The sequence below is a fragment of the Parasteatoda tepidariorum genome, chromosome 8 (assembly GCF_982258835.1).
Source record: "Parasteatoda tepidariorum strain Cologne lab strain chromosome 8, Ptep-v5.0, whole genome shotgun sequence".
NCBI lineage: Eukaryota > Metazoa > Arthropoda > Arachnida > Araneae > Theridiidae > Parasteatoda > Parasteatoda tepidariorum.
This window is the reverse complement of record NC_141762.1, coordinates 7,522,791-7,634,121: the sequence shown is the minus strand read 5'-3', so window position 1 is coordinate 7,634,121 and position 111,331 is coordinate 7,522,791. Positions and strand designations below refer to the sequence as shown.

Here is a 111,331-nt window from a genome sequence, read left to right as displayed (position 1 = left end):
GAGAGAACGATTCTCAGATTTTCATTTTTCTAACTTACATTTACCTGAATTTTTAGTTTGATGAAAAAGTTACAGTAAAAATACTGCATAATATTTTCCATTTAAAAAAAAAGTTTGTTATTAAAACATGTTATAGATACTCTAAATTATTTGTTAATATAAAAATAGTGTAAAGAGGAATTATTACGATCACTGCTTTTCAGACGAATTAAACTCTTTTTTAACTTTTTACGAACGGCAACAGTTTAGATAAATCGTAACGCATTCTATAGGCTCTGTGCAACAGGACTTGCGCAATAAAGTTAAAAGATTTTGTATAAGATTGAGTCATCTGCAAAAGGCAGAAAAGCTGTATTTGTTTTGTAAACTGCGGATCATTTTGAACGCAGTGTTGCATAAAAACTAAACATATTCAAAGCGTATTTATTTATATATATTTCTTTATTTATGCTTCTTTAAAAAAGATAGTGAAAAAAAAGTGCTAAGTATTTTTCAATATAATTCTACTACTATAATAATTCTACTACTACTAGAAACATTGTTATTACTAACAATGATTTTATAAAATAAATCTAATGTATAAAACAAACATTTCCTGAGGTTCTATGTTGAAAGACAAGACCATTTTTGACTGAAACATTCTAAAGTGTTTATTGTTTTCAAAGATTCAAAATATTTGATTGTTATCGAGTTTTTAGAAATAGTGATTTAAAGTTATCAACTATTTTTTTTCGTCCAGGATCACGTTTTTTTTAAAATTATTTATTTTAAATGAAGCTAAAAATGTTTCCCTGTCATTAATCATTTCCTACTTCTTTTAGTTCGTTTGTCACATTTATTCTGCACATCCTACATATAGTTTGCAAAGATATAATGTAATAGATGAGATGGTATTCAAAATAATAAATATTGGAAAATATTATCTATCAATGGCCTACCTAGACTTTTAGATAGTGTGCTATTTATGACTATACAAAGTTTGATATTAACTATAATTAGCAGTCTCGGTTTCCTTTTTGAATAACTGCCATTTAACTTTCTCGGAAACAATCCATTTTAAATGCCTTTGACCAGGAAAATCGCCACCATTTTACTTGTGGCTGCCGTTTTTCTGCATTATTCCCCAATGGGCCGACTACGATTATAGAATCTTAAATATAGAATAAGATGTGATGATTAAGGCACTGAACAGTCTTTGTGAAGGACCGAAGTTGAAACCTTGGAGGCGACTTGATGCCTACCCAACTTTAGATCTATGAATACCAATCAGTTTTAAACGTAAAGACGACAGTCCTTAATGCTAACCACATTGCTGCCATCATAGCGTTGGTCGCGAAATTGTGGAGCCTTAACGATTATGATTCCCTTGGCCGACAACTAGCTGTTGTACTTTATTTATTTTTTTATGGATAAACAACAGTTATTATAGTACTAACAGCATCGTTTATTACCACATATGACCATAAAATCTACTTGCCTTGCTTGCATTTTTTACCAAGTGAAAGCCGTTTTAGAACAAATTTAGTTAACTTTTCTTAGTTCATTCATTCTTTGGAAAGTTCTTTCATTAATTATATTCTTATGTAGGGTAAGTCTAAATTGTTTCAGAGATGATGGTGTCCATCTCGACGAGTAATATTTAATGTAGAATATAGGATCGCAACCCACCTAGAGTGGCGGAAAGTCACGTGGTAGGGCCTACTCGCTCTTTTACGAACAGCTTTTTTTCATCAGGGAGTACATGAAGTCATAGCAGTATAAGACGCCGGTGGACTTTGTTGTAAATCTTGATGAGCGAAAACAAAACTAACACAACACTAGGTATCTTCGAAAAAGTGTGCCTCTTCTTTCTTTGCTGAAGGGCCATTCGACTACATGCAAACCTGATTGGTTAAATATATTCTCTCGCAAGAAACTTCCCATTCTCGTTCTCCTTTTTACCTGACGACGACAAAACATGCAATGAGAACAGTCACTGAAATGTGTGGCAGCATTATGGCCAAAATTTGAAGAGCTTGCTGTGATTTTTTAGCAATAAATCAGATCGTGCAACTTTCGATATCATTCATTGCTTTTCCTACACTGTTGTAAGTTCAAATTAAAATTCTTATTCTTCTCTTCACTGCCTTACAGACATGGAACACCACCTTTTGTTCCAGGGTCATTATTACTCGTCTAGATGTGTACTATCCCCCCTTCTATTTCGTAAAAAAACAATTTAGACTCACTCTGTATATGAATTAGAACTTGACTAATATGGTAAACAATAGGTATAATTTCGTTATTTGCTGTTAAGTTCGTGGTATCGAATTGAAATAATTTTTTCTCGAGAACACGTGTGATGGTATCGGATCATGTCACAGAAAGTTCTAATCTTTTCATGCCTCTTCTCTTAGACGTGCATATCGACATATGAAAAGAAATTCATTCCAATTTGAGCGAGGAGAATATTATCAGTCCCTCCTCGTGTGTGTGTGGCTGTGAGCATAAATTACAAACGAACTAAAGAAAGCCTTTTGTTTTTAAACTGATGGCGCCAGTCTTGATTCTTCACAGATCGACATAATTGATTGGGTGACAAATATGTGGATAAACACTAATTGTAAATAAATAAGAACACACATCTGTTAACAGTTCAAGAAGAAGCTTTTTCTCTAGATTTTTTTAGAGGGGAGCTTTTTGATTCCGTAGAGATAGAATAGACATTTAGGAAAATAATGTCTGACAGTTCATCTTGTAGATTTTTTCAAAGACGTTTTAAGCTGTGTAAAGATGAGCTACGTACTCTCTCTCACTAAATCAGAGGAAGAATTCAAAAAGAATGTGTACATTTGAGAATTTTATTTAAATAAATACATAAAGAGAAAAGAATTTGTTAAAAGTTCGTAAAAAAGTTACCGAAGTTGGTAAAAAAGTAAAAACAGCGGAAATAGTAATTCTATAAGTTATTGTTTCCAACAAATCTAAAAAAATGAATCCATCATTCATTTTTTTGAGTGATTCAAAAATTAGTTGTAGTGAGTGCTCGACGAATTGAAGCGTTTATTGAAAAACAAGTTCTTTCATTTATTTTTCGAAATTTTTTTAAAACAATTTTGGGACAAAATTTCCTTGTTTGAAATCAATACCGGTGTAAAATAATCATGGTAGAAAACTTTTACGAGTTAGGTTTGATATTTTCTTCATACAACAAAACAAAGTAGAAAAAAAAATTGTATTAAACGAGGAAATATTCAATACTTTAATCGCACATCATTCCCCACTTTTTTTATTTATTTATTTATTTTTATTATTATTTATATTAGCATACTATTATTTCCCTTTAAGGTCTTCAATTAATGTTGAAATCCTTTGATCTGTTCATGGAATCGCCTAAAACTGAGGATCGTTCGTAAGAGAAATTCATCGAAAACATCTGTTAATTATTCAATTTATTTTTTATTGCATTTATAAAATGAGGAATCTCATTTCATGGAAGTAAAGAGAATACAAAATATATTGAAACTTCTCATTTAACGTTTCCTTAAAAATTCAAGATGCCATTATAATTTTTAGTGGGGTATAATTTTGCGAGAGAAATATTTTCATACAAAAATCTTTTTATAATCATTTTTCATTCAGTTTCAAAATCCAAACAAAATTTTCAAATTTAACTAAAACTACCATACAAAAAACCTCTGTACATCGCGTGATATACGATACTACAGAAAAGAATGTTTTAAATTTCACTTGTCTGCAAATGAAACTTGAATCAGAATTTTCAAACTGTGCCAGTTGTAAGATTCACCCTTCTGTTAAATAAAATCTTTCAACAAACAACTGGGGGAAGTAAAAAAAAAAAAAGAATTCATTTTTAAAATCACCACTTGTTTTTTTCGAAAGATGATGAATAATACCAGCAGGATCAACAATTTTTAGCTGAAATTTCTGCTGAAGGTTTTCTTCTTCAAGAGACGCTGTTTTTAATACCCCTTCCGCTGTATCCACTGATCTCTATTACGTATCAGAATTGCTCATACGTAACTGATGCTGATGCGCATCTGAATTGCTGATGCGTGACTGCTTCAAATTTGTAGCCGGTGTTGGCAAGAAATAAGAGCGAGATGGTTACCCGAAACTCTAAGCACTTCCGAACAATTGTTCGCCCATGATTCTAACGAAGTCGAAAATATATTTCTTATATTAAAATAATGTATACCATAATTTTGAATTGTGCAAAGATACTTACTATACCATTTTATTTTATTTTATAACCGTCGTTGAACAGCCGACCCAACTTCATGGGTTTACGACTACTAACGTTCAACTCCGTAGCCTTGTAATTTTGAACTAATCCAGAAGACAAGGAAACTCCTGGATCAATACCCCCAGAGGTATTGATTTGTTGTGGAAACATGCAGGACTTTGTGACTCGACAGATTTAACGTGCATCAGTCACCATTTACTACACGGGGAGTCTTCGGCCGGCGAGGATCGAACCCACGACCTTTTGGACTTGATCCCAGCGCCCTACCGACCAGGCTATCCCGGCCTCCCTTACTATACCATTTTATTTTATTTTATAACCGTCGTTGAACAGCCGACCCAATTTCATGGGTTTACGACTACTTACGTTCAACTCCGTAGCCTTGTAATTTTGAACCAATCCAGAAGACAAGGAAACTCCTGGATCAGTACCCCCAGAGGTATTGATTTGTTGTGGGAACATGGAGGACTTTGAGACTCGACAGATTTAACGTGCATCAGTCACCATTTACTACACGGGGAGTCTTCGGTCGGCGAGGATCGAACCCACGACCTCTTGGATATGGGCCCAGCGCCCTACCGACCAGGCTATCCCGGCCCTTCTTACTATACCATTGTAAAAATTATCACAACATTGTCTGTAAATTGTAAAATAATTAAGAACGATTTGCTAGTTTTGAAATAAGTCAGAATGCAATCACTCCCGTTAACTTTAAAGATGTTTTTTAGTTTGAAATAATGATATTAAGCGAAACACACGTTCTTTTTGTCAGTTTTGTGAGTTTGTGATAGTTATTCATGGCTGTTAGATTTAAGTTCTGTCCATCTCTAATCTAACGCCTTCTATACTCACAATAAAAAATGGCGCAACATGTGAATAAAGAAGAAGAGCCAAAGTTCTGTGAAAATGAAGAACGCTCAATTGTGATTTAATGTTTTTTATTCCTGAAAAGTTATTCCAACCCTGCATTGTTTGAACTCATCAAAATTTGAAAGAGAAAAAAGTGAGAATTCCTCGACTATTTGGCTCTGATGTCACATAAAATAACTTTTATTTATTTAAGCGAATTTTCATAATTGCTATTTATGAGCTTTAGTCACTCCCTCTATGCTCATTCCGAAAACGGCGCAAACTGGCAATAGGAAGAAAAGCCACAGTTTTGTATACATCAAAAGCGTTTTATGAAATAATTTTTAAATATTTAAAAAGCTACTCCAACGCTACTTTATCTAGGCTCATAAAAATTTGCTAACATTGGGAACTATTCATTTATTTCGATAATTTTTATCTAAACTCTGATGCAAGTTAAGAAAAAACCATTATCCCTATGTAGAGAGCCTGTTTGCATCAAGCTGCATGCTAAATGGATGCCAAACTCTAAGAGCGAATGAATATCAACATCGCCAACTCTTGAAACGACGTAACACGACCTTCTTTTTGCTTATAAAAAATACACGAATAAAATTTCTATCCGACGAATTTAACTTTTAAAAACTTTTATATTTTGAAAGCATAATATTTTGAAAGCATCTGATAGCTAAATAAAATGGAATCATATGCAATTGCGGATAACTACTTAAATCCTATACAGCAATGGCCTTTTCTTAACTTGCAACGGAGTATAGGTGGTTAAGTGTAGCTGGATTGGCGATTTTTGAAAAAATTAATAACTTTTAGAATATTTGAGTTATTTGCCCGTTCGTAAATCCGGAAAATTCTTTACTGCAAGATGGTACACATAGTTTAAAATTATAGCTTTGCCTCAAATGTATGGAACATGAAATGTGGTTTTTTTATTTATTTTCCTAAGCGGAAAAGCTTCGAAAAGCACCTTTAAAAGTACTGCCTATATTAATGGATGTGCATTGGTCAGTTACACTGTTGCTTTTAAAAGGAATTGTAATAAGGAGATGTTTGGTGGCCTTGACTTTTAGCATAAGTTGTTGGAAGAAAAAATAGAGATTTGTCTGGAGGAAAACATTAAAAAGATTTAGAAAAAAAAAATTTTTTTTGAGGAAAATTTTAAAAATAATTCAGATTTCTCGTTACAAATACTTGTACTTTTCCCCAAAAAAGTAAGGACAAAAATTTAAAAAAATTAAATTTAAAAAGTAACGAATTACAAGCAAAAGTACGTACTTTTTACTTTTACTTTCGATACAAGAAACGGAAGTAAAAGTATTGCCTTGTAGGGTGAGAAAACCAGTTACCATCAGCACTCTATAGAGATCAGTGGCTTACAAGGACCGAGAAAAGGCGATGAGCTTATCTTTGCAGGCAAAGACAAGTCAAATTTGTAAAGCAATAATTTCATTTCTGTTGGAACGTTGACTGCAGTGAGAATCTCAAGCAGATATTATACATGCATATATACATATATATATTGTATTTTCATCACCTTTATATAACTATACGGAAAAACACACACACTTTAATCACCAAGTAGAGACACACATACTGAAAGGGGTTTTTCTTCTCTTACTTTTATTAAATTTATAATTCAACGTGCGCAGAATGTTTTCCCACCTTCAGTTTTCGCAGTGATTGCAAAATTCAAAGCATCAATCAATGGACGACCCATTATATAAGAAAAGTTTCTTTTTATTTTTTCATTTGGACGACGAAGCTCAAGTATTCGATAAAATCATACCATATCCTGTCTAATTTAAACTATGCTACCTCAATAGTGCTGTTTTTGGAGAGGATGTCCTCTAATAGGCATTTCTTATGCTTGTAAAATTAACTTTTATCAGGACTCTTATGGCCTCCCACAACCACCAGTATATTCCTATTGACTCATGCCCGTTCATGTTATATCCTATAAAAAAATATCGTAGCATAATGCTCCTTGCAAAAATTAATCAAATTTTTATTCCCCCGTCCTTGCAACCTCAGAACGGTCATCAACTCCTATCTTTTAACACGCTGCATAGGGAATAAAGGTAGGGAGTTTGCAATTGACAACAGTACAGATTTCGTACTTAAAAACTGCAGCGAATCATATTTTACTGATACAGGAAAAAACTTGCTTGCGGGAGGCCTCAGGAAGATATCATTTGGAGACTATTTCTACTATAATAAAATAAAACACGGACAATTTCGAAGAAGAAGATTAATTTCTGAATTCCATAATAGTAATTATCCAGAATTATGGAGCTATTTTAATTGTTTATTTTTTAGCCGTTTTAAACAAGATTTTTATCAGTTTATCTGAAATAAACTACAGAACTCATTATTGTTGTACTTTTTGTAATGTGTATCAGTTAAAGGTTTGAACTTTTTATTTCTGTCCATAATTAATAAGTCAAATGAATTGTTTGTGCCCTCCTCTGATTCTATGCAAATGTGGACCACAACAAAAGTATCGAAGTGGCGTCGTCCAAATGAACTGACTCCCTTAACGACACACTGAGTCAAAAAAATAATTGTAGTCGACAGGAGCTATTCAAAGATCTGTAAATAACTCCCCCTTCCCATCCCTGTGCTGCGTGAAGACATGTATATTTTGGTGTGCCGAATACCCATGTTTCTATATGGATGTATACATTGTTATGTTTGGAAGTGTTTATTGTTCTTTAGTTTGACGCCCATTCTTTGTTGGTGACACCTATATAAAGTTTGTGTTGAAGAAAAAAAAAAGAAAAACGAACGAAACATGAATTTATCTTTAATGCATATTTTCCCTGAGAAAATTAATGGCTGAAAACTGAATTTCTTAAATTAAAATGTCCGTCATAAAGAACAGCAAACATGAAACTTAAATCATTTTTGTAAAAGCGAATATTTCAGTGTCTACATGTTACTGTAGAGGCAAAGTGGGATGCCATCATTGTATGCAGTGACAAAAACTCCTTAGGCATTTGTTGAGAATCACGGAAAAATAATTGACACATTTTATTTATTATTATTATATATTTGCTTTTTTTTCCCTTTAAAAAATTGAGTCGATAAACAAAAAAAAATAATTTTTTTTTAAAATTTCGCTCATCTATATTTTACGAACCTCAAATTTTACTTGAAATGGTTTATTTAGTTTCCTTTTATGAAATACAATTACATATATATATATATATATATATATATGGCTCCAAGAATTTCTATAAATTAATACTAATAAATCTTAATCATACTAATCAATAGAATGAAATAATCACAGTTTATAATTTGAAGTTTTTGTCATTGTATACAATGCCTAAGTATTTTCAGAAATGTTTAATCGTTTCTTACTTTACCGTTCGATATTTCTGCATTGTACATTAAATACCAGATTTCTTATTTTGCCTGCAATATATATACATGATTATATCTTTATTTTGTAATAATAACCTATTGCATTAAAAACTGAAAAGAAATTATATTAAGTCATTCATCTATCAGTGTACAATTTACAATGATCTTCATTACTTATTATTATATTATTATTATTATGCATCCTAATCAGAATCTATGTAAACAAACGTACTTAGAATTTTAAATAATTACTGCAGAACTATTATTGTCACAATTCTACAACTAGCAGTGCTTTGGCAGCATTAAGTTATTTTATATTTTTATGCTCTTAAATTTATTTGAATAATATTTTATTTACTACATAATTTGTTTGTACACCCTTTCGCTATAATCAATTTTAATCCTTAATTCATAAACGTTCGTTCCCCTGATTACGCAAAATATGTAAATTGTGTTCATTTTCATTTCAGAAAACTAATGATTGAATCATCAATTTTTGTTTGTCTGAGAATTGTGACTGTCCGACTATTACGAGAACTCCTTCCAGAGACTTGAGCAATGGTGGTTTCTGTTTGAGTCACTTCGAGTAGAGGCGTGATGTTACCCGTTTCACTCTGATTTAGGTCGGGAGAGTTATGTCATAAGAGCCATTACTCTTGTTTCCATAGCAGCAGTGAGCCTCTGACTTCAGTTGTGAGGAGTTCTCCTGATAGTTAGATAGTATCTAATCATGATAGTGCTTGATTCATAAACATGATAGTGCATGTTTATGAATCTAGTGTTAATAACTTCGAAATAAAAAAGCAGCCTTGGAGTACAATATTTTGTCGTGATTCATATTGAATTCTTTGATTCAGTTAAGTTACAACTCATTTTAGTTATTCCTTTTCTCAGGGCATTGGATGTTTTGATGAACGCAGAGATAGCTTATTGAAAATTATTTGCACTCTTGAAGTTTCATTTTAGTGAAAAATGCAAAATGGTAATTTTGGTGCTATAATATATTGCATATTATTATAGGTTTAGATTGCATTGAATTAAAATTTTGACTTTCTTAATTTCTCTCTGACTACACAAATATTGTAAATGATCATTGAGTAGCAATAGTGACTAGAAGAAAAAAAACTCTAGTTGTGCTTATTAGGGATTGTATTTCATTTTAATGTAGAGTTCATTTTTTTGCAAGAAATGTATATTTTGTAGTAGAAAAGTATTCAGTTGTTCCTGGAAAAGGGGGAGGGGGGAGAAGAAGAAGGAATCAAGTGTATCATATATATTTTATTGATAATGTGTGTTTCACAGAAATGAAAGATTGGAAAATTATTTTAACAGAAAAAAGTTGATTCTTTAATGTTAATAAAAAAATTCTGTTAGATGATGTTTCAAGTGTTAGAGTTTATTTCTTTAATGTCCAAAATGTTCATTACTGTTGCTAGAAATAAATTTACTGTTTTTATATGTCTGTGTTCATTCTCTTTACTTTTTACATCACATTTCCGTACATCACATAGACATACATCAGCGAGGAAAAATGTAACTTAAATGCAGTGGTCAGAAGTGGCGTACAACAAGTAGTGAAACTACTGTAGTCGCTATTTTTTCGTAGTTTCTAGCGTAGTGTGCTACTTTAAAAAAAAAGTAGTGTAGTAAGTAGTGCGACACAAAAAAAAAGCAGTCGTTTGTAGTGATTCCTGACAACTACTTTTGACATTAGTGCAGTAAAATATAGCTTTTCCGACCACTGCTTAAATGCTTAAGAAAGCAATTAACTATTTTTAAATTACAGAGAAAGTTGACCACATGCAATGTTTTGTTTTTGTGCTCAATTAAGGTAAATTGTTAACCTATAGCGGTAAATAAGTTATTGTTTTTACATATTTCCAATATGTTATTAATCAAAATACAGAAAAATGTAATTAAATAAGTTTTCAGACTTTAAAATTTTATTTTGCAAAAATCACATGGATGGTTGACTGAATGTAAACAATAACAAGCTTTCTAAAACCGGGGGAAAATTTAGAAAACTTCCGGTGTATCCCTCCGCTTATATTACGCTTACAGGCTTAAAATTTTAGGTAGTTTTATTATTGTAATTTGTGATTAAAGTTTCGCGTTATTTTACCATTCATAAGAGTTTCCTGTAATTTACAAATTCTAACTGGTTGTGAACCTAGAAACAGATGTAAGACAATAATTATTAAAATATAAATAAAGTGTAAGGTTTGCCATATGTTTTGAGTGCTATCCCTTATTTAGTTATATTGGTGTAAAATATTTTTTTGGGGGTGGCATCATGCTTGCGAAGCCTTCCGAATTCATTTACTGCTTGTTTCATGGAAATTTAAATTTAAATAATGCGTTATATTGTAAACAATATTAGTATAATAATATTGAATGGCACGCTTTTTCAAGTTAAGGCGCAAAAATCAATCGGAAGTAGTAACTTGGAAGTTTTACAACGAATTTTAACACCTAGCGCCTCATGTGCTTAGCTTTACACGGCCAACCATCCATTAAACTGAAGAAGAAAAAAAATATATGTAATAACAGGGAAACATCTCTGTTATCATTGGTGTATTCATACTAATAAATGCAGTCAAAACCGTAATAAGTTATCAAAAGGTTTATTAAAAGATATGCTGGTGGTTATAACAGTTCACATCCGCCCTCGCCAAGGGAGGGGGTGTGGACGTAACTCCGGATGGTTCCTACAAATATTTTGTGGAACACGTTATTCAGCAAGAGACATGCGAAAACAATCGCTCTCACATTAAATACTACAGATATTGGTGTACTTAGGTCCCAGTCGCACATGCCTTTGTAACTCTACGCACTATGGAAAATCATTTAATGCTTCCTAATATGGAAGTGAAAGAGAAACAAGATTCTAAAAATAACTCCTCCTTTCAAATATAAATCTAATTATTATTCAATGGTATGTTTTCAGCCTTGAATTCCTAAAATAGAATAGCTCTACTCTTACTCTTTAAAAAAGACATTTTATGAAACCGAAAGAGTTTTAATTCTTTTATTAATACAAAAGTATTTATTATTTTTGTATTACTTCCCCCCCCCCAAAAAAAATTAATTGGTAAGCCAAAAAAATATTTAGAAAACTTTAAATTTTTAAACTTTAGGTTGGTACGACTGTTCCTTTTCCTTACTACAAATAGCATCTTTTCAATTATGAGAAGAAAAAATATTATTTACAATAACAAAAATATGAAAACATGATTATGCAATTTATCTGTTTAGTCAATTAAACAGAAAGAAAAATGAAGCATATTTATATAACTAATCTACTAAAATTTTCACAAATTTTTCACACAAAAATATACAAAATTTTTATGCAAATGAACTGGACAACAAGTGTCATTTAATCAGAATTTAAGATTCTGTGTGGTTAAATGGTTATTTACTTGATGAAATACAACTATTCTACTATAATTTTCAAAACTTTTTCACACAAAAATATACAAAACTTTTATGCAAATTAACTGGACACTATTCATGATTTAATTTCAACATTTGTGGGTTGTGATACTTCCTGAGCTTTGATACATGTACTTTTTCAAAATTTTGCTTACTTAAATTTCTTTTTATTTATTTTGTAATCAGTTTCTTGGTCATTCGTTCTTTTTCCTATTTTTCCTTTTATTTTTTGTTTTTGTTACCCTTTACATATTTTTTCGACGATATTAACCTGATAATGAACGCATACATTACCTAGATCTATCTTCGAATCATTTGAACTTTTTGGACATCCTTTCTTTCTATTCTTTCGATGTTTACTTTTACTGAAACATCCTTCAAATTCATTTTTTCGATGCTTATTTTTTTTGAAACAGCATTAACTTTTCTTTTTTCGATGTTTACTTTTTTTGAAACATCTTTTTCATCATTTTTAACCTTAACATATTGAGAATTCTGCTGTCTAATGTGCAAAGATAAGTTGTCACTTTTAGAATTAGCAGAGATGATCAGTCTTTTACCAAATAGAGTAACAACTGGCCCGACACAATCAATAAACAAACAAAAATCCCTGCAAGTCTACAACCCTACTAAAGCATATGGTAAATCAGTATCAAGTATAAAAACTTTGCTGAGTTAAAAATTTCGCCTATCGTAATAAGGGAGACTCACAAATTTTGTTAAGCGTTAACTGTCCGTTTGTTTGGGTAACATATAAGTTTTCACATTTTTTAAATAGGAATCTTTAGTTTTGACCAAGTCCGAAAAATTAAAAGTATTACAAATTTCTTTAAGTTTGTTTGAAGATTCTTCATCGTTAGATTCAAAAGAAAGTTCTGAAAAATTTAGAATTTTGCGTGGTTAAATCTAGAAAAATCATTAGGAAACAAAAGTTTAAAAATGATTTAATTTTGTTTGCCGTCACTAGTTTAATTGACGTTTGAACCACATTTTTTTCCTTTCTTCAAAAATTTTTTTAAATGCACTATAAAAACAATATTATATCATAATTTTTTTAAAAAAAACAAACAATATAAGCACTAGAAATGCAATCTAATCATTAATAATATACTATTGAATTATTCATAGTAAAAAGTTTAGAGCAAGGCTCAAATCTAACTTCAATAAAATATGAACAGCCTACTCTCCAACGTCGACCTTCATCAATTTCATTGAAGAGAAAAAAATTTTTAATGGCATTTTTATCTTCACCCTAAACACTATAGTAAAACAAGAATATAATTTCTACTAATCAAAAGATCATTGAAACTGTAACACATAAAACAATAAATTTGAAAATAATTTCTCGAAACATTTCTTATGACAATCAATTCACTGAAAATAAAAATTTCAAGAAAAAAAACTTCAGTAAATACGATTAATGCATAAAAAATAATTGTTTCAATTGAAACATCAAGTATGAGAAAAAATATATTTAAAGTCATTATCTATGATTTTTGCTATTTACACGAGCACTTTTTTATTTTTTGCTAATCAATAAAAATTATAGAAATTGTTTTATGAGAACTGTAAAAAAATTAAAATAAAAGATACGAGAAAAAGTTCGAACCAGTCCAAGAAGACATTCCGAAAACCGCAACATCAGCTGAAAGTTGATAGGTAAAAAAACTTTGTTTCGTCGATTCCAAAACACATTTTGAAAATCACAACATCAACTGGTTACAGGAGACGAGCTCGATCCATTTCAACATTCCAACTAGCTATGAGGTACAGGTACTTGAAAAGACAACTTCATCCTTCTTTTCCTTCGACGTTTTTTTCACTGCAGTAATTTTTCTCCCCCGGTGGTGATGGAATGGGGTTTTTCCGAAGTCACAGGCGGTCTCCGCTAAGCTTAATTTCTGAGATCGAAATGGGTAAGTTTCCTCCGCTAAGGAATTATCCTGGCGTCTCGTAATAATCCTTTCGGCTTGTAATAACAGGGCTACATCTCTGTTATCATTGGTGTATTCATACTAATAAATGCAGTCAAAACCATAATAAGTTATCAAAAGGTTTATTAAAAGATATGCTGGTGGTTATAACAGTTCACATCCGCCCTCCCCAAGGGAGGGGGAGTGGACGTAACTCCGGATGGTTCCGACAGATGTTTTGTGGAACGCGTTATTCAGCAAGAGACATGCGAAAACAATCGCTCTCACATTAAATACTACAGATATTGGTGTACTTAGGTCCCAGTCGCACATGCCTTTGTAACTCTACGCACTATGGAAAATCATTTAATGCTTCCTAATATGGAAGTGAAAGAGGGACAAGATTCTAAAAATAACTCCTCCTTTCAAATATAAATCTAATTATTATTCAATGGTATGTTTTCAGTCTTGAATTCCCAAAATAGAGTAGCTCTACTCCTACTCTTTAACAAAGACATTTTATGAAACCGAAAGAGTTTTAATTCTTTTATTAATACAAAAGTATTTATTATTTTTGTATTACATATATGTACTTATTTTATTTTTTGGGATAGTGAAAAAGTCAAATAAATAGTTTCCTCATATGATCAACTCAAAAATAATAATAATTTTGGAATTCAATGGAATTCTTTTAAAGACTTAACCCAATAATTTAAGCATGGCTGTCACAAGAAATAAATCAACATACCTGCATGGGCAAAGGCTGAAACTGGATTTTATTATAGATATTTTAGTATAGATAAGAGGTTATATTCAGGACAACACTGCTGCCATCTATGTCAGCATTTGTAATGCCATCTATGTACAACAATATAAACTAACTCGTTCAACATCTTTTATGCACAATTATAGCGTAGATAACTTCCTGATGGAAAAAGTTTGTTTCGTAAACTTATGAAAGGTTTAGAAAGAGCATTTAATGCAACTCGACAAAGTCATTCAGTGATCAGGTTACAAAGGTTGTATTCTCTTTTATTAAACAGTGAAACCTCCAGGAAAGGCCACCTCTATTTACGACCACTTTTGGGAGGCACGGAATTTTTACCATATACTTAGTGCTGAAGAAAACCTTTAGGAGAAACCATTAAAACTTCTCCTAGCGACCGGACAAACATCTGAACCGAATACCGAAAAGGTTAAATGAGGAAACACAAAAAGATATCAAAACAAAAAATTTAGAAAAACAAGCAAGTAGATTAAAATGTATTCAAAATATTTGTGGGAGGCTCTTACTTGGAGAACTTTTTTTTGAAGAAACAACCTCATGTTGCAGTCAGAGTGCACTAAAGACTATGCTGTCAATGATTTATTTTTATAATTGAAAGTTGAGCCGTGGTGGCTCAGGGGATAGAGCGTTTGCCTTGCCTTTCAGTGAGATGAACCGGGTTCGAATACCAACAATGGCTGGTCGATGCGAATTCCGCACCCAGCTCACACCGGCGACAGTGCTGATGTAAAATATTCAGTGGTAGACAGATCATGGATTAGAGTCAGGCTAACCATGGGATGTTTTCCTCGCCATGTAAAGCAAATGCGGGTTAGTTCATTAAAGAGTCCTTCGCGAAAACAAATTTTTCCCAATACTTGATCCAGAAGTTGAACATTAGTAATCTAAACCCAAAAATTGGGTTGGCTGTTCAATAACGGTTATAAAATCAAATATAGTTCAAAGTTGAATTAATTATTTTTATTTATTATTTTGAAAAAAAATTATTTTTGATAAAACAAGTATCTCAAACGAACCTTTTCTCGTGTTTTAAAGCTGACTAATTTTTATGATATGAAATTAAATGCAAGCTTAAACGAAATAAATAATTGTTTATTTAGTTAAAATAACTTTATCATTCATAATTGGTAAATTTGCTTTTACACACAATTATATTATCAAGGATCATTTTTATAGACACTAAATTTTATTCATCAATCCGTCTTTTCATGATGCCAACAGAGGTGGCATTTCCGCACCAAAAAAAAATGGCACTGACTAAAAATAAATAAAATCGTTTGCGAAACATCATGTACTTTCAATAACAATTTTGAAGTCAATGGAGATAACCTCTAAGTATGACCCACCTCCATTAACGACCTTTTTACTGTGGAACTGTTGATAATTTTGCTATCAAGATTTATAACACCAGATGGCGCTGAGCGCAAACAATTTATTATTATTTTTTCTGCACCTCTTCATTTTCAGTTTACTTTCACCACTGAACCACAATGAAATAAAATTATCTTAATCATTACAATTGTGTAATTATTATTTAATTTGAGTTATGGTGCATCGGTCGGAAAACGAACCCGGGCCGCCCGCGTGGCAGGCGAGCATTCTACCACTGAACCACCGATGCATAACTCAAATTAAATAATAATTACAAAATTGTAATGATTAAGATGATTTTATTCCATTGTGGTTCAGTGGTAGAATGCTCGCCTGCCACGCGGGCGGCCCGGGTTCGTTTCCCGGCCGATGCACCATAACTCAAATTAAATAATAATTACACAATTGTAATTATTATTTAATTTGTATTAGGAACGAAGAGTGGTCGCTCCCGAGAGGTTTTACCCGTGCCGGATTACCCTTTAGGCCAGGGCCCCCAATGATTAGGGGCCCCCTTAAAATGGATTTCTTGAAAATAAATTTAAAAAAATTAAGAAAAGCAATGATTTAAAAAAAAAATCGATTTCATATATGTTATGATTATAAAATGTTATGTTTATTTTTTAGTTCTAATTTAACAAAATAAAGTAAAATTTAATTTATTATTTATTTTAAATATGCTTTCTTAAATGAAAAGATATATAAATACTTTTATATTTGAATAAATAAAAAATATACGAGAAAAATAAATTTAATCTAAGGGCCCCAAAAATTTGAATGGCCTAGGGCCCCGCGTAAGGTTAATCCAGCCCACTGTATATAGAATAAACTTTGAGATTGATAATGGAAGTCATCTTGGTCAGGTGGTCAACTTCACAGGTTTTACATAATATACCATGAAAAATGTGCGACTCATATTCAGGACTAAGACGATAAATGTATATTTTTTGTTTTTTTCCTTTATGAGGGACTATCTGTTATACCCGTTCTTCTAAATGTGTGAAGAATCAATATATTAGTACTGAACTGAAAGGCATACAATTAATAAAGCTATTTCAGTTTTTACTTATTATTATTTGTCGCCCTTCCCCTTTACGTTATTAAATTAAGCATGACATAATTTTTTTTTTTGTAGTTCATCCCATTAGAATAGAGAACTGCACTCAGCATCACTTTGCATAATATTGCTCGCGGCCAACTCATGGTAGTCAAAATTTACGACTATCAATCATTTTCGGTACATATCCCTTTCGAGAGGCTGGCTATAAGACCTTTATTTCCACATTATCTGTATTAAAACTGCTCAGTATTGGCGAAGTTTTAATAATTACCAAGTATATTAATATAAGCCTTTATACTATATTAGTATATTTGGTACCTATTACTTGAGTTTGTGCGAAATCCATTTATTAGTGGAATTTAAAAAAATAGAATTCTTAAAATACCTTCACAAGAGCTTTAAAGTATGACAATTTCTCTATCTCACTTTTAATGTACTGTTTAAAATATTTATAAGTAGAGGTGCAAAAAAGCTCTTTTAATTCTAATTCATCACTATCTTTGCTACGACTTCAAAATTTTTTCTTTCTTCTGAAACTAAGGGAAATCCATCGTAAATTCTAATTAAAACTGCACCAATTACCATACCAGTAGAACATATTACCAAAGTTAATAAAGCGTCATCTACATATGGCGATATTCAACAGTTCCCCTAAATAATAAAATACCTTTTCTTCATTAATTTTGATTTTTAATTGTAATTAATACATATTACCAATCTTAATTAAACATTGATGTCAATCATAATATAGTTATTTTGTACTGTAACCCAAAACGAGTAAGTATCTTTGCTCCATTAACTTTACCTTTCAGTTGTAGGTTATTTTTTTATTTCAATTAATACACATTAAGCAGCATTGGCATCAATAATAGTATGGAAATTTTTAATGGTTCCTCTAAACAAATAAGTACCTTTATTCCATTAATTTTGCTTTTTAGAACATAGCTTATTTATTTTATTTCATTACGCATCTATTACCTAAATTCATTAATAATCAATAACAGTATGGCGATTTTCTCTTAAATGCCTGATTTCCATTAATTTTGGGAATGTGGAAATACATAACTTAACTTGGAATGCATAACTAATTTTGTCGTTTCAATTACTGTTGATTTGAAATTACTTACTTTTAGAGAAACACGTTTTAAAAGAATTACTATAAACAAAAGAAACACATGGTTTCAGTTAGTAATACTAATTTCGTGATTTGGTCCTCGCGTGTTACCACGTTACCGTTGTTCATTGAGTTTATCTGAACATAGCAAATAAAAGTTAATTAAATATTAAAGTTTATGCAATATACTCTTCTTTTGATTAAATAGCGCTATGAGCCAGCAAATCATTGAAAATATTGAAAAAGTTTAGTACATAAAAGTTTAGTCTAAAGTTTAATTTAAAACAAAGGCTAACACTTAAGCAATTAGAAAATTCCATCTCAAGTTTCACTCAACTCACTTGAACTTTCATAGTAGAACGTTCTAACGTCGACCTCATATGTATAGATTTCATATGTATAGAATATTTTTTCAAGTCAATGGGCCATCGGACATTAATTGTTATATTAAAAAAAGATTAATTTCAAAGTTTCAAGCATTTATGCAGCTGTTACCATGGTAAACAATAGTTTTGAAAATATGTTGAATACAGTAGTCATGAAATTAAGAAAAATTGGTTGAATGTTTCGATTAAACTTCATTTTAATACTAAAAAAATATTTTTTTCTATACATACAGCATTAAAGTATGTAGTCTTAAGTTTAATTTGCACAAAGAAAGAAGTCTATATGTGAAAAATGGTTCGAGTAATTACAAATTTACAAAAAAATTGGATGTCGGGTATCACCGCCCAATTTTATTTCGTCGATAAATGTACGGTTGCAAAGATTATTATTTTATTGCTTCAAATTTGAATGTTATATGCATTTTTAACAACAAACATTGTTGTTATTAAATGATTGTTATTAATTATAGAATTCACTAAAAGTATATAAATATGTAATAAATAAAATAATTTTGTGATAAAAATGATAAACGAGGTTTACTTATTGTCAATACATTGGTCATTTTCATTTACATCTGAAAAAACAGTCAAAAAACATAATTTTTGTAACTGGGCGGGGCAACCCGACACATTTTGAAAAGAATTGAAAAACATGTTTTTTAGAATCTCTATTTTTTTAAGTTAAACTATTCTTCTTTTGGTTTAGTCTTTTTGCATTATTTAATTAGATGATAAAACAATCGAAACATACAAAAATATTGATTATTACTCAATATTATACAGAAATATAAGCAAAACTCCTTAAGTGAGCGGGGCTACCCGACTCTCCCTTATATATAGAAGATTATACAAGTTTCTTTTTCTTGGCCATTTTCGTTTAATTTTATTTAATTATTTTTTTTAGCTTATTAAATCATTTTTTATGAATTTTGAAAAAAATCTTTCCTTTTAGTTATAATATAATCCTCTAAACATTGCCATTTAATGAAATATTATAATAAAAATATTTTGGATAATATTTTTTCTTTCCAAAATGCAAGTTTGCATTGAATCTTGTTATTTTGATTATCATCAAATAATGAGCATTGATATCTTTAAAAGAAGTTACTTTTGAAACAAAGGCTTTTGAAAAAAATTTGAAAATACAATGCAATTATGTTCTTTCCTGAAGTATGTAACTAAATATCAATAAATTCCCATTTAACTTTATCAAGAGCTCATTTACATTTTAATTTTCTGACACATTACATATTTATTTTAATTAAATATTTGCATGTTACGTCATCGTTGGTGTATCCTGGCATTAGTCAATTCAGAAGCCAATCACATTTGTAAAGCACAAATCATGTTTCTAACAGGAATCCAATTAAATCTGATTTAAATCACACGGTTAAGTATAATCACTTCATTTCTTCTCGAGTTGCAAGTACCCATTTATTAACTTGTATTTTATTAAAAAAACAACATGTTTTTCATAAATTCTAAGGAAATTTTTTTTCATTCTAAGATCATTTTTTGATGCTTTTTGAGAAATTTTTTTTAAAATTTTCATGGACATGTTTTAAGTATTTTTAAGTCTAAAATTTCTTAGCCCGCTAATAATTTTACATTCATAAAATCACTAACGGTCAGAATTACACAAAATCGACTTTTGAATTTCATAAAATTTTTCATTGGTTAATTAATCATTCATTCGTCATTTGCAAAATACGTCTTCTGAGAAGAAACATAGTTGTGTTAGATGCAGCAAGTATAAAACATCAAACTATCATGCTTTTTTTAAATTTTTTTAAGAAACTTAATAGTTTTGTTATTTATTCTTTTTGTGGTTTCAATTGTAAAAATTCAAAAAAATATGAGCACGTATAATCTGAGGTATTTCTAAAATAAAAGAAAAATTAAAATCGAATTTGCAGAAAAAAATTACCATATTAAAAACAAATCAATCATTGCTATTATGATTTGTTTGTAGTTATACAATATGTAGATTTACTTACAGCAGTGTTTCCCAAAGTGTGGTACGCGTATCCCTAGGGGTACGGGAACAGTGTAGAGGGGGTAAGCGTTCTTATGCGAAATAACTTGCAACAAACGAAAATTTCAAAACCTTTTATTTAAAAACAAAGCTAGCCACGAAAATTTACGATTACGTATTTTTCTATTGGTTATTTTCTGCAGAGTTAACAGTTAATAATTAGTGGTGTCAACAGCCAGTTGTGATTTTTAACTTCTGCGCAATTTTTTTTATGGTAAAGGTTTGTAATAAATTCCACTCATTTTGATTACTTTTATAAAATATAATTTTTATCCTGCTATCACAGCAAAAACAATATCATCCTTCTCACTCATGCAAAATAAACTTATTAAAACATTTTTGTACCAAGAAAGAAAAATAAACATAGTTTAAAAAAATAAATTCATTTTTTTATTAGTGGTACACAGCGTTACGAAAAGTTTAGAAAGGGTACACAAAAGTCATAAGTTTGGGAAACACTGATTTACAGCATAAAGCAAAAGTATCAAACCTGCTTTTTGAAATTTATATTTTAATATGCACAAAAATCTCAGGGAAGGTTTTTATTAACATTTATATATAATTTGCTTTTCTTAGTTTATTTTGACAAAAAAAGGGTATTTTTAAGAGCAATTTTATTTTGAATCTATTACAGGATTCCACACTCAATTTCATAAAAAAATTGACTTTTACCAGGAATATTAAGTAAATTTCAATTGAATGGAAACATGTCAGTTTCACAAATATATGAAATTGTTGTAATAAATAATTGTAATCGATGTTAGAATTCGACAATTTTAAGGCTGGTTATTTTCCAGGTATGACAAAGGAATTTTTCAGACTTTTGTAAAAAATTGCAAGTTTTACTGTCTACTTTCTGTTTAGTAGTTAAAATAAAATTCTCCGACAATATCAGGTTTTCCCTGACCTATGGGATATTATACCTTTGGTATACCATGGGATATTTGATCATGGGGTATTATACCTTTATAACATCTTGATTAATAAAGATAAGTTAAAAATTTATTAAATATACATATGAATGACAACTTCCACTTACACAACAGTTGAACAAAAAATAGAAATCTTTCTCTCCACATTGTTAATTTTATGAAGAAAAAAAATCTGCAAAATACATCACAGGGTGACTTTAGATTGCTTTTTTTAATCGTAAATCCATAATGACTCCCTAACTACATATATTTTTGTAAAATTTTGTGTAGCATCATGCTGTATATTGCACTGTGTTATTTGCAAAAACTGATAATTAATGATTTTTTTTGTAATAACAGAGATTGAATTCAAACAAATTCAATGGCTTTTTTTTTATTTATTGGAATACAAAATTTTCATAAAACATTTAAGAAGCATTTGGATGAAAAAAATCATAAAACGTTATCACACATTTCTTTGATCATGTTTATGAAAGTGAATACTGCCTCTCTTTCTACTTTGTTCCTTTTAATATGGCACAACAACAACCTTTGTTATCCTTTCAGTGATGATTCATAGTTCTAGGGATGGGATTCCTTAAAATCAAGGTACTCTCAGCCGATATAATTGGCAAACCATTATCACAGTGAAAACTTACCAAATGAGTCACACTCTCAAAAGTTCTGTCTTTTGTTCGAACCTGAAAAAAAATTATTTTAAAAATACATAATTAAAAAAAGAACAAGCATAAATTAACTATTTATTATAAAAAAAGCAGTTTTAGAAAAGCACTGGTATTTTTTAGTTTATATTTAAGTTCATAATCCATTTATGACACAATAATAGTAATTGTAATTAAATCATAAGAATAAATATCCAATGACATTTAAATTAAATACACAACGACATTAAGAATAAATAGCCAACGCCTTTTTTAACATTTAATTTATGGTTAAACAAATATAATTTCTAAAAAATCTAACGAATATAATTTCATGACTATGAGTACAATTATTTCAGATTTATTTTGCAACATAATGAATTTTATTCTTATTAATAAAAATAAATTTAAGTTGCATTATTCATACAAAAACTCAAATTCTAAATTTTAATAGTGGAAAACATTATAGATATTACTTAAAAAAATACAGCCAAAAAGACTATACAGCGCCAAGCACTTGATCAATATAAAATTATCATTTAAATAAAGGTTAAATATCCAGTGTCTTTAAGAAAGTCAATAAGATATGTGTGTGGAATTGCACCAAGTAGGGTAGGCAAACTAAGGAAATTGCAATCAAAATAAAGACGTCTTTTAATTTTTAAATTCAAAGTGGATCAAGATGTGTTTCATTGTTAATGATTCTCTACAATTGGAGCAAAATAGTAGCTGGATCGTTTAGTAAGAGGTGTCTATACACTCATCTTGTATAGCCAATACGTAACCTGTTTATTAATAGTCTGCACTTTTTCTGGAATATTAAAGGTTTTAAATGGAGTAATTAACCGTTTGACTTCATTCAATTTATTATCAATTTCTGTATTCCATCGAGTCTGAATACGTACTAACTAAACGAACTAAAATGCGTAATGTTTCATGCTAAATTGTTTAAAATTATTTTGCAATTATTTTCAAACTAATCACTCAATAAAAGAAAATCTAAGTAATTTTATTCAATCTCATTATCCTCATGAATTTGTATGCACAACGACCCGGTTTTCAATTAGATTTCTAATGAAAAATAAATTATATCAGGGGAAATAAAAATAAGAAATTAATCCATTATTTCATACATTACTCTTGGCACAACACGTCTTTCTTCATTATTCAGGTATACAAATTACATATTTAGTAAGCTTTCAGAATACTTTATTTAATTTCAATGAACATAAAATTAAATGAACATGATTAAAATATTATAGTAAATAAATTGTTTTACATACAAGTAATGGAATGTTATATTTTAAAGTTTCTTCCAAATTTAGTCTCTTTTTGTTGTTGTTATTTATTAGTCTACTGTAAACATCAAATAATAATAATTCAGACATTATTTTTCGAGTTAAAACTTTCAATATCAATAAAATCAGCCTTTAAAAATTGTTTTTGATTAAAATAAAAGATTTTTTTTTAAAAATCAAGCGATTTAAATTTTGACTGAAATTATGCAAACCCTGCTGTACAGTGCGGGGGGGAGAAGGAAAAAAAAACAGACTACCCCGAAAGTTTTTTGATCTAATGATCAGATCTTCACGATCTAGACCTCAATCTTAATGGCATATGCTAAACAATAAATGCAGACGATTTGTTAAGTTACTAACTCACACAAAAATCGTACTTTGTTTGAATAAACATACCTTTTTTTTCGATGAGGGATTACGTTTTGAATAAAATTATTTAGGGTTAAACAAATTTAATAATTGTGTGCAAAAAGTTTTCAATTTGCTCAAGTTCTCAAGATACAGCGAAATACGCAAAAAGTAAAATTAACATTAAGAGGTCAAAACTTTGGAGCAATCTCCCGACCAAACGGTTGGGACCCTATATCTTAGATTGCAACTACACCCCCTATATTTTAAGGGTCAGAAATCTAAATCCATCAAGAAAAAGGTATGTTTATACAGAGAAAGTACGTTTTTTCATCTGATTTCATATCTTAAAGTATTGTCTGCACTTTACAATTAGCATATACAGGTAAGTTACCTCTTCGAGCCCTTGAGATTGAGTGCTAGAATGAGAAGAAGGGATTCATCAGATCAAAAGTTATTTAGGGTGGTCCATGTTTTATTTTGAGCACTGTACATATCTATATAATAGCATTAGTCTTACCACTCCTTCTGGATCCACCAAGAGTAAATGCTTTCGAATTCCATTCTGCATCCCTGTCAATACATACTGTCCTGGGGAACCTTGGGACTCTCGTACCAAGAAATCCCCATCCCTTACCACTAAGGACTCACTCTCCTTTCTGCTGATGGGTCCATGAAACCACTCTTCTTGAAGGAGTACCACTCTGTGATTGGCCAATCCAGCTGGCCATTTCTGAACAAAGGATGATGTTGTCCTGTGCTTAGGGGGTGGAGGAGCCTCCTGCAATGCTGTCTCAATAGGTTCTGCAATTGAAGAAAAAATGTTTCTCAACTTTTAACACTAAGAATAGAACTTTTGGAACAACAAAAATTTAATTAACCAGAAAATGTTACTTTTCTAAATCATGATATGAAGTCTAGGATACAAAAAAAAGTTGCTCTGTTTGAAAAAATGCAATTTTTGGAAAATAAATTAACAACAAATTTATTTGACCATCAAAATGTGAAGGAATTAGCTAACATCCAAAAAAATGTGCATACATTATCAGATTATATTTGCATAAATTATGCAACAAATTTTTTCCATATCATTATATCTGTGGAAGAATCAGGTTAAAGATTCATTAATGATTTAAAAAAATTTATAAATGGCACTAAATTAAATGATTAGGAAAATGTTTTTTGCAATAAATAAATAACCCCAAGAAACTGAAGTAGAAAGATTACTTGATTAAAAACTTCATTCGCTTCCAAAAATATACAAACTGGAAACAGCAATCAATATGTTTCAAGTGCTTAAAAATAGGTGCCCATTTTCGAGATATGCCAGATGTGAATGTAAGAAACTAAAGTGATTTGAAATACAAAACGTTATGTTGCCAATGAAAAATGGAAAAATAAACTTTTGTTTCTTTTTATTAACATCTGGTAAGTCTTGAAAATGGGTGCCTGTCTGTGGTACTTAAAACATGTTTACTGTTATTTTCAATTTCTATATTTCAGAAACAAATGAAGTTTTATATCTAGTAATAGAATAAACTATTTTGAGTTTTATTTAAGCGCATTGAAGCTTTAAGCATAACAGTGGTTATGAATAATGCAGCATTAAATAAAATAATTTACATTGATAATCTTTTAAATTAATTTAATATATTAATTGAATTAGGCTCTTTTATATAAGCACTGTATTTTGAAAATTATGGAATCAATAATAAAAACATACAATACATACAATAAAAAATTTATTTAAAAAATAAATGAAAAAATTCTAAAAAAAAAAACTGAAAAATAAAACGTAAAAGTCTGAAAAGCACCCCTCCTTACTTAGTTTTAACACATTACATTAATTTATCACATTAATTTATTTTATAAATACATTATTATTACATATATTATTATAATGCATTATAATATATTATAAAAACCAAGGGGGAGAAAAAGATGAAAGACAGAACAAGAAAAACCACAGTGACCGAGAAGGGCAAATCAGCATAAAATGCATTTCCATGCATTATGGAAAAGTAAATATTTCATAACAGATACAAGAAATGAAATTATTCAAGTAAATAGCTTAAACATGAAGCTACTCACGTAAATTAAATGATGTCTGTTCAGAAGCAGCAACTATGCTATTCACATATTCTGAAAGAAATAAACACAATTTTTATTTAAATTGATCTTAACAATTAAGCTACGATTTTATGTAAAAGAACTAATCTTTTTCAAAAATAAGAACTAATCTTTGGAGAGAATTACATATATATTTTAATTTAAATCAGATTTTTCTAAATTTCTTAACATTTACCAATCTCGGTTCTGATAAAACATATTAATAATACTTAATATTATTCAAAATTAATATTATAGCTAAAATATTTCCAATTTTCAACGAAAATCGTCAACATTATAATTTAATGACTACAAATTAATCACTGAATAAAAAAAAATAATAATAATTGCAAGCTCTCGAGATTTGTTCTGAAAATTTAATTATTTATGCATACTAAGCTGCCTTGTTTTCTAACTTTTTTTTTCAAAGCAAAATCTAATAACTGACAAAATTGGTCAATCCACAAGGATATTACAGATATAAATTTTATTTTTAAAATCAATATCTTCTGGGAGAAGTATTGCCCTGAAATTTTGAGTAAAAATTGCCACTAATTTCAGTTAGGTTGAAATGGTTTTATTTTTGTGTTAGGAAATACCATTTGCTTATAAACTGATTTTTAATCCTCAAAATGCAATTTAAATACCTTCAAAAGAATAGCGATGCTTCTCCAGGAAGTTAAAATAAAAAACAAATTTGATGCAACTGCAAATCTTAATTCATTTGGCCAGCAATGCTAACTAAGTGATGTAGAGCACATCACGTTCACATAGGGTTCTTTAACTATCCCTACCAAACAAATTAACTGCATCCAGGACCAGCTTATCTAATATAAGTAGCAGTTTGCAAATTGGAATTTAAATTGCAAATTTGGTAGAGCTTGCTGAGAAAGTCAAGTTGTTATCAGGATATCATATATACACACACAGCCACATGGTCGAAGGTTGCTTCTACAACAACTTCATTTAACATAATTGTTTTAAAAATATTCATGCTGATGAGAAAAAGCAGAAGTTTTTAGCTTTTTCAAAAAGTAGTAAATAGGACTGAAGCTTTTTCCTACTTACAGATGTTCAATTATGGTTTTCACAATATTGTCGGTAGATTTAATTTATGAGTTCGTCGTTTAATTCGATTCTTATATATGGTCTTTAGAACTGATGGTACTGTCACAGACATCGGATTGCTTTCCAATAGAATCACATAAGTATAATTCTTTTCTTCAAAAGTCAATTGTGGAAAGACACAAATTCTCGGACACGTCTCATCGAGCACTAACAATCTCATTGAGTGCATCTTGGCAAACAGCATGTCGCAAATCATTCATCCCGACTTGCGTGAGTGCAAAATACAGCCTATCGAACTGAATGAATAAATGAATGAATTAGGCCTGCTAATCCTTTGGTAAATATTTTGACTTATAAATGATCTCAAAAGTCTTACAGAACCAATAGATACCATTCCAGATTGGGACTATCCACTATATTGTGAGGGTAAGAAATTACTATAATTTTCCTTTTAAATACTATAATTATGATGTTTTAATTCAAAATATTTTAAAAACGTTAAAATAGTTTGGCCGATATTGATGCACGCATAAATAGGCCTATGCGGTGAAATGTAGGATTTATTTACCAAAGAAGATAGCAGCACTTTTTTAAAAAAATTTTGCAAATTGAAAAATTTTTGCAAAATCTTTTTGTTTCATTTTTTAAGATTTTCAAAAAGGGGTCAGCACTTGATTTATTTATAATATTTTCTTACTGATTTGGCAATTTATATTTCATTTTGATTTGATTATTCCAACAGTAACTATTTTTATCTATAAGTGGGAATATCATTTTTAAGTCTTACTATGTGTACTTTTAAGTAGTGTTTGCTGTTTCATTATTTTTCAGAGCTTTTCAATTCTTATAATGATTTTCTCTTATTTGTCTTTCCATTATGGGGCCTCGGCGCGCTGTCAGTTTTGGTTTTTCCACTGACAACAAAAGGCTCCTGTGTATTGGCTGGCAGTGTGTCCCCTGATGAAGTTCTGTCTTGCCAACACACATATCTTTTATTTTTATTGCTTTTTCCTGCTTTAATTGTTTTTCTGAATATCTTATATATATATATATATATGTATACATACACTTCTCTCCTTCACTATTTCTCTAGATAAAACCTTCATTAACAATGATATCAGACTTAAACATAAAATTAAAAAATCACAATCTTATAATATACTCATAAGTTATATTGCATAAAAAATATTTTCACCTTACATTAATGCTTTAAAAAATCATTTGATTTAAATAAAGTGAAAGCAAAATAAGCTGAAAACATATTCCAATTAGAAATGTACGATTTATATCTTTGAGAATCTACAGTATCAGAAACAAAGATCAAAATTTTAGTGTCATTGAAATAAGTTTTGAAAGTGTTGACATCAGCACTCTTAAATCATTTTTGAAAAAAAAAAAGGTTTATTTTTCCAAGTCCCTTAACGTTTTGGAGTTCTATAGAAAGAAAACAGGCTAAAATAGTGAATAAGAAATAATTAGATAAAATTTTATTGAAATGCTACAAGTAATATTTATACAGTTCATTACATAGTTTATTCTTCATGTTGAAAAATATATATTAAAATTTCTTTACTCAAAAATGGTAAAACAGTTGACTAGCAAAGTTAGCTTCTCTCTCTATTTTTAAAAAAAAAAAATTATTTTTAGAAAAGTGCATTGAAACTAATAACATTTAAAAAAAAAACACTAAAAAAAAAAAAAAGCATGAATTTGGAACCAAATTTTTACTTAGTGGATATAAATTATCAAACAAGCTGCACAAATTGGAAAAATATATTTGCTAGAAAAAACCTTAAAATCTTAAACAAAGCAAATAGATTATCATTTCGAAAATAATTTTGTCATTGATGTTTTCTTTTTGCAGCAAAATATTTTGTCCTGCATGTTTCTTTTTTTTTTTTTTAAGTAAATTAAGCAGAGATTTTTTTATCTTCTTTCTAAATTATAGAGAGATATTACATCTGAAACAATACTCAGGGTGATTAAATATTTAAAGTCCAATTTTCAAAAATCTTTAAAAAAAAGCCATTTTAATGTCAAAATTATCTAAAATTTACTAGAGTATTCACACAAAAAAAAAGGAAAGGATATGCATAAGAAAATTATAGTCCAAAATTTTTGAAATAGAGGGTGCTTTACTAGTCATAACCTAAATGGCTTAGGCCAGAAGTGACATTTAGATCATAACAGAATAAATTGAAAAGCAGAAATGAAATCTATATTTCCATTGCAATGATGTTGAAAACAAACAAAGAAAATCAACGATGAATTCGTTTTTAACAATCTTTAAAAATTAAAGGAAAAAAAAAAACAGATTATTCACATTCAATAAATACTTCTGAAACTTAAATAAATTACCTGGTTCTGTATTTTCATTTGTTGACAATGGTTCAGCATTGCAAGTATCCATGGAAGAAGGTTGCTATGAAATATTATGAACAAACATTTCACTTATGTAGAATAATAAACTGAATTTCAAAAATTTAATCATTCAGAAACACACATTTAAGATTACTTAAAAACCAAATAAAAAATAAAACTGTATGCATTCTCGCTCTACCATGCGTTTATGAACATTATAGTCTTGTTTTTTATTGCTCCTTAAAAATTTAGAAAAAAGTAAACAAAGTAATATTTCTCAAAAGCATTAAGAATAGTATAATCAGAATTGATCCTATAATACAAATAATTTCATGCACGCGATTAATAATCATGTATCAAAAAATATTAAAACAGGATGTGTAGTAAGCTATAAATAATATCTCTCATAATAAATTATCTAGATACATGTACACTTATTTGTTTAAAATGCATAAATCCGAATGAAATAAATATAATAGAAGTTACATAGATTTCAAAATTCTACACAAAACTAAAATAAATAATAAGAAAATAGTTTCTTTTAAAAAAGCAAAAGTAAAAACTTTTAATGTTCTTGCATTATATTAAATTTAGAGACATCAAAATTCGCTAGAATTGGTCGTTTACAGTTTTTTTCATTTTGGCTAGTTTCTTCTAGTTTTTTAAGGTTTCTACTTGTATTCTGGAATAATTATTTTTGGGAAGAGATCTCAACACTCATTAAGAGAATGTAGGAGGAAAAAAAATTGATTCTACCTCTACTCCATTTTGATGGTAGTCCGGGAGAGGAGGTAAAGGTGCTGGCAGATCATTGTAATATTCAGAATCTTCACCCCAAGCATCTCCATTAAAGACAGGATTATCTAACCTATTGGAAACAAAGTTTATTAACAGGGAAACTCACTCATTTGGGGTCGTTCAAATATTACATAATGTAATGATTTTGGACTACTCCACTTCTCTATACTCCTCTTGAAGTAAAGAAAAGGTAAGATTCTTTGCAAGTTAAAAAAAACCACTATCCCCAAGGAGAGAGTCTCTTTGCATCAAAGGGCATGCTAAATGGATGCCAAGCTCCCAGCCCAAACGCATATCAACATCGCCAACTCTTGAAAGAAAGTTGCACAGTCTTCTTTTTGCTGGCTTTCTTATTAACAACAATAGTCAATTAACAAATAATAAGAATTAATACAAATGATGTTTCAAAATCGTAAAAAATTAACGTCTTTCTGTTTGCATTTAAAGAAACTGAAGAGAGAAAAAAAAATATTGTTCTCACAGACATTTTTTACCAATCAGCAAGTTTTTCCTGCAACCTGAAACAGCTTTCAGTGTATTATTCATACACTAAATGAAACATATTACACTTTTTAAGTTTGTTCACATATTTATCGATATTAAATCATCATTTTTACTTTGAATATCAATTAGCATGGGTCCTACACTTAAAAAATTAGTAAGACTGAACTTTTTTTGGGCATTTAACACAATGTAGTGTTCTTTTTTAAAATTTTGCTTCATAATTTTTTTTAGAAAAAATACTATAGAATATTACCCTAATTCAGCAAATCTCCCTTTTTTAAATCAATCATTACTAACTACAGTTGAAATACGTTTGGACATTTAATACATTTAAATAAAAAATAATTATTATTTATAAATATACGCGAAACAAAAACATTTATAACGTTTTTAATATTCACTTTTAGTTCATTTTCTAAAAGAGGATGCAATGTTAAATTGTTTTATTCGATAACGCCTGAGAAGCTTTATCAGAGCCATCAATAGACTTTATGGTCGATATTCTCTTTCTATATAATCAGTCATATATGTGGACAAATAATTAAATAGCTTTTCCTTATAAATGAATAAAAAAGCAATAACTATTTTGATCAATCAACTTGATTACAAATTCAAAAATTTATTGTGAATTCTTAAAATGAAACGTGTTGAAAGTCTTTGCTAAAGCTACATCAACTATTAATGGTAAAGGAGCAAAAATAGATCTTAAAAGAAAAATGTCAATCATGAATCTAATTTATCTAAAAAAATATATTATAAACTGTGATTTATAATCATCCATTTTTTGCTAATTGGTAATTTTTTTATATAATAGGCAAACAGTTACATATTATTTGAAGCTAAATCAGAAAAAAAGAAAAATTTATATTCTCAAATATAGACATGAAATTTGATTGTAATTTTCTAGTGCAGAAGATATTTCACCTTATAAATAGGGGTATATATATCTAGAACAGATCAATATTAATGCTTTGAAATAAACTTTTAATAAAAATACTTAAAACCCAAAAATATGCACATAAGTATTTATCATTTATAGAAAATTTTTTAAGTTGTCAAGAGCATTAGAAATGCTATCCATCAAATTTATAAATTTTCGTTTGCTCTGGAGACATTGAAGTTAAAGTGGTTAATTGTTGTTTATAGACTTGAGTTACACGTACCTCGAATTGTACTGAAGATGTAAATAAGGATTGCATACTTTAAAGTGTCCTTATTAAAAACAAATTATTCTAGAGTTAAAAGCAAAGTGGAAAAAATTAAATAAGTATTGGATACGGCTTGATAGAATTATGATAGCTATAACTGGAGAATGAAAACGGTTGCATTTTTGATTATTCTTAAAAACATTTGAGTAGAGAGCCTGCTAGACTTTGGAAATTATGGGTCCTCAGAGCCCAGGGATTGCATATTTCTGGGTCCATTTTGACTAAAAGTGGGTGACTATTTAAAATATAATTTCCCAATCTCTTCATTCATTTATTAATGTTCACACTCATAGCATTATTTTATCTATTGATATAAAAAACAAAGTGTTTTAAATTAAGAAAAGCTATAGTCGAGCTATCAAAGCGTTTAAATAGGACTGATTAAGCACCTGAATCAAAGCAACAACATAGAGACTCCAAATTATACAATTTTTGCCTTCAAGTATTAGTAACAAAGGAAAAGAAATTTTTAAGTACATTTTAATTACATTCTGCTTATCTGTTGGTCTGTTATTTTTTCAGCTCTTGAGAAATACATGCCCCAGGAAACTTGTCATAACTTATTTTTTGTGTCCTCTCACCGACATTGTTTGAGTCTAAACTAGTGAATACTAAAAATATTTTTACTCAAAAATCGACAGATTAAAGTTACAGCCCCATTTTTTTCCTCCTTTCACTACATTACGACAATAAAAGTTCAGTAAATGAAAAAAAATATTATATTCTGTTATAAACTAAGGTAATGTGACAATCTTTACGTAAGATTTCTAAGTGAATGTTTTAAATTTTAGACACGGGTTGCTTAGGGGTTCCTTAAACAATCCGTATCTAAAATTTAAAACATTCACATTGTACCTGAGGGAGCACATTATTTGTTAGCTTATTTATTTGTTAGTACAGAGCACATTCAACAAGCAGAAGGGATAGGATGATGATGATAAATGCACTTTTTTTTTGCATTTTTGTTTGTTTCTTCTAATGAAAGGCATTATTCATGTTTTTATTTATTTTTGGTCATTTTCTCCCCCATTTCACAATGTTTTATTATGAGTTGTGAATTATATATTTTTTTATTTTAATGCCATTTTACTTCAGAATGAATTTTTTCCCTTTATAAATTGGTGTAAATTTTGCACTGAATTTTGTTATCTTATCATGATCCTCCAATAAAAAGTGTTGATGTTAGTATCCATATAAATCCTCCAATAAAAGTGAGGAACAGAAAGAAAATTTGTTTTCAGACAAGAAGAATTCTTTCAATTTTAAGGCATTATTTTAATTTTTAAATAATTCATTCAATAATAAAAAATAAAAACATTTGATAATACAATATAATTCTGTTGTCTTTCAAGACTGTCACAAAAACTTAATTTTTATTTATTTTTCATCCAGTATTCTTTTTACATTTTATTTTATTTATAAATTACGTATCTATTTTAATCATAACCATATTTTTTATTAAAATCATAAATACAAGCTATTTATATTTATAAATTTTTTCAAAAAGTCAATGTAAAACCTTCTCCAAAAGTTTTAAGTGTGGTTTTTCAAATTTTTAGGTAATTTTTTTTTAATGGTTTTAAGAGGCCTCCTATGCATTTTTTTACAATTGTTAGGTTACCACCTTCTAGCCCAGTTCATCAGTGGGAATTTCATACACATAAAGTATTTTTTAATTTTAGTGTAAAAAAAAATTAATGCTGTACAAACCGATCAGGAACAGTGATGGCACGTGGAGTCTTTCTACATTTATTTTATTTATGAATTACGTATCTATTTCAATTATAACCTTATTTTTTATTAAAATCATAAATACAAGTTATTTATATTCATAAATTTTTTCAAAAAGTCAATGTAAAACCTTCTCTAAAAGTTTTAAGTGTGGTTTTTCAAATTCTTGCATTTTTTTACAATTGTTAGGTTATCACCTTCTAGCTCAGTTCCTCAGTGGGAATTTCATACACATAAAGTATTTTTTAATTTTAGTGTAAAAAACAATTAATGCTGTACAAACCGATCAGGAACAGTGATGGCACGTGGAGTCTTTTTTAGGAATTCTTTGAATCGCAATTCAAATGCCTGCCCTATTGTTGTGATCACATCTTGTGCGAGACCACATTCCAGGACAAAACAAGCACGCCCAAAACTAGTATCTTTAGCAACATATGCAATAAAATCCAGAGTATCCTACAAACAAGACATAGAAATTAAATCCAAATATAATGGACATTATAAAATTTCTATACAATCCAATATTCCATATATATATTTATAATTATTCAATATTACAGGTAAATGAAAAGGGATGCCAACAAAACTATGACAATGCTAGAGGGTGTGAGAAGACTTTTAAAGGAGTCAAAAAATTAAAGTTTATAAACTACCACTTCTAACATATAATAAGTTTGAGTAATTTAAGTTGCAACATTTTAAAAGTGGTTAGCATAGAATCTCTCAACAACTAAGTTTCATAACAATATTAAATAATATAATTAAATAATATTAAAATATTCATCACATGACTACTTGGCAGTGTTCATCTATAACGGAATTTTTCAGACAGTTTTCTTAAACATTTTTTAAATAAAACTTTCAAACTTTTTTAGAAATAGAAGTAACAATTTAAAAAGCTATGTGATTTTTTTTAGAAAAAAATAGGACAACTAAAAATGTTGCTTTGTGCATTTTTTTAAATATAATTATAATCATTTAATAGTTAAAAACTTATCTTAATTAATAACTTATACCACAAGTATTAATTTTATCTACAAGATTACTAATACTAAAATAATTATCAGTAATTTTTTCATTTACTGGAATAAAATTAAATTATGCATTAAGTCAGCGTTTTTAAGGAAATCAATGTAAAATAAATCTATCTTTAAAGTTATTTTTATATGAAACATTTTCTTTGGCAATTTATAACTTTTTGTGGCTAGCATCTATGGGAGCTTGAACTTCTTCTTTAATGCATTTTTGTTTCATTTGTAGGGGAAGTCCTGGTTTATTTGTATTTCTACCAATTCATATAAATAATGAAAGACTAGAAATTATCTAACTCTAAATATTTATTGAAAAGGACAAAACACATAAAAATAAAACAAGGATAAAAAAATACAAGAATTTGGAAGAAGGGGTTTTGGGCTCGAATAAACGTCCGTGCATTACGGCGGTTCCTGGCAGACTGTCTTAGTTCACCGCCAGAGGCGCTGTAGTGGGGGAAAGAGGAGAGTTCGTTACACTCCCCCTCTGGTTCCGATTAAACGTCTCGTTGAGGGACCAGCACTTTTTCGTTTTAGGCTTCTTCTGAGGGTCATCAAGGTTTTTGGGTCAGAATCAAGAGTTTTTGGTCTGCCTCGTTTACGTAAAGGTGCCACCGGCACTGCATTTTCATTAGAACATTTTTTCAATGCAGATACATGATACTGTCCTAACGGTTCATTTGGCTTATCAACGTGGGCCACTTCATACGATGTTGGGGACCTTTGGGTGAGGATGATGTACGGTCCATCTCTCTTTGGCATGAACTTTGCCGACTTTGATTTTGCAGCATTGCTCTTAGGATGCAAAGTAACCCATACTTTATCACCAGGTGCGTACTGTGGTGATTTTTGACGCTTTTGATCTGCGTAGGTCTTTCTCTGATCTTGTTTGGATTCAACTCTATCTCGGATGTCGTTAGAGATATTGGCTAATCTTTTTAGGTAGGGAGTGATCTCGGGCACGAAATTATCGTTGTTGACGATGGCACGAAAATCACTCGTAACGTCATCTATGGTTCTCATTTCTCGTCCAAACATGAGAAATGATGCTGTTTTGCCAGTTGTTTCACACTTTGCACTGTTCATGGAGAATCTAATCATAGGAAGTTTTTCAGCCCAGGAAGTGTGATCTTGTCCCACAAGGATTGCAAGACGTGGCTTCAGGTCGCGATTTTTGCGCTCTACAGGATTCGCTTGTGGGTGATATACTGGTGTGAGGTTCTGATCTATTTTCAAAAGGAAACACAATTGCTGCATGACAGCAGAGACGAACTGAGTTCCGTTATCACTTATTATTCTTCGAGGAATCCCATAGCGAAGAAAAATCTCTTCCACAAGAACAGTGGCGCATTCTTTAGCAGTGGCGGTAGTCAGAGAAAATAGTTCTACCCACTTAGTTGAACAATCTTCCACTATAAAAACCCAGGATTTACCCTCTTTAGTTGTGGATAATGGTCCAAAGAGATCTATTGCCAAGGTTTCAAATCGTTGGCTGTATATTGGTGTCTGCAGAAGTCCACAAGGTTTTTGATTACTGGCTTTGTATCTGGCGCATTCAACACAGCTCTTAACATAGTCAGCTATGAAGGATCTCATACCAGTCCAATAGTATCGTTGATTTATTCTATTTAATGTTCCCTCTACTCAGTAGTGTCCAGCACTTGGAGCGTCATGGTGTAATTTTAAAATTTGAGCTCTTTCATGCAACGGTACTACCAACTGTGCTTCTTCAGCATCTGAAGCAGGAGAATATCGGAATAATACGCCTTGATTCATTATATATCCTCTTTGTGTCCAATTGGAATAGTTTACTCCTTTTTCTGGATCTTCAAAACATGTAATTATTTTCTTAAGCTCTTCATCTTTCATTTCCTCCTCTCTTATTTCTTTAGGTGTTTTCTTAGGGAAGTCTACGGAAATAGTGGAAGCTTCGCAGAATACTTCATCAGTTTGACATATGGGTCTTGAAAGCATGTCTGCCACATAGTTCGATTTCCCGGGGAGGTATTCTATCTTAAGATTGAACTCTTGCAGCTGCAGGGCCCATCTCGCCAGTCTTCCAGATGGAGATTTTAAACTCATGAGCCACTTGAGAGGTTGATGATCGGATGAAATGATGACTTCGGTACCTTCCACGTATCCTCGGAATTTCTGAAGTGCCCAAATGACAGCAAGGGCCTCACGCTCTGTTGTCGAGTAATTCCTTTCAGCAGAACTCAGCAATCTGCTTGCGTATTCTACAGGATGTTCTTGAGTTTCGTGTTTTTGCAAAAGGACAGCACCCAAAGCGTAGTTACTAGCGTCTGTCCGTATGAGGAATGGTTTAGTTTCATCCGCTTGCTTTAGAATTGGAGGAGAAATCAAGCTTTGTTTCAGTTCTTCAAATGCTTTTTGCTGTTCAACACCCCATTCCCAAGAGGCATTTTTCTTTGTCAAATTGGTAAGTGGTCTGGCAATTTCGGAAAAACCAGGAATAAATTTTCGATACCATGAACATGTTTGTATAAACGACTGAACTTGTTTGACGTTTCTTGGAGAAGGCATGGAGGTGATGGCATTTACTTTATCTGGGTCTGTTTCAATTCCCTCAGATGTTATCCAAAGTCCAAGATACTTTACTTTAGAACATGCAAATTTACATTTCTTTCTGTTTGCACTAAGTCGAAATTTGTCAAGACGGTCAAAGACATCTTTCAGATCTTGGATATGTTGTTCAAAGGTAGGAGACAACACAAACAGATCATCTAGGTAAACCAGCAGTTTTACTGAAGGAAGTCCGTTGCGGAAACGATCCATCAGGCGTTGGAACGTTGCTACAGCGTTTCGTAAACCAAAAGGCATTCTTTTGAATCGGAAAGTGCCAGAAGAACAGATAAATGCTGTTTTATCTCTGTCAGCTGGGTTAACTTCTACCTGATGATAGCTAGCTGTTAAGTCAATGGTTGACATATATTTACATGTCTTTGCATCATGCCATAAATCATCCATTCTGGGTAATGGATATGTATCGGGTGAAGTTTTCTCATTTAGTTTTCGATAGTCCACGCAGAGTCTATAACCGTTCGGTTTTGGAACTAAAACCACGGGTGCTGCATAAGGCGAATCGCACTCTTCAATTACATCTTTCTCTAGCAAATCATTGATTTGTCTCTTCAACTCTTCTTTCTTAGAAGGAGGTAATCTGTACGGGGGAACAGATACCGGAGGATGATCACCAGTATTGATGTAATGTTTTGCATATGGAGTAGCATCTCCCCCTGGTTCGAAGATTCTTTCATACTGTTTCAACAGGGTGTTGAGTTTGTTTTTTTCTTCACTTGACAGTTGTTGACCTTCTTCCTCTCTCAGTTGACAAGTATTGGATTCAGCACATAGCGTATTCTTGATATCACACAAATTGGCTTCCTCAGCAAAATTAAATTTTCGTCGGGGAAAATCGCTGAAAAACCATCTGCGACTTCTTAGATCAAGGACGATACCAGCATCTTGAAGGAAATCTGTACCAAGGAGAGTACGATTTTCTTTAGCATGGGGTAATGCAATTAAGTTTGTTTTAAAGACTCTTCCTTCAAGTCCTATATCTACCAAAGTAGTGAAGGCTTCCACTTGTCGTTTTTCTCCGTCAGCAAGTGTCATAGTGAGTTGGGTCTCTTGAAAGTCTGCACCTTCTTGTTTGAGAATTTGATACAACCGTTCTCCAGCAATACAATGGCTTGCTCCACTGTCAGCACATGCAGTACCCAAGAGTCCATTTACTGTTATACTCAATATAGCTAGTTGTGATGATTCGTCTACACATGACTGGAAGAGGACGTTTCCAACACTGGGAGAAGAGTTTGTGCTCGATGGATTGCATTTAGGACAGCGAGATTTGATAATGCCAGGTTCACCACATCCATAGCACCTTCTACCAGTTCTGCTCTCTTCAAATCTGTCATTGTTTACTTTATGATGTTGATCATCATTCATAAAATCATTTCCTCTGGGAATTCTTTCACTATTATAAAAGTCCTGCTTGTTATGACTTTGAACTCCAGTATCTCGCCTATTTTCTTGTCTGAAAGAATGCATGTTGTATTTCTGGTCATATTGTACCCTGGGACTACGCGAATACTTGTTTTGGTTATAAAGTCTTTGTGATTCTGTTTGTTTCAAATTAAGCTTCTTTTCTGTATTTGTTTTCTGCAAATCTTTTTTGTTCATACGAAGATTTTCACACGCATCCATTTTCTCAATTAAATCTTCAGGCGTTTTCCATTCACACCAGACATCTAAGAAGTGCTCTTTAGCTTCTGGAGGAATTCTTTTCTTCATTTGATCGACGATCATCAAGTTTTTTAATTCATCAAAAGTTTTAATGTCTAATTCCATCAACCAATTTTCGAAAAAAGTTTGGAGTTCAAAATGAAAATCTTTCCAAGTTTTCTCAGGTGTTTTTCTGTGAGTGGCATACAACTGTCGAAGCTTTTCTGCACTTAGCTTAAATCTTTTCAGAAGCCTTTCTTTGACATAGTCAAAATCTTGGGCTTTATCTTCTGTTTCTCTTGCGATGAGTTGAGCAATATCGTTTGGCAGGACACCAAGTAAATAAGCTACCCAATTCTCTTTGTCTACTTTTAAAAATTTCAATTGGCGTTGAAATAAGTTGAGATATAAAACCATATCGTCCTCTTTCGGATTGAATTCAGGTAGTAATTTCTTTAATTGTAAGTTGACAGGACAACTACTTGTTAAACCAGATGATGGTTGTATGGATTTTTGGGCTTCAATTTGCAAACGTAATTTTTCCAGCTCAAAATTCTGTTCTTGTTCCTTTTCTTTCAATATTCGTGTTTGTTCTTCTTCTTTTTCTCTATTTAATTTTTCGCTTCTTTCTCTTTCGACTCTGTCATCAATAATATTTTGTAGCACATTGAGGCAAAACTCTTCATCGTATGCTTCATTTTCTGTGATAAGTTTCTTAATTTGAATGACTTTAGCATCGGGGGGAACCTTGAGACCCATTTCTTCAGCTAATACACATAAATCGACCTTTTTTCCCTTTCCTAAAAATGTCATTGTAGCAGATTGTGAAAGCACCACTTAATAGATATTATTGAATACCCCCAATAGTCTTAAAATGTCACTGATAATGAAATGTCACTTATTATTTAATATAAAATGTTTCTAATCATAGATACCCTATCACACAGTATTACTTGAGATAATTTGAACTAGTTAATATAATCTATTCAAACAACCAATGGAAAATAAAAATATACGATGTATTAATTATAGAGAAAGTAGTGGTAATGTAAATTATAACACATCAACAAAATTATCACATAAAACACCAATATTGTAAATAAATCAATATTTTGAACAATAAACATTATACTGTATAAACACTATACAGACATTTTACTTTTATTTTTCTGGATAAAATTCTATTAAACCAAGATAAAACTTTTTTTTTCCAAAATACTCTATTCTTTATTTATCAAAATTATCCACCTTTGTTACTAAAGTGTATTCAATATAGAAACATATATATAAAACACATAGCAATAGAAAAAAAAAATTCTTCCCTTTTCTTTTTTTAAAAAAAAAGTAGTAACAAATAGAAATTGTAATAATAAAACTATACTACAAGTTACATGAATGAATTAAAAAGAAGCAACATATTCTTAAATTTCTTTTCCTCTTTCTTAGTTTTGAATATTTTTCTTTCTTTTAAATAACAAGTTTTATTATAACCTTAGCTAAATTCAATTTATATCTGTAATTGAGATCAATGAAAATAAAACAAAATACAATATAACAACAACTAAGACATAAGTTCTTGATAATCATTAGCATAAGTTTCAGTTTGGGTTTACAAACACTCTCATTTTACCATGAAAAGAAATTCGTCTGCGGTTTTGGCGCCACAGAAAGCAATAAAGAAAGAATCTTGTCTGATTCACGGACGCGCAAGTATTAATCGAAAGTGGTATTCATAAAATAATATTCAAATAGATGAAAAATTTTAAACACACTTCTTAAATGAGAAAAAAAAAATCAATGCTTAAATATTTTAGAATGCACCTTTTTTAACTTTATATATTCATTTTGAAACATAAAAAGATAGCTAACTCTCATGATATATTTCTCTACCAGATTCTTAGTTTATAAAAATTATTTTTAGAATGAATGATTCAAACTACTTATATATTTAAACTTCATACACAGAATTACTATACAACATAATACTTTTCATTAAGTTTCAAATCAATCGATAGAAATCTTACTACTATAAAAATTGTACTTATCAAAGTTGAGCGGGAAAGGGTTTTCCCGGTTTTCCTCGTCTAGCTGGGGTAAGCTGGGAAAACGGAAATACTGAATCAAAATTCAGGAAATCGAGTTACGGGATGACCTCATTAAATTCCACAATTTGAACAGGACGTTCATTCACTTTCTGAAAAAAAAATTTGAGCCAGCAAGGAACCGTTAGTTCGGCCACGAGTTGGGCGTCATTTTTGTAGGGGAAGTCCTGGTTTATTTGTATTTCTACCAATTCATATAAATAATGAAAGACTAGAAATTATCTAACTCTAAATATTTATTGAAAAGGACAAAACACATAAAAATAAAACAAGGATAAAAAAATACAATTTGGAAGAAGGGGTTTTGGGCTCGAATAAACGTCCGTGCATTACGGCGGTTCCTGGCAGACTGTCTTAGTTCACCGCCAGAGGCGCTGTAATGGGGGAAAGAGGAGAGTTCGTTACACATTCCAATTATGAGACAGTTGCCTTCATTAACCATTGCAGTGTTCTCCCTAAGCGATTTTAGAAGGGCAGACCACCGTGATTGCCATTGGATGAGTCCTTTTTAGTAAAACTAAATCACCTTTCCTTAAAAACTCTGCCTTTTATTCATATTTCAATAATAATTACGCATTGGTAAAATTATATGTGCTTATAGGTTTAATTCTGATAACTATTATAAATATTTTTGTTAGTATTATTCTCAACTGGTTAAATTTTTATAGGTTTCTCTTTTTGGAGGGGTGGGGGATATTAATAAATTTTTTAATCGATTTTAAATTTTAAAATTATTTTTCAAATAATTTTTTTTGACAAAAAAAGCACTTTAAATGTTCATTGTCTCATAATTTTCAGTTTAAATTGTAGAAAAAGAAACAGTTTAAATTATTGTAAAAGTTGTTTATCAATCAATTATGTTTTTTAGTTTACTTTTGTAAAAAAACTATTATTGTACAAAATGTTTACTGTTTACAGTAAACATTTTGTACAATAATAGTTTTTTAGGATGTCTTTTTTTTATTTTATAAACTGCAAATTTTTCTCTTATTTTGATAAGGAGAGAGCATTACTTTTTTCAATATACACATAAAATAGTACAAGATGGTGTTTAAAAATTGCTGAGGATACCACATTAATTAAATTAATTCTTTTGAAAAAATCGGAATTTGCTACAAAATTGATACTTATTAATAATAAGTTTTAAAAAAATGACAAAAAACACAATTTTCTCTAGCAAATGATTTTTCAAATGCTTGCCATTTTGGAATTACTTTTTAGATTATGAATTTGATATTTATGTGCTTGCCTCACTAGTTTTATCTAATCACATTAATTCTAGCAGAAATTATTAGGGGATTTTATTTATAAATTTTTTCTTTTTAGTCTCGTGTTCCCGAAGCTCATACCAAGATGGGATTTTTTCTAACAAATCTGTATAAAAAACTTCGATATTGCAGGTGAATGAGAACTTGGAAAGAAAATAAAGAAAGGACAGAATAAATGTCTCATAAACCAAATACCGCATAAGTAATGAAATTTTCATCTTAAATCAGCGAAACCCAAATTAATTTTGTCAGAATCTAAACTATTGATTTGTGTACGTCAGCAAATCAAGTCTTGAGATTCTCTGAATTCCGCGAATTAGCAGAAGAATCACATGCCTGCTTATATGCGCCGTTGGAATAGTACTCACTATTAGAAGTAAATACAAATTTAAAATATTTTGAGAATGAGAATTCTTCTCAAATTCATTTTTGAGTACAGTAAAATTAATAGGTAAACTAAAAGTAACTCTCTGTTTCATTTATCTCTTTGCAATTAGTAAAAGAAAAAAAGCAACCAAAATGGTTGGCAAATGACTTACCGCATCTCCACCAGACGCAAAGGATACATTGGGCATTTCATGATTAACAATTATCTGAAAAGTTCAAAAAAGATAATTAAGCATAAAATTATATAATATTAAAATTTTGAAATGTATATTAATATATCTGAAATTAATTGCTTAAACCAAAAAGTTATCATACCTATTTATAAAATTCACTTACCAACTTCATGCAAAAAATAATTTGTATTTCATAATTAAATTTTACAATAGTAAAATAAAAAAATCATACTGGCCATTTTATCATTTTAAACTATGTTATTTTAAAAAAAAAATGATAACAAAAAATTGAATGAATTGATGAAAAAGAATTTTATCTCAGATTCTTCATTTAAACTTATTTATTCAGCATCATATTGTCATTTAGGTAAAAAGTCACTTAAAATCTTCATACATTATTATCAATTATATTCATCTTTCAGGGTTATTACTCAAAACTGCCACTTGTTTATTCTTCTGAAAATAAATATATATTGCTAATTACATATTTATTTTCATATCCATCACAAGTTACATGCATACTAATATTTATTGAACAATTACAAGAATTTGATTTTTTCTTAAAAGAATAGAAAATTTATGACGGGAAAAAACACTTACTTCTTCGGATTCCATTACAGATAGATTCATACATGCACTTGTTATGACTAAATTTGCATTAGAGCCAGCAAAATCCATGTTGGGTTTTTCTGCCAGCATTCGACAAATTCGTTTGTCTACCTAATAAATTTAAAATCTTATTAATGAACATGATTTTCAATACAGCATACAAAAGGAACAAAGGGATTAAATCGAAAATAACTTTTTTGAATTAGGTGCTAAATATTGCAATATTTATGGCTCAGGTCAACCTAGAACACTGTAATAGTTTGTTAATGTTATGTGGTAGACTTTAACTAAAATTATGTTTAGTTAGTTTTAACTCTACAAGATTATCTTGCGAAAGTAGATCTTGGTGTACTGTTAAAAATTTAATATTGATAACATAGAGTTTAGCACACATGAATGAGCTAATTTCAAATATTTATATTTTTGAAATTATTACTTATATCACAACAAATGATGCATGAAATTAAAGAAAAAATATAACAATCAGAGCTTGAAGTTAATTGCGGTCATCAGTCGAGGACCGCTAAAATTTGACTCAGACAGTCATAAAATAATGTGGTTCCCTGGACCAGTAACTGGTATAAAGAGATGGTAAATTGTTTTTGGTTTCTTGATTATTAACTATAATCTGAGACATTAGCATATTACATTATTAAATATTAATATTAGCACTGAGAGATTCTGAGATATTAGTATTAGGACAAAATAGCATATTTCATCATAGATGCAAACTTCACACATTCCTTGAATTGTAAATTTTTATGAACCATTCTTTTTTTAATAAAAAATCTAAGAGACAAAGAACTTAGACTTAGAGGTTGGGCAGCTCTGACGAGCAGGGCACATTGACCAGAGGTCTATTGTACCCAAACCCTAAAATCATGATTAGCATGAAAGCCCTATGGCTGAAATAAAATTCAGCAAGCACCTTACAGGAACATCATGCAGTTCCCAGGCATTGAAAATATGCTGTCCTAAATGCTCAAATCTTTGAGCAGAATAGACCTCACAATCACAGAGTATGTGTCGTGATGTCTCTTCTTCTAGATGACATCCCCGACAAAGAGAATTTGATTCTATTCCCATAATGTTTAGGTGTCTTCTGAGGATACAGTGACCAGTAAGAAGACCAATGATCTTCCTTATACTGTTTCTGTTAAGCTTTAAGAGCTCCTTTTGACGTACACTAGGACAATCTCGATTCAGCTCCTTAGCTTGTCTTTGACCGTCAGCAGCGTGCCACTGCTCATGGGCGATCTTGCCGTAGAGCTTGAATATGGTTGCCCTAAATGAGGAGGGAGAAATTCCCAGCGCAGGTTCAGGGCCCCAGAAAATTGCATTAGAGCCAGCCCGTGCTGCTTCGTCAGCTAGCTCATTTCCACCGATACCCATATGTCCTGGTACCCAATGCAGGGATACCTTGTTATGAGTGGACAGGTCACAGAGGACCGAGAAGCATTCCCACACTAACAAAGAGGTGAATTTACACCTTGACAGTGATAGGAGAGCAGCCTGACTGTCAGAACAGATGCAGATAGTCGTATTTTGATATCCTTTGTCTATGCATAACTTGCAGCACAAGATAATGGCATAGACAAGAGACAAAGAAACAGACAAGAGAAAATGTGTACATTAGTATCTTTTTGTCACTGATTCGTGGATCAGTTACTAAATTTTCTTAACCCTGACAATATTTCTTTGAACACAAACACTTGAGGTTTGATTGTTTGGTTACTCAACAATTTTATCAGAAATCAAACATTTTGTAGTTTCACACTGCAATTTAAATTTTTGCAGTGTTTTCAGAAGTGGCGGCGTTGTAAACAGCGTTCTTGACATGAAAAGGTTCGGGTATCTTGAAACCATATAATTAATTGAAAATCACTTGTCCAAGAATGACTGATGTTGAAAAGATTTTAAAAACTTCAAAAATACATTCGGTGCAGCATCAGGAACCATTGACAGTGTGAAATTACGAAATGTGAAGAACGATCTTTATTACAGATAGCAACAAAAAAGTCATGCATCGAACCCTAAAAAATACTAGCTATAAATTTCTTTAATTTTTTTTCCCACATATTATAATATGTGCCTAAAAATATAAATATTTTAAACTAAGTCATTCACTTGTAAATAAACTGATCATCTGGTTATTCTAATTTGTTTTGAGCAGACTTTTAGAACTTCATGTGTAAGTGTGTTAATGAATGGCCTCAATGCACATTTCCTGAAATTGACTTTGTAGTGTTTCTCCCCATTAAGTGCAGAGATAGATTTTTAACTACATAATTATTTGGTTTATTAATATTTAGGTAATTCTAATCAAATTGTAATTAAGATTTGTGAGGCAATCAGGATTGTTCCATACGATATAATTTTGTGCAAAGTAAGGTTGTTTTCATAAATTTTTAATTTCAATTATTTTTAGCTGCTTAATCATTTAATTTACATAAAAGTGAAATGTTTAAAATTAGTATTTATTGACATAATGCATCTGTGATTACTTTGCATTTAAAATGTGCACTTAAATTATACATGCAGGGCCGGATTATACCTTTCGTAGGCCCTAGGCACAGAGCCGGATTATACCTTTCGTAGGCCCTAGGCATAGCCGTTTTTGCCCCCCCCCATTCCTCCCCTCTTTTCCCGCTAAAATTTTCTTGCATATCTTTTTTTTACATTTTTATTAATATGGGTTTTAATTTACGAATTTGTTTATCTAACTTTATCTGCAATACCGACATACTGCCGATATTGCAGTTGATATCGATAATACCATTTTTGGTGAAAATTTACTCTTCCGATTTAGAGGAAAACTTTGTAGATGAATTTTTACTATTTTCAAATTTGTATGAGCATAAATCTGCACAAGAAATGTTGAAGGCTCAAATTAAAGATAAACTTGTGAATACTTTTCCTAACGTTCACATTGCATTAAGAATATATTTGTCGATTCTTGGATCAAATGCAGAAGGAGAAAGATATTTCTCCAGATTAAAATTTATAAAAAATTATTTGCGTTCAACAATGAATCAAGATCGTTTGGCATCTCTCGCACTTATGTCTATTGAATACGACATTTTGCGTAGTTTGGAATTCGACAGCATAATACAAGATTTCGTTGAATCCAAAAATCGCAAAAAAGTAATATATTAGATCATAAGATTCTGCAAAATAATTTATTACCGAAAAATATTATATTTTTATTTGTATCTTCATAATTTTGTGCAAAATACACTTGTTTTTAAAGCTAAATTATTTTGGTCAATAAATTTTTTTCTCCCAAGTTTTTCGTAGGCCCCTGAATTTCGTAGGCCCTAGGCACGTGCCTAGTGTGCCTATAGGATAATCCGGCCGTGTATACATGGTAAAATTTTGAAAAGTTATTATGAAAATTATTGAAATGTATCATTTCTGATTCACATTTATTCACTTATTATAAAATTTATTTTATATGAAATCAGTTATTTGCATTATTAAATATGCGATCATTCATTCAGTAACGTTTTATGTCGTGTATTCGATGACGAGGTCTTTCTGGTAAAATTTTTTTCTTTATACTCAAATTTAGTGAGTGCAATGCATTTCCACAAAGTCACGGTGCTGGGAATTGTAATAAAATTATTCATTAAATACAATCAAAGTGAAATAATAGATTTAGCATAATAAATAGAGTATAAAAAGTAACATGCACTGCTAACAGAGAACACATATAATTACTCTTCTTTTTTTATCCGCAGTTTTCAAACCGGCTGTTTCACAAACTCTGTTAATGCATTCCCTATAAATGAAAACACATTAGTTTCCCTTTAAGACACAATAATATAGATAATTTTCAATTAATATGTGATATCAGAATGACACAAAAGATAGAGAATGGCGTAGATAACCATGACTAGAAATGTTATCATATACCACCAGAAACATCCTCCTTTTATAAACTGACTGTTCTTGTACATATGAACTGGTACTCTTATTCTTTGAACTTTCTAATGATTATTGTCGAAAATTTTAATTAAATAGGTTGTCATTTTTTTTACAGTTTTGACTATTAATTTAGCAACACTCTGTATTCTTTTCTCTTATAAAAGAAACTATTTTTCGCCCTCACAATTGAATGCATTCTGAAACATTCATTGATGCTGATAGCTAACATGTGTCATATGATGCCGATAGCCAGCATATGTCATATGAAGCTGATAGCCAACACATGTCATATAATGCCGATAGCCAATATATGTCATATGATGTGGATAGCCAACATATGTCACATGATGCCGATAGCCAACATATGTCATGCGATGCTGATAGCCAAAATATGTTATATGATGCTGATAGCCACCATATAAAAGTAATGCTATTATTCAGGCCGGATAGGGGACAACTATTCGTCAAATGGTTATGACAAATGTTATGTCTATGTTATGACAAATGTTATGCCATCATCACCAAAAAATAAATAAAACTCATAGCAGTAGGTAAATTATGAAAATGTATTTACACAATAATTGACATATATCACCTGTAAATTATTTTATAGTCGTTTTAGTTAATGGTATATACTATTTCTTCTAAATATTCTATGTTATAAATTTTTTTTTAATTTTGATTATTTTTAAAATCGAAGGTTCAAAAAATTTTTTTTATCAATTATAAACCAATGGCAGGATATTTACCTTATTATGTAACATTTTATAATCAAGACATTTAGCTACCATTATACAATTATTTACTGTAATGTTAATAAATAGGTTACCTTTTAATAAGTTATATTTATTTTCACAACAAATTTAATGTAAAACTGTATTCAGTCAAAATATGCATTTAAAATAATGAATACAAAATAACTATTTAAATTCTAAAGCAATATTAAGCAATAAATTTTCTCATCATTACTAAATATATTTTTTAATTTCTGCAAATAATATTTAATAAGTTTTAATAGTGGCGAAAAATTAAATAATTTTGTAGCTCAAGTTACAATGATAAGCAAGTAATTGTATTAGTTTTAAACTTTATAAAAAAAATTACAAAAAAAGAATTGGTAATTAAATCTGTGGACGCAAATTTGTGTTAATACAGTGAAATATTTTGGGATATTTTAATTGAATAAATTTTTTTGAAGCAACGTTCTGTCTATCATCAAAAAATAAAATAACTATCAAGAAACTGGCACGGGGATTAAGTTAGCAGGGGTTCCTTCTTCATGAGCAGAATTAATTGAATTTAAAAAAAAAAATTAATTTGTACAATCATAGTCATTTTCTATAGTTATTATTGATGTGACAGTAAGTAAAAAGAAACGGAACTTCGATACCATTCAGGACTTTTTCTCAATGAAAGTTTCAATTTTTATTTCATACAAGTTGATCTATTTTTAACAAAAGTTTCTAAAAATTAATCTGATAGATATTTTCTAAGATGTCTAGGAGTATCAGTGCACTTGAACTATTAAAAGTATCTTTATTGGTAATTAGTAATATAATTAAATGCTGAGATATTTCAACATTTTAATGCAATAATTGAAGATTTTAATACAATCTATAGAAAACGGCATACTTAGCAATTTGAGATCTGAAATCAAAATCCAAACTTTTCATGGATGTGTTCACTTCCAAGCAGCCAATATACTGAGATAATAATAAAACACTTTATTATACAATATTTTAATTAAATCAATAACATTTGAAATACAGAGAGAATTCACAAGAGGATTCACAAACATCAAAAATAGTATTTAAGCCACTTTTATAAGCAAATGTTCCGTTCAAATGATACTCTGTACTATGCATGAATAAAGCAAAACAACACAAATAAAGCTATAGTTGCAATTCTATAAACCGCATAGTAAAAAACCGCATAGAAAAAAACACCAAATGATAGTAGGATAGGACTATTGCCATTCGGTGTTTAAAAATTTTTTGTTTATAAACTGAAACTATAGCAGGTTCATTTCTGTACTTTTACTTGAGCTTTACTCATATTGTTTTGATTATTTAAAATGTTTTATTGCTTAAAATTAAAAAAAAATGATGAAAACTTTATAACAATTTAGGTTAGGCAACAGATATTTTTCTAAAAAGCATGGGGGAAAGAATTACAGATAAAAAAAAATTCTGTTTAAATAACACTTGTTTACACATTCAAATTATCTTTTTCCACTTACAAAAAAATTATAAATGCATAAATTTATAATAATCAAACACAATAAGTCGTTTTAAATCGCAGTAACCTGTTGCTATATCATTCATATTTCATAATCCTTTTGATGAGGTCTTGCACCTTATATCATGATTTGCCCTATTTAAAAATGACATTGCTCAGTGGGATTGATTAATAAATCCTTATGTGCAATTTTTATACCAATTGAATATGAGGAGAGATGCAAGAATCTCAATTTACATAAATACAAATCGGAATGGTCAAAATGTGTTACTTGAAGTGTTTTCAAACTATATTATTTGTTCAGGTAAAGAGAATGATTGGAATGATGATTTAAAACAGGGTTGAAGCAAATTCAATTGAGTTCAGTCAGCTTTATTAGAGCTCATTAAATTAGAGCAAGGTGAGGCAGCTATTAAACTACTGGATAATAATTTATGAAAATTATATTAATAACTTAATAACTTTCAAAACAACCTACACTTGATATAATTTACTTCTGTATACTCAGCTGTAATGTTTTCAAAAACAACTTTTTTATAGTACAAGGTGAAGGTATTAAATTACAGGGCTGATCAAATAATTCTTGCAAATATGAATATTTTATGTCAGAACTGTGGCCGGTGTGAGATGAATGCGGAATTCGTATTGACTGGCCACTGCTGGGAATCTAAGTCGCTTCACCTCTTTGGAAAGCGAATGCTTTATCCCCTGAGCCACCACGACTCTCTCAAATCCATTTATTCTACTTTATGACCGTCATTGAATAGCCAACCTAATTTTGGGTTTACGACTACTAGTAACCCCTAGTAATTTTGGGTTTACGACTACTAGTACCGCAACCACGTAATTTTGAACCCAATCCAGAAGACAAGAGAACTTTTTGATGAAGTATTGGGATAGATTTGTCTCCGTGAAAGACATTTTGATGTAACTAACCTGCATTTGTGTTACATGGAGAGGAAAACCACGAAAGCCTCCGGCAGTGGAGTCAGACGGCAAGGGGACTCTAAACAAAGATCCGTCAACAACTGAGGATACTTTACCTCAGCACTGTGGTTGATACGATCAGAGTGCAGAATTCATATCGACTAGCCATTGCTGGGATTCGCCTTATTGAAAGACGAACACTCTATCCTCTGAGTCACCAAGGTTCTCTCAAAAACATTGTGCAATCAACAACTCTGACAACTACAACTACAACACCTATCATTCAATCAGCATATCCTCCAGAAACAATAACACGATCTGGTCGCTATGTCCGCGTTAATCTAAAATACTTGTACTATTTGCTGGAGAGGGATTACTGCTAATCAAGCAACGTCAAGCCTAGCTCCCATTCTTGGCAAATAACTTCAACTTTCACTTGCTGTGACGTAAGAGATACAAGTATTCTTTCTGAGCAGCTCATGACTAGTTTTGCATTTCTTAACTAAATGTAATTTTATTAATCGATCATTACGTAAATATAAAATGATTTCTTTAAAATCTTTACCAGCAGGGGGGGATCCACTTAAGGGCTTTTTGGGCTGCAGCCCAGGGCTTTTTGGGCTGCAGCCCAGGGCCCCATGGATACAAAGGGCCCCAGTCCCCACTGAAAACAATAGGTGATATTTTGAATTAAAAAAAATATCTAATATTTAAAAAAAAGTGTGTATTTTTTCGCGTCTATTACGGGAGACTTCCCGCCGCGCCGCTTAACGCCCGACATAATTTTCCATAATTAGGTTGAAAAAAAAACATTAAACGAAACCTAACAAAAATATGGAAAACATGGATCTGGAAAGTGTACGTAATATTGTTGATTATTATCCAGATGACGTAGACGAGCATTTAGTGAATGAGTGCATTCAGTTAAAATCTTATTTACTTCAGTCTAAGCCAGAGTCTTACACCTCTTGCAGTGAAATTTTTATGCTAATTTATGAAAAGAAACTTATTGATGCTTTCCCAAATTGCTATACTATCTTAAAGATTTTTTTAACGTTGCCAATCACTAGCTGAGAAGCTGAGGGCCCTTTCTCCAGGATGTCATATATAGAAAACAAATATGGGACAACAATGTCGAACCATCGACTAAACCATTTATCAGTTCTTTCCATAAATTGTGATTTAACGAAGAACTTACAATGTGATGAGCAAATAAAGGAATTTGCAGCACAAAAATGCAGAAAGGTTGCTTTATAATTTATACAATAAAACTACACATAACCTGTCAATTTCTTTTGCAATAATGTTGTGCAGTTGCTGTTTGTATATACAAATAAAAATAAATAAATAAAAAAAAATTTTATTGTCCTATTTTTTTCTATATACTTATCTACATCACTATAGAAAACAGTTTTTTGACAAAATGGCTATTAGGGCCCCTAAGAAAATTCAGCTCAGGGCCCCACAAATTCACTATCCGCCCATGTTTATCAGTATGGATTATTTATTCAAAAAACAGTTAATGTTGAAAATGTAAGAAAACACTCGAAACCAGCAGCTTGAACGTTCAAAGGATTACATAGTGGTGCATTTATTAAAATAGTTGATAGTAATATAGTAGTTCAAATACTTACTCGCACAGCATATTTCACTCCGCCATAGGCAACCTGAGAATCTGGGTGGAGCCAACCTCGTGGAGGCTTGTTTATGAGGCTTCCATTTTTAGACCACTCAGTGGGCATTCCACTATCCCCCGGCATGGATTGAGAATTAGAAGCAGGCCATTGAATACGCACTTTTGGCATGCTCTTCTTCAGAATTGAAACATATTTATGCTTGCATCTAAAACTGGAAATCATACACTCAGTTAAGAAATTCAGAACAAAATTAATATATTAGTTTTTGTTTTAAGAGGAGGCTATGCAGCAGAGGAAACCTTCCACAGCAAATTCTTTACATAAGTGATTCAGTAAAAGAGTCAGTTCAAATAGAGTAGAGGATGACTAAAGATAGTCCAATTAATCAATTTTCATAATATTTATTAAAACTTAATGAAAAATATATATTGAAAAGACGGTTTGCTACACTTGCTTGTGAGAGCATGGTTGACTCTCATTGGTTTATGAAAGGATGTAAGGGGAAAAGAGAAACTCGATTGGCTGATTAAGTCATAGATACTTTCAAACAGAAAATGTAAGAATGGTTCATAAATCCGGTTTTAACATCAATCTCTTTTGCAGCATTAACTTATTTGCTTGATATAAACAACTTGAGAACGTTTTTGTAATTTCCTTTATTAACTAAAACAAATTATACAACTTAACTTCCGGACTATTTTTAATCTTGTAGATTATTTAAAAATAGAAAGATGGAAAAAATAAGTCCTCACTTAAATATTAAAATATACAATTTTAAAGCACATTTTAATATATTTTTTTAATTTCAACGCTATACCAACTTACTGTCTAAAAAGAAAAAAAAAATTCTGATTTATTAACAATAACCCTCGATTTTGAGTTTATGAGTTATAACTTAAAGTATGAGTAATATTTTAAATTAAGTTTTAACAATTATTACTACTTCAATACATTTTGATTTCTATCACACATCAAATTTATTTCAAAATTTTGTAAAATCAAATTTATATTTTTTTCTTTGTTAAAAAAATTCATTATTATCAAAATTTTTAAATTATACACAAACCCTTCCTTTTTTTTCTTTATAAAGTTATGCAACTGCTTAATTTCAAATAAAAAACACTGCGTTCTGCACCTCTGGTCCAGTGTATGGAGGAGGTAAAGGTGGTTTTACACTATCTATTCGCAAATATACACGAGTACAAGTTTGTAAAGGTTTATGTACAGTGCGCAAAATAAAAAACGGAATACCCATAATAACTTTTGCTTTAATGATTGCCTCTTCACGTTTTAGGAAAATTGATGTTTGATATTATAATCGCGAGAATATGATGCGCGATATTAGCGGATTCAAATATAAAAACGATGAAAATCCGACAAATAAAATAAAATAAATATCGCGGAACAGTCACGTGCATGAATACGCCTCGTTAACGTCATTAAAAATTTAGATTGTAGAACTTAATTTATTACTTTAAATTTCAGATTGTGGTTCAAGGGCGCCGGCAGAATAATATAAAAGGGGGTGCAACCCTCTAACAAACTACCCCCCCCCCAAAAAAAAAAAAAAAATTTTTTTTTTTAAATATTCTGTTATTACATTTTGTTTTGTTATTACATATACTTTCATTTGTTAATTTTTTCAATATACATTTCTTCATTGTTAACAAGATATTTTTCGAAAAAGTACGAATTTCGTGTACTTGCAAATTTTGCCACGAGAAACTGCAGTGATGGCGTTGGTATAGCTACTGACTTTGAAACAAAAATAACTACAAACAATAGTTTCGTATACTAATGTGTTTGCGCACGATTAACATTGGTATTTATTGTGTTGATGAAGTTTCACAGTTGTGAGAAGTCAGTTTGTGTTATACACCTTTGTTAAACTAAATAACTAATAGAAAATATAATATTTCTTATATTTTATGAAATGAAATTTAAAAATATAGCTTAGATATCTATCAAGTTTGTGCATGCTCAGTGTGCATAAGAAAAGAATCAAAGATGACTCATTGAAAAAGTTATAAACTGATTTGGACAGCAAACAAGACGATTACAGTTCTTATTTGATTGAATAATTTTTTAATTGTTATGCATCAATAATTACTAAATTATTTGTTTTTCAATAAAAATATGTTTAATAAAAAAATTTATTACAATTTTTTTTTTTCTGTATCTCTTTAATTGTTTAAAAAAAGGCAGGGGGTGCAAGTGCACCCCCTTGCACCCCGCTGCCGGCGCCCTTGCGGTAATTTCGTCGGGTTATAAGTTTTGATTCGCCGAAGTCTGCAAATCAATGTTCGTGAGATACACGGAATAATGCGGAAATATATAATGCCCGGCTCCTAGTTTTTAGACCTGAAGGATGATACGAAGAGCCGGATTATACCTTTCGTAGGCCCTAGGCATAGCCACTTTTGGGACCTCCCCTCCTTCCCTCTTTTCAAAATATATGCTAAAATTTTCTTGCACATTTTTTTTAACATTTTTATTAATATGGATTTTAATTTACAAATTTGGTTTATCGAACCAAATTTGTTTATCGACGGCAGTCGTCGAATACCGACATACTGCCGATATTGCAGTTGATATCGATGTCTATTGAATACGACATTTTGCGTAGTTTGGAATTTGACAGCATAATACAAGATTTCGTTGAATCCAAAAATCTCAAAAAAGTAATATATTAGATCATAAGATTCTGCAAAATAATTTATTACCGAAAAATATTATATTTTTATTTGTATCTTCATAATTTTGTGCAAAATACACTTGTTGTTTTTAAAGATAAATTATTTTTGTCAACAAATTTTTTTCTCCCAAGTATTTCGTAGGCCCCTGAATTTCGTAGGCCCTAGGCACGTGCCTAGTGTGCCTATAGGTTAATCCGGTCCTGATGATACGAAAAACCCGGAATAAAATCAACCTTGAATGATCCAATTTTTGCATGCAGTATATATACTGGAAATAAAAGCCACCTTTTCAAAGCAATCGACTGTGGTGCCGAAAAAGGAAAAAAAAAACTTCAGATTATTGTGCTGGTTTTGCAAAAAGTGCAATAGAAGAAATCAAAGAAAAATATGGAAGAAATGTCTTTGCTGTAATTACTGGCAATGAAAATAAAATTAATGCAATGAGTAAAATTCTAAGATCCAATGAAAATTATCCTTATCTCCTTACAGGATGAGCAGAGCATTTATTAAATCTGTGTGCGAAAGAAGTAATACTTCAATGAAACATATTGTGGTGTTTCATTGAAGTATTTGGCACAAAAGTATTTTAAAAATAAACACAATGATCATGGATGGTAACATGAAAAAGGGTGATTGATATCCCAAAATTCCTAACGAAACGTTTATGAAGAATGCCTCAGAATATTTATTTCAAATTTTCACACACACAGTGAAATAAAATGAGAAAATTTGAATACCAGATTATAAACATTTTAGGCAACATTACTATTTACACAGAAGCTGTTTATTTGCAAAACCAGAACTACTGGCAAAAAGCATTATTTTTTGCTAAGTTATACTGCAACTCTTTCCACTGTTGTAGAGGTGTGAATAAATGCATAAGAAGAACCAACTTTAGGTAACTATGCTGGATACAGAGGCGTATCTAGAGAAAATGGCGCCTATGGCAAACCTCCATATCGGCGCCCCTTCTTAAAATATTTTATATATATATATATATATATATATATATATTTATATATATATATATATATATATATATATTTTTATATATATATATATATATATATATATTTTTATATATATATATATATATATATATATATTTTTATATATATATATATATATATATATATATATATATATATATATATATATATATATATATATATATATATATATATATAATACAGTACTGAAGCGCGTTTGATTTGTAAGTTACCATGGATTGGCTCGAAAATGGATGTGCGCGAGTTGATATTATTCTGGATAAGTTAATAATTAATAGGTTGACATTTAATTATACAATTTTAATGATTTTAGAAAAATAACATTTATTTAAGAAGAAAAAAAGAGAGAAAGAAGCATGAATTGCCGTTTGGCGCATATTTTTAGCCACGGATTTGCCCGAAATAGATTTGCACGTGGTAAAAATTATATAAATTAACCAAGAAGTTTTTAATTAACTTATTTATAATAACATACAATTAACTCAATGATTTCACATAAAATTTTATTACTTTAGTTGGGTATCCATTGTTATTTATCAAATTTTGAAAGAGTTTATTGATTTGTTTTTTAAATAAATAAATATTACTACATATTCTTTTAATTCTGTTCATTTCATTAAAAGTGGTATTTAAATAGATATTTTAGAAACATTAAAATTCTAAGTAATTAGTTTATTTACATTAAAATCATTTCTTTTATCGTTTAAATCAACAAAGCAAATATTTTCTTCTTTTATAATACCCAAATCTAAAAAATTTTAATTAATGTTATCATCATGATTACAAAGCAAGATTAATTCTTTGCGGTAAATATTATTTAATAAAATTGTATAACTTTGAAAATTAAAGATAATTAAATCACCAATAAATCTAAAAACATATTTAATAATAAGTGCATGATTTTTTTCTTCATAATAGTGCAAAAATAAATTAGCTAAGAGAGATGAAAGATTAGATCCTTGTGGTATTCCATCAATTTGAAAAAATATTCTTTTCCATTGTTAAGGTAGTTATTAAAAATACTATGAAAATCGCAATTAAGGATATTTTTAAAATCATAGTAATAATTCAAAAAGACATCTTTTAGTTTAAAAAGGGGAATGCTATTGAAAAGATCCTGGAAATCAAAAGTCGCAATCGGGTTAATTTTATTATCTTTAATGTATTCTAAACTCGAGTGATTATTAGTGATAATTCAAGAAAAAGTTTCTTTAATGATATTGTTAATAATTAATGTTTAAGTAGGTTGAGAAAATGGAAACTATTATGAACATATTTTTGCGGCATCGTGCTTGAAATTTTTAAAAGGGAAATAAAGACAATTAAAGTATAGACATTTTAGTTTCGTTTCGAATTTTTCTTCTTTTTAGGATTATAAAACTTTTTTTAAAAATCGTATGGTAGACTTGCAACTATTCAAAAGATTTAAATATTTAATTAAAAGTTTGTATATTTAAATTAAAAATTCTTATCTTTAATTCTTGTTTGTTCATTTTATACACATAAGTCCGAAGGTGGTTGGAACCCATCAAGTAAACTAGAAAAAGAATTACCTTTGACCTTTGGTAATCCTAATTATTAGTATCAGATAATCATTTATTATTACAATTTTAATGGTTCGATAGGGAAACGTTAAATATTTTATTTTAAATTACAAAATATTACGATAAAATTGTAAGTTACTTTATTTTTCTTTAAACCAATAGAAATTAGTGCATACATTAACTTGAGCAATAAAATCAAATGTAAAAGCATACTTCCCCTTAATAAAAACATTTTTCATCGAATTTAGGTTTTTGATCTTCGTATTCCCCAGAACCTTAGACTAGAAAACAGGTCCTCCCCCTAATATATTTCCTTTAAATTTGAGCTAAATAGAATATTATTTTTATGTAAAGAAACAAAAAAGTAACAAAAGTACAATAATAACTGAAAACACATTTAGAAAATCTGCACTAATATTAAAATGTTAATAACACACATTGATTTCTTTTGTTCATATTTGAATTTGTCACATAATTTTCGCATATTTCACAAAATAAATAAAATGGAGGATAAAAGCTTTATTTCTAAGAAGAAATATTCTGAATTAATGCAATAAATTAAAACTGTTTTACAATAATCTTATTTTTCCAAACATGGCCATGGCTAAGGTACTACCAAGGGTATTGTTAAAAAAAATCCATAAAAGATATGATAAAAAAATTGCTAAAAGAATTAGTTTAAAAAAATATTATTTCGAGCGGGCATAAAATGCTTTTTAAAGGAAGGTAATGTAATATTATTATTAAATATTTTAAATAGTTCTGAGAATTTTCTATAGTTACGGTTTATTAAAACCAAAGTAGGCTGTTATGTGACCAAATTACTACGTTAAATCTTAGTTAATAAAAATGTCGTTTCTTAAAATTTGCACTCAAGCGTCAATTAGTTGAAAATATTAAAAAGAAAGAAGGTAGAGACGAAATGCACGTTTATAGAAAAAATGATTTAAAGTTCATATGATCAAATTTAATCTTAACACATAGATCGACAAATACATAATTATTAATAAAGTAAATTTTTGCCTTAGCGGTTATTCGTTTAAACATTTAATGGTGCAGAGACATTTTTTTTAAATTTAAATATTGTCTGGGGTAATAAGTAAGTTTAAAATTTTAAGCGGTTAAAAATTTACCCAATCGAGAACCTTTAGATTAAAATGCAACTTCAGTTTACAAGCAACAAATAATTAATTTATCTATAAAATAAAGGATTTAACCATCGATATTTTTTTGACAAAGCCATTATCCGAATAAATCTTTTCAAAATTAATTGAATTTAATTAGTTTTAAAATACTCCTTTTAAGAAAAGGAGAAATATAAATCTTTTGAGGACAGAGGGCTTTTTGAATTTTTATAAAAATGCATATGTTTAATAAATAAACAAGCTCGAATTTTTCTATAAGATGTTTATTATTAATTTTTCCTTATTTTCTTAAAATAAAGGGAATTAATTAATGAAAATTTTTTTTTATTGTGCTGCTTTAATAGATAGTTATAAAATTCATAATAGTATAGGCAGTATTCATAATAGTATTGCTGAAAATAAGATAACAGTAGCTATATTTCTTGATATATCAAAAGCTTTCGATAATGTCAATCACAATCTTTTAATTAAAAAATTAGAATCTGCTGGTTTCAGAGGAATTATGTTAAATTGGTTTGTTTCATATCTTTCAAACAGAGAACATAGAGTTAAAATCCGAAGTAATTTTAGTAATTATATTTTTTCAAACCGTGGTGTTCCTCAAGGATCTATTCTAGGACCCTTATTGTTTATTATATTCATCAATGACTTTTGTCAACTCAAACTTTTTGGTAAGATAATAACGTATGCTGATGATTCCGTAATTTTGTATTCTTGCACTGATTTAAATCAACTAATTTTTCAAATTGAATCTGATTTACGCATAATTTCAAAATGGTTTACAATAAATGACTTAAATTTAAATCTAAATAAAACTAAATATATTTATTTCAGTTTAAGAAAATCAGAATTTAACTTAAATTTAAAATTTCACTCTCTCTCCAGCAAAAGTACTAATGAAAATTGTCAATGCTATATTCTACAATCTGTAAATAATATCAAATATTTAGGACTATTTATCGATTCTAATTTAAAATGGAAAACACATATTAACAATTTAGTTAAAAAATTGCGTTTCGTTTTAGTTAAATTTTATCACCTTAAGAATAAAATTCATTTTAATTTTGTGAAAGCACTCTATTACTCCTGGTTTTATTCCTTAATTAATTATGGTGCGATAATATATGGCGGTGAATATAAAACTAATTTACTTCCCTTAATCTCAGTTCAGAATAAATGCTTCAAGATTATTAATTCTCTAAATATAAATAATTCAAGTGTAACTACTACCAATATATATACAAGAATTAACCTATTACCATTTCGCCATAATGTATTTTTTCGTATTTTACTCTATTTACACAACAATAAATTAATATGCAAATTAAAAACTAATGCGTCTGAAAGGAGACCAACTGAAATGTATGAGATTCCCTTCTTTACAAAAGAAATTTCACGAAAACAGTTTTTTTACTTAGCACCTAAATTATATAATAAATTACCATCTCAGTTGCAAAACATCAAAATATATTCTTCTTTTAAGCGTGCTTTATTTCAATTTGTGATGAACATTGACGATTTAGATCTCTATTTTTCACTTTAAAGGAAGCATTTGATTTTTTATACCAGTCTTGTGCCAATCCAAATGAATTTATGTTACCTTTGTTATATTTTTTTTATTTATTTATTTATTTATTTTATTTATTTATTTATTTATTTCTTTTTTTTTTTTTTATATATAGTTTCATGCATTTTTTTGTTTTTTTGTTTTCTATTATTACAATGTTCAACAATATATGACGTCTTATGATGAGCAAAATAATTTATGATTGTAATACCCCTTTTTTTTTTTTTTTTTTTTTTTTTAAAATTTCTATTTTAAATTTATTGTATTACTTTTCTTTGTCGCCTGGACAGGATTTTCCTCTTGACGACGAATATATATTCTTCGTATTTATGTGTTTTTGTTCTCAATAAAGTTATATTTGTTTGTTTGTTAAACAAAAAAAAAAAAAAAAGAAAGGAAAAAAGGAAAAAAAAAAAAAAAAAAAAAATACATATGTGCCTACAAATAAGCCTCAAATACATATAAGCCTCAGTGATATTTTTTTCCATTTTATTTTAATTATAATGGACAAATAAGATGCTTTGAAATTAAAAAAAATACTAAGTAAGGTCTTGATAAATTACACAACTCTTTTTTTTCTCAATTTGTAAACAAAAGAATTATTTAAACTTGAGCTTAAGTTATTAATTTAAAATTAAAATTGAGTGTGAATAATATTTCTGTGACTTAAAGGCAAAATTAAAAAAAAAAAAAAAAAAAAAAAAAAAAAAAAAAAAAAAAAAAGATCAGTTTGAACAATTAACGATACGTTCCTTAAATAAATTAGATACGTTCCTTCATTCAATAAATAAATTAACCAATTAAAAATAAATAAATTGAACTTTTATGAGTGTTTAAACCTAAAATCTATCTTTTAATGAATGAAAGGAAATCTATTTCGTAATGCTACGTAATTTACGTAATTTACACAAAAATATTTACTTATTGCAATTATGTTTCCAACATTTCAAATTTTAACATTCGTTTTTTCTTCCCATTAAGACATTGTTTTTAATAATAATACAATAACGAGCATTTAATTCACGAAGTTCACTTTTTGTTACCAAAATATCATTGTGCATATTAAACGATTTTGTTTTATAAAAATAATTATATACAAAAACAAAATATTATAATGTAGTAAACGCCCCTCTGAATCTGCATATACAGAGATGCAAACTTGCTCTGCTCCGTATAGAAAAATATTTTTTATTGAGTGCAAAAGTTACATTTGTTGTATGATTCTTTGTTTATTTAATGTAAAACCATTTTCCCTTTCTACGTTTAAATAATAAATAATTGAAAAAAATCACGTGAAACATACTTTTGTTTACTGTTATTTTGTTTTGGTTATTTTGAGAATTATAAATTTTACCAGAATTATCTTAAATTCTGCATGGTTTCGTTTTTAACTACCACTGAATAAAATATTTTAAAGAAAGTGGAGCAGTTGGCATTGCTAGAAAGTATATCGATCGCTATAAAATATAACGTGAAATAATGAAGTGAGCATGATTTCAATACATAAGAAATGATTACTTACAATTTAATCCTTGATTTTCAGAAAATCCTAATACTTCGTTTAAATTACATTTATGGCTGTCTGGTTTAAGCAAGGCAGAGGCACCTCCTGTTTTTAGTATTTAAATGTTTTGTGACAGTGATTCCCACCATGCGTGGCAAAACTTTCCTTTTTGAAAGGATTTACGCTAATTTACAGCAAGGGTTCGATTTGTATATTCAACAAATTCGAAAGCCGCTTTTCAAAGTGATTTTCACCCCTGATAAAATTTAAGATAATTGGGCTAAACTGGACAGGGACACCCCATGGTTTTCACATCTCTTTGCCCTCTGTCACCACCAAAGGGCTATTTTCTATGCCTGCAGGTGTTCTATTCATCCCCAGATAATTGCCCTTTTACATCCTGGTAATGTGATATGAAGAGATGCTTATCTTGTCTTTTTGCTTGTGGTACTGGAAAAAGAAAGATTTATCTGAGGATCCGATCATTGGAAGTTTTTATTCTGCTTTCTGGAGAGTTTTCTAAATGATTCTTTTCAATGTTTTATTTATTTTTTTGAAATTTGTATTATTGTTTTTAAAATTTGTATTAGTATACGAGTTAAATTAATTTTTTTAAAACAAGCAAAATATCAAAATATTTTGAAAAATTGAAAAAACGAAAGAAACGTTGGTGTTGGTTGATTTTGCGCCTTTTTCAAATAATGCGCCCATGGCTCTAGCCATGCCTGCCATACCCTAGATACGCCACTGGCTGGATATTTCAAGAAGCAATTCAATCATTACATAGATCCATTCCATTCCATAACAAACCCGAAATACTTTGATGAACGTCTCACATATAAACATGAATAAAAACAGAAATGTGGATTAAAGAGAACAATCCTGACTTTTTACCTAGGTTATTGAAATTAAAGATAAATGACTTAGAACCTTACCCAGCACTGTTATTTTAAAAATATATAATTGAACAACTTGCAGCACAAAAGTGGTGCAACCTGATGATAATAAAAACATTAATAAAAAAAACATTGCCTGAAGATTTTTTATTTATCAAATTGAATAGTGGTCCACCTTCTTCAGCTTCTATTGGAACAATTTTCTCCACATATGGCTTTGTGTGGAATTAAATTCGCAACCGCTTATGGGCTGAAAAGGCCTAAAAGTTAGTTAAAGTGTATAATGTCTACAAATATGAATCAAATGATTGGTAATTAAATATGCATCTTAGATATAACGAGTTGTTTGAAAAGTAATATTTTCCAGTTTATTATGTGTTGCTTACTTTTTTTATGTCCCTTAATGTATCCTATTTTTATCTCTTTAAATTAAGTATTTTCAGTTTTTTTTAATGAAGCCAATGTTCTTCATGTATAAAATTAAAAAACTTTTCCTAAAAAAGACTGGCCTTTTTTTACAAAAAAGACTGACTCTATTTAAGCAGTTTAAACCAAATAAAAATGACTGGCTTCTTTTGGCCAAGTCAAAATCTGGCAGCCCTGGTTAACACAGTTCAAAGTGTCTGAAGGCAGTCTGAGGATAGTGCCATACACCAATTAAGCAGACGAAGTATTGATATTAGGCTGAACGTATACCAAGCAGCAGAATGGGAATATTTCTGACCATTTAGTTGTATTAGATGCCATAATAGCACAAATGTATGCATTCCAAAAATATTTCTCAGTTCTCAGAATAATTTGGCCTCAAAATTTTGCTCCTGATCAGTAGTAATAGTACTGGGACAACCAAAGCAGGATATCCACCCATTAATGAATGGTGAACCGATCAATAATGGCCATGAATGATAACCATAAAAGATTTCAAGGAGTCCTATAAAGTCTAAATACATGTGTGCAAATCTAACAGTTCAAAAGAAACAATTTGTGACTTAGTGTGTCAATGAATTTTAGCACGTTAATAATTTTGACAAGATTGGACAGAGTGTCTTACAAATCTTTTTTAATATCACTTTAAATATTAATGAAACACCTAGATGAGAAAGATTATGTATGTGGCTAAAAGCAAGATTGTGTTTAAGAGAGCAGATAATAAAAGATGGTCATTTATTCGTAATTGATTGCTTGTGGGCATTTGATTGAGTTTGGGAGCTATATAATATGGTAGCATATGTTTCACTAAAAATTATTATTTCATATATAATAACAGTTTGAAAAACAGCTTTAAGAAGACGTTATGCTGCAGGAGAAGATTTTACAGCAAATTCTGTTTCTCCTCCATTGGTATTTCAAAATTTAAGATTTAGTGAAAGAGATCAGATAAATGTAAAATAAACCATAAAGTTCCAAATGATGAAAAAAATTATTATGAAATATCAAACTGAAAGCAAATTATTCCATGGTTTTTAAAGCTCTGTTTCCAGAGAAAATAAAAAAGCCACAGTTTAATTGCCTTACACTTGAAACAAAACAATGATTTTAATTTACATACATCCTCTTACCGTAAAAAATTATATGAGCTTTAGAACAGACACATAACCTAAATATTTTAAAAGTTATTAACTTTAAAAAAAAGGGCCAATTCGGCAACATTTTACTATCTAGATAAAAATTATATAACACATTGCCCTTTTCTCAGTTTTTGCAAATTTTTATAAGCTCAGATAATGCGACATTGGAGTAAGTTTTTAACTATTAAAAAATTAGACCACACAAGCTTTTCATTCAACAAAACTGGGGCTTTTCTTTAGATTGACGTTTTTGTGCCAATTTTAGAACAAGCATAAACAGCGCTAGGTTTAGATAGGCTAAACTTCTTCTAACAGGCATGAATAACAGACACAGCAGTTATGAAAATAGCATATTATTCTCAAAAAGTGTCATTTGATATGATGCCAAAGACTTCGAAAAATGACATTAAAGTTAATTATTACACCATTGCCACATAGGAAATGTTTGACTGAAAGTTTGAAATGACTTTGTTTTCTTAGAATTATTCTAAGGGGTTGGAGTAAATCTGCATTAGCTTAAGGGTGTATAATTTTTCTCTCTTTTTGAAGGAAAGATGACTCGACTCATAACCAGTTGTGGTGTAAATCACAACTGGTTAGCCAATCAGAGCCAAGCAAATCCTTAATCTAAACGATTAGGCTTTAGCCATTATTTTTAATAATGATTCCAATTTTTTCCTATGATGATTTTAATAAATCTGATTAAACTTTGTGTAACTTTGTAGTAAATATGTTCATCACTTTTACAGTTAAGACTAATTACTAAAATAGAAGGAATATCTTTGTACAAATTAATTAATGGATCTAAAATTTAAACTAATGATAAAAGTCTGACAAACACCTACATATACTTACTAGTTTTTGGCAGAAAAATATTAATTTTCAGCAAGTATATATTAAATTTCAATAGAATGTTGTGATGTTTCAGAAACTCTTTTTGATTTTTTTTTTTTTTTTTAAATTTGTAACTAACTAAGATAGACTAAGAAGTAAACATCAATACATTGAGAACAGCACATATTCTCTGAAGTCTGTAAATTTGAATAAGAACACAATTTATTCACGAAATACGTAAACTTTAAAATACACTATAATTATTGATTTCTTTTCTTCTGCATGCAATAGCAAAGAAACTCATGTAAACTGATACTGTTTTGCAATCGAATCAGTTCTCTCCAGTAGACTTTAAACCAATATTTTTCAGTGTGAATCAAATTATCAATAAAAAAAACACAAGTATAAAAATAATCTAACTTCTAATATTTAAAAATTAGCATCATACCTAGAATTAACTACAAGTTCAAGTCCGAAAATGCGTCACAATTTCCTCGAATGTTAAAATCACCAAATTGCAATCATATGCATACTGCAACAATGGGTAAATATAAAATTTAGGAGAATAATTACAACAAATGCTAAAAACTTTAAACTAAAATGAGTTCAGATAGAAGAATTGTTTTATATTAATGAAAATTTATTAGCAACTAGAGCTATGTTTATTTACGTGTCAAACTGGTTAAAGTTGATATTTGCAACGAGTTTTGTATAAATAAACTTTTCCGCTTATAGCTTTTTATCTGCATTAAGTGCGCATAAAGAATTTTAAGCACAAAAATAGGCAGTCGGAAACTCATCAAAATAGTAATGAAGTTCATCAAAATCAAAACCAAATGAGATAGTCACATTAGTCTTTCCATGGTCTTTCTTTAAAGATAGTTAAGGAATTAGTTTCTTTGTTCAATGGAACGAAAGTATGATGTTACTGTTTTTGGTGCAAGTGGATATACAGGGGTGTTTGTCGTCCGTGAACTTGCCACTTATCATTCTGAAATTAAGTGGTGTATTGCAGGAAGGAGTGTCGAAAAGTTGAGGAAAGTTTTAAAAGAAATCGGGGCTGAAATCGGTATGATAGTATTTTTTTGGAAACTGTATAAATTGAAACATTAATATTACTTAATTCTTTTTCCCCACTATCTGTGTAAATATTCATATCCGCCGGCCGGTAGATGACTTGTTTCCTTATCTCCGTATATTCTTTATTATCTTATAGAAAACCCTTCTTCTCAGCACTGAAAATTTTTTGAAAATGGAGTGCAACTAGTAGTAGTTGCAGAGGGCTATTTAGATAAATTTCTGTAATATGGTAAGTCTTAGATAAATTTAAACAATTTTTGTGAACCTTAAATCTCAATTTAAAACACTTTCTGCTAGCAACTTATTGGCTCTTATAACTAGTTTTAACTCTTTCGTCACCACCTAATTTTGAGAAAATTTGTTCAAAAAATGATCTCTTTTTGCTTAATTCTGAAAAATTTTTTTAATCAGTGTTCTCTCTGAGCGTTTTTAGAATAGGGGTCCGCCCTGAGTGCTTTTTGATCCCTATAATTGCATCCTCTTTGACTTTTTTGTAAAAATACGCCGCCATCCCTTAAAAACATTGCCGTTTTATTCATATTCCATTTTGAAAAATGACACATCGCAATTAGTGCAATTTGGAAAATATCCCCTCTTTAATAGGGGTAGTAAAAAAAATTATAATGATTTTAAATTTTGAAATTAATTTTTGAATACATTTTTTAAAAAATGCACCTCTTTTATGTTTTTTTTTAATAGTTTATAATTTAAATTAAAAGCTTTCAAATTGTCTTTTAATTAATCATTTATTTTAGTTTATGTATATATATATAATTTTTTTTTTTTTTTGAAAAAATTATGCACAGAAATTATCATTTGGTATATGTCTTTAATTATTTTTATGAACTGCAAATTTTTCTCTTTAATTATGAGAGAATTTTTTTTTAGAAATGTACATATAAAATAGTATAAGTGGGTAATTTAAACATTGTTGAAGATCAAATTCAGTTATAACATAATATTACATATTTTGATAAATTTTTACGCATGTAGCTGAGAGAAATTTTCCTTCATGGAGGACTTTTTGGTGAAATTAAATCATATTTGTGTTACATGGAGAGAAGAACTTCTTAACGTTAGCCATTGTATAGGGAACTCTAGTTCATGATCCATCTACCACTGAAGATATCTTACATTGGACCTATGGTCAGTGTGAGCCGGGTGCAGAATTCTTGTTGATCACCCATCCTTGGGATCGAACAATGAACCAGTGTTACCTCATTAGGAAACATGGGCTTTATTCTCTGAGCCACCATAACTCTGAAAATCATACTTTACGGAAAAAAGCATCCATAAAACGTTGAAAGACATAGTCTATCAAAAACGGTTTAAAAAATGCTGCACTAACATAAAAACACCCATAAAGAAAGATTATATTCAGAAGAGAAATAGAAAAAATAAAAACTGATATCTTAATTTTTGAAAGAAAAATTTAAAACTGTACATCTCAGTTTTCGACTTACTGTATTTTTAAAAAAAAGTGAAGAAAAAGAATAAAATTTCTAATACAAATACTTTTTAATTGCCGTACGATAAATCAAGGTGTAAATGATTTTAATCAAATGATTAAAATCATTGATTAAAATCATGATTTAAATCAAATGATTTTTTTAAAAAAATCACTGATTTTAATAAAAAAAAAAACAATTTTGTGTATAGTCTTGAACATTTTTTGTATATTTTTCTAAGTTTCAAACATAAACAAGTAAGTAGACTGTTCTATATATTTCTCAGATCTCACTCATATAATTCAACATTTCTACTTTCAATGTGACTCATTTGCTTTTAAAAACAGTTTACATATTATATTTATAGTTCATTGAGCAAAGAAATGCAGTAGATATGCTTTTAATGTTAAAACCCATTTCTGTAGCATTAGATAAAATGCAAAAAGATATTGTAGTTTATCAAATGTTGTCAACATCTGGAAAAATTTAAAGGAAACTCTGAAAGATTCTAATAATAATTGCTGAAAAAATTTTTTTACTAAACGATATGAACAAGCGTTAACACCAGCTCATTTCCTAGCTTACCTCTTGGATCCTAATTCTGAAGTACAATGTTTAACACTAAATGAAAAAGATCAAGCTGTAAACTTTGTTAAAGAAAAAGTATGGAGAAACCTCCTTATTAAGTATTTTGCTAAAATTCATTGTACGCTCTCCTCCGTTTAATGGAACTTTGTTTGATAAAGAATCTCTAGAATCTTTAAACATCTTGGAATGGTGGAAATCAATTGCGCTTCTAAAGAACTGTGTAGATCAAAAAGAGTTTGATGCAATACGGTTGTTATGTACTGCAAAAGGAACAACTGCAGGGATAGAGAGGATGTTTTCCACTTTTGGACTTGTACATACTAAACTACGGAATCAATTGGGTGTAGAAAAGGCAGCTAAATTAGTCCTTATGTTTAAATCTTTAAATAAAACTAATTAAATGATTGTTTAAATAATTTGATATTGTAGATGTAGAATTAATAATTATCACATATTGTTTGATAAACAATTTCTTTCTTGATTTGTAGTTTGAAATCACTTTGTTATTGTTTATTTCTTATTTCACCTTTTGCTTTTAAATTATTAAGAAATATTTTGTTGATAATGGTTAGTAATGTTTATTTCCAATGTATACCATAAGTAACAATAGTAATACAATACAACTTTAAATCTATGGTACACAAAATTGATTATATTCCATAGAATTGAAATTATAAAAAAATCATGATTAAAATCAAAAAAATCCGATTAAAATCAAAAAAATCCGATTTTTTAAAAAAAATCATAATTTTTATACACCCTGCGATAAATAAGAAATGTCGATAAAACAATTTTTTTTTTTTAAGTAAATCTAAATAGAAAACAAAACAAAAATCTTCATTAATTTTTAAACTAAAAATTTAACCCTAAAAATTACAATATAGCTTTTTCCTATTGTATTTTTAGAAAAGAGTTTGAAAAAAGTATAACATAGTTTATTAGAGAAGCTCTTTAAGAAAAGCTGTTGTAATAAAAGTGCTGATAAGAAAAAAGTTTGAGAAAAAGGCAAAAGAGAAGCAAAAAAAAATTGTTCTTGGTTATTAAAATATAATTTCAACATTGAAAAGCAGTTTTCAATGTTACTGCTTATCTGTCTTATCGTACAGAGAAAAAGTGACAATAAAGGAATTAAGTTGTTTGTTTTTTTTCCAATTAATCTGAGTACTCTTTAGCTCTTCAGGTTCTGACATAAAAATAGGGCCACCTTGATATTTTTTATTTGTCTCTAAAATTCTACAGTCTGAATAATATGTAGGCTAAAAATAGTTACTTGATGAGCTCTGACTGGATGGACATTTCTGATTATCAATTGTAGAAGACGTTGACTGAAAATAATCTTGTTTGAAATTGAATTCAGAGGAACCTTCGTGAGGAAGAATATCAACCTTCTATCATTCATACATAATTCTGTTAAATATGTAGAGTCGAAGGTCCCCTATCCAAAATCTTCAGGAAGTCCAGAAAATAGATTTTTGCATATAATAGATCTATGAGATTATTCAATAATAAATGCATGATAGTTACTGTCAATTGTCATTAATGTGATAAATCCAATGCAATTGTTATTTTTGGTATGGAAATATTCATTTTAGGCATACCACTTAAACTGAAAAATTTTTTCCATGTTACATGCCTTTGAACTGTACAATTATTTCCTTCATTATGATTGAGTTACTCTTATAGATCTTTCCTTCCTTGTTCACCAAACTATTTTCAATTCAAATGTGTTCTCTAGGTTTGAAATTAACATTAGACCGAGACCACTAAAAATTAACTTGGACCACCATGTTAGTTTTCTCGCAGACCAGTAATCAATGTAATGAGATGTTTTTGGTTATTTGATTTTCTCTTTCAAGTATTGGTTTGTGTTTTTGTTTAGTTGTCACATTTTCTGTACTGTAGTTTTTCAATTAAATTTACTTTATTGACTTTTTCTTAAAGAGAATCCAGATGAGGCATATAAACAGACCAGTGAAAATATGTATGGGCTGTTGATAACTTGTAGTCACTGTAAACTCGGACAAGTGACTCAATTTTCTTAATATCCTGCACCTAGTTCTGGAACCGCTGAAATATTTCAGTAGTACTGTGGATGAGCAGAGTTGTTTCAATATCATAATATCATTAAACAATTTCAATAAGATTAAGAAAGGGTTTTTTGTTATTAATTTTTATTAGTTGAAGCTTTTAACAATCATACACTTACTGGTGTCTCTTTTGTCCATTTACAGATAAAGACTTGGATTCAGTTGACATAATACAGGCGGATACAGGAGATGAATCTTCTTTGGCAGATATGTGTAAAAGTTCTACTGTCATAATTAGCTGTGTTGGACCTGTAAGTTCACTTTTTCCCTTACTACTCTTATTATTGCTATTCTTTTATGTGTTTTAGTTCTGTGAGATAAAAATCTCCTCCAGAAATAAATATTCCTATCCTCAATAATAATAAAATTAAAAAATAAAGTCATAACTTCGTAAAATTTTGCCTTCTGGAACATAACTGTCCTTTAGCTTCATTTTACGAGTTGTTTAATGATCGCCGGAAAAGCCAACAAAGTTAAAGAAATGTGTAATGTGTTTCAAATGAAATTATTGGTTTAAGTTATTAAAAAAGGTAACAGCCTAAGTGAAAACAAAAAAAATTGCCCTAATCAAATACCCAGCATGTCTAAACTACTCTTACTCTAAAGAATGTACATTCATTTAGCTAATTTAAAGTTATAAAAAAGTATTTAATTTGAGAACACAAATCAATTTATTACTAATTTTATGTGAAATTATATTATGATTCAGTAAAATTGGAATTCCTTTCAGTAAATTATGAATTTTCTTCTTATCATAAAACAGGAGTGAAGAAAATTCTCAGTATACACAGTTTTTTATTTGTGAATTCTTACCTAAAATTATATATATATATTTTTTTTTTTATAGTTCCAATAGCTTTTTTAAAAATATTCTTAGAAATTTAAGTTCGTATATGGTTAAAAAATTTTGATAATAATTTTTTCTAAAAAAGAAAATAGAGAAAAAAATAATTTGATTTTGCAATACAATTCTTGAATAAAATAGCATATATGTAAAATATAGTGGAAATTGAAATGTATCAGGATTGGAACAGATGTGCGAGTTGTGCCCAACTGCTCCAGAACAAAATTTCTGATGCAGCCTTCTCCAAAATGTTTCCCCCCCCCCCCTTAAAATTGAGCCAAGTTACTCCAAAACTCTAATAATATTTATTCAGCGAAAAGTGCAACTCTGCATATTGCGGCTGAATTTGTGCATAATAATGAGCTATCACAACATCAAATTAAAATTATTGGAGTTGGAATAACTATGTGAAAAAGTTTCAGAAACTCTCAATAAACAGAGTGAATTTACGATAGAATTGTCACAAATACAGTGTGTCAAAAAGATCTAAATTTCAAAATATCCATGTAGTGATAACATAAAATATCAGAATTGAAAGAAATAAAGTGGAAGTGCTGGAGTAAAACAATGGTAAAATGATGTGGAATAATAATAGAATCAAGCCAATCAAAAGTAGTTTTTGTGTAAATCATTAAAAAATTGTCGTTCCTCAAGACCAAAATTCATGTGTCATAATATGAAATAATTTAATGTATTGGAATCTGAAAACCCACATGGAACCACATACATTAAAACTACGCCACTGGTTAAGCATACTGAAGTAACAGATACGAAAAGAAAAAAAAAAGTTATTAGTTAAAGGGAAACAAATTATTGCATATGTGGCTAACTGTAATATTGTTGAATCAGCTATCTCTTCTGCTAAATAAGTATACTCTCGGTATCTCAAACTTCTATATCTCGAAAAAATATTTTCCCCCTTGGCATTATATATCCACCTAATGTTAATTTGAATTTCTATTTCTCAGAATTTTCTTCTCAAAACCCTTTTTATGTTGTTGTTTTTTTTTTTTTTTTCGAAATAGAAGAGAAATTTTTTTGGAAAAATCACAAGTTCATTGTAAACCAATTCTTTTCTGTTTAATGCATAATTGTTTTTGTCTTTTAAAAGTAAAATTATCATTGTTGTTTTTAGACTTTTAGTCAACATTACATACATATTTATTAGTGGTTATTTTTATGTTTCATGACTCTACTTTTTAGAGCAATATTTTTTAGTATATTTTCCTTCTTTTCAGAACATATTTAGTTCTGAATTTGTTTTCTCAAAACCTCTCTAACTCGAAATTTTTTTACCCTCCCTTCAACTTTGAGATATCGATAGTTAAAATTCCACTGTTTTAGCTAACTTAATTTTTGTCAGCCATTTTTTTTATTTATTATTATTTGATTGCTTTCACAACTCCTGCTGAATCAGATTGTCTAGCTGACTGTGTAAAAGAAGAAAAAAGGAGAAAAGAAAGAAAAAAAAATCCCACCATATAAAAAAGGGAATATATAGAGAAGGAATATAATGAAAAATAAAGATAACAACAGAAGCTATATAAAATCTGCATTTAATTAAAAGATGTTATTTTTAGAGGCTTTCAATTAAGATATTTTTTTTTTCAATTAAAAGATGTTGTTTTATTAGACCAAAAGAAAATTAAATAAGTAATTAAGACTACTTAACTTTCTGCCTCTTGTTAAATTATTTTACTAATAATTTAATTAAAATTGTAGTACAGTCGATACTTGATAGAACGACCCTATGGGTGACTTTAAATTACGACCTAGGATTTAGAATGAAATTTTGCTGGGACACGTCACCTATCTTTCAATCAAATGAGGCTCAAGATGTTCTACATTTATTATGCGATAACATCATAGAAAATAATAATTTAAACGATTTCTTTGAAAATTTTTAATAAATCAAATGCTATATCAGTGCAAACGTTCTAATGGACATTAAAATAACGTCACGTCTAATGAAATACCAAGCGGAACTTTATGCGTTTATTATATAATGGAAAGATTACTTTAATAAGGGTTTGTTTGTACAAAGACTTTGAACAATCAGAAAGATGGAAAAGTAAGTCATCATTTAAATACTAAAATATACATTTTAATTCTTTTAAAAACATATTTTCTAATTCCCTATGCCATATCATATTGCTGCCTTAAAAGAAACAGAATATTTTTTGTCATGTTGAATCTAACTTAAATAACTATTTATATGCCAATTTGTTTATTTATTAGTTAGATTTTCATAAGCTTATGCATGGGACCTTAAAATCAGTTTTGTAAATTATTATCAGTATTTCATTATATTTTTATTTCTATTGTTTTTGACTCATATGCTAGTTTTTTCAAGAATTGTGTGAAATCAAGTGAATTTTTTTCTTTGTTAGCGAAAAAATTATCAAAAGATTTTATCAACATACAAACTTTTACTTTTTAAAAATATTTTTAAAAAGTTATTGGTACTAAAGAAATAAAAGTGCTATACTTTTTTTATTTTTTGGGAGGGAGGAGTTCCAAACTTGGAAAAAAACTGTGGTCTACAGAAATATTAGGCTCTACAATTTTTCTGCTCCCCTATAACTGCCCAAGGGCGCCGGCAGCGGGGTGCAAGGGGGTGCACTTGCACCCCCCTGGCTTTTTTTTTTAAAGACAATTAAAGAGACACAGAAAAAAAATTTTGTTATAAAAATTTTTTATTAAAAATATTTTTATTCAAAAACAAATAATTAAGTAATTATTGATACATAACAATTACAAAATTGTTTAATCAAAAAAGAATTTTAATCGTCTTGTTTGCTGTCCAAATCTGTTATAACTTTTTCAATGAATTCGGAGTCATCGTTGATTCTTTTCTTATGCACACTGAGCATGCACAAACTTGGCAGATATCTAAGCTATATTTTTAAATTTCATTTAATAAAGTATAAATAATATTATATTTTCTATTAGTTATTTAGTTTAACAAAGGTGTATAACACAAACTGATTTCTCACAACAGTTAAACTTCATCAACACAATAAATACCAATGATAAGCCTAAGCGTGCACAAACACGTTAGTATACAAAACTATGGTTTGTAGTTATTTGTATTTCAAAGTCAGTAGCTATGCCAGCGCCATCAATACAGTTTCTCGTAACAAAATTTGTAAGTACAAGAAATTCGTACTTTTTTTTAAAATATCTTGTTAACAATGAAGAAATGTATCTTTAAAAAAAATTAACAGATGAGTTGCACCCCCTTTCATATAATTCTGCTGGCGTCCTTGTAACTGCCTATTAGTCTTTAACACAAATTTAAAGTTGATAATACGCAAAACCATTCTGAAGTCGCATTTTTATAGTAGTATTGTTTTGTATGAAGATGACTTTTCTAATTTTTAGTTATAATTTTAATAAAACGTAATGTGTTAAAGTTATTTAGATTGCCTAAAGACTGTTAGTCATTTAGAAGCTACTCACAATTTGAAGAAGAAAAAAAAGAATTACTCAATGCAACAAATTTGTTTCCTAACTAATAAATTTATTTTTTGAAATATGTTTAAAAATTGAATAAAACGCCTTTTTTTAATGAAAGAAACATTGTTAAATTAATTAATGTAGATATGTCTGTGTTTTAAAATAAAAATGTTTTACTATATCTTTTAATTAGTAGTTATATATTTTTGTTAGTTGTTTAAACATAGATATTAAACAGCCGTATGCTCAGCCCCTGCATTGGATTGGAATGTTTTCGACATTCAGTTTTTTACCTAGCAAATTATGCATTAGTTTAGGTGTTGTTATGGTAGGATAATTTATTAAAAACATTTAACGTTCTTTAAAATGTAATGAATGTAAGCATTTTAAAGAAATTTCTTTTTAAATTTTTGATCTTGGTTAATAATTAATTCAGCGGATATTTTAGGAATATTATTTTTGATTGAGGGATGTAATAACATTTAAAATTAAAATGAAGTTATTATCAAAAATTAAATTTTTTTATTTTTTATCAAAATTAAAACTGTAAGTGTTTTAGGTGTCTTTCTATAATGTCCAACCACGTGACTGTTAATTACCTTCCTTATCATTGAAAAATGTTTACTAAAAATTGTTTTAATCTTTAAACAATGAGGAAATGGGTTTTATAGTTTCTTCCTCTTTCTTGATTGTTCAATCATTTCCTCTTCTATCACAGTGCTTCCTATAGATCTATTAATGTTCTTTCTATTTAATATACGTATAGGTGTGTACTAAAGTTAAATTAATTTTAAGTTAATACCAGACGCGTACACCCAAAAGCGCGGTCTCCATCGCGGAAAACTATTACTTAAAAAAAAAAAAATGATAATTACAGTGGAAATTTCCATATCGTAATCCTCAAAATTGATTTTTCCAGACAATAGGTCTTTAAGGTAAACAAACATAAAAATATCCTTATTCATTATAAATATCAAATAGACGATAATTAGTCAGGGGCTAATAGACAGGGTGCGTAGCGTTTTTAATAAGTGCTTAAAGATGCTTATTTTTGATTTACGTTATTAAAAAGGCTTTAGACTTTAAGGCAAGGTCTTTAGCAATAGGTCTTTAAGGTAAACAAACATAAAAATATCCTTATTCATTATAAATATCAAATAGACGATAATTAGTCAGGGGCTAATAGACAGGGTGCGTAGCGTTTTTAATAAGTGCTTAAAGATGCTTATTTTTGATTTACGTTATTAAAAAGGCTTTAGAAGTGCATTTTTTATTCGGTGTTTGTAAAAAGTGCTTAATTTTCTACCTTTAAGATAGAGATTTTTTCTTTGCCTTATCGATTGTGGTTCTAAAATACAAAAAATGTATTCTTTTGTGTAATTATCTTTGCAGTATTAATCAGAAACTAGTTATTTTAGCATGGTTATGTAAAGCTTTAGAAAATGTTTTTGAATTTTATTGATTTTATGTTTGTAAATTAAGAACTTTAAATGATAGAAATTTTTTTTTATTCCTGCACAGATCCTAATTATGATTTTTTTTATTTTTTAGAAAGTGATTAAAAATATTTTTAAGTGCTTAAAAAGTACTTAAAAGGTGCTTATTTTTTGTTGAAAAATCTGGCTACGCACCCTGTCAATGTCAATCAACAACGAATAAGTCCACGTGATTTTCGTGGTTGTGCTGTTTTCGCAGCTTTAGTTTGTTATAGACTTGGTTTTTAAAATCTCGATAGTTACGTATGCCATAATAAAATACTGCAAATTCCGAATCGTACATTTATCATTTCGCAATCCACTCGATTAGCGATAATTCCACTGCGAACCCGCTAGGTTTTACCGATCTTTTTTTTTTTTTTTTTTTTTTTTTTTTTTTTTTTTAGTAGTTATTAAAGCGGATTTTCATTTCGTTTTTAAAATCCCAATGTTTCTTTACTATTTCGACTTCGAATCGCGCATTTCGCACTCAATTATTGAGATTCACCCTCAATCTCACGAACTTTTACGATCGCATTTTTGTCAATTATTGCTGCCGATTTCAGTTTTCAATGCTACATTATCATACACGGGGAATTCCAAATCCGCTTTTGAATGATCACACAATGGCCCGCTTTAGTCGTAACGATTTCCTCTCAAATCGTCAAAATGTGAAGTGTTTTTCAAAATGTGAAATTTTTGCTCTCTCTGAAATTGAGTGCGTGATTCTTGGCGGTAACATTCCTTTAATGCGAGACGTGAAAAAAAATTCGCGATTTTTTTTTTTCGCGCTGTCATTATATGCTTAATTTAGTTAACGAGTTATTTATTTTCTTTCTTTTTTTCATATTGTTGTAGAAATCTGATTATAATCGGAAAAAAATCAAAAGTCCAGTAAGAATCATAAAAAAATGTAGGATTCTCATCTCTGCATATATTTTTTCAACAAGTCGCAAGTATAAATTTTTATTTTATTTCTTTGAAAAGGAAAAGAGTTTTGTTTATTCTAATTGTTAAAAAGTGTCCGAAAAAGAGACCCTTTCGGTAAACGGTCTTCCAGATATGGAACTTAGTACTGTACCACTAAAAAAGAAAATTACTTTTACTAAATTACATTATAATAAAAATAAAAAGTCCGCTTCTTCAATCAAAGCGTGTCTTTTTTGAATTCCCAGGAGAGAGAGAAAAAAAAATTTTTTTACGCTTTCTTCTACCAATGCAAATAAAACTACATTCACATGATTTAAAATCATATCGCGATTTTTGTTTTTACGGTTTTGTATCAAATATCGTGTTTCGTATTCACGTGATTTTAAAACCACTATTATGATTCGTGTTCAAGTGACTTAAAAATTATAGATCGAAATTCACGCCATTTTTAAATCAAACATCAATATTCGTATTAACGCGATTTAAAAATTAAATGCCCCGATTCGTATCCGCGTCGTTTATAAATCACACATTGAGATTCATTTTCGCACATAGTGATGGCGCAAGTAACACGAGAGTGGTGGGCTCTCTCCCTCCCTGTGTATATTATATATATATATATCAGGGGTCCGTTTTTGTAAAATTGTTAAAAAATTAATCGTAATTTGTGAATATAAAATAAACGTTAAGTCACATTCTTTCAACCAGCTTTTGTGAATCTGTGCAAATAGGGTCCGTTATTGCAAAAAAAAACTTCTTCAAGGAGTTTTTAAATTATGAAAAACAGATGATTTGGTAGCAGTTTTTACAAAGGAAATGTTAAAGTTCATTCAAAATAGACGTTTTTTTAGAAGACACAAAGAAATTATCTATTTTATTAATTGTAAATTTAATTGCACAAATATTGAGTGAAAAATTGTGAAAGTAGTTTGAAGGCTTAAAAGAAATTTTTAACACTTTCAATCTTAAAAAAAAATGTATTTGAATGTTTAAAATACTTAAAAAAAAGTATTGCTTTAGTTTCTTAGAATTTTTTTTTAATAATTATTTTAAATATATATCAAAGAACAAAATATGCAAGATATAGTAAAATATATGTTTCTTGTTCATTTAATATTAACTAAGATCTAATTATCTTGGAAATTAATCTTTAGATCTTGTTTCTAAGTAGTCCCGATTTCTCAAAAATTCTGCTGTGATTTGGATAAAAGACTTAAATTTAAATTACATTTTGAGACAAAATGGAAGTGTTTTCTACATTAAATATTAGCAATTGAAATTATATTAAGAGACACACAATCTCAATTGACACAAAATATGAGCTAATGGCCATTCTGCAACTGCAAAGTCACTCCACCCCTTGTTCTTCTGCTGTTTCATTCACCTTTAGAGAATATTGGCTTGTTTGTTGAATGGTCTTTGGAGCCATAAATCTACTGAAAAGACCCTCCCTTGAAAATATGGAACTCATGCTCTTCAATGTCAAACAAGTGGCTTTTCTGCTGCACTCTATTCTTTATTTAGTAAAAATCTTTCTTAGAGAACTTAAACCATAAAAAAATTAACCTAAGAATTTATAATTAATGAAAAAGAGCCTTACATTTTTAAAGCAAACAGTACTTAAGAAGGGAGAAAATTTACAGAATATTAAATTTGAGTCTTGCTCGGCGGTTCCCTTATGTGACTTGCCTGCCCCTACTTCAACTCATTAAATATGCTCAGATATTTTATTCACTTAAAAATATCTGTAAAAAACAATGCCTCACTTATCTATTTAACAATGATTAGTTTTTTCTCTGTCTCAAAACATGTTGAAAAGGCATTTTTCTCTATTCAAGCTCAATTTATAAAATACCCTTATGTGATTGAAAAAAAAAAGGATGTGATAGTTGAAATTGGCGCACCGAACAATAAAAAATGAGCTATTACTGAATTGCAAACACTTTTTCGTAATTCAAATGTGTGGTAGGATTATTAATTTTTTTCCGATTAATGTGCAATTGAAAAATTGTTGTGAGGCATGAAAATGTTTCTTTTTGGCATGTATTAATTTATTATAAAATTAATGTTTCATTGACTTTGTAGATTGTTATAATAAGTAAATTTATTTAGTTAATTTAATTTAAAGAGTTTTTTTCAAAGTAATGTTGCACAGTTATTAAATAATTATTTTGTTATTCATGTATGTTATTTTAATTATTAGAGACAGCAATATTGGATTCATACATGAACCACCAGAAACAATTTTGTTTTCGTGCAATTTAGATTGCGAAGCTCACTTTTTTAATCTTCGTATAAAAAGTCTCCCTTTATTAAAATATTTGCCAACAAAAATATTCTATTTATTATTGACACATTTGTAAGCAAATTCATTTGATTGTTTGCTCAAATATTATTTTTAATTTTTAAACAATCTACTTTTTTGCAGTATCGATTTTATGGAGAACCTGTAGTTAAACAATGTGTACTAAATGGAGCACACTATGTCGATGTCTGTGGAGAGCCACAGGTATATCTTGAATATGCTTATATTATTTATATTTTATTCTATTATTTTGTTGCTCTTGTTTCAATGTGCTTAGTTGGTTTAAGTATATATGTTTAAAATAATTTTAAAAAATATATTAATGAATCCAAGGTAGAGCGTAAGTAAAGCTATTATAAATTTTCGAAAAAATAAAAATAATTTTTTGTCCGGTTATTACTTATTTATTGCAGGATATCCCAAACCTAAGTTGAAAATTAATTCAAAACAGAGTAGTAGCACACTTTTCTAAATTTGGACACACAGATTTATGTATTTGCGCAATTACTATTTTTACAATTATTCATTAGATTATGATTGCTGGTAAAAATGACTGCTTAAAATCATATATATTGATTGCTTAAAATAAAAGATTTTGATCACTTGTAACCATATACTAGTTATCACGTCTTGTTGTAATTACAGGTAATCTTAATCACATTCATCATCTGAAATCGTTACTTATAGCTTATAAAAATAATTACAAGTAGTTTATTACCAATGTGCGTTTTATTTGTAGTTGTCACAATCGAAGTCAATTAAAGTATTCTGTGCCCATTTTTGTTGAGCAGTGAAATTATTCAGTTATTCTTGACTAATGAATAAAGAATAATGATTGAAAATAATGAATGATTTATCCTTTATTCAAAATATTTCTGACTAATGAATAAATCTTTATTCATTATTCTGAATGACAAATGCCCATCTCTGATTGATATATATATATATATCTATATATATATATATTAATTTTTTTTAACAGATTATGAGTGTGTTATGTTTTTTTATGGAAAAATTAAAAAGAGATTTGTTTTGATTGTTAAAAAGTGTTTGGAAATTAGATTTTTAATAAATCTGTTGTTTATGTTTTGAAATAATGATAAAAGACTTGCTTGCTTTAAAAAAAATTAGAAAAATTGATTTTTTTTTATGTTTACTGATCTAAAAAATTTATTCTTCATTTGATACCTAACAGGGAAATGTTATCTTTGTGTTCATAATTTGTTGGGATTGTTAGGCTTGAATTAAAGCAACTATGGTTTTATTTATTTCATAATTAGTTAGTAATAATTATAGTAATTTTAACTATTTTAAAAGAATCTGATTTAAATCAAAAAATCCTTTTTTTTGTCAACTTTGTTGCCTGGGCTTGGTCAGAATAACTTTTTTGAAGGAGTTTCGCTCTCTCTTTTTCTTAAGAACTGTGATGAAAGCATCTCATTAATTAGTCCGACCAGTTCAACGAGTCTAAAGCGTAAAAAAAGTCTCAATCAAAGCATTTTTATTAAATCTAAAAGTATTGTACAAAAAAAAAACAGTTTTTATTAGTTACACTTTTAAATTATTAATTTATAGTGGAAATAAAATTAGGCACAAAAGGAATTTACTTTTTTTCCATTACAGTTTTTAGAATCAATGCAATTAAAATATTTTGAAGAAGCTCAAAAGAAAAACCTCTACATAATTGGGTCATGTGGTTTTGACAGCATACCTTCTGATTTTGGTATAGAGTATGTGAGAAAGAAATTTGATGGTAATACTCTCACTTTTTCTTTTATCTGCCTATGACAGTCTAATAAGATGTTAAATCCTTTGAATTAATTTGTTATTTTTTCATTCTAATGAGTTTTTTTTTATGAAAGAATCAAAAAATATTATAATAACAAATGCAGTTTTCTTCTGGACTTGTTGAAATCTTGTTTTAATTGTCTGCAAGTGTTTTTTGTCCGCAACTCACAAACGAAATTGCTTTGGAAGGAGACATTCCATGAAGTTAACGTTTGTTAAAAGTTAATTATTGTCCTGATATTCCTGATAATAAATATTTTGTTTTTATTTATCCTGATTATTTTTTTCAATGCAACATTACTATAAAAATTTTCTACATATTGATCTCAGATTTTTATGAGTAGTTCAGTGCTCCAGTAATAAGACTATATTGGAAACTCTCAAAAATTTCTGTCTCGCAATAGACTGATCGTAAAGACACGCTTCCCTGTAGAACAAAGTCAAGCATCACTGGCTGTGGTCAGTAAGAGGGTGAGTGACCACTTTGATCAGCCTGCATAGGGACCAAGGGTGCACAGTATTGGTTCTTGTTAAGCTATTCTACTGTAAAGTGCTCGGCTTCACGCTCTTGTCGTCAGGCTACCAAAGCAAGGGATCCATTCCCTCTGGAAAGGATCAGAATTTCTATGGCATGTCTTTGGATCCCAGACCGTCTTCAATAGCCCATTGTGTACAGCTCTAGTTCGACATAAGTAAAGTCCCCTACTTACCTATTTAAAAATTCCTTAAAAAAAAGTTTTTTTGAAAATTAAAATATACTTCTTGATATGTCATTTTTTTGCTATAAAACTTGTCTTTATTGTACTAAAGTAGAACAAATATTCTTTTTTTATTGCTTGTTATTAGCCATATCTTGAAGGTAGTCAGGTTTTTGCTTACTGCTTCAAAAAATGTGATCCTGATTTTTCTTTTACCTACTAGAAAGCCCTGGATTGTGTGGAGTAAGATTTAAGATGTAATGTTTATGTGTAAAAAGTTTCTATAAACTTAAAAATGGATAATAATCAAGAAAATTTTCAGTGTATAGTACTGGTTGGTTGGCTCTAATGCCACTTGCTACACGGGCAAGCTTGCTTGGAGAAACCAAGCTAATTTAAGGCAGAGTGTGCATTTCTTGTTTTTCAGTGGCGCCATCTATGGCCAAGAATTTGACTTCTGCCACACCTTACATCCCATTACACCTTACCATTACACCTTACACCCGTTTATAGGGCGAACCCATTCATACATTCATTCACAGATCGTAATTTTGACCTGAATCAGAGAACGATCAATCTCCAATGCAGTACCCCGAGAGGTATTTATTTGCTATGGGAACATGGAGGACTTTTGCGACTCGACAGATTTAACGTGCATCAGTCACTTCACAGCACGGGGAGTCTTCGGCCGGCTGGGTTTGAGCCCACGAACTCTCAGACATAAGCCCAGCGCCCTACCGACCAGGCTATCCCGGCATGTATCCATGTGTATAGTTCTTATCCATTCAATAATTTATCACACACAAGAATATCTGAATGAAATTCTTTTATTTCAACTTTTATTAGTACATTTCATTTTCCACTGAAACCAAAATTAAGTAGTGCTTAAAAATTACCCTTTTATAAAAAATAAAAAAAAAGACTAACTAGTGTGGGAGCACTTTACATTTAATGCTTTTTACATTTGAATTAAAATTCCCATGTTTTTACTTGGTGCTACTATTAATTCACAGGATCAATCTAATAATGCCTCAAAATATTTTGGGAGCACTTTACATTTAATGCTTTTTACATTTGAATTAAAATTCCCATGTTTTTACTTGGTGCTACTATTAATTCACAGGATCAATCTAATAATGCCTCAAAATATTTTGGAATTCCATATACGTAATATGCTTTAAAGTATTTTTTTAAATATCGGCAGGCACTGAATTCTTTTTCTTTGCCTCTGAAGATGCTAGAATTGCTGATAATTTATTGTACTCGTTGGGCACCTGTGAACCTTATCACGGAGGCGAGCAGCATTATCTACGCCACACTGTCACAAACACCCGTTCATAGAGTGGCAGGGTGGCCACCCACCTGGAAAACCTGGAATTATCAGGGAATTTTTTATACTGGAAAAAAACCTGGGAAAGTCAGGGAAATTTGGATAAAAACCTGAAAAAATCAGGGAATTTCAAAGAAAAGCTGGAATTTTTCTTTTAATTTAAATTATGTTACCATCCATTATATCCACTTTTATTTAGACGTAAATTTAATTTAAAGAAGTTGAAATATCATCAACCCAGCAATACTTTTCTTGCATTAAAATTCTCTTTATCCCAGTTAAACTAGAATGCCATTTCAAACTCTTTTATGTTGGGAAATGAATGGAGAAATCTTTGACCTCATTGGAGATTATGGGACTATGTAGTATAAGATAGGCAAAAATGTAGAAGAAAGGATTAGGATATTTGCTTCTGTTCATAAAAGTAAAGTTTTTTTTTTTTTTTTTTTTTTGAGTCTTCTTTTATTCTGTGGGCTGAATTCATTAATTGTTGAAGTTTGTTTCTCTGCTTGGGGGGTATTTTTTTTCTTTTAACAAAATTATTCAAAATGTTTTAGTATTTTTAACTTAATAAAATTCTCAAAAAAAAAAATTGGTTATAATTTAGAGATTTTATCTTGCACTCTTTTTCTGAAAGCTTTTGTCCAATGAATTATTTTTCTCAGCAAAGTTTTGTTTTGTAAGATAGTTTTTCTAAGAATTTAATGTTCATTTTTTTCCAACACCATCGAATTGCCCAGGTGTAAAAACAAAACCAATTAACTTATCTAAACTAGGAAACCATGTTAGATTGGAATTCTTAATACATTCTAATTTCCATTAAGAAACTGGGAAAAAAAGAATAAAAGTTAAAGAATTGTATCTAGTTTTTTTTTTCTTTTCTATAGAATATGCAACAAGAAATTGACTATTTTTCGTTTACAAATACTGAATATGACTTAAAATACTGAATATGACTTAAAATAATAGTGTTAATTTGAAACAAACAACATTATTTAAACATTTGACTTATGATATTGGTTTAAAGAAAATTATTTCAATGAATTTTATAAAGAGCACTGTTTGTATAAAATACAGTATAAAATGGCTCTATATTGAAATATAAATAAATATAAGAATTTATTGGTTTCTGATCACCGAGAATTATTTTCTTTTGCTTAATAAAAATATATTAAACAGTGCTTATCCAAGGTTGTTTTGGATCATTGCTATTTGGTACATTTTGTGCAAAAACTATTTAACACTTAAAAAAAATTTTATTCATTAAAAGCGTTATTTCTGCAAGCTAAACACATTGTTTTCTCCACATCTATTCAAGATGATATATTTAAAAAATAAAATTTTAAATGAAATATTACACTATATTGACTAATACACTAATATTGACACTTTTCATGTACCTATACTGCACTTTAGCAGGGGAAAAAAAAAACACACTGACCTGGAAATTTTAAGAATTTTACTGGAAAACCTGGAAAAATCACGGAAATTTGAAACCTGATTTGAGTGGCCACCCTAAGTGGGCCGCTTTCACGCATCACACAACAGAGAGAGAAACATCCATGCCCTGAGTTGGAGTTGAACCCGCAACCATTGGCTTCGCAGTCAGGCACGCTGACTGTTCGGCCACCTGGCGTGATATAATGCACTTCTTTGCAATGCTTAAAAGTTTCAGAAAGAACTTTTGAGTTCTTTATTTTTCAGAGTGCTTTTCAATGCTGATACTAGGGCTTTCTTATTATCTTTGGCATCCTCCAAATTTTTCAGATTTGAAAACTATTAAGATTCTGCAAGAGGTTTATCGAAAGAGTATAGTGATTTTCAAAACTGAAAAATATGATAAAAGGATAAAATTTCAACCAAAGACAACATTAAAGAGCATTCCAGAAGAGAACATGAAAAGTTATGTTACATAAACTTTTCCAGATGGAGACAGATCGGATGTTATGTTAAAACAAGTAATAAATTAAATGGGAAATTCATAAAATATTTTCCGGATTCATGGGGGCTCAGGGGATAATATATAATAAAGCTCTCCTCTTAATAAGGTGATTAAATAACTCTTCTCCAAATAAGACTCCTCTTAATAAGGTTAGAATCCCAGCAATAGCCAGTCAATAGGAATTCTATTCCCTGCTCGCATCAACCACAATGCTGATGTAAAATATCTTGAGTGGTAGATGGATTCCTTGCCATTGGGCTAACTGTAGAAAGGTTTCCTCTCCGTGTAATATGAGTCAGTTCCATCAAATATGAGTCGGTTCCATCCAAAACAGTCCGTCAGAAAAGTTAGTTTATCCTATTACTTGGTCTAGAAGTTCTCTGGTCTTCTAGGTTGTCTTTAGAATTACAAGGCTACAAAGTTGAGCATTGTTAACTGTAAACTCAAAAATGGGTCAGCTGTTCAACATCTGTTATAAAATAAAATATCTTCAGAAGTTATATGATTATCCCAGCAAATCAATACTGGACCTTGTATTTAGAAGTACTCTTTATATTTTAAATAATGATTTTTCATTTGTAGGTGATGTATTGTCCGTAGAGACGTATCTCACAGAAAATAGAGAACCTGTTAAGTATTTTCCTTTTTTTTTTCTCATTTTGTGACCCTTCTAAGGAAATTTTTGTTTTTAACTTTTCTTTCTTTTTTTTCTTTTCTAGGGAAATTCTGTAAATTTTGCTACTTGGCAATCAGCTATCCATGGTTTACATCATGCCAATGAGTTAATACCACTCAGGAAGTTATTGAGCGAAAAACTATTTTCCAAGAAAATGCCAAATCCTGAATATAGCTTGAAAAAAAGGTGACTTATTTATCAATATATGTTCTGCTGTACAGTGGACAAAATAAGAAAAAAAGAACTTCCTAATATCTTATGGTATAGTAATTGGGTTCTGACCTTGAGCGTTCGCAGTTTAAACTTTAATATGCTAATTTGTTTGCTGAAAGGATAAATTAAGTTATGAAATCTGACTAAAATAATGTACTTTATCTGAATTAACATACTTTTTCCCCAACAGATTTGAATCCTCAAACAATGGGAAGGTAGGTAGCTGGAAACTATGATCAGAATAGTTTTGGTCAGGAGAGAGGTTTAAAGCTTGGATCTCTAATATCTATCAATTTAACTGCTTGCTTATTTTGTTAAATATCTTTAAGTAATTGAAGCAACTTGAAATTTTTTTGCACTTAATTATACAACTGGAGGAGAATTTGCTTTGTATGAAATTATTTTAAAATGTGTGAGTTTTATAATTTTTGTAAATATTTATTAGATCTCTTAAATATTTCCAGAGATAGTGTGAAACAAAAAAATGCAGTCGACATTAAGAGGTCCAGACTTTCGTTTCTTAAGAGCAGTACATATTGAAATCAAAAGTAATACATATAAAATAGGCATTAAAATCAGTAGGATCAATAGTAAAATCAGTGTAGTGTTGCAAAGTGACAACAACTTGAATAACTTTGATGATTGGATTTTCACATACTTAGACACAATTTTAATGGCTTAAGAAGCTTGCCTTAAATATGCTACTTAATCAGTAGAGACGATATTAAGTTACAAAATTGTTAACTGAAATGTGTTTTCTCTCAGACTAACGTGTCTTTCTTTTAATAGATTCAGATTCTTGACCCTCAAAATTTGGGTGGTAACCACAATCTAGCAAATATGGTCCCAATAGCTTAGAGAGGAGAACAGAGCAGATTATACTCCTTACTGTTAGTTTCTTGTTATCCGTATTTCACTATATCTCAAGAAATTTCTAAGGAAATTGATACATTTTTATACACAAAGATAAAACTCATTTATCCAAAGATAATTGCATGTAAAAATTTATTTTTTTGTAATTATCTACAAGGTCTGGCTATTAATTTCCAGGACTCATGGAATAACTCAGAAGAAAAAAAAGTTAAACACATAGCCATTTAATATTATTTGAAGTAATCCCCATTAGCCGTAATACACGTCTGTGCTCGGCTGTACAAATTTCGGAAAGAAGTTTTAAAGTCCTCTTTTGGAATGCTCTTTATTAGTGACGTTACAGTTTTCGTGAAGGCTTCGACATCCTGAAATCTTGTTTCCTTCAGTGAATTTTTCTGCTTAAGAAACAGGAAAAAGTGTGTGCTAGGTCTGGCGAGTAAGGTGGATGCTACGACTCAACGACACCATGCTGTTCTAAGAATCGCCTCACAGGCAAACGCAATGTGTGGACGCGAACTTTTTCAATTGCTTTCGGCTTGCGTGCGAACTGCGGCCGAACTGTGTGCGGATCATCTTCCACGCTTTCGCGTTCAAGAGCGTTTAAACCATTCAAAAGTTCTTGAGCGAAATAATGCTTCATTGCCATAAACTTGTTTTAACAATTTGTAGGTTTCTGCAGCTGTCTTGCCCAATTTGAAGCAAAATTTAATGTTAATTCTTTGCTCCATTTCACTTCGACAACAGGAATTTAAGAGCTCCGTTTTAATGCGCCTTTCCACGAGAACCACTCACTTCAGAATGGCGCCGATTGCACTGCACATGCACAAGGAAACACTCTTCAATATGCAATCATTAGCGCCATATTCCGGCTTTTCTTTCTCCTACAGTTACCTCAGTCCTGGAAATTAATAGCCGGACCTTGTATTAATATAACTCGTTAAAAAAAAATAGATGTTGTTGCTGTTGCCTAAACTGGCATACGTCAACAACAACAACATCTATTATTTTTTAACGAGTTATATATTTTTAACGAGTTAACCAAAAAAATTTTAATTGTAAGGTATAAAATTTTCTTGCAATTTTATAGTATGCAATTTTAAATACAATACAGATTTGATAGAAATTAGTCGAATAGTTCTCCTGTCAACCAATTTTCAAAATGTATGACTCTTTAAAATTGAATGACTCAAATACTATTCAATCAATTTTGTATTTTGTTACATAAAATTAGTTACTTTCGAATGATGTAACAATTTGTATACATTACAATTCCAAATTTTTTCAGCTTTTATTAAATAATCAATAAATATGAAAAAAATAATTTTGAAATAGAATTATCTTTCGATAAACGAGTTTTACAATTGTGTGCGAAAATCTTTTGATTCATTTAAAGAGTTCTTGAGATGTAACAAAATACAACAAAAAGGAGAAATTAACATTAAGAGCTACCAAACACTACTCTCCTGCCTAAACTATTGGAATCATATCTTTTAGATTTTATTTGATTTCATAACCGTCAATGAACGGCCGACCTTATTTTTATTCACGACTACTAACGTTCAGTTCTGTAATCTTATAATTTTGAACCCAATCCAGAAGAAAAGGGACCTTTGCGCAGGACTTTTTGATGGAGTTAACTTGCGTTTGTGTTATATGGAGAGAAAAACCACGAAAGCCTCGCATGTTAAGCCTGGCAGCAAGAGATTTCCAACCCATGATCCATCTACCACTGAGGATCTTTTGCCTCAGCGTTGTGGTCGGTGCGATCCCATTGCGGAATTCAAATCGACCAGTCATCGCTGGGATTTGAACCTGGTTCCACCTCCTTCAAAGGCAAAAATTCTCTATATTTTTTTTAGATTGTAACTACCTTCCCTTGTTTGAGGGTCAATAAACCTAATTTGTCAAAAAAGGCATGTTTGTTCAGACAAAGTTTGTTTTTGTGCCTTATTTTCTATTGTAAAATATTACCTGCACTAATGAACTAGCATGTGTAAAGTTAGCTTCTCAAATTATTAACATTAAATCTAGCATGTGAAAATCTGATCTTTAGATCAAACCTTTTTCAGAATGCTCTCTTTTTGTTATATTTATATATTAAAATAAAAATGTATTATAATGTATACACGAATGGTTTTGTTTAATTCACAAATAAGATGTTTTTAGGTTTTATCTCTTTAAAAGTGAGGATGTTAATGGATGGTGCATACCTTTTATCGGCAGTGATAGATCTGTTGTGTTAAGAACTCAGATGTATAACTTTCAATTCAAAAATGAAAGACCAGTAAGTTCAATTTTTTTATTGCTAAATTTGTGTCACCATTAAGTAAAGACGCATTCTGTATGTATTTTCTTTCTTAACTCTCTGGCGTAATTTAAAAATTTCTATCCAATTGGTAATTATTTTCCTGGTTTAACAATAAACAAACCTTGCACTGTAGACATTAATTTAGACATGAAATTTTAAATTTTCAGTTAGTAATCAGTGGCTGGTAGACTTTTAAAAACTTAGTAGCCTTTAGTAGGTCCTTTTCATTAAAAAGCCACTTTTTGGAAACTTTTTTTTACTTGGATTAAATTATATTTTCTTAAAAATTCCTATTAAAAATAATATTTGACTATAAAAAGTTTATTCAACAAAAATAATATAAATATGTTATGAAATTTAGTAAAGCACATTGTCTTTGAAGAACTTTATTTAAAAATGTTTGGGGAGGCAAAATATTTTCATGTATGCTTTACAATTTTGAGTATGTGAATTGTTGAGGAACTCTCTCTCCACATAAAAAAAGAAGAAAAAGCGATAGATTTATTGTGACTGGTTTATTTAAATGTGACTGGGTTATAAATGTGACTGGTTTATTTAAAAGTCGCTACTTTTTTTGTTGACTTGTCATGTGTCTAGTGGTTGTTTTCAGGTCTATATTAATTTGATTCTTGTGCTCTTCCTGACATGGTCTGATCTCTATGGATATCTTGCGTGACTCTTAATTTGGTTGTGTATGCAGGCCATTGCTTAAAAAAAATGCTAGCTTTAAAAATTGACTTAAACCAATGATGTAACAAAGGCCTCTACTGGCAGTGAAAATGTGATTATTTATTTTGAAAACGAAAGGGTCACTACTATTGCTACTATTTCTTTAAAAAAATAGCTAAAATGCTACTAATTTTGAAAAAAATACTGTTGACATTAGATGGGTCGCGTTAAAACTTATAAGGTATGAAAATAATGGAATTCAAGAAACCATATGGAAAAGTGTTTAACTGCTGAAGAAGATGTGAGTTTACAATGCAATCGCCCCAAACCAAATGCAAGAAAAGTGATGTTTCAAATTCAGAATTACACATAGCAATTACATATTACATTTATCAAAATTTTGAAATTCATGGAAATGACTCAAAATAGGATTTAAAAAAACACACGGGTTTACAATAGAACCAGTAGGGAATCAAGCACATTAGAAAGTGTTTACTCTAATTCAAAAAAATGTGTCCTATTATAATATTTAAAATCATAATTAAATTGTTGGTGGAAATGATCAAAAAATTCCCTCCCCCCAAAAAAACTATTGAAAAATTATTTAGATACATGATAAATATTTGAACTAATCCTCACTAATAAATGACAAGGTGCGTAGCGTTTTTAAGGGGTGCTTAAAGGTGCTTATTTCGATTTTCGTTTTTTAAAAGCCCTTAAAGGTGCTTTTTTCCAAGGGTGTTTTTAAAAAGTGCTTAATTTTCCCTTTTCCAAAATGTGATATTTTGCTTAATGTTAATTTTTGCCTCAAATTATGCAAAAAAACATTGTCCTATTCAACATTTTCGCAATTAACTCTACCCCGGCGTACCGCCTTTTAGTGTATGAAAACATCATTTGTTTTAAATGTTTTATGAAATACTTGCGAGTCTGCACATGTGTATACTGAACTGTTCAGTGGTAGGTATTTTTGACTCTCATGTGCAACCCTGCTGCATTTTGCGAGAGATTCTCAATTTTAGACTTCATTTTCCGCCCTCTGTAATAAAATCAAAAAATCTCTCAAATTTTTGCTAATTACGGGGACCAACTACACATTGTCAATTTTTTTCTCTATTAGTGATAGAAAATTTCATTTCTCTTGTGAATTTCATCGTTTGTGACGCGCCATCGTCTTTGTTACTGTAAATAAAACCTAATAAAACCATCAATTGTCAAGAACTTGCCAACCCTGTCTAATTATGATTTCAAAGTGCTTAAAAATATTTTTTGAGTGCTTGAGAAGTGCTTATTTTTTGTTGAAAAATTTGGCTACTCACCCTGAATGAAAATTTATGCATTCATTTTGCTTAAGTAACCCATTTGTTTTTCGCACAAGCATTGTTTTAAATTTAAAAAAAAAATTTATTAGTACAACTCCGCACAAAGAAATTGGTTATTTTTTAAAATGCCCATGGTATTTGATGCAAAATTTATAAGATACCTAGAAGGAAGTGTAGAAGATGGAATTGTTCATTCAAAAGATGGTTAGAAAAAATTAATTGTTTATTTTGGTTCTGAGTTTGCAGTACTCTAGGCTATGTAATATTTCTGTGTAGAGGTCCAGTAAGTTGGTATTCAAGGGAACAATCTATAGTTGCTACATTAAGAAGCTGAATATATTGCAACTCTAGAATAAGAACAACAACTGTATAATAAGAACAATAAGAGGCTGAATATATTACAACTGTAGAATGTTGATGAGAATTAGTCTCCATTAAAGCTCCAGTGAAAGAAATGCCAAGAAACTAAATTTCTTCAACTTTAAAGATAGATGAACAAAGTGATAAGTTTGGAAAAGAAATTGTGGTGTGAACAAACAAACAAAGTTAACATACAGATGTGCAATTTTATTTGATAAAAAAAAGTTGATAAATGTAAAATATTGTCCTACTGATAAACAAATTGCTGACTTGCTTTACTGAAATCCAGGGATCAAATAAGTCTGATGAATGTAAATGTGAATTTATAAAATTAGTTTTTTCTTTATTTAAAAATCCTACGAAGAACTATTTAGTTAAAAAAATCAAAATAGAATATTAATAATTTAGGAAGTATGTTGTATATATAATTTTTAATGTGTTATTAATTTAAAAAATACACGAGTGGCTACGTCTGTGTAATATCTTAAAAACAAATGTTGTCCTAATGTTGTAAAAAATCAAAGTAAAATCGGTTTCAACTTAAAAAATCAAAATCTATTCTACACATGTTTTTATTTACGTTGTGTTTTATTAAATATTTTGCACATGCATAGGGTTGTTAGTCAGCGAGCTTTTTATTCTAAATATAGCTTGGAATGCCTGTTTAAGATAGTGGATGCTGCTCCAAATGAGTATTTAAGAAAATGGACACTGCTGCAAATACGTTTTTGATACGTAGTTGCAAATACATAAAATTTCACTTATGAAATTTTTTTCTTTTTTGCGGAGAATAAAATAATGGATCATAATAAATTCCTAATTGTGGTGTCTTCCATTTGCTTTAATTACATTTTTGAAAAAGTTATTACATAAAAGTCATCAGCTCTTTTTAAGAGGTTGATACGGTTCCTATAAATTTATTGTAATGGCATTAATATAGAATTTTTAAAACCAATTAATTGTTTAGTATTCAAAACACCAAGAGATATCTGTAATTAATAGAACCAGCCACTTTGACCCCGAAGTCCAGGAATTTACCCCATAATGATTATGTTTAGTATTTTAAGAAGTAAATATGAAACTTCTCATTTAGTTATTAAACTTGAGTTGAACTTTGAAATGGCGCAATTTTGCTGTGTTCATTTTCTTAAAGACTGGTTTTGAGCTATATCTAGATTAGAAAGCTTACCAATGATTGTTATTCACAATAATGAGTATCATTGAGCCATGACGGCTTAAGGGATAGAGCATTCGCCTTCCTAATGAGGTGAACTGGGTTTGAATCCCAGTGATGGCTGGTCGATACGAATTCCGCAACCGGCTTGCATCGATCGCAGTGCTGGCGTAAAATATGTTCAGTGGTAGACGAATCATGGCTCAGAGACCCCTTTCTGTCTGGCTAACCATAGGAGGTTTTCGTGGTTTTCCCCTCTATGTGTTGCAAGTGCGGGTTAGTTCCATCAAAGAGTCCTCCACGAAGGCAAATTGCTCCCAATACTTGATCCAGGAGTTTCCTTGTCTTCTGGATTGGGTTCAAAATGACAAGGCTACGGAGTCGAACATCAGTTGTCATAAACCAAAAAAATTGGGTCAGCTGTCCGAGGACAATTATAAAATAAAATATAAAATGAGTATCATTTTATTTGTATTATTCATTTGCCAGATGATTAAATAAAGTAGAAAAAAAGACTTAATTTATTAATGGAAAAACTATTTAAACAGCTTTCAAAAGTAATAAGTATTATTTTATTTTTCTATTAGGTTCAAGTTCAGTGCTACATGAAGTGTCATTCCTTATTGTATGCACTCATCACATTATTAATGGGTGCAATTTTTATGCTCATGACTAAATTCTCTATGGGATGTTACTTGCTGGAAAGGGTTGAGTATTCCTTTTTTTTATTATTACATACACATGGAAACACAGAGATGCAAAGATAAGCAGTTTTGACTTAAAGGGAGAGTAATAAGTTAATCAATCAAAAGAAGGGAGAAAAGATTAAAAAGTGATTCATTTCGTATTTTGCAAAATTTTAATAATGGCCTTTTTAGCTCTCCATTTTTTCTTTATATTTTGGATTTTTTTTTTTTTTTAATTTATGCATATTGTAACACTTGGAAATTTTATCTTATCTCCACCACACTTTTCTAATTGGTTGATTATCTTGTTTAAACTTGTTTTACGTCCCCGATCAGTTATGTTTTACGTCCCCTATTTTCCTTGTCACTTGCTTGTAGTTTACTTCTGTTTCTCTGTGTTTCCCTATTTCATTCACTGTTTTAGAGTTTGTAGTTGTCCTGATATTTCTGAATTTTGTGCCTTTAGAACATCCCATTTACAATTAATATAAATGTGGATTTTAAAATTTGAAGTATTGAAAGATTTGCAGTTTAAAGCTGACATCTTCGTATTTTAATTGACTATGGTTAGGGCCAGAGGCGTATCTAGAGAAAATGGCGCCTATGGCAAACCTCCCTATCGGCGCCCCTTCTTAAAATATTTTATATATATATATATATATATATATATATATATATATATATATATTTTTATATATATATACATATATATATAATACAATACTGAAGCGCGCTTGATTTGTAAGTTACCAAGGATTGGCTTGAAAATGGATGTGCGCGAGTTGATATTATTCTGGATAAGTTAATAATTAATACGTTGACATTTAATTATACAATTTTAATGATTTTAGAAAAATAACACTTATTTAAGAAGAAAAAAAGAGAGAAAGAAGCATGAATTGCCGTTTGGCGCATATTTTTAGCCACGGATTTGCCCGAAATAGATTTGCATGTGGTAAAAATTATATAAATTAACCAAGAAGTTTTTAATTAACTTATTTATAATAACATACAATTAACTCAATGATTTCACATAGAATTTTATCACTTTAGTTGGGTATCAATTGTTTTTTTTCTTTCAAGTTTTGAAGAGTTTGTCAATTTTTTTGGAGAAAAAAACCATTACTTTATGTTTTTTTATTTCTATTCATTTGATTAAACATCGTATTTAAATAGATATTTTAGAAACATTAAAATTCTAAGTAATTAGTTTATTTACATTAAAATCATTTCTTTTATCGTTTAAATCAACAAAGCAAATATTTTCTTCTTTTATAATACCCAAATCTAAAAAATTTTAATTAATGTTATCATCATGATTACAAAGCAAGATTAATTCTTTGCGGTAAATATTATTTAATAAAATTGTATAACTTTGAAAATTAAAGATAATTAAATCACCAATAAATCTAAAAACATATTTAATAATAAGTGCATGATTTTTTTCTTCATAATAGTGCAAAAATAAATTAGCTAAGAGAGATGAAAGATTAGATCCTTGTGGTATTCCATAAATTTGAAAAAATATTCTTTTCCATTGTTAAGGTAGTTATTAAAAATACTATGAAAATCGCAATTAAGGATATTTTTAAAATCATAGCAATAATTCAAAAAGACATCTTTTAGTTTAAAAAGGGGAATGCTATTGAAAAGATCCTGGAAATCAAAAGTCGCAATCGGGTTAATTTTATTATCTTTAATATATTCTAAACTCGAGTGATTATTAGTGATAATTCAAGAAAAAGTTTCTTTAATGATATTGTTAATAATTAATGTTTAAGTAGGTTGAGAAAATGGAAACTATTATGAACATATTTTTGCGGCATCGTGCTTGAAATTTTTAAAAGGAAAATAAAGACAATTAAAGTATAGACATTTTAGTTTCGTTTCGAATTTTTCTTCTTTTTAGGATTATAAAACTTTTTTTTAAAATCGTATGGTAGACTTGGAACTATTCAAAAGATTTAAATATTTAATTAAAAGTTTGTATATTTAAATTAAAAATTCTTATCTTTAATTCTTGTTTGTTCATTTTATGCACATAAGTCCGAAGGTGGTTGGAACCCATCAAGTAAACTAGAAAAAGAATTACCTTTGACCTTTGGTAATCCTAATTATTAGTATCAGATAATCATGTATTATTACAATTTTAATGGTTCGATAGGGAAACGTTAAATATTTTATTTTAAATTACAAAATATTACGATAAAATTGTAAGTTACTTTATTTTTCTTTAAACCCATAGAAATTAGTGCATACATTAACTTAAGCAATAAAATCAAATGTAAAAGCATACTTCCCCTTAATAAAAACATTTTTCATCGAATTTAGGTTTTTGATCTTCGTATTCCCGAGAACCTTAGACTAGAAAACAGGTCCTCCCCCTAATATATTTCCTTTAAATTTGAGCTAAATAGAATATTATTTTTATGTAAAGAAACAAAAAAGTAACAAAAGTACAATAATAACTCAAAACACATTTAGAAAATCTGCACTAATATTAAAATGTTAATAACACACATTGATTTCTTTTGTTCATATTTGAATTTGTCACATAATTTTCGCATATTTCGCAAAATAAATAAAATGGAGGATAAAAGCTTTATTTCTAAGAAGAAATATTCTGAATTAATGCAATAAATTAAAACTGTTTTACAATAATCTTATTTTTCCAAACATGGCCATGGCTAAGGTACCAAGAGTATTGTTAAAAAAATCCATAAAAGATATGATAAAAAAATTGCTAAAAGAATTAGTTTAAAAAAATATTATTTCAAGCGGGCATAAAATGCTTTTTAAAGGAAGGTAATGTAATATTATTATTAAATATTTTAAATAGTTCTGAGAATTTTCTATAGTTACGGTTTATTAAAACCAAAGTAGGCTGTTATGTGACCAAATTACTACGTTAAATCTTAGTTAATAAAAATGTCGTTTCTTAAAATTTGCACTCAAGCGTCAATTAGTTGAAAATATTAAAAAGAAAGAAGGTAGAGACGAAATGCACGTTTATAGAAAAAATGATTTAAAGTTCATATGATCAAATTTAATCTTAACACATAGATCGACAAATACATAATTATTAATAAAGTAAATTTTTGCCTTAGCGGTTATTCGTTTAAACATTTAATGGTGCAGAGACATTTTTTTTAAATTTAAATATTGTCTGGGGTAATAAGTAAGTTTAAAATTTTAAGCGGTTAAAAATTTACCCAATCGAGGACCTTTAGATTAAAATGCAACTTCAGTTTACAAGCAACAAATAATTAATTTATCTATAAAATAAAGGATTTAACCATCGATATTTTTTTGACAAAGCCATTATCCGAATAAATCTTTTCAAAATTAATTGAATTTAATTAGTTTTAAAATACTCCTTTTAAGAAAAGGAGAAATATAAATCTTTTGAATATTTTGAGGACAGAGGGCTTTTTGAATTTTTATAAAAATGCATATGTTTAATAAATAAACAAGCTCGAATTTTTCTATAAGATGTTTATTATTAATTTTTTCTTATTTTCTTAAAATAAAAGGAATTAATTAATGAAAAAAAAATTTATTGTGCTGCTTTAATAGATAGTTATGAAATACATATGTGCCAACAAATAAGCCTCAAATACATATAAGCCTCAGTGATATTTTTTTCCATTTTATTTTAATTATAATGGACAAATAAGATGCTTTGAAATTAAAAAAAATACTAAGTAAGGTCTTGATAAATTACACAACTCTTTTTTTTCTCAATTTGTAAACAAAAGAATTATTTAAACTTGAGCTTAAGTTATTAATTTAAAATTAAAATTGAGTGTGAATAATATTTCTGTGACTTAAGGGCAAAATTAAAAAAAAAAAGATCAGTTTGAACAATTAACGATACGTTCCTTAATCTATTCATTCAATAAATAAATTAACCAATTAAAAATAAATAAATTGAACTTTTATGAGTGTTTAAACCTAAAATCTATCTTTTAATGAATGAAAGGAAATCTATTTCGTAATGCTACGTAATTTACACAAAAATATTTACTTATTGCAATTATGTTTCCAACATTTCAAATTTTAACATTCGTTTTTTCTTCCCATTAAGACATTGTTTTTAATAATAATACAATAACGAGCATTTAATTCACGAAGTTCACTTTTTGTTACCAAAATATCATTGTGCATATTAAACGATTTTGTTTTATAAAAATAATTATATACAAAAACAAAATATTATAATGTAGTAAACGCCCCTCTGAATCTGCATATACAGAGATGCAAACTTGCTCTGCTCCGTATAGAAAAATATTTTTTATTGAGTGCAAAAGTTACATTTATTGTATGATTCTTTGTTTATTTAATGTAAAACCATTTTCCCTTTCTACGTTTAAATAATAAATAATTGAAAAAAATCACGTGAAACATACTTTTGTTTACTGTTATTTTGTTTTGGTTATTTTGAGAATTATAAATTTTACCAGAATTATCTTAAATTCTGCATGGTTTCGTTTTTAACTACCACTGAATAAAATATTTTAAAGAAAGTGGAGCAGTTGGCATTGCTAGAAAGTATATCGATCGCTGTAAAATATAACGTGAAATAATGAAGTGAGCATGATTTCAATACATAAGAAATGATTACTTACAATTTAATCCTTGATTTTCAAAAAATCCTAATACTTCGTTTAAATTACATTTATGGCTGTCTGGTTTAAGCAAGGCAGAGGCACCTCCTGTTTTTAGTATTTAAATGTTTTGTGACAGTGATTCCCACCATGTGTGGCAAAACTTTCCTTTTTGAAAGGATTTACGCTAATTTACAGCAAGGGTTCTATTTGTATATTCAACAAATTCGAAAGCCGCTTTTCAAAGTGATTTTCACCCCTGATAAAATTTAAGATAGTTGGGCTAAACTGGACAGGGACACCCCATGGTTTTCACATCTCTTTGCCCTCTGTCACCACCAAAGGGCTATTTTCTATGCCTGCAGGTGTTCTATTCATCCCCAGATAATTGCCCTTTTACATCCTGGTAATGTGATATGAAGAGATGTTTATCTTGTCTTTTTGCTTGTGGTACTGGAAAAAGAAAGATTTATCTGAGGATCCGATCATTGGAAGTTTTTATCCTGCTTTCTGGAGAGTTTTCTAAATGATTCTTTTCAATGTTTTATTTATTTTTTTGAAATTTGTATTATTGTTTTTAAAATTTGTATTAGTATACGAGTTAAATTAATTTTTTTAAAACAAGCAAAATATCAAAATATTTTGAAAAATTGAAAAAACGAAAGAAACGTTGGTGTTGGTTGATTTTGCGCCTTTTTCAAATAATGCGCCCATGGCTCAAGCCATGCCTGCCATACCCTAGATACGCCACTGGTTAGGGCTGCAAGTTTGTCAAGGGGAAAAAGTCCCGAAATTCGCGGGAAATTTTGAAAATTACGCAGATTCTAAACATAAAAAATTTAATATATAAATGATGCAAAAGACTGAAATTGCGCAAATAATAAAAAAAAAGCTTAAAAAATAAACAAAAAGTATTTCTTTTAATTCAAGCAATATTAATATTTTTAGTTAAATTACTTACTAATCTCTAAAGGAGAACATATTTTAGTAGTTTAGCTTTTAAATCAATCGATCATATTTCATTCCATTTGAGTTCTCATTTCAACAAAAATCAATAAATATGTGTAATACATTTATACTCACAATCAGAACTTGTTAGGTGAAATCGAAATAAAACTGATATAGGTGATATGTTATAGATGATTGAACTGATAATATAATGATTCTCACACTCACCTGATGACCAAACTAAGTGTTAATGCTGTTCTAATTTGGAATATGGAAAACAAACCAAGCAACTTAAAACGTTAAGGAGCATGGCAATAAAATTCAAGGAATAACAAACATAAAACATTGTTCCAATGCTCATTCAAAACTCTGTATACCAATTTTTTATTTTAATATTTCATCTCAAATACCTTCACTTTTACTCTTTGAATCCCGCTTTTAGGTCATTCTTGTGTTTTAGGGTCATTCTTTATCTGCTGGCTGATACTAGGACTGCTAACACAGGGTTCCCACGGTCCTTAAAAACTGCTTAATTTTTATTTTGGAAAATAAGGGCCCTTTAAAGTACTTAATTTCGGTTCAAGGTTTTTAAAAGTTCTTAATTTTTTAACATCACTATGGTTGATCGGAACAATTTTTCAGTTCAATTTTTTAAAACAAAATGTTGTTTTTTTTATCACTTAGAATTAAACTATGCATTGAGGGTGAAGCATGGTCTAATTCTATTTTAGAGAGACGAAAATTAATGTGTGGGGGAGGGTTACAAGCAAGGGGAAGAAAGCATGTCCTTTCATTAATATATTCTACCCTTTGCCTAGAATGATACTCTATGAGGAGAGTGAAGCATTCTAAAAGAAAAGAATAGTGTGGACAAGGCAAATACTGGCATGGAAGAGTTAGTGCTTTTTTTTTTTGGAGGGGGCAGTTTTAATGTACCTAAGCAGAAGACCCCCACTAACCTTCAAAATTGACAGAATTCAAGAAATTCAGTTCTACTGTTAACGCATCTGCTTATAGGAATTAAGTAAAACGCTAAAAAAAGAAATATCAGAAAACATTTTTGAACTAGAATCCATAACGAAAACTATTTCCTAAAAACTTGAAGAATTAAATAAATTTGTATGATATTTCAATGTGTAATAAGTAACTGTAAATTTATAGAAGGCATAACATTTTTGAAAATTTATGATTGTACTAAAAATTTAACAGATTTGTTAAGAACAGGATTTGAAAAATCCCAGCCCACCTAGGATTTTCATCAAAAACCTGGGGTTTATTGGTTTTTTGATGAAATAAAATTTTTTTTTCCTGAGTACTAAATAAGAAAGCATGATTTGTTTCTAACAAGAAAGTTAAACATTTGGTAACTATTTATAATTTGTTTTGTTGCAATGTAAAATATTTTTTAAAGTTTTAAATTGTTACGCTATTTTTATTTCTTAGGGATAAGCAGATGGCTACATAAAAATCTATTCAACTAAAAAATCCTTAGATTTTAATAATCTTTTTATTCACTTAACATTGCAACTTAATTTACTGTTTTTTAATTTTTGTTCAATTCTCGGTTGCTTGAAAATTAGCTTGCTTTTTTGCCAAAATGTTTAGTTACATTATGTAAAGTTAATTCCTAATAACAGGTTTGGCTGGAAATGATTTTGTTAAAGTTCATCATAAAAGTAAATATAACACATTTGCTGGTCTAGTAGTGAAATATAAAAACTTGTTGAAATAATTTTTTTCAATGTTTTTGACAAATTTCTTTATTTACTCTTTTTTTTTTTTAATGTACATGAAAAAATTGTGAATCTTAATTTCTGCATTTAATTACAATTACAATTTTACTATTCAATTTCAATGAAACCATTAAAAATGGAATGCAGATTAGTTTCTTATGTTAACTTTTACAATCTGAATGACGTTAACTTTTAACACTCTGAAAATGTGTTTTTTTTTTAAAAAAAAAACCTTACCCGGGTTTGCGAAAATTGCCTGGTAATTCTTTGGCGAGCCCTGTTAATTAATACAATTATATCAGTTCTCACATTTTAATAAAATTGTTTTTATTTTTTGGGGAAGGTAAATGATTTGCACTGTCACTGGTGCCATAGGTATATTCGATGATAAACATTCATTTTTAATGTCCTTAATTTTTCAAAAAAGTACATAATTTTTGCTTTGTTGAAAGAATGGGAACCCTGTAATATGTTGAGATTTTATCAACATTTTCGATGACGAGCCTACCTGTGCATCCGCAACATAAAAAAATCTGAATGGAATTGACCAAACCAAAATCGCATGTGATTGGCTGTTACAGTATTGGGACCATAAGCACCATTCACAACTTCTGCCGTCTGGCTTGCATGCTTGCTTTTATTAAAGAAAAATTTAGAAATACACTGAAGTTTCTCTTCATTGACTTCCATTTTTGACACTTTGTAACTCACAACTGAATGGACCAAACAAAAAACAGCAAAATAATTTATTTAGTGCAAAATCACACCTTTCCAGCAAGCATAAATCTGATTATTTTTTGATTGATTCTTTACAAGATATCAATCAGTACAGCCATCTACCGAAAAAATAATGGATTTCTTATTACCCAAATATATGTCTCCTACATATACTTATTTCCTGCTGAAATTTTGGATATCTTTTTTAAAGCTACAATTATCCCTGTAAATGTTGATAATTATTTTTATTTTTCAGTTTTTTTAAATATTTTGTGATAAAATCATTAAATATCAGTTGAAATGATATTCATTTATTTAAAAGTTGTAAAGATATTTTTGCTAAATTTATAGATAATCACATACTTTTCTAACATTATTTATTTTAGTGCAATCTCAATCTTTGATTCAAAACTTATTAATTTTGAGCTTTCCAAATGTACTTTCTCTCTTGTATATACATCTGAAAATTAATGAATTGCAATCATTTAATATCTAATAGTTGAATTTATCTACCAAATATAAAACTGTGTGTAATTGGATCAATTGTACCTGAAGCTAGTCCTTTGAGAAAACATAATATTTTTACTGAGATAAATCAATTATTTTACCTCAAATAAAATGCTATTTCTGCTATGACATTTTCTGTCTTGCTGTATCATCTCTGTAGAAAGCAACAGTTCTCTTTACCGATCCAACACATTATTTTCGCTCATACTTCATTTGCATTCTTTTATGAAATATGCTTATTTTGGTCCCATTTTCACAGTTTTAATGCGCAAAGTGGAACCACCTTGTATATACCTTTTGGTTAAAAATTGATTTTAAATGTTTTATATATCATTGAATCATTTCCATGTAAAAATAATTTTGAATTCTTTTTAGTTTCCAGAAGTTTTTTCTCTTGGCACGTTTAGCAGAAATCCAAGTAAAAACCGGGTTTGTATTGTATGCCTTCTAATTCTATTACTACTTAGAGTTCTAATCATGCTGTTAAAAATAGTTTTGTTAAATCATGTCTTATTAAAGAAATACTAAAACAATTAAGACAAGAAAAAAAATTCAAATTATAAAAACTATTTGAAAGTACAAAAAATTGTCATAGTATTGTTTCAGTTCTATAAGCAAGAACCTTCCTCAGTGTCTAAATGTAGAATGAAGAATTTACAAAACACATGTAAAGTGGGTCAACCAATAGGGACAAAGTAAGTTTGAAGAAGGAAATAACAGTGGGGAGATAAGAAACTGGTGTGAGTGGGATTTGGCGGCAACCCCAGGGTGGACTTCCAAAAACTTGGAAACACTGAGTTGTGTTCTCAGCTATCCTCAAAAAGATTCAGTTCAATATTTGATTGCTTGTACTGTTTAATTAAATTCTAGACAGTACACCAATAATCTTAGTATAATTGCTTTTTCTTAATTAAAATTTTTGAAGTCTAACTCTGACACTGTTATTACTAAAACTGATAAAGGGGGTCAAATTGTAGTTCGAGACAGAGTTAAAAAAGTTAATTGATGAAGGTCCTTATAGATTACTACCTAAAGATTCAAGTGTTAATAAGTTGCGTAAAATAAAATTTGCCGTTGAATTTTCAGTAATTATTCCTAATCTATTCTCTTACACCTACTAATTTACACTGCGAGTTTTTATGCTTTTCTTAGAGTTCATAAGGTTGGCACTCCTTTTAGAGACTAATTGTTTCTAATATTGGCACTGCCTCTTATAAATTAGCTTTTTTAATTCTGTCCCCACTTTTTAGTATGTCAGAAACTCATACGGTTTTGTTAATGAGCTTCAAACGTAATGATAACAAAATGGTCTCTTTTGATGTAAAATCTTTATTCACTAACGTTCCCGTTAATGGTGACCTTAATTGCCTTAAAATAAGATAACAAGAATTCTACTTAAGCGAAGTTGAAAAATTAGTAAATCTTACTCACATTGGTTTAGAACAGCCCAATTTCACTTTTTAATGGTAAATTTTATTGGATGATTTATGGCTTATCTATGGGTAATCCTCTTAGCCCTTTTCTTAAATGACCTGTTTATGCACTACTTTGAAGGGAAATTCTTTAATTTATTAAAGCTCCTTTTTTATAGATGATATGTTGACGATTGTTTCGCATTGATGAAGAATGAATGCTGACATTGATCATGTTCTCAATGCTATGATTTCTATAGGTCCTTACATGCATATTATACAGATTTTTTCATACTTATTAACAGGAAACATACATACTTATTCTCTGTAATAACTGTGTACCTTTCTTAGACATTCTTATTGCTCGTAATTCCAATAAACTTCTCACTATTGTTTATCAAAATCCATTTGCGGTTTCACTCTTCCTTCATAATCTCTCATCTGATCGCCCTATCCAAAAGTCAACTGCCTTAGGCACACTTGACGTGCTTCTAAAATTTGTTCAAATAGTTACATACTCAATGAAGAGCTGTTTTTTGTCGAAGCTATCGCTGTAGACCATGGTTTTCCTTCTAATATTATTGTTTCCACTAATAGAAAATTAACCTCTCAATCAATTAAACTCTCCAAATCGAACTTTAATAGTTTGACTGTTTTACCTTATTATCCGAAAACCAGTTCCCAAATCTCTAAGATTTTGAATAAATTTTAGTTTAAAGTCATTTTTTCCCCTGAAGAACTAAATTTCATCAATCTTAAAAACCCTATTGCTGGTATTAATAGCTGAGGTATTTATTAAATTTTGTCCCACTGTGGTTTTGCGTATATTGAACAAAAATGTACCCTTAAACTTAAAGAACATGAAAGATACATCCGAAATAAGGACATTAACCTATCTTCTATCACTTTACACAATTGGAATTCAAATCACAGGTTTGATTTTTTTACTACTAAAATCATTCAACACTACACTGCACTTCACCTTCTGAACTTGTAAAATTCAAGTATTCCCCCCTCTCCCAAAATTTGGAACTCTATCTTAATTTAATCTGTTGCACCCTGGGCTCCTGTGAAATTGCCTCAAATCTGTTTCTTATCTCCCCATTGTTATTTACTTGTCTCCTTTGTCTCTATTGGTTAAAAAACTTTCGTGTAACTAAACGTGTTCTTTTTTTACTTCTATTCCTTTATTTAACATTTAGACACTGAGGAAGGTTCTTGTTTATAGAACTGAAACTATAGTGTGCCAATTTTATGTACTTGTGCTTTATTCATGTGATTTTTTGCTTTAGTCTACATAGCACAAAGTATTACCCTTGCGTTTGCTTGTGATAAAAACTATTTCTTAGAAAATTTTTATTTCGTAATAAAAGTTGTTTTGACCTTTTAGAAAATGTTATTCTTTGCTGATTCGGTGATAAGCTGTTTCACTAATGTTAGTGTGGAAGGGGGTGAAATTCGCGCTATATTTTACTTAAATTTTGTGTATCACTTATTGTAATAGGTGTTCAAAAATATTTGTTTCAAATTCAGTTATTCATTTGTACTTATCTTGCCTTTTAAAGAAAATTGTTCTTATAAATTCTTCATAGAATGTGGGTGGAAGCTTCAGTGTGATGATCAAAGCCAAAGGATGGAGGGAAAAGCTGCCTGACAAACATACTTCACCCCCTAACAAGACAGTTACTGCTGTTTTAAGTAGTCCAGGTGATTACTTATTTTCTATTCTTTGAAAGTCAATTACAGGTCATGAAGCTGTAGAATGTTACAAATATCTCAGCTTTCATTACCAGTTTTTCTGGTTAGCTTACTATTGAGTAGCTTAACGAAACGAGAGTTCGGCTTCTGAAAGTTATTATCTTTTAAATAACTTACATTAAGGATGGGTAAATACCCGTTTCCAGGCCATATGCCGCTGACCAAGACTGTTAGAAAAATACAATTTGAAAAAGGGTGGGATGAAGTGTTAATGACATTTACTCACATGGTGAAAATAAAAACTAGATAAAAACTAAACTAAATAAAAACTATTAATTAACTAAACTAAATATAAACTAACTAAATAAAAACTATTTAAAATAAAATCATATTTTTGAGAATTTTGCAGATCTTTTTATTATTGTTTTCATTTATTACATATATAAAAAAAATATTTACTGAAAAAACTAAACTAAATAAAAACTATTTAAAATAAAATCATATTTTTGAGAATTTTGCGGATCTTTTTATTATTGTTTTCATTTATTACATATATAAAAAAAGTATTTACTGAATTCTTATAAAAATTGGTTGAAAAATAAACTTTTGAGTTCAGTACTATTGCTTCTCTTGATTGAAGATAAACAAATTTAAAATTAGGACAGGTTGTGCTGAAAATTAGAAAAGTGCGATTATTTATCTCATTAAGCCGATTCCATTAAATAAGCTATAAATGGTTAACTTATAAATCGTTTGCATCTAATTTATTTTTATATTACTATTAAAATATCTTTTCTGAAATGCAAAATTAACTATTGAATGCAATCATTTTAAAATATGGATCATTTATTATAAATCATTTCTTCCTCAAAGTCGCCCAAACAGCTGCCACCCCTCACTTAAGTAAAGCTTTTTATTGGCACAAATAAAAGAATTATCTGTCTGAACTAAATCTCAATTCTTCTTTTCCATGATAAATTTGCATGTGTACAGTAACTCAAAGTCTCTTAAAATTAAATTTAGTGCTCATACTTTTTAGACAATATTTCATTACATGAATTTGATTATTCAGATAAACAACTTCATTCCGCTTAAATTTGGATACTATATGAGAATAACTGCAGAAAAAGAAATCTACATCAAAATGACGTGAATTGATAACTAAACAAACATGCCATGGATTGACAGTGAAACGGACATGCCATTAAGTGTATTCAAATGCATGATTTAAAACTTGCTATTTATATTTAAATTATCAGGATTTTATAAACCTAACAGAAATCAGTTACAATATCTGCCGAAAAATTGATTTAAAAAAAAAGTATGAAAGGACTACTTTAAAAAGTTAAGATTCAAATGCGTTATTCGAATTTCACATGTTGTAATAATAACTTATTAAAAATATTAGGATTATAAAAAATGACACATAAAAAATGCTAGAATTTAAAAATGAAACTGTTTTGAAAATCAATAGCTAGAAAAACAATCGAATCACCACTTGGATTTACCATGGAATCGGTGGGAGCAGCGAAAAGTGATTAATCCAATGTGCAATTTTAATTTTGCATGCTGTAATAACATCGTATGAAATAAATCAGCATTAATACCGAAAATTTGATTGTAAAAACCGTGATATTGCCGCATCAAAAAGCATTTGATGATTTCATGTTGTGTCAAATGTGCAATTCAAATTTTAAGTTTCATAGCAATATTGGGGGAAAAAACGAAAAATTCGTAAAAAAGTCTGCCAAAAAACGATCATGGATTTTCAATGGAATCAGTGAAAATTGAACGATTTGATTACTTAAATCAGCTTCAGTTTCCATGTTGTAATTATTATATTAAAAATATTAGTATTTTATCAGCTTAATTTTGTTTTGGCTTAATTGTTTTCTTTTTATAAATCTGCCTCAATCCCAAAAATATTTAACCTTATTAGAAAAAAAAGGCATTATATAAGGTTATTTGAACTTACTTTTCTCTTATACAGATTCTGGTTACATAGCCACAGCTATTTTGGTTGTAAATTCAGCTTTAGTGGTGCTTCAAGAAAAGGATAAATTGCCTCCAAGGTAATAATTTTAGTTGTTTATCTCATTAAAATGTTGGGGAGACTTTTTTACACTTATTATTAATATTATTTATTTATTTTATTGAAGAAAATGGGCAAATTTTTGTTTGTTTGTTTCAAGTATTATGAATAGAGAACTGAGTGTAAACAATAAAACCTGGGCAGAATTCAAAAAACTTACACTATTGCTTACGTTGTATTAATGAGACAGTGTATGAACAGGCTTGATATTTTAAGAAGTTTTATTATTAAGATTTGTATTAAAATTTGCCCATAATTTTACCATTCATTAGAATTTTCTGTGTTTTAAAAATTCTGAAATGTAGTGAACCATAAATTAATTTAAGGAGATTAGTATCCCTACATAAAGTATAAGAGTTTCCATACTTAGAGTGTCATCTTCACTTTATATGTTAAGGTTTTAACATATTTTGAATTTAAAAGGTAGTCATAAATCCAAAGTAGTACGTACTTCAAAAATATAAAATCTGAGAAATAATATTATTTTATTGAATGAAAAATATGGGCCAGGTCCTCAACAATGGTGTCTGCATGATTTCTGCTAAGTTTAGAAGAAGCATGACTTGACCTTTAAGACTGTTTTTATATCTTGGACAATCTATATATATATTTCTCTTACACGGCGACAAAAAAAGCCTCATTACAACTCCCCGAATGGCTACGATAGAAAATCGACCAATGATTGCCGCTAAAAATGTCGCATGCCAAATCTAGCTGAGATGGCTCAACATATTGCGCTTTTAAAAACGGAAACTGTAATAACCAGAGAGAGCATAAGCTAGGCAGAAGTGAGTAGTCTTTGTCGATAGATCTCTATTTTAGTATTTTGTTGAAAGTGCTTTTTTTCACGAATTTATATATTACGAATTTATTTGACGATTTTTTATTTATATCACGAATTTATTTGTTTTACTAGAATTTATTTGTTTATGCAGGTTTTTCCATAGCAATTCACTTATTTCAATTTTTAATAGACTTAATTATAGCCAAAATTTTAACCTTTTTAAAGAGATATCAATTTTAGAAATTTTATCTTAAGATTTTATACTATAGCACATTTCTAATAGGTTTAACGAATTACATGTATGTATTTGAATTCAAATTTATTTTAATGACTTAGTATTTACTAAAAAGATTTAATTTAAAAAAAAAAAAAGTTTTTATATGGATTAGAATGATTGTTTTGAATTCTTAGAATTTTGTGCATTTGCAATGTACCTAAGTTAGTAGCGAGCGAAGCGAGCTTGGTTTGTGAAGCAAACCATATAAGATTTCGTAGCAATTTTCGGGGGTTAGCGAGCAGGGGGCGCAGCCCACTAGTATATTTAAATATTAATAGATGCTAGTAATGTGGATTCAGACCCAGTATCCCATGCCTCATCATCACATTTTCTGAGACAGTTAAATCAGTATTATCACTTTTTTTTGTGGAAAAGGTTTTAACTGATTGCATTTTTTATATAAGCTGTCTTTAATGATTAGATTTAGTATATAATTCCCTCAACATTGCATAGTATTCTCCCGCCCCTTTGAAAAAGGGTCTAACCAATGTGATAGCCAGCTAGTTTATTGGTGAAAACTTCTCCAATCACACCATCCAACTTAAAAATTTTAAACCCAGTATAATGTCCAAATTATACAATAATAATACAAAATAGTTAAGTACTAAAATAACAATATAAATTTTTATTATTGAATGCCAGTTGTTAGGCCACTAGGTTTTTAGATCACAGGCTCTCTAACATAACTGTACTTAAGCAGGGCACATGTCCAAATGCAAAGCAGTTTTATCCTGGTCAATTATATAAATAGAGAACATGTAGGAGAGTCAATAATGTTTAAACAGAGTCTAAAAGCTGCAACTACATGAGGTGTGGTTTAGAGAAGAGTACATTCCAAGGTTTCCCTCGAAAGATGCAAAGTTGTTTCATGAAGAAGCACTTGGAATCCATTTCCAACTTTGCTGAATGGAATCTCCCAGAAGGTTTTGAGGAACCAAAAATTTATTGTGTGGGGCAAAGTAGCCAGCCTTTATATTATCTGCCACAGTGGGTGAGAATCCACTGAAAGCACGCTTCATTACAGGAATTCTCATGCTAAATCCTGCACCTCAAGACACAAAATTCTTTGCCTCTTTATTAGAGGAAAGAGCCTATAATAATTAGGGTTCACGCCAGTAAGGCGACAATTGTTCAAATGTTGTTAAAATCATAAGCATGAGTGACAAATTTGCAACCTTGAAATATGTTTAGAATTTACAAAATAGTACCAAAAAATAGTTTTTTGCATTGAATTCCATGCATTAAAAATATTGCCGTAATAATTTTATTGTTCAATTTAACTGGTATGGAATTCTAATGCGTTTCATTCAAACGAATTTAACTAAAAGTGTCTGATACAAAAAATTTTAAATTATATCTAGAAATTTCTAATTTACATGTTGTGCTATGCTTTGCAATCATGTACTGACAGCAAATTTTTTCATCAATAAAATATTTTTTGCTCTTTTAGAATTGAATTAATTTAAAAATTTATAATACAAAATTTTGTTAGTTCTTATTTTCTGTATTTTCAACAACCACCAGCTATATTACAAACTTGCAATGTTAATACTGCCAAAGCTTAACATTTAAATATTCTGTAATTCTAAAAGAATTATATATGATATCCATCCATAACCAGAGCTTATGGACATGCAATTAGTCAAAACCGTTTTCTTCAAAGAAAGTAGTAATATTGCTTTAATTATCTCAGAATATGTGATGTGGTAATTAATAGCATGGGAAACTGATCGGTCCTATGTTACAAACTTCTATTAATATTTAAAAAATATTGTCCAGGAAGATATAAAAACCCTCTCCAAGGTGAAATCATGCTTCTTCTCTATATAGCAGCATCAAGTAGACACCTTATTGTTGCAGGCCTGCCCTCTCCTCCTTTGCATTAAATATAACATATAAAATTTAATTAATTCTAAATTAAAGCTATCTTCTTTAGTTTCTTTAAAAAAAATACTTTGAATTAAATGAATTACATATTATCCATCTCTTCAAAATTGGAAAAAATTAAAGGAATACTGGATAAAATTCAAATTTATTGCCCAAAGAATATATATTATTTATAAAAAATGCATATAAAAGAATTAAATTACTGTGAAAAATTAACATTTAATTACATCACCGTTTTCTATATTCAAGTTTGTTACACATACCAGTTAGGATTATAGGTGTACAGTGTTATAGGAAGCCTTAATCATTTTAAGTCTTATCTACAGAAAGCAAGATTATTTTTGTATTGGTGTTAATCATGATTGTTTTTTTTTTCCCTTATCAATTAGTGGTGGCGTATTGACACCTGGAGCTGCTTTTTCCGATACAAGTCTAATGAAAAGAATTGAGAAAAGAAACATCACAATCAATGGTGTGTGAAATATTCCCAAAACAAAAATATTTTTGTACTCATTTTTCTTGAATATTGATTTCTTAATAAATAAAAACTGATAATTTATGATACGTAATTTTGTGTGTGTGCGAATAGAGTTACGTAGTAAAGTGTTATTAAAGTATTTTCCTTGTATTTTTTTAAAACTTCAACAGGGTTCAGATTTTTTCCAGGTGCAGGGATGAGATTTTTCCATGAATTTCCGCATTTTTTTCAGATTTTTCCCGCTAATTTCCGCTGAAATTTTTTTTTGAACAAGTTGAAATATTTCATTTTCCTCGGAGCGAAAGTATTGAAGTTTCTCTTAAAATCATTTGGGATAAAACTGGTTGACCTTTATACAAGGATGAGATTTTTTCGCTTTTGCCTCTCGAATTTCAGCCTTTTTATTAAAAACTCCGATACTTTAAAAGTTTCGTTTTTTTTTTTTTGTTGGAAAATTCAGTCATTGAAACAAAATAATTATATATATTTACGATTTTCAAAGATAAACAGAAAAATTAAACTACGTCCTAGCTGCTAACCCTTCCGTATTTTAGCTATTTTCTCTGTTTTTATGCACAGAAAATAAGATTTTCCGTATTTTTATTCGTCCGCCTGATAGCTCGTATTTTCGCAATTCAGACGTCGTGACTCTGTTGTCTGGCGCGGAAGCAAACGAAAAAAAATTAAAAATAAGGTGGATTTGCGGTGAAAATATTTATTTGCTCATTCACAATTAATCTTGTAATTTTTTATTTATTATGTCTAAACAAAAACAAGTCTTTTAGAAATCCCAAGTCCAGACTGCAAATATCTCGATTCTTATTCACGCGATTTTACTATCAAACATCGATTTTCGTATTTACCTGATTTAAAAGTTGAATGTTTTGATTCTTATTCAGGCGATTTAAATATCGTATATTGCAATCTTTTTTTACAAGATTTTAAAATCCAATATCACGATTTGTATTTACACTCTTAAAACCCTATGTAGCGAGTCGTATTCACGCGAGCTTAAAATCCATTGTGGTGATTCATTTTAGCGGTTGTAATATCAAA

General features: G+C 29.4%; 2 protein-coding genes and 1 long non-coding RNA gene across 4 annotated transcripts; 1 reads left to right on the top strand and 2 right to left on the bottom strand.

The window, feature by feature from the left end:
• Positions 1-3,394: 3,394 nt before the first annotated feature.
• LOC147805260 (uncharacterized) lies at positions 3,395-7,891 on the bottom strand. Its single transcript, XR_015428617.1, has 3 exons — positions 6,175-7,891; positions 4,876-5,655; positions 3,395-4,521 (listed from the first exon to the last, which is right to left on the bottom strand). It is a non-coding gene; the product is annotated as an uncharacterized LOC147805260 (long non-coding RNA).
• A 13,972-nt stretch (positions 7,892-21,863) lies between these two features.
• Shc (SHC-adaptor protein) lies at positions 21,864-65,670 on the bottom strand. Its single transcript, XM_043044459.3, has 12 exons — positions 65,329-65,670; positions 52,114-52,327; positions 48,947-49,017; positions 47,108-47,168; positions 43,379-43,498; positions 42,758-42,811; positions 33,856-34,028; positions 30,088-30,199; positions 29,329-29,392; positions 25,885-25,935; positions 24,314-24,597; positions 21,864-22,186 (listed from the first exon to the last, which is right to left on the bottom strand). Exons 2-12 carry the CDS (start codon positions 52,282-52,284, stop codon positions 22,049-22,051), a joined length of 1,299 nt encoding a protein of 432 aa, XP_042900393.1. The 5' UTR covers positions 52,285-52,327; positions 65,329-65,670; the 3' UTR covers positions 21,864-22,048.
• A 116-nt stretch (positions 65,671-65,786) lies between these two features.
• On the top strand, positions 65,787-110,366 carry LOC107451465 (saccharopine dehydrogenase-like oxidoreductase). 2 transcript variants are annotated; one of them, XM_087149772.1, is made up of 12 exons: positions 65,787-65,949; positions 70,228-70,334; positions 79,220-79,300; positions 80,720-80,849; positions 85,437-85,483; positions 85,574-85,716; positions 88,783-88,900; positions 93,037-93,156; positions 102,023-102,076; positions 104,652-104,766; positions 106,748-106,829; positions 110,187-110,366. In XM_087149772.1, the coding sequence occupies exons 1-12, from the start codon at positions 65,787-65,789 to the stop codon at positions 110,275-110,277; spliced, it is 1,251 nt and encodes a 416-aa protein (XP_087005898.1). In that variant the 3' UTR covers positions 110,278-110,366. The 2 variants fall into 2 exon arrangements, with proteins under 2 accessions (XP_087005898.1, XP_087005899.1); XM_087149773.1 differs by lacking the exons at positions 65,787-65,949; positions 70,228-70,334 and adding an exon at positions 73,931-74,075.
• Positions 110,367-111,331: the final 965 nt, after the last annotated feature.

Coding starts and splice junctions, on each gene's coding strand:
- Shc (XM_043044459.3), bottom strand. CDS start 52,284: ATGCCAAAAGTGCGTATTCAATGGCCTGCTTCTAATTCTCAATCCATG. Junction 47,169..48,946: donor TTCAGATCTCAAATTGCTAA/GTATGCCGTTTT, acceptor TTTCATTTATAG/GGAATGCATTAACAGAGTTT. Junction 30,200..33,855: donor GCCATCACTGTTCCTGATCG/GTTTGTACAGCA, acceptor TGTTTCCAATAG/GTTAGATAATCCTGTCTTTA.
- LOC107451465 (XM_087149772.1), top strand. CDS start 65,787: ATGGAACGAAAGTATGATGTTACTGTTTTTGGTGCAAGTGGATATACA. Junction 85,717..88,782: donor GAATATAGCTTGAAAAAAAG/GTGACTTATTTA, acceptor AGATGTTTTTAG/GTTTTATCTCTTTAAAAGTG. Junction 93,157..102,022: donor GATGTTACTTGCTGGAAAGG/GTTGAGTATTCC, acceptor AATTCTTTTTAG/TTTCCAGAAGTTTTTTCTCT.